At 41.8% G+C, this 144,179-nt stretch overlaps 1 protein-coding gene across 1 annotated transcript; it reads right to left on the bottom strand.

Annotated features, from left to right (window-relative positions):
- Positions 1-41,647: 41,647 nt before the first annotated feature.
- Positions 41,648-143,164, bottom strand: COG6 (component of oligomeric golgi complex 6). Its single transcript, XM_077810697.1, has 19 exons — positions 142,864-143,164; positions 141,449-141,592; positions 140,331-140,402; positions 129,702-129,760; positions 105,897-106,008; positions 102,482-102,564; positions 102,177-102,247; positions 99,722-99,815; positions 92,656-92,784; positions 92,476-92,567; positions 82,554-82,618; positions 78,613-78,704; positions 76,679-76,796; positions 56,334-56,465; positions 55,386-55,553; positions 50,743-50,850; positions 49,739-49,792; positions 46,290-46,369; positions 41,648-41,883 (listed from the first exon to the last, which is right to left on the bottom strand). Exons 1-19 carry the CDS (start codon positions 143,011-143,013, stop codon positions 41,736-41,738), a joined length of 1,971 nt encoding a protein of 656 aa, XP_077666823.1. The 5' UTR covers positions 143,014-143,164; the 3' UTR covers positions 41,648-41,735.
- Positions 143,165-144,179: the final 1,015 nt, after the last annotated feature.

Raw genomic sequence — 144,179 nt, 5'->3', positions numbered from 1 at the left:
GGGTGGGGGCCAGCTACTTGTAGTGAGGGATTTCGGCCCTGCTTAAGGGCCCTAGACACCATTTGGGTGTTTCTAACCAGCCAGGGAATTCTCCAGCCACTCTTTATGGACAGAATCCATCCCTTGGTGCTACCTGAGTGGCACAAAGGGATCAGAGCACAACATAGGATCTAGCTCTGTATGTTTTTGATCTTTGTGATTCTTATGCCTCCCCATGATTTTGTTCACTGCCTAGACACCAAGGTGAGAGGCACATTGGATAAATTATGTGTACATTTCAGCTTTTTGGCTCAGAGACCATCTTTTGATATATGTATGTACATCACCTAGCACAACGGAATCCTGATCCTCACTGGAAGCTGTAGGCACTGCCACAGTACCAATAACAACTTATGAGCCAGATCCAGCAAGATGTTGAACATCTCCTGGGATAGGCCAAGAGCCTGGAGCTCCTAGTGAAGTCAATGGGAGTGAAGAGACTGAATGGCCCAGGAGGCACATAGTTCTTCACAAGGTGAGGCCCTCTGCTTTGCAAAAACAGGGATCCTCACTGCAGGGACAAGAATGGGATCAGATCAATGAAAGTCTGTTAATCACTTGTAAAGGTAGCAGTTGAAAACAAGGGCACCAAATTAAAAGAACCTCCTCCCCTGGGTTGTAACATTGAGCCTTTAGTTAATACCATTGCTGGTGAGCCCGCGACTGCTGCCAGTTGGAATGACAAGGTAGGTGAGGAAATATCTTTTACTGGACCAACTTCTGTGGGTGAGAGAGACAACAAACACACTTTGTCTTCACTTTGAATCAGAAGCATTAAGCATCTCCCAAAGGATATTTTCTGTAGTTCAAAGCCATACAGCCATGGAATGGGCATGGGCAGAGGCCCTGCAGCTTTCCCCATGCTGCCTAATTAATTTGCCGCAATCTGTACAGCAAGGGGTGAGATCACAAATCAGTCTCCATCTCCATTCCCGTTTTGGACTCTCTACCAAAGGTGCTACTTGGTTTCAGTTGTGATGGTGCTTTTAATGATGCAGACCCCTTGGTCGCTAGCAACTATACTCATTTCACATAGGACACTGAACTGCTGCCATATGATAACTTTCAACTACCAAAGCAATCTGGCTTTGAGCTGGTCACCTCAAGAAGAAAGGCTCCCTAGCTCATTACCAGCTACCTTTCAGCCATGCCATTTTTCCCTTTAAAATTCATGTCTGCATTGTAACCCATAGCGCCTGTATCACAATAGCCAATAAATATCCTTGAGAGCAATTTGAATATTCTTCTTCTGTGCTGGAAGCGGGGCCCCACTCTGGTCTCACACTAGCAAAAAAAAAAAAAAAAAAATTCCTTTGTGCTATGGACTAAAAATGGGTTAGTGTTTTAGAGAAATTTTGAAATGGAGTAACTGAAGTCATCTCAATTCAGTGAGGGCTGGAGTTCATCCTCAGTCACACCCAATATGCTATTGCATCATATTATGTTGCAAAGCACCTTTCCTGCTAGATAAAGTGTAACTGTAACAATCTCAAAACCACAGCTCTCAATCATTTGGTGCTGGCAACAGGTCAGAATTTAAGAGTGAAATAATTTAATACACAAACATTTGCAGAGTATCTAAAAAGTGCCTTTTTAAAAGGCCATGTTCCGCACCCAGGCGCCTTTGAGATTGTTAAGGGGAAGGAAGGGACTCTACCATTTTCCCCTTTGCTTTCTAAACTTAGAATAAAATCATAGAATCATATAAGATTAGGGTTGGAAGAGACCTCAGGAGGTCATCTAGTCCAACCCCCTGCTCAAAGCAGGACCAACCCCAACTAAATCATCCCAGCCAGGGCTTTGTCAAGCCTGGCCTTAAAAACCTCTAAGGGTGGAAATTCCACCACCTCCCTAGGTAACCCATTCCAGTGCTTCCCCACCCTCCTAGTGAAATAGTGTTTCATAGAATCATAGAATATCAGGGTTGGAAGGGACCCCTGAAGGTCATCTAGTCCAACCCCCTGCTCGAAGCAGGACCAATTCCCAGTTAAATCATCCCAGCCAGGGCTTTGTCAAGCCTGACCTTAAAAACCTCTAAGGAAGGAGATTCTACCACCTCCCTAGGTAACGCATTCCAGTGTTTCACCACCCTCTTAGTGAAAAAGTTTTTCCTAATATCCAATCTAAACCTCCCCCACTGCAACTTGAGACCATTACTCCTCGTTCTGTCATCTGCTACCATTGAGAACAGTCTAGAGCCATCCTCTTTGGAACCCCCTTTTAGGTAGTTGAAAGCAGCTATCAAATCCCCCCTCATTCTTCTCTTCTGCAGGCTAAACAATCCCAGCTCCCTCAGCCTCTCCTCATAAGTCATGTGTTCTAGACCCCTAATCATTTTTGTTGCCCTTCGCTGGACTCTCTCCAATTTATCCACATCCTTCTTGGAGTGTGGGGCCCAAAACTGGACACAGTACTCCAGATGAGGCCTCACCAATGTCGAATAGAGGGGAACGATCACGTCCCTCGATCTGCTCGCTATGCCCCTACTTATACATCCCAAAATGCCATTGGCCTTCTTGGCAACAAGGGCACACTGCTGACTCATATCCAGCTTCTCGTCCACTGTCACCCCTAGGTCCTTTTCCGCAGAACTGCTGCCTAGCCATTCGGTCCCTAGTCTGTAGCGGTGCATTGGATTCTTCCATCCTAAGTGCAGGACCCTGCACTTATCCTTATTGAACCTCATCAGATTTCTTTTGGCCCAATCCTCCAATTTGTCTAGGTCCTTCTGTATCCTATCCCTCCCCTCCAGCGTATCTACCACTCCTCCCAGTTTAGTATCATCCGCAAATTTGCTGACAGTGCAATCCACACCATCCTCCAGATCATTTATGAAGATATTGAACAAAACCGGCCCCAGGACCGACCCTTGGGGCACTCCACTTGATACCGGCTGCCAACTAGACATGGAGCCATTGATCACTACCCGTTGAGCCCGACAATCTAGCCAGCTTTCTACCCACCTTATAGTGCATTCATCCAGCCCATACTTCCTTAACTTGCTGGCAAGAATACTGTGGGAGACCGTGTCAAAAGCTTTGCTAAAGTCAAGAAACAATACATCCACTGCTTTCCCTTCATCCACAGAACCAGTAATCTCATCATAAAAGGCGATTAGATTAGTCAGTTTCCTAATATCCAACCTAGACCTCCCCCACTGCAACTTGAGACCACTGCTACTTGTTCTGTCATCTGCCACCACTGAGAACAGACTAGCTCCATCCTCTTTGGAACCCCCCTTCAGGTAGTTGAAGGCTGCTATCAAATCCCCCCTCACTCTTCTCTTCTGCAGACTAAACAAGCCCAATTCCCTCAGCCTCTCCTCGTAAGTCATGTGCCCCAGCCCCCTAATCATTTTTTTTCTGTTTTGCACTGGTGCTGACTGAGCCCAGCCTTGAACTCCATAAGCCTCCCTCTTCCTCTACAGACAGTACCACTGCCTCAGTCTGCCCTCTGCCTCTGGTCTGAGCCAGCTGAGGTTTCAAACTTATACACAAGAGTCAGACGCCCTAGCTGACATTCTCAGCAAGGCCGGGGAGGGGGGGGGGAACCTTATAAAATAGGTAAATCATCAGCAGATTTATGTGCTGGGTGTTTGGGATTAGACACTCTGATAATAAATATCAGACAGTGTAGTCTAAGATATTTAATCAGATGTCTTTAAACTGCTACATAGCCCATGTGAGAGCTGCTTTTAAATGAAAACAATGTTCATGTCTTTCAAGGATAGCGTATTTGTTGTTTTGCAAGAAATTTCATCTGGAGAACTTCTCCATCATTTCACGTTGGTTCCTATTCACAACTCTTAGGATGTTTTTGTTCTTTCCACTGTTTAATGTTTATCTTTCTTTACAAAAATAAAAATTTGGATGGGAAAGTGTGTTTTGTGGGCATTCCCACAGTGTGTATTTGCATATTTGAACGGTATCTCAATAGCAGAATGTTCTTCAAACCGTCTGAAATCACAGAGGCTATGCAGGTACAGTAGTAATCAGAAGACTATGTACAACTACAAATTATTATGCCAAGCAAGAATAAAGCACGCAGTAACAAAACACTTTAGCTAAAAGTGCCAAGGTTAGTTGGATAAACCCCCACAACAAATATGTTCAGTAATGGCTTGCTTTACTTTTTTGGTTTAAGTGTAATGAAAAATGGCATGGGTGGTTGTTTCCAAATTAATTGCAGTTTTATTTTAGAAGATTGTACAGCCCAGCATCTGAGAGTGACTTTGTTTGCCAAGGAACACTTTTATCTGAAGGTTCTTCACACGTTTTAGAAAAGCTTGATCTAATGTGACAAATTGCAGCACCTCTGGAGGATTCAGTCACCTGGAAGCACTTTTTTTAAAAAAAAAAAATCCTCCTCCATGATATGAAGAGGCAATAAAAGTGGTTCCCCATTATCGAAGTTAACAGCATCCACTTTCCTCAGAGTTGTGTTCTGACAGTTCACAGAGTGAGCAAACATTTCTTATTATGCCTGTATTGTGAATTTAACTGTTTTTAAAAAGAAATGGCCAAATTCCAACTTGATGGAAGTTGATGCAGCTCCATTAGAAAAGTTTGGGACAAATTCTGCTGTGACTTGAAAACCATACGGTAAGCTGGTCAGAAAACAAGTATAAATGGGAGTAAATGGTAAAGTAGTGTCACTTGCACCAACCTGGCATTCAGTGGACATACAGATAAGCATGTGGGAGCAAAAGACGTTCATGTAGGGGGGGAAAGATGCTAATATGAAGCTGTGAAATAATGTACAATTGAGGCTGCCTAATTTGACAGCCTCCTGTTAATTTATTTTTTCGCTTAATCACCTTCTTCTGTCTCCACTCAGTTTGTAAAATACACCAGTTTTGCACACTCCCTGAATGCCAGATCAGTTACACTTTATAAACAACATAAACCTGATTTGTGACCTATAACACCATTTACATCAGCACTGAGTCTGACCCAAAGTTTTAAAATAGAACTGCCATTTCAGAACTCTGTCAGTGTCTCTTTCTTACTAAAATGTAAATCTGAGTAAATAATTAGTAATTAGAGCTGGTAAAAAAACAGGACAAAGATTTTGAGAAATATTTGGAAATTTCAAAGTTGTTTTCATTTGGCATGGTACAAAATGGACCCCTTTCTCATTGTGGATAAAATCGACACAAAATATTTTTACTGACATTTTAGTTGTTTTAGAAATTATCAATTTTTTGATCACCAAAAGTACATTTTCTTAGCAAAAAACAGGTTTTGAGTGAACAAAAATATGTTGAAAATATTTTTAAAATGATTGATAAAAATACTGGTAAAAGATATTGTGAGAAAATGGAGAAGTGTAGAAAGCTCATTTTTCATCAAAAAAATTATCATGAAAAACAAATTAACTAGCTCTGAGTAATAAATAGAAACATGGGAATTGCCAGACTGAGTCAGACTCAAGGTCCATATAATCTGGGACCCGGTCTCTGACAGTGGCCAGCATCAGACACTTCAGAAGAAGGTATAATAACCCCACAATAGGCAGATGTGGGATGATCTGCCTCCCATATAGGTCTCACCCGGATCTCTAGTAGTTAGAGATTGGCTTAAACCCTTAACCATGGGTTCTAATAGCTCTTCCAATTTTTTGTTATTAATTATGCCAACTCTGCATATTTATCATATCCTGTCCCTTTTTGAATCTTGCTAAGTTGTTGGCCTCAACAACTTCCAGTGGCAATGAGTTCCACCATCTAATTACATGGTGTGTGTGTGTGTGTGTGTGTAAAGTAGTATTTCCTTCCTTTTAATTTCTGTGAATTTATTTATTGAATTTCCTCACTCTATGAACAGATCACAAACATTTCCCATTTATTCATTATTTTTGGTAGCATAATTAGTATTATAGTAGTATTTAAGATGCCCCAGCTGAGATCAGGTTCCACATTGTGCTAGATACTGCACAAATACATAGTAAGAGACAGACCCTGGCCCAAAAAGAGTTTACAATCTAAAGAGACAAGACAGAGTGGGAGAAAAGAAGTATTATTCCCATTTCATAGATGGAGAACTGAGGCAAAAAGAGACAGATACCAGTTTGTGCAAACAAAATGCAGCCAAACACACATTATCAAGGAAGTCCCCATATGATACATGATACAGCTTAATGATCCTCAAAGCAGATACCTCAATGACTGGAAAAGCCATCCTGAACCTACCTCTTAATGATAAAGAGAAGCTGACTGAGAATAATAAGGAAGAACTTGAACTAATGACCAGAAGGCTACTTGAATTCAGCGTAGTACAGCATACAGCAGAACAAAGGTATAAGATTTCAGGAAAGAAAATTTGGGATCGATGAAGAAATCTAGCTAGTAACAATCGTCCAGGAGTAAGAATTAAAATCAGCAAGTGTAGAAGAAGGTTAAAAGATGTGACTGTAAGAACCAAACAATGTGGCATTACAACAAGCCCCACAAAGATCTAAGAGTTAAAGAAAATCTGTATTGGAATTGGAGAATGGGGAGCCAACCCCTCAAGAATAATCTGAGAATCAGATAAATCCAACATAGAATATCAGGGTTGGAAGGGACCTCAGGAGGTCATCTAGTCCAACCCCCTGCTCAAAGCAGGACCAATCCCCAACTAAATCATCCCAGACAGGGCTTTGTCAAGCATGACCTTAAAAACCTCAAAGGAAGGAGATTCCACCACCTCCCTGGGCAACCCACTCCAGTGCTTCACCACCCTCCTAGTGAAAAAGTTTTTCCTAATATCCAACCTAAACCTCCTGCACTGCAACTTGAGACTATTACTCCTCATTTTGCCATCTGGTACCACTGAGAACAGTCTAGATCCATTCTCTTTGGAACCCCCTTTCAGGTAGTTGAAAGCAGCTATCAAATCCCCCCTCATTCTTCTCTTCTGCAGACTAAATAATCCCAGTTCCCTCAGCCTCTCCTCAGAAGTCATGTGTTCCAATCCCCTAATCATTTTTGTTGCCCTCCTCCGGACGTTTTCCAATTTTTCCACATCCTTCTTTGTAGTGTGGGGCCCAAAACCGGGCACAGTACTCCAGATGAGGCCTCACCAGTGTCAAATAGAGGGGAACAATCACGTCCCTCGATCTGCTGGCAATGCCCCTACTTATACAGCCCAAAATGCCATTAGCAGTCTTGGCAACAAGGGCACACTGTTGACTCATATCCAGCTTCTCGTCCACTGTAACCCCTAGGTCCTTTTCTGAAGAACTGCTGCCTAGCCGCTCGGTCCCTATTCTGTAGCAGAGGATGGTAGAATCCCATGCAAAGAATCTGCACTTGTCCTTGTTGAACCTCATTAGATTTCTTTTGGCCCAATCCTCTAATTTGTCTAGATCCCTCTATATCCTATCCCTATGAACATAACTACTTTGCATATATGCCGAGTCTGGTGCTATAATATTTGGACAGGAGCTTGCAGCTTATGGTGCGAATCACAGCTAATTATGCAACTAGCTAATAAACCAAAAAACAACCACTGTACCTTGAACTTAAAACACTGACCAAACATTCTTGCAAAAAAGAAGTGGAAGGAACTCTAGTTACTTTATATGTGTGCACACAATATTCTGAATGATTTCTCTTACGTTTTTAGTCTCTGCCATGAAAGCTCCCTCACTGAACTGAAGTATCATAGGAGATCTAAAACACTTCTACCAGAATTTGGGAAGACATTTAAGCCCTGATTGAAAAGGTATTTCCACATTTTAAACACAAGCAGTGGCACGGACCTCAATGCCACGTGCTTCAATATGTTGTTAAATGAAGATTTTAAAATCAATGACATAACACATGCAACTACAAGAAATGTGCTAACTCATTTGACTTTACAAAATTACTACTTAAAAAAACGGAATCATTCAGAGATTTTCACATAAGTCAGCTTTCCTCTCTGATATTCTGAAAGAGAATAATGTCCTTTTTGGTCTTTTATGTTCTAATTTACTTATTTGCAGTTCTCATCACAAAACCCTAAAGAAAGCATCCAACGGTAACAAAAGACCTCTTAAAATATATACATAAAACTAAGCTTAACTGAAGTGGAATCAACACACTCCAAACCTACGTAAGACAAAATGTTTACATTTTGAAAATATGCAGAGCATCTTTCCTCACAACTTTGTCCAATTAGGGAAAATCTTCTAATCTTAACATTATATTTAGTCTGTATGACCCTTGCTATAGTTTATGTCTTTCAAAGAATGAAACTAAAATACACCATATTTTGATTCAGTTAGTTTTCTGCTCATTTTTCCATGGTAGCTTTCGGAAAACTACCTAAAACCCCCCCCTTTTTTTTTTTCCAGTAGCTCCCAAAATTTGACCCTAAATACGTACATTTGGGTCTAGAAGTGACCTACCGCTGTACAAAAATACAGTTAACTTCACAACTGACAATGGAGAAAGTGAGAGACAGACATGAAAAAGAGGCTTGATGTAGAGAATTATCTTGAGCGCTACTGGTGATTTTAACTAGTTATTGCCAATTAACCACAGAATTCATAGTGTTTCTATAAATTTCCAAATATTTTTAAAAGATCACATCTTTCACTATTAACCAAGCCATAAAAGAATCTCAAGTATTCCAAAAGCACTGAGACACCCTACTATAGTTTCAGAGTTTAATTTCTGAGTCAACCAATGGCATCTATGTTTATTGCAGGAGAAATTCTGTGTTTAGTTACATCTCTACAATGTAAGAGACAAGGGCAGCAAAAAGCTAGCCAAAAGGGAATCAGGGCTTTAAAACATATCAGCTTCCATTTTTAAGCTAAATTCTCCGAATTAGTACACGAAAGCAAAAACCTCAAAGTATTTTTTTGTAAAACAGACATACTTGATACTCCTAATTCACCATTGTAACAGTGTCATGTGCCAAGTGGGTCAGCAGAACCTAGCATCACAGAGGGCCAACTTTTGATGTAATTTAAAAAAGATAACTTTTAAAATACAGTAGAATCTCAGAGTTATGAACTGACCTGTTGAACACACACCTCATATGGAACCGGAAGTACACAATAAGGCAGCAGAGACAAAGAAAAAAGGAAATACAGTACAGTACTGTGTTAAATATGAACTACAAAAAAATAAAGGGCAAGTTTAAAAAAAAAGATTTGACAAGTAAGGAAACTGTTTCTGTGTTTGTTTCATTTAATTCAAGGTGGTTAAAAGCAGCATTTTTCTTCTCCATAGTAAAGTTTTAAAGCTGTATTAAGTCAATGTTCAGTTGTAAACTTTTGAAAGAACAACCATAATGTTTTGTTCAGAGTTACAAACATTTCAAAGTTACAAACAACCTCCTTTCCCGATACTATTGTATTAGTACAAACTGATTCTTATCCTTATAAATGAGCCACCAGGTTCACCTGCCAAGAAAGAAAACACTAACATTTTTTAATAAACAAAACAAATCCTGAAAAAAAATCAATGCTTAAAACTGGAATAATTTCCCAAGTAGCTTTATGTGGCCATTTTATATAGTATCAGTAACTATTTCCCTGAGGGCATCTTTCCCATTCTGTTGGATTCATGATCCAAGAAACATGAGTTTTTCATGGAACACTGATGATTCAGGATCGATCTGGCTTCCATTAAAGCAAATGACAAGACTGACGGCCCTGGAGCTGAACTGAATCAAGCCTCCTGAAGCATAGGAGTACTGGTAAATACTGGTAAAAGATATTGTGGAAAAATGAAGAAGTGTAGAAAGCTCATTTTTTAACAAAAACATCTCATGAAAAACAAATTGCTTAGTTCTATGAGTAATAAATAGAAACACAGGAATTGCCAGACTGGGTCATATTCAAGATCCATCTAGTCCGGGATCCTGTCTCTGACAGTGACTAGCACCAGATGCTTCTGAAGAAGGTATAGTAACCCCACAATAGGCAGATGGGAGATCCTCTGCTTCCCACATATGTCTCCTATTCCTATTGACTTGCTGTCTCAGGGCCTTAGTTAAATAGTTTTACAGCTGATGGCAGCAAGCTCATTCAGGCACAGTATCTTCCCGCAGATCTAACATTCATGTAAAAAAAACTGCTGGGAAAGCAGATTATCCGATTTTGTCTTTCTATCTCAGTGGCAGCTAAAGGGAGTGCGATCAGATGTAGGCAGGGGATTTTCCATGCCTTTTCAGGGCATGCTGTGGCCAGATAAGGGCACAAACAGAACAGAAAGATTCACATTAGGGATACATCAAATTATTAGAATACCTGCTTATTCAGTGCTATAATTTGATTAAAACACATAGTGAATGGGGGCTTTTTCTCATAGATATTAACAATTAGCCTCACAACACCCCTGTCGAATGCTACCTATTCTTATCCTTGCTTTATAGATGGGGAACTGAAGCACAGAGATTAAGTGATTTACCCACAGTCTATGGCACGCAGGAAGGAACCCAGATTTCCTGCCTCATAGTCCCGTGCCTTAACCACAAAACTCTCCTACCCTGGGCCTGCAAAACACAGTTTCACCCTCCCTCTGCCAAGAAAATCACTCCATTGTGCTCACATCAGTTTGTGAAGTGACAGCATTTGAAGTTTATAGAAAATGGCTGTGGGAACTTCTCGCCACCACTAGCCTCCTCCTGCAGAGCTGCAGCCCAGGGAACTTTTGCTGAGATCTCTACACAATTACAGTATTTAGGCTAGTTTTTCAAAGGATATTTATGCAGATAAGCTTGGAGAAAGGGGTAGGGAACTCTTAGGATGCCAGCAACTGCAGGGTTGTGTGTACAATTAGGTGACTCTCAGTACTTATCTAATAACACTTTATAAAGATTAACCCCCGTGTGGGGTAAGCAGAAGGTTGAATTCTCTCCATGTTTTAGAGCTGAGTACCCTGAGGCTGAGAGGATAAGTTAATTGACTAAACCCACAGAAACTGTTATAGTGGAATTACAACTCAGGAGGTCCCTTGCTCTCAGTACTGTGCTTAGTCAACTCACCCATGTTACCTCCTTTCTCGTCTTGCAATCCCCAGCTTCATTCACTGCACATGTTCTAATTTCTGCAACAAAATGAAACAGGATTCATCCTGTCAGCAGCCATCTTCACTACTGAATTCTGATTCATCCACAAAGCAGATCCATCCTGCGCGCTGAGCAGGGGTGAAAGTAAAATTGAATTCTTACCAGTACAGGCCTGGCTCTGGCCCCTCTGGAAGGGGCAGGGCCTTGGGTGGAAGGGGCTGGGCTGGGGGTCAGTGTCCCCCAGCCAGCCCATCCGTGCCGCCCGGGGCTCCAGCAATGATTTAAAGGGCCTAGGGCTCCGGGTACTGCTGCTGCCGAACCCGGGGCAGCTGCTCCTTTTGCCCCCTCCCCATCAGCGGCCCAGGGGAGGGGAGGGCAAAAGGGGCAACGACGTTACAGAGCTGCTGTGGCAGCACTTTAAAGTCAGCTGTCCAAGCCGGTACCAATGGCCACTTTTTACGGGTACGCCATACCGGCCCGTCCCACCTTACTTTCACCCCCGGCGCTGAGTGCGATGGCTCCATATGCCCCCAGCTCCAGAATTCATATAGGTCTGTGCATTGACTGAGGCAGGGGTCCTATGGAAAAAAGCCAGTACGTGACCATGTAATTAAAGACCATATCATAATGCATACATACAAGGAGGCTGAATTAAGGTAACAGAGGCTGCATTAACTCTGACATTTTGTAACTTCTGAGTGCTTGAGTTTGCAACTTTAATGTTTTTTTAATGTATATATATATTCAGGCTCCTGCAAAACACTGTATTACTATTACCAGCTCTTGAGACAGGCAGGCAGGCCTGTCTGAAATATCTTTAATTGAAACCTGAAAAGCCTTTATTCTCTCAGGTCATGTTTTATTTTTAAAGTGATGTACGATCCCTCTTTCACAGGTGATCACTACATTCTCTCTTATTTATCCTATCTGGTTCATTTCCTAGAACTACATTCTAAACAGACTGATCTTGTCAGCTGGCTGCACAAGCTGTGTGAAGAAATAGCTTTGTGCTATCTCCAGAAACACACACCTTCCCTGGTTCATTCCGTAACTACCTCTCCTAGTCAGTGTCAGGATAATCAAAATCCCCATGGCCAGTGTTCTAACTGCCTCCCTTATCTGCCTTTAACATTCCTTCCTCTGTCCTCTCATCCTGCCATCAATGTCTACAGTTTCCTGTAATATTTTCTGTTCCATTTGTCCCAAACCGCTCTGCTTTTCTAGTAAGCACTTTGCACATCTTTGCTTTCTTCAGACCATACATCTTTCCTTGCTCCTGTTCCTAACACTTCTCCAACCCCATGCATTTCTTCTTTACAGTCTTGTGATTTTGAAACTCCAATCAGTTTCCTGTTTTCAGAAGCCAGGATTTCTTGACTTTATGCTGCTAATGTGTTCACTTTTGACTCATCAGCTGAAGTGTTCTGACCAAATCTTGTATTATATTTGTCTTAAAAGATACATCATATACCTCTCTCTCTTTCTTTTGCTCTTTGAGTATGAATAGAAGGAAATAGCAATGTTCCTCTGTGTATTTAAATATTTTCCCAAGCTGTTGGCACCTGAAACAGTTTTGTACCAACTCAGCAAATAAGATGACCATGAGGAAACAATTCCATGTAACAAATATAACCAACTGAAAGATTAAACAAAAATATTAGTATTTCAATATGAAATACATTGTACACATATTATTATACATGATAAACAGAAAGCATTTGTTATACATAAAATAAAGGTCTGGTGCCACTGAATTCATAGCATCCCAAACAAACATTTTTGGTATAAAAGGGATCATGACATTCAATGACAATTATATGTATATATATGAATTAACTGGAGTATTACGTTTAAATGAGTAAATTTCCAAAGTTTGTGCCAAAATTGTAACTTTTGGGGGTGGGGGGGTATATTTAGTGTTTCTATTATTTAGGGATGGACATCACAGGTTAACACAGGTTTTTTATTTTGGAATTTCCCCTTTTGCAATGGGGGTGGGATGCAGAAGAATTCTTAACGCAATGAATACACAGATACATTTTAACTGAGGACAATTCTTTTTAAGTAAATCCTGTCAACTGTGAATGTTTAGATTGTTATTAATGAAAGAGATAAAAAACATTTAGATGCCAAATGTATCAATTTCTACCAGCCCTGACTAAGAAAACAATCTGTTCTTGATCTTCTTGAGGGAGAGAACAAAGAAAAGGGATTTCTTGTAAGAGACCTCTTAGGTTTAGTCCACCAGGAGTTTCTATAGAGACAGCATCCTCACAATTATTTTTATTTGCTGCTATAAATAGCTTACACCGTACAGAGCAGCAACAGAATTTAATCATAGCTTGCACCTTCCGTAAAGTGTTAGAACTATTGAAATGCAACATTATGTGCTCTTGTTAATGTAACTATTGAACTCCATGAGAACACATACACTCAGGGTATGTCTGTCTACACAGCCCTGAAGCAGCTGTGGCTGGCCCATGGTAGCTGACTTGGGTTTGCAGGACTCAGGCTGCAGGGCTGTAAAATTGCAGTGTAGATGTTCAGGCTCGGGCTGGAGACCAAGCTCTAGGACCCTACAAGGGAGGAAGGTCCCAGAGCCCAGGATTCAGCCTGAGCCTGAACATCTACACTGCAATTTTACAGCCCTGCAGTCCAAGCCCCACGAGCCGGAGTCAGCTGACATGGGCCAGCTGTGGATATTTAATTGATGTGTAGACATGCCCTCAGAGACCCCATCCTTCAAAGACACATGCTTAATTCTACATAGGTGAGTTCAATGGGCAACTTATATGTGTAAACTTCAACACATTGTGTAAATCCTTCTTTGCCAAATCAGGGCCTTATTGAAGAAGCTAATTACTGAAAACCCCATCTGCTTATACTAGCCAGATTGTATTTATCTCTGACAGAGCTCTGAGTGATCCATTTCTTATGCCTTGACAACACTTAGGCAGTTTTTCTAACCCTACAAAAGTTGTGGCTATAAACTCTGATAACTTGGGCCAGGGCTAGCTCATTGGGAAGCTGAAAAGAATGTCCATTTCTAGCCCTAGACATGATAACAGACTTTAAAGCCATGACAATTTAATGCATAGAAAAGCTATCACTAGTGCAGAACTGTTCCTCACCTATTCTAAGCCTTAGGAGATGTCCTTTATTTTTGAGGGGGAAATTCAGTATTCGGGGGATGGGGAAGAAGAAAAAAAGAAGTGTTTCCGTTTGATGGTTTATAAAAGTGGGAGGTGTTTGAAGCTGCTGAGAGGCCAGGAGTAAGTCCAGAGGAGATGGATTAGAGGGCACAGGCGCGGTAAGCTGCACAAGGCCACCATCTCTATGATCTATAAGCACAAAGCCTTCCTCCTTAGGGGAAGAAGTTAAATGAGAGCTAACTTGAATTCTATCTTCCGGCCATACAAGAGACTTAAAAAAGGGCATTTCGAGCAAACACCACACAGTGCTGTAGTGTGAGGCATAAGGAAAGGGGGCATGTGGGGTCATGTGTCCCCCCAGATTTGCTGCTTGGCTTGTACTGAGCATGCTCACATGGACAGAGCATGCTCAGTAACGCTGAAGCCCTCACTCTTCTCCCCTCCCCCCACTATTGGCAGGCACGGGTCATCTCTGGCTCCAGTATCTGCGTTGGTCTCTGGGTGCAGTTTATGGTGTCAGTTATGACTTTAAAAGTCCTAAATAGCCCAGGACTGACCTACCTGATGGCTCACCTCTCTCCTTGTGTCATGCTGCCACGGCTACGATCGGCTATAGTACTCAAAGTGGGTCCCCCTCCTTGTAAAAAACAAAAAGGGGGGGAGAGCAGCTGGCAGGGTTCCAAGATTCTGGAATTTATCCCCCTTGGCCCATAATAGCGCACGCTTGGTGATTTTCAGGGCACATTGCAAAAGACACCTCTTTGAGAGGGGTTTGGAGAGAGCTGAGGGAATGCTTCCCACAATGCAGGGGCAGAAAGGCATTTTGTGGTTCCTGCTGAATTATTTTACTGCTGCTGAGATTTGATTATGGTGTTAATGGTACCGTGTGGCACCAGAGCCTTGGATAGGGGTCCTTTCGTTATTTGAATCTAAATAAATAAAATACATAAATAGGGCCACTCTTGGTTCCAGGTGGAACATGGGCCCCGTTATTTGTTCCTCGATCTGGTTTAAAGAGAGTCATGCAGTTGTCCTGTGTATCAGTGCTACCCACTCGCAACTGAAACAGAGGCCGTGGTAGCCAGTGCTTAGGACGGTTACACCTGCGCGACTATTCAAAGAAGAAGAAACATGTGAAATGGCTTGTGCAGCAGTATGCACATTTTGTGAGCTTTGTTAGAATGATGTGCATTGTTTTGTAGCACTCTTAGAGCACACTGAGATGCTAGGAGTACACTTGCAAAGTCCTGTTGCTGAAAGAGAGCAAACTCTTTCACTGGGAGAACACTCCCATACTTCGTGCTTGATACTGTACCAGTTAGGGTACGTCTACACTGCAAATAAAGACCCGCAGCAGAGAGTCTCAGAGCCGGGTCAGCTGACTTGGGCTCACAGGGCTTGCGCTGCGGGGCTAAAAATAGCAGTGTAGATGTTGGGGCTGGAGCCCGGGCTTCAAGACCCTCCCCCCTCAATGGGGTTCAGAGTCTGGGCTCCAGCCTGAGGCCCGACATCCACACTGCTATTTTTAGCCCTGTGAGCTTGAGTCAGTTGACTTGGCCTCTGTGACTCGCTGTCACAGCATTTTATTTGCTGTGTAGACATTCCCTAAGTCACTAAGAGCTATGCCACTGGTTTCAGTAGAATCTGGTTCAGGGTCATAGGCTCTGATTCATGACAGCACTTAAGCACATAGGATTGGAAGTGACCCCCTTGGTCACTGAATCCAGTCCCCGGTTATCACAGGCAATTCCAACGTATAATCCTGCTCATGAATTTTGCCAAGCTCCATCTTAAACTAGTTAGGGTGTTTGCCCCCACTACTTCTATTGGGAAGCTGTTCCAGAACCTCGCTCCTCTGGTTGTCAGAAACCTTCTTCTCATTTCTAGCCTAAATTTACTCATGGCCACTTTGTACCCATTTGTTCTTGTGCCAACATTGGCTTTTTGCTTAACTAGGTCTTCTCCCACACACCTTAAATGTAAGCACATGCTTAAATCTTAGTAAAGTCAATGGGACTTAAGCACAAGTTTTAGTGCTCTGCTGAATTAGGAAGGTTTGATGAACTGGCCCTGTTGGGCATGTCTACTCTGCAGCTGGGACTCAGTGTCCCAGCCTCAGGAGACAGACTTGTGCTAGCTCGGCTGGAGCCAGAGCACTAAGAATAGCCGTGTGGAGGTTGCAGTTCTTGCAGCGACTTGGGCGAGCCACCCAAGCTCGGAGCCAGGGGATTGGTTAGGATTGAGAACCCATGCTGCCCCTTGAGCCACACGGTTAGTTTTAGTGCACTAGCTGGAGCTGAGCTAGCGTGAGTCTGTCCGCCCAGGCTGAGAGGCACACTTCCAGCTGCAGTGCAGACCTATCCACATAGGCCACATGCCCTGGGGTGGTGAGCTGGAGTGGCAACTATTACAAAGAAGAAAAGGAGTACTTGTGGCACCTTAGAGACTGACAAATTTATTTGAGCATAAACTTTCGTGAGCTACAGCTCACTTCATCGGAAGCATTCAGTGGAATTTATTTGAGTGAGCTATAGCTCACGAAAGCTTATGCTCAAATAAATTTGTTAGTCTTTAAGGTGCCACAAGTCCTCCTTTTCTTTTTGTGAATACAGACTAACACGACTGCTACTCTGAAACCTGTCATATTACAAAGAAGCAATTTGTAGTGGAGAGTCAGAAAGAATCTATTTAAGTAACAGTCTATGCAATTCTGCTCCTTTATATTCCATAGTCTCCACCCTTGCTTATAGTTTGAGGCTGTAGGATTTTTTGAAATTTTCACATCTTTTTATTTGTGATACTCCTGGTGTTTTAACTCTATTGTGAATCAGAGCAAATATTTAATTTTGTTCCCTTACCAAAGCATATATTGTTGTGGAACCTAATGAACCCTTTTACTTCATTAGCATCAGCTTATTCAATGTTCCAGACTAATTGAATGTGATTTTCCAAGAAGAAAAAGAAGAACATGTTCCACATCACAGAAACCCCACCTGTTTACTTTACTCATGGCATTTCTTGGGTGCACTTACTGGTAGGCAAAATACTGCATCTGACTTCTGCTATTTTGCCAATCCACATTTGTTCCCTTAACTAAGAGCCATGTCATTTGGTGTTTAAATAAAAAATACAAGCAAAACAGCTAATTTTTTCCGTGAATTGTACGAACAAAATTCTGCTCTCCCATTTGCGCTGAAGATTTCATGTCCTAGATTTTGATTTCCTAATAAGGAGGTAGTTACACACACAGGAGCTGAGCTTTTTGCTTTCTGCTTGCGCTGACAGTAAATGCAGACGTACATGACTGGCTAGTCTCTACAGTGGAAGACAGAACCAAGAGAGACGAGCAAAAGGCTGTGGTGATAGTGAGAAGCCTGTCATCCCAATTCCTCATCATGATGGAGACTGCGTAAACTAACATTCTCCCTCACCAGCTCAGTCTCCACAGGCTTATACGAGCAGCGCTGGTACTTTGTTTGCTGATTGCCCCATTCTCTCTTGCTGTCAACACACAAACCTACTGCCTGCTGCTGCTTACTCTCCTTCTCCAACTTTATTCTTATGTTATTGCCCCAATACCCTAACTGAGCTCAGAGGCCCATTGTGAGGGGCAGTGTATAAAGAGGCAAAATACACAGCTCCGTCTTCAAAGAGTGAAGAGTCTGAACAAGGACAAAGACATAGCAGATGGGCACAGAACATAAAGAGAGGTTGAGGGTGTGGGACTACCACAGGGGTGATGACAGGAAATGAAGGTTACTCACCTGTACCTGGAGTTCTTTGAGATGGACTCTGCACGTTCACACTCCTGGGATGTACCAGCAGCACAGCTCTGAGGGTGGAACAGTTTGTAGCAGAGTTCATTGGAGTGCTCTTGTGTCCCTTCCTCCTACCCCTCTTCTCCCTGTGCCTGCATGTTCTGAGGATGAGGCTATACAGGAAGCGTGGTGCTCAGATTGCCTCTGTTCCAAGATCAGAATTAAGACTCAGAATGAAATGGTGAAAAAAAATCCTCACAGTTTGCTTTTTACACAAAATTCCCCCCCCCACACCCCCCTTCAGTGGAGTGACTCTGGACTTCGACGTTGGCAGAACCTTCCATCCACTGGAAAGATTCATGAACATTCAGTCAGCTGTGCTCAGACTTCAGAAGAACTCCAACCAGACAGTCATGTTCTTCCTCAGACCAATGGGCCTCTTGGCCTCAGCTGCATACGTAAACCCCGATACTTGACTGAGAGTGAGGACTCAGCAACATTGGCTAGCCAAACACTATCAGCCACATTCAGACAGCATGGTCTTGAAAGTGACTCTCCAGAAGAAGTGCTCCTGTCCCTCCATGGTGGATACAGTGTCTAAACATCCTTAAAGAAGCAATATTCAACACCCCACAGCTCCATCAGCAACTACCGCCTCTAACACTTCCAACTTGGAACAGGGCCCACTTCAGTGACCTAACAATTCATGGTAACTGGAACCACATGGCAAAGAAGCCACATAAGCAACATAGCAAGCCACTCACTGGGTTCTCAGATCTTTTCTTCCTCACTTGAAAGGCAAGGTACCCTAAGTAGTTATGGACAACACACCACTCTACAACCTGAGAGGGCATCTACTGTCATAACGGAAGCTGGCAGCACCAAGGAACGGGAACTGACATCTGGAACTAGTAGACTTGTTACAGTATGACCTGTGATGTTAAGAACCCCTTGATGCCAACTGGAAAAGGGTTCACTGTTCTGTTGCAGCAACTCCTACCATACCTGACAAGCTCACCTGTCATAGTATTTGCTGACATAGTATTTAAAGAGTGTTGAGTGAGATGTTAAATGATAGCTAGGGCCATGCTGGTCATTAATACCATTATGAAAAGTATGCACTGATTATATTTAAAACATTAGGTCTTTAAACTGAAAATATGTCCTTACAGTTTGTATGGAGGTGTTACTCCCTAGCAGAGGTAAAAAACTGGTATTGCCAGACAGAAGGATGTATTTTCAGATGCCTGCCTAGGTTCATATGTAGATTAAACATTGTAAAGCCAACACAGTGGAAGCCCCATTTATATGTGAAACTCAACAAGAGAAACAGATCGATGGGGGGATTTGAAACAAACAGTATGGGATGACACCTTGGAGCCCAGAAGGGGAATCATGGTGGTCATCCTGTCTTCGGAGGAGAAAACAATTAGTTTTGGGAAATATGAGGAGAATCAAAAAGACATTTTGTCATCCTTCACTGAGAAAGCAAATTTTTTGCATTAATGAAAGTTGGATCCTGGCCTTGTGGGGTACTGATGCTGAGAGGTTGCTTGAGGTGAGAATTTGCTTTAGACCAGGATTTTAGCCTGTTAAGGTTAGACTCTAAGAAGCATGTTATACCTTTTGTTTTACATGTAACCTGTTGGTCTTCTTATCTTTGCGCATTATGAAATGGTTACTTACTGGAATGGTGGTTCTTCAAGATGTGATGCAGACCTGTATTCCACTTTGGCATGTGTGCACCCAGTGCACTGGAGCTGGAGAATTTTGCCTAACAGTACCCATGAGAACAGTGCTCAGACCTCATGGCCATCGCCCCTCCACTGGCTATAAGAGGTGGCGTTGTCCCGACGCCCCTCAGTTCTTTTGCACCGAATGTCAAAGAAGACTCCAATGCAGAGGGGACGGAGCGTGGTGGACTACACGTCTGCATCACATCTCAATATCTACAGTTACAGTAAGTAACTGTTTCTTCTTTGAGTAGATGTAGCCGTGTATTCCACATAGGTGACTCACAAGCAGTACCCACAGGAGGTGGTGGCTGGAGTCTATTTCAACAAGAATTGCAGGACTGATCTACCAAAGTTTGCATCTGCTCTGGATGCCATGGTAATGGCATAAGGGTTGGTAAACGTATGCACAAATGACCAACTGGCGGCCCTGCAAATGTCCAATACTGAAACGTCACTTAAAAACACCATTGACGTAGCCTGCACCCTCACAGAGTGAGCTCGCACCCTTTGAGGGCACATAGCTTGCACTATTTCATATGCAGTCTTGATGCAGGAAGTTATCCACCCAGAGATAATTTGTGAAGAGACTCCTTGTGCCTTCATCTGGTATGCATATGACACAAACATATAAGGTAAAGAATGAAAGGGTTTAATCCTGTCCAGGTAAAAGGCGAGGCAGCACCTGATGTCCAGCAAATGAAGATGCTGCACCTCCAGGGTTGGAGGCGGTTTAGGACAGAACACAGGTAGATACACTGCCTGGTTCAGGTGAAATTGAGACAGCACTTTATATAAAAACTTAGGGTGTGGCCACCAGGTCACTTTGTCTTAAGAGAACTGAGTGTAAGGAGGCTCAGCCATCAAAGCCTGCAAATCACACGCTCTCCTCATGGATGTTATAGCCACTAGAAATACCGTCTTTTGACACAGAAAAGGAGAAGGAGATGACCACCAATGGCTTGAATGGAGGTCCCATCAGAGCCACTAAGCCGTACTGAGGTCCCACAAAGGGACTCTCCCTGGTGGGTGGAGGTGAAGGACTGCTTTCAAGAACATTGCTATCATGGCATTCAAAAATACCAGCTTCTCCTGGATGGGAGGATGAACTGCTGAAACCACAGCCAGGTGGACCTTCAATAAACTGAGTGCAAGACTTGAAGACTGAAAATGCAACAAGTACTTCAAGATGTTCTGAACCCCAATCAACATCAGTTGAACCCCACAAGCCAATAACCACAGCGAAAAACATTTTCCATTTGGCCAAATAAGCCTGTCTGATGGAGGGTTTCCTACTGTTAAGAAAAAGCTGTCCGACAGCCTCCAAACATTTAACCTTCTCTTCCTCATTTAACCATAGAGCAGCAGACAGTGAAATGCAAACAGCTGAGTGAGGCATTCAAGATCTGATCATGATGCTGGTTCAGGAGATCAAGATGACGAGGAAGAGATATGGGAGGCTGAATCAATAATGCCCAAGAACCAACATTGCCTCAGCCATGCTGGAGCAACAAGGATGACCTTGGCATGGTCCAGCTAGGGTTTAAGGATTACCTGTGGGATGACTGGATTTGGAGGGAAAGCATACAGAAATGCTGTTTTGCAACCCAAGTGAAAGTTGTTTGTCAGGGAGCCTGGACTGAGGCTCTCTCAAGAACAAAACAGACTGCATTTCTTGTTGTCTCTCATAGTGTACAGATTGATCATGGGGATGCCCCAAATTGCAAAGATGGACCACAGAACACTAGGCTTCAGAGACTATTCGTGGCTCAGGGATACATTCCTGCTGAGGTGATCCGTGAGTTGATTCTGGGCTCCAAGTAAGTGATGAGTAATGTTCTTTCTGATGAAAAACCACCAAAACTTGATTGCTTCCCGACAAAGCACTCTCGAGCATGCTCCTCCTTGTCTATTCACATAATACATCACAATGGTATTGTCAGAATGTGAACCACTGAGCCTCCCACCCCGAGGCAATCTTGAAAAGCATGACATGCATTCTAAATAGCCCAAAGTTCCAGAATGTTGATATGAAACATAGTTCCCGTTCTGAGCACAGACCCTGCGCTCTCAGAGGCCCCAGATGTGTTCCTCAGTGGGGACCAAGTAAAGGGACCTCCCTGGAATACATTACCCTGAACTGTCCACCACTGAAAAAAGTCCAGAATGGGCCGACTAATCCTGCCACTGCCTGGTATGCTGCTGGCATGGAGAAAACTGGTGCTGGCATCAATGTTGTCAGTACCGGATTCAACAGACACCCCAGGGCTGGAACTGCAGTCAACAGTACGGGCTCCTGAATATCTTTACACCATACCAGGGAGTGGTTTGAAGGATCTGCACCATTCCATGTGCCAGCAGTGTGTAGCGCTGGTCTGTACTCCTCTTAGACAAAGAAGGGTCTCCAGGAGACCTGTAGCAGTCCTGATCTGTTTTTTGAGACCTTTTCCTTGGTGCACTCGAGGAAGAATGGCTTCTCCATCTCTCAGGAGAGATGCCAGCCCTGGAATGCAGAGCAGAGTCATTCACTGAGCCTGAGGGTGACCACTGATCTGACATGAGCTGCGGTGCTGAAACAGGCCTCATGCCGTACTTGAGGAGGTGCTGCCTCAGGCAAAGGTCTCTAGCCACCTGAGTCGTTTTAGTGAACAATTTACAGATCGAACACCATGCGTTGGCATGACCCTCACTCAAACAGAGCAAACACCTCATAAAAATCACTGATGGGGATCACCCCCTTCACACAACGGACAGCGTTGGAACCCCGGTGAGGACATCACCTAGGGCAACTAACTATGCTAACTCTAACAGTAAACGGGGTATACCACAGTGAAAACGATATACAGAGAAAATGCTCAGTAACTGAGAAGGGATTGTGAGGTGAAAGCCACACAGAGCTGCTACTCTAGTCATGGGCAGTGAGAAGGAACTAAGGTGGGTGGGGAGGTGCCACCTGATCTAGCCAGGGGAGGGGCTATAGCCATAAGATGGCAAGCACCAACCCCCTATGGATCAAGCTAGACAAAATTTTCTGGCTCTGGTGCACACACACCTAAGTGGAATACGTGGCTGCATCTATGCAAAGAAGAACACTTAAATCTTAATCTTTGCAAATAAACTTATATTTGTTTTCTCTATAAGTAGATTCCAGTGCTGTGTTGCTATAAAGGACCTGGTCCTGAGTTGTACCAGTCAAGCTGTGGGTTCATTGTCTCTTTGTCTAATAGCTTACCTGGTAATTACTGAGTGTCCAGGGGCTGGATACTACAGGGGGACGCTTCTGAGGAGTTCAGGGCCTGGGGCTCACCAAGCGTTAACCTGAAAGGCAAAGTAGGGACTGGCAGAGCCCTGAGGAGCGTAATTGAGTGGCTGAAGGGGTGTCAGTGTCAGGGAGCTGACTCCCAGCTATCAAAAGCAAGACTCCCTCTGACTGGAGGCAGGAGAGTAACACAGTAATCCACAGTCCTGGACACCCTGAGAGAGCGTCACATAATCCTTCTTTAAGGATTTGTCCTGTGTGGTGTCGTTAACTTTTGGCCTAGGTTCTGAGGACATTTTCAGAACCAACCCTGAAGGATCATGTCATACTCTTATCCAGAGCTGAAGGAATCTGATCCAAAGGGGCACTTTCCATTAGGATTGGTTCTGCTAACAGAGGTAGACACCTGTGTGGTTCCATTGTCTCTGGAACTAGGATCCGATGGCTTAGGATCTCTCATTACCGAAGGTTTTGTTTTCACTCCAGTAGTGGAGGACAGTACCTTCTGCAAACCCCCATTTGGCAGCTTCTGGAGTGCCAAACAGAGCCTCTAGGGGTTCCCACCAAGGGACTACATCTATAATTGGTACCAGAGCCCTCTGACACCATTTCCCACTTCTCAGCATGGTTGGAGTCAGGAGTGAGGACAGAACTGACTATTAGAAACTCCTGCTGCGCCCAATAGGGAGGCTTCTACATGGGGTGTTATGGAAAAACAATTTGCTGAGCCAATGATGAGCCAGGGCTGCTCAGCCCCTCAGCGGGAGTGAACAGCCTGACTCAAAGACAGGAGACTGGTTTTAGTCTCAAATTTAATCTTTGAATTTGGAGCTGAGAAAGAAGCAGAACACCTCAGGGAGTCTCTGACTAATTCCCCCTACCTCTCCACAGAGGGCATCTTGGCACTGCTGTGGGATCTAGTGCAGAGGTGGGCAAACTACGGCCCATGGGCCCGTTCTGCCCCCTGACCTCCTGGCCCGGGAGGCTCGCCCCCTGCCCCGCAGCCTCAGTTTACTGTGCCGCTGGCGCAATGCTCCAGGTGGCGGAGCAGTGAACTCCTGGGGCAGCGCAGCTGCGGAGCCCAGCCTGACCCGGTGCTCTGTGCTGCGCGGTGCGTGGCTGGCTCCAGCCAGACGGTGCGGCTGCCTGTCCTGGTGCAGCCATGCCGCCAGCCACCGGTGCTCCAGGTAGCATGGTAAGGGGGCAGGGACAGGAGGGGTTGGATAGAGGGCAGAGGAGTTCAGGGTGATGGTCCGGGGTGGGGGGTGTGGATAGGTGTCTGGGCAGTCAGAGTGCAGGGGTCCCGGGGGCAGTAAGGAAGGAGGGGGATTGGAGGGGGCAGGGGGGGTAGTCAGGGGCAGGGGTTCTGGGGGCAGTCAAGGAGAAGGGGTGGTTGGATGGGGCAGGGGTCCTCGGGAGGCAGTCAGGAAGGAAAGGGGAGTTAGATGGGGTGGCGAGGGCAGTTAGGGGCAGAGGGTCCGTGGGCGGTTGGGGACAGAGAGCAGGGGATGGATGGGGCAGAGGTACCCTGGGGGCCATCAGGGAACAGGGGGGGTTGGATGAGGCAGGAGTCCAGGGGTGCTGTCAGGGGGTGAGAAGCAGGGGCAGGGGGTCGGATAGAGGGCAGGGGCCAGGCCATGCCGTGCCTGGCTGTTTCGGGAGGCACAGCCTCTCCTAACTGGCCCTCTATGCAATTTCAGAAACCCAATGCGGCCCTCAGGCCAAAAAGTTTGCCCGCCCCTGATCTAGTGCCTGGGCCAGGTAGTTCCAGCTCTGCAGAGACCAGAGGGGCAGAGATCAACATGGTGCCAGCAACTGAAAGCCAGCCAAGACCACAGAACTCCAGACCAGGAATCCAGGAGAGGACCCTACCTTACCCCCAGGGCGCAGACATACTCAGGGGACCCTTTTTGTTTAAGCTGGCCAGTGTTCACTGAAGCACTCAACTCAACCTCGGCGTATCATCTACCTGCCTGGGAAGGTGCCAGGGAGGCAGCTAGGGATTGCCAAGTGTTGTGAGAGTGTCAGGAGGTAGATAACTGGTAAATTTGTTAATGTTTAGTACTTATTAGTTAACCCTAACCGCTTCCTTCTCCAGGTCCTCCTTTTTATACTGTTGTGTAGGGTGTGGCATTCCTTTGGTGGGTTTGTTTTATGTCCTAATTGTGCCCTCCTTTCCTCCTCTGATCCCAGAAAGTGAGCTCATTTCCTACTTATCCAGCCAGCTGATTGTACCTCTGCAGAGCCAAGGCCCTGTGCAGCTTCAGCAGGAGAGGCTGCTCCACCTCCCATTGTGAGCAGGATTGCTCCTGTTGAGGGCTGAACGTGCTGGCCGCAAAGGACTGCTGTAGGAAGCACTAAGACTGTGCTGTTATTTCCCTCCTCTTGCCTTCTCCATGACTCCTGGAATTTGTCTGCATGTGGTGGGGGAAAAAATCAAATAGCAGCCAGGTGTGGTCATGGAAGTCACCTTTCTTCTTGCTCCTTGCTTAGAGGCAGGCTCAATCTAGGGAGTTGGTGTGTGTGTGAAATAGAGTGTGTGATGGGTTGGGTCACAGAAACCCCCTTGGGAATGGCCACCTGCTGTGCTGGGATTACCTCTGAGCCCATTTTCCCTGGCAGCCTGGGACTTCAGTACCTTGCCTGGTTGTGCCAGACACGCTAGCCTGCAACAAACACAGACCCAGGTCTGAACCACGCCCCCCAAAAGCTGCAGGCTTAACTGAAACAGCTTAAGAAGTGCTCCTGTCTCCAACACCCAGATACCCAGTTCCCAATGGGATCTAAACCCCAAATAAATCAGTTTTACTCTCTATAAAGCTTATACAGGGTAAACTCATAAATTGCTCGCCCTTTATAACACTGATAGAGAGCTGTTTGCTCCCCCAGGAATTAATTGCTTACTCTGGGTTAATTAAGAAGTAAAAAGTGATTTTATTAAATATAAAAAGTAGGATTAAGTGGTTCCAAGTAATAACAGACAGAACAAATTACCAAGCAAAATAAAACAAAACACACAAGTCTAAGCCTAATACAGTAGGAAACTAAATGCAGGTAAATCTCACCCTCAGAGATGTTCCAATATGCTTCTTTTACAGACGAGACTTCCTCCTAGTCTGGGTTCAGCAATCACTCATACTGTCCTTTTCCAGTTTCTTTCAGGCATCTCTTTGGGGTGGAGAGGCTCTCTCTTGAGCCAGCTGAAGACAAAATGGAGGGGTTTCCAGGTGCTTATATAGTCTCTCTCGTGGGTGGAAACCCCTCTCTCCCCCTGTGTAGAATCACAGCTACAAGATGGAGTTTTGGAATCACATGGGCAAGTCACATGTCCATACATGACTCAGTTCTTTACAGGCCGACGCCATTGTCTACATGTTAGTTTGAACATTCCCAGGAAAGCTCAGATGTGGATTGGCCTCTTTCAATGTTCATTGTTAGTTAAGTACTCCCAATGACTTGAATAACCCCTTCACACTATGTTGACCAAATCCATCTTATGTGCTTCCTAGAGCAAACACTTTAAATACAAGCATAGAGCCAACGCTCATAACTTCAGATATAAAAATGATACATGCATATGAATAGGATGAATACATTCAGTAGAACATAACCTTTGCAAAGATATGTTACATGGCATATGTAGCATAAAAATATATTCCAGTTATGTCATTTACATTCATAAGCATATTTCTATAAAGCATTATGGGGTGCAATGTCACAGAGCATGAAAATCTTATTTAATTGGTTGTCATTCTGCCTTCAGTGCAGCTAGTGAGGAGAAACCAGGGTCCATGTAGTTGCTGATCAAACCAGAGAAAAGGTGCAGTTTTAAAATAGTACAGCGAGGAACTAAGGAAATGAAAATAGATCTGCCTTGTCTGTAGGATCTAAATTGACACAAGGCTGCATTTAAGTGCAGAAAATGTTTGGAGCTGAATATTGATTTGCAAAGCACAGTGAATATCTTTCACAAACTTTAAAACCCCCGCATTTTCCATTCATGAGCACCTTTTATTCTATTCTAAACCCCAGAAACAGGTTAATTGGCTTAACAAGTGCAACAAATGACTTTCTATCCACAAAAAGAATCCTGTGAAATGTACATTACATTCATAAAGGATTAAATTACACTATTTTACTGAAAATGGATAAAGATTACTTTGATAAATCACGACTAATGTTATCTTTGGCAGATTAAGAACTTTGTGCATATCTGTGTGGGTTCTATAAATAGTGTGTTCTGAATGTCTTCTCCCTAAATATAGTCAGTGATCCTGCCTGGCAGGCATTTTCCTCTAATTTGACAATACCACATCTGTGATCTAGCTAGCAATGAGAACTTTATTGACTGCACATTAAACACTCAACGGATTAATGGTGTTTTTACTCAACCACTTTACATTAATGACACCCCACGTCTTCCAACCATATCTGGCTTGATCATTTAAGCTTCCTTTAAAACTTGAACAAAGCAGTCAAAAATAAAATGTATTTGAGTGAGGTTCACCTCTCAAACGCACATCAAATTCCTGTATGGGGTCTGTATCGTTAATGGGTCAGACCCTGAGCTGTGGCCAAGGAAAACGTCCTGCAGCTCAGGGAGTGTGTATGCACGAGCATGTGCAAAGGTGCTCTTTGTGTACCCTACCTACCTTTGGGAGGCTCAGCACCAATCTGGTCCCCTAGTCCTGGAAAACTGCACCACTCTGCTGGCCCCACAGGCGCTGTTTAACTATCTGAGGACCACCAAGGTATAGGGGAGGCCCTGGCCACGCTACCCCAGCCAAACCTCCTGTGTGAGGGGCCACAAAATTGGCTCTAGCTCCCCAGGGATGCAGTGGTAATCTTCAAATAGCTGGATAAACCAACTGAAGGGAAGATTTTCATGCTAGAGCTGCACTAAACTGCTATAGCTAGGCTGAGTACCTGACCCAATGTACTGGTTTAGCACCAATCTGCTCCTGCATAATAAATACAGCAGGGAGGTGAAAAGTCTAATTACGAAGTGGACACTGAGGTCCAACTGAGAAAAGCATTTAAGCCTGTGCTTCACATTAAAATATATTCTTTAGCCCCACTGATTTCAAGGGATTTACACACTTGCTGAAGTTCGAGATTGAACGGGGCACATAAAAGGAGACATTTGATTGCCATAAAGGATCCAATGTAGATCTGGTTGGAGAAATTCCAAAACTTTTTTTTTAAAATTGGAATTTGCTGATTCACTGAAATCTACATTTTTTGCAGCGACTGATTCTGATGAAGTGCTGACAGAACTTGGGCAGGATTTTGTTAGAAACCAGCTGCCTGGTTTCATCGCAGCTATCTGGAGGGCTGCTGGGGAGACCAGGCACAGACTCTAAATTTGAATGAAAACAAATGTCAAAGTATCAAAATCCTCTGTGAAATGGAATGACCTTTCTCCACCTACTGGTAATCCATCAGTTCAAACATCCTGCTCATGATTCATTCATTAATTACAACAAGAAAAGTTTTCTAAGTTATCTCAAGAGTCATGTGGGTTTTGTTCATTAACCTGTAAAAGCAACACTCGAAGAAGTACAGTTATACAATACATCTGGACATCCCTTTATATTATTGTTTTATAATCTGGGCTCTGAAAATCCTTTTGATTAACTAAACATAATACATCTGTGATGGTATTCGGCCCACTGTCGTCATCTGTTAGAATTGCTGCATTCCTACAAAACAAATGCTTCTTGGGCAGGTCTTTCCCTCATTACAAGTGGATGACAGTAGCTTTCAAACAGCTATACACCCATGTCTGCCCCATCTTTTAGTCATAAAAGTAAGTCTTACCCCTTCATTTATTCTCAAAATGTTCTACCTTTTTCCTCACGGGACAATGACTCAGCAAGGCAAACAGAGGTTAAAAAAGGCAGTAAATTTTTAAACTGGAAAAGACGAGTGGTCCTGAAAGGCTTTAATTTTTTTAAAAATTAAGCTTTTGAAATAACAATTATGCATTCTTTTGAGAGAAAATGCACGGATAGAATCACAAATTGCACAGAAGTCGAGCTGGTCAGGAACTTTTTAACCAAAGGCTTTTTCATTGGAAAATGTCAATTTATCAAAACTGAAACTTTTCATGGAAAGTATCAGATTCAACAAAACTATCTTCAGGAAGAAATGGATGGAGTTTCTAGTCAGAGAGCCCCACTCCTCTCACCAGTACCCAACAGTCCACTGGTTAGGTCACACAGCTGTGATACGAGAGAGTCAGGTGTAAGTCCCTGCTCTGCCTGATTCAGACCAGTAACTTGAACCTGTCTCTCTTGCATCCAAGGTGAGTAGTCTAATCACTGGGTTATTAGCTATTCTGGGGTGGGTTTCTCTCTCTCATTTTGAGCCAAAATTGCATCATGGTCCAGTGCTGGGACTTGAACCTGAGTCTCTCACATCCCAGGTGAGCGAATGAGCGTGTGTCTCTTCCTTCCTCCACCCCCCTGAGAACATCTAAAGCTCCTTGTAGTTCTGGAACTGAAACAAAACATCAACACCTTGAAATATTTAATGAAACAAAATTTTTGTTTTCTGAACAGTCCTACACAGAACAGAACATTAAAAAAAAAATTAGATACCGCTTTAAAAGTACAAAAATGAGCACCACAGACAGGGGGAGAAATAGATCTCTTTTAGCTAGTGTTTATAGATAAAAGGAGTGTAATTTACATACTTTTGGCATAATACAAAAAAATCTTAGAAAGATATAGGGAAAAAACCCATCATAAGACATAAAAGATGTCAAAGAATCAAAGGATCAAAGGTACATCAGAAATGTCAACTCCTTGAATGTGAAGAATGGATTCAGAAGTTCTACGGCAGGGGACGGCCATAGTGCAACAGGGAAAACAAACCTTTAAAAACTGAGGAGGGACATAAGGGGAGAGGAAACAAATTCTCTTCTGTCCTTTGTGTGTGTGTGTGTGGGGGGGGGGAAATAAATAAATAAAAAAAAGAGGTGACAACAGCCAGCCAAAGCAGGGCATGATAGAAATTGCCTGAACCTGGTCTCTGAAATAAGCACTGAAAGCATTTCGACTGAAGTGCCATGTTTTTCTCTAGTCTTATCCCTGACTCCGAAGGTGAGGAATGGCAGGCACAGCTGGGAGAAACACTGTGGTGAGGATTCCGGTACGTTAAATTTTTGTTGTTGCTGGAGTACGGTGATGTACTACTAGATAGCACGCCCTGGTTCTCATGGGTGACTTTAATTTTCCTGAGATCTGCTGGGAGAGCAATACAGCGGTGCATAGACAATCCAGGAAGTTTTTGGAAAGCGTAGGGGACAATTTCCTGGTGCAAGTGCTAGAGGAGCCAACTACGGGGGGAGCTTTTCTTGACCTGCTGCTCACAAACCAGGAAGAATTAGTAGGGGAAGCAAAAGTGGATGGGAATCTGGGAGGCACTGACCATGAGTTGGTTCAGTTCAGGATCCTGACACAGGGAAGAAAGGTAAGCAGCAGGATACGGACCCTGGACTTCAGGAAAGCAGACTTCGACTCTCTCAGGGAACGGATGGGTAGGATCCCCTGGGGGGCTAACATGAAGGGGAAAGGAGTCCAGGAGAGCTGGCTGTATTTCAAGGAATCCCTGTTGAGGTTACAGGGACAAACCATCCCGATGTGTCGAAAGAATAGTAAATATGGCAGGCGACCAGTTTGGCTTAACGGTGAAATCCTAGCGGATCTTAAACATAATAAAGAAGCTTACAAGAAGTGGAAGGTTGGACATATGACCAGGGAAGAGTATAAAAATATTGCTCGGGCATGTAGGAATGAAATCAGGAGGGCCAAATCGCACCTGGAGCTGCAGCTAGCAAGAGATGTTAAGAGTAACAAGAAAGGTTTCTTCAGGTATATTGGCAACAAGAAGAAAGCCAAAGAAAGTGTGGGCCCCTTAATGAATGAGGGAGGCAACCTAGTGACAGAGGATGTGGAAAAAGCTAATGTACTCAATGCTTTTTTTGCCTCTGTCTTCACTAACAAGGTCAGCTCCCAGACTGCTGCGCTGGGCATCACAACATGGGGAATAGATGGCGAGCCCTCTGTGGAGAAAGAGGTGGTTAGGGACTATTTAGAAAAGCTGGATGTGCACAAGTCCATGGGGCCGGACGAGTTGCATCCGAGAGTGCTAAAGGAACTGGCGGCTGTGATTGCAGAGCCACTGGCCATTATCTTTGAAAACTCGTGGCGAACGGGGGAAGTCCCGGATGACTGGAAAAAGGCTAATGTAGTGCCAATCTTTAAAAAAGGGAAGAAGGAGGATCTGGGAACTACAGGCCAGTCAGCCTCACTTCAGTCCCTGGAAAAATCATGGAGCAGGTCCTCAAAGAATCAATCCTGAAGCACTTAGAGGAGAGGAAAGTGATCAGGAACAGTCAGCATGGATTCACCAAGGGAAGGTCATGCCTGACTAATCTAATTGCCTTTTATGATGAGATTACTGGTTCTGTAGATGAAGGGAAAGCAGTGGATGTATTGTTTCTTGACTTTAGCAAAGCTTTTGACACGGTCTCCCACAGTATTCTTGTCAGCAAGTTAAAGAAGTACGGGCTGGATGAATGCACTATAAGGTGGGTAGAAAGTTGGCTAGATTGTCGGGCTCAACAGGTAGTGATCAATGGCTCCATGTCTAGATGGCAGCTGGTGTCAAGTGGAGTGCCCCAGGGGTCGGTCCTGGGGCCGGTTTTGTTCAATATCTTCATAAATGATCTGGAGGATGGTGTGGATTGCACTCTCAGCAAATTTGCGGATGATACTAAACTGGGAGGAGTGGTAGATACGCTGGAGGGCAGGGATAGGATACAGAGGGACCTAGACAAATTGGAGGATTGGGCCAAAAGAAATCTGATGAGGTTCAATAAGGATAAGTGCAGAGTCCTGCACTTAGGATGGAAGAACCCAATGCACAGCTATAGACTAGGGACCGAATGGCTAGGCAGCAGTTCTGCAGAAAAGGACCTAGGGGTGACAGTGGACGAGAAGCTGGATATGAGTCAGCAGTGTGCCCTTGTTGCCAAGAAGGCCAATGGCATTTTGGGATGTGTAAGTAGGGGCATAGCGAGCAGATCGAGGGACGTGATCGTCCCCCTCTATTCGACATTGGTGAGGCCTCATCTGGAGTACTGTGTCCAGTTTTGGGCCCCACACTACAAGAAGGATGTGGATAAATTGGAGAGAGTCCAGCGAAGGGCAACAAAAATGATTAGGGGTCTGGAACACATGACTTATGAGGAGAGGCTGAGGGAACTGGGATTGTTTAGTCTGCAGAAGAGAAGAATGAGGGGGAATTTGATAGCTGCTTTCAACTACCTGAGAGGTGGTTCCAGAGAGGATGGTTCTAGACTATTCTCAGTGGTAGAAGAGGACAGGACAAGGGGTAATGGTCTCAAGTTGCAGTGGGGGAGGTTTAGGTTGGATATTAGGAAAAACTTTTTCACTAGGAGGGTGGTGAAACACTGGAATGCATTGCCTAGGGAGGTGGTGGAATCTCCTTCCTTAGAAGTTTTTAAGATCAGGCTTGACAAAGCCCTGGCTGGGATGATTTAATTGGGGATTGGTGCTGCTTTTGAGCAGGGGGTTGGACTAGATGACCTCCTGAGGTCCCTTCCAACTCTGATATTCTATGATTCTATGTGGGAGTAAACAAAGTGAGTGCTTATTTCTGAGTGTAATTTTAAAGAGATCATCCAGGGCTCCCAGAGTTTGGGATAGTCGCGAGGTTGTGAGAAATCATAAAAAACAATCCTGGTGGGAGATCAGAACGTAAAAATCACATTGCTCTTTTGTTTTGTTGTCCTGTCTACATAGCACCATATACAGCACCAATCAACATAGTGTCTGGGCCAATATATAAAGATAAGATCTTAAGACAAGATTTTCAATAAAGGACTCCACTATTTACCACTTAGCGAGGGTACGAGATCACATCATCTTAGACCTTAAAAATCACATCCTGAACATCTTGTTTTCCTTCCCCACGTAAACTGTAACATGATTTTAGCAGCAAATCTCACGGACTGCTAAAATTCAGGATTAATACTTTATAACATTTGAAAGTTGACATTCCAAGCATTCCGAAAGTATAAAGCAACTGTTTCTACCACTGTCACTTGGAGAAAACAGCTGCTAAAATCACACTGCAGGTGAAGTGGGGAAAAACTAAGCAAGATGGCAATCCAGATGACATAATTATAAGCTTTTGAAATAACTTGCCAAGACAAATTGAGGTGTCACATCACTAAGCAGCTGGGATTGCCAGCTTTCTAAAAGCATAGAATATTTATTTCCTGTTTAGTTATTTCATGAGATTGCCCTGTAAAACTTTTACTAGTTCCCCAATCTAGTGTTATTTTAGCACTGCCACGAGAGTCAATATGGCATGTCACAGACTTTTCAACCTGTGATTAAGATTAATCTAGAACTAGATAAACAGTGATGCATTATTTTAAAGTATGTGGGATAAAGTATCATAGAATCATAGGACTGGAAGGGACTCAAGAGATCATCTAGTCCAGTCCCCTGCACTCATGGCAGGACTAAGTATTATCTAAACCAGAGGTTCTCAAACTGTGGTCCGTTGACCACCAGAGGTCTGCGAGCTCCATTCAGGTGGTCCACTGACAATTCCCACTAAGGTTCGCGCCTGGGCGGTCGCACACAAGAGAATGAAGGGCCACCCAAATAGTTGGTGGAGCTGCACAGGTGTGGCTCCACTCATTAGGTGCATTGACCCTGGAGAAGATGCACATGTAAGGTGAGGTGGTGGCCTTGGGGGGCATAGGGGGTAGGTGGCAGGGGGCAGTGGGGTGAGAAGAGGAGGTGGGGGGAATTTGGGACATGCAGGGCTGCGGCAGCCAGAGAAAGAGGCGACTTTCCCCAGTACCCGGGTTGCGGCTGCGAGGGAGAGACCCCTCTCCTTCCCAGCCCCAGCTCAGGGGAAGGAGGGCACATCCATTGCATTAGAAAGGTAAGATTACTGATATTAAAATACGAGTTTGTGCTTTTATTTGTAGAACAAAAAAATGTTAATTATTATTAAGGGTTTTTTTTAATATAGTGCTTTTATCCAAAGCACTTTACAATAATTAGCTAATGGTACAAAAGATCATTAAGTGGTCCGCCAAGACCCTCAGCAATTTTCAAGTGGTCTGCGAAAAAAAAAAGTTTGAGAACCACTGATCTAAACCGTCCCTGACAGGTGTCTGTCTAACCTATTCTTAAAAATCTCCAATGATGGAGATTCCACAACCTCCCTGGGTAATTTATTCCGGTGCTTAACCACCCTGACAGGAAGTTTTTCCTCATGCTCAGCCTAAACGTATATATCAAGAAAGCTTGAACTGGCCTTATGTCATGTGAGGTAACAGTTGTGCAGTACAGGAGAGCTGGATTCAGAGGCCACTGTGTGTGAACAGAGATGGGTAGTTTCTACATTTGCACTTTCTGTGGGCTAATTTGCAGAGTGGAATATTTGGTTCAGTTTTAAACATGGTGCTTATCCACTTTTTCAGGACTGAAGGTGTCAGGTTACAATAGCAAGATTTATTTTCTTGTTGGCAAACTGGTGGCTCTCCAGATTAAAGAGATGAAGTATCTTAGACCCCCATGTGGAAGAAGAATACACTATTGTAAAAACATCAAGAAAGGTGTAATGTGCCATCATTCACACACGCACACAAAAACACGAGTAAACACTTATTTCCTGCCAACATGCCACCAACCTATCCCTACATGTGCACAATATGGCATTGAAAATACATTTTTTTCTTCTGAATTCAGCTCAGTTGCTGTATTTGCTTTTACTTTGGTTCTACTTTGTCAATTGAATCCTCTTGAAATAATTACTTTTTTAAAAATTCACTGGCTTCCCCAATTTGATTTTGATAGACCATTAATAACATGAGTGCATCCACACCTGTTCAAATTGAAAGCAGTTGTACAATGGAGCTTTAAAAACAGAAAGTTGTATTTAAAGAACAGATTTCAATATGCAGAGATGCCAAAAGTGTGTTTGTACAACATCGACATTCTGCATCAGGTACAGTATTTGAAACCCAAGGCCTAAAACATAGGCATGCAAATTCTGAAAATCTAGCCTGAAATCTCTATGGCTAAAAGTAAGCTGCTTCTAAAAAACCCAGCACTTTAACACAGTACACCCCCTGTAGTTTCAGCACAACATGGTGTATGGGAAATGCACCGTTATAGCCTACAAGCAGCAATATGTAAACCTGCTTATTAATAACACCTTAACCATATGTTTAACTCTACAAGGAATATAAACATGGCTCCTGCTACTGTTATGAAAGCAGTTTTTATTTTACTTTTCTCAGTGGTTACATATTATAACTACACACACACACACACACACACACACACACAAGAAAGCAAAACCTATGTGAAAGCATCAGGACACCTGAAGAAAACCTCCGTGGAAGCTTAAAAGCTTGTCCCTCACACCAACACAAGTTGATCCGATACAAGAGTTTACCTCAGCCACCTTATCTGTCTAATATCATGGGACCAACACGGTTACAACAACACTGCATACAATGATAATAAGTGAAAGTTAGTCCTTTCCCCCACCAGTAATCCCATTTGTTACAATACTTATGGGATTGCTTACAGGTGTAAGTGCTAATGTTGAGTAGCAGGCGTCCGCAGGTTTGGGCCCTCTGCAAGGACAACACTGCTTCCCATTTTCTGATGCATATGTGTTACAGGATCAACACGGGCAGGTTTTTCCTTATTGACTTTTATTTTACAAATCAGAAACTACAAACAAAAAGCTCAAAATCTTTTTTCTTTTCAGAGAATAAGAGGGAAAATCAGGCATCACCACCAAGGAAGACCTAAACAGTTACTCCAGCTTTTATTGACTAATTTTCTCACCTATGATCCTTTGTTGTTCACCTCTATTGATCAAGCCAAAATCTGCGATTGATTTTTTTAAAGTTACAACTTTATGACCTTTACATTACTAACAGGAAAGGATGAAAGGGTTAGTTGAGGCACACCATGGAGAAGTCTCAGCATGGATTCAAGTATAGCAAATAACGTCTCACAAATCCTTTTGCAAGCTGTTGACTGCTTATTGACGTTTGCGGTCAGTTTCTGTGACTGGAGGAAATATTTGTTTAGTCTTTCTTAAACTTCAAAGCCAAAAAATTGTTCCGTTTCGTGCATCTATTATCGCAAGCCCATGTTTATTGTCCTTTCTACTTGTTATGCAATTCCCATAATTTAACACGTTAATTAAACAATAGTATATACAGCACATTACATAACTTCAACAAAACTGTTTCCATACATATCATGGTAATGTAAAGATCGAACAATTGAAGATATCTCACCTGGTAACAGATGAATGAGAAGTACTGAAGAATTATTTTCCTTGGGAGCTTCTCAATTCAGATGTGTTTTATGAATTGGGGCTGGGTTCTCCATATGAAGCCTTTTCCAGGCTTGATGGATTTCTTGCCTTGCATGATGTTAAGAGTTCAAAATGATACCATATTTTTTACTCTCCCTTTAAATTATTTAAAGATCCAAAATACCCATAACAATCACATTTATAACAGATCAGAGTCATTTATTCTAAGAGATCTAGGACACTTATATTTTCTAGTTCTTTTATATTATGCCAGTAAAGTATATACAATACACTAGAAAATGAAGAGGATCACTGTCCTGTGACATTACCATTGCAGTTGATTCCTAACAGATAGTTGGATTGGACTATTTTTCTAGGATTAAATTCTGAGTTGCTGTTCTTCTCTGCCACTGATTCTTTTACAGACATACACTGGGCAGTCGATGTGGCAGCTGATTAGCACATAACTGGCATGGAGGTATATTATTTATATAAACCTCTATAGGTGCCTGTCACAGATTCAGTCAGGTGCCCCCTGCAGGCCACCTACTGCACTGCTATGAGGGGATGCCAAGCCTCTGGGTGCCTCAATCCTTCCATGGTTTAAGCCTCCCTTGGGTCTCAGCAATTTTGTATCTTGCCCTCCCTTGGCCTCTCTGACACATTTCCTGGGCAATGACTGTCTGCAACCCCTACACAGAGTTTCTCAGCCCATGTGTCCTAGGCCCCCAGAACCAGCACTGACCCCCAAGATACTCCAGTTTCTTAAACACACCCTGTCCCAGAGTCTCATGGAAAAATGTGAGCCTTCTGGTTTACAGTTTAATTCTTTCAGGAGGCACATGTAATTGTGAAGCATATAACACAGATGTGTTGCCCAGAGTCTAACAAAATTTCTTGTTCTTAATCATATCAAGCACAAGAGTATGCATCAGTTAGAAAAAAATCCTAGCTGCAATGCCCCTCGCTAGTTCACCTTTCCCTTGGAAGGCCACCTGGGCTCAAGAAGGCAGGCAGGGTTTCCCTGCCTCATGCAGGCTGATACATACTGAGTGGCTTCTCCCTCATGGAGTCTTCCTCCCCAGCTCTCCCTCAGAGTCCCTCAACTGCACCCTCTCCGTTCCTGTGTGTTTCCTCATTTAAATCCCTGCTTTCTTTATTCTGTGTTTGGTAATTTTCCACTGCTCCAAAAACATCCCTCAGAGAAGACTGGTTTTCTTTTAGAATGCAGTCAGCTTTTAACATAACCTTTGTGTGGTCAAAGCACTATCATTAACGTTAAGTATTTCCCACTGTTCTCAGTCTGCAGTGTGCGCTTGCAGTATGCCTGGTTTGCAATAGCGGATCCACACACGTATAGGCTTACAGTGACACAGTAATGGTCATGATACATCATATCATCCAGAATTCATAAGCTGTACAGAGTCCCCAACTCGTCACAATGCACATCCCACAAATTTAAAATACATAATACAAAATTCTATGTGAATGGTAGCTCATCCCATCTAAGTATGCACCAGCTTAAACCGAAGCACCTGAAACAACCCATTTTCCACCTCCTACAGAAAACCTTGGAGGAAAAGAAAACAAGGAAACAGAGGTCTCCCAAAGGAAGGTTTCCCACCTGTGCCTCCTTCTTCCATAGTATAAAGATCCCTTATTGGTAACCTCTGATTTTCCTGACAGGATTTCTTGAATGAAGCAATTTATAATAATGTTTTCACTGTCTCTTAACAGGTCAGTTGGAAATCCAGTAAACTTTCTATTAAATATTTTACTCTCCCTCTGGAAGCATAGATCATCTGCAGTATAGCTGTCTATATTTATGTAATTAACTGGAACCACAAACATAGAAAGAAAAAAAGAAAAGCTGGTTTCTAGGAAAAGCAGGTTACAGATATAAAGGTTTTAGATGGAAGTGACAAGGCACAAATGCACACCTTGTGCCTGGCTGCCACACTGGCATACAAAGCGTAAGAGCTGTCATATTGGGTCAGACCATGGTCCATTTTGCCCAGTACCTTGTCTCTGACAGTGGCCAGTACCAAAGCTTCTTGGGGAACGTACAGAAAGGGCAGTTAATGGAGTGATATACCTATCTTCCACTCCCAGCTTTTGGCGGTCAGAGTTTTAGGGTTGCCCCAAGTGCGGGATTGAGCCCCCGATAATCTTGGCTAACAGCTATTGCTGGACTTATCCATGAATTTATCCAGTTCTTTTTTGAACCCAGTTATACTTTTGGCCATCACAACGTCTCCTGGCAGTTGCACCTTTTCCAGTTCCACTGTATCCTTTTTGAGACTGGGCAACAAGAACTAGACACAGTACTCAAGATGTGAGGGCACCATGGGCTTATACGTGGCAATAAGACATTTTCTATCACTTTCCTAATAGTTTCTAACATCCTGTTAGCCTTTTTGACCGCTGCTGCACATTGAGCGGAAGTTTTCAAAGAACTATCCGCTTTGACTCCAAGGTCTCTTTCTTACGTGGTAACAGCTAAATTTAGAACTCATTATTATATATATATATATAGTTGGGATGATTTTTTCCATCTTTGCATTTATCAATGTTGAATTTCGTCTGCCATTTTGTAGCCCCGTCACCCAGTTTAGTGAGATCCCTTTGTAACTCCACACAGTCTGCTTTGGACTTAACTGTCTTGAGTAATTTAATGATGGGATGGAGAGAGGAGCAGGGACTCTCCCTTGCTCACTCCACTCATTGGCCAAGTACCGTTGCAAACCTTGCACCATCTTGCACAAACCCACCCTGAGTTACGTTGTAGAGGAGCAGTTTGAACTGCTGGCGATGCACTATAGTGTACAACTGATCCCAACTGTATTTTTAAGAGAACCACTGCAGACTTGTTAACCACTAAAATCTCTTGAACATGATTAACTGAACAAATTTGTTACTCCTAGAGCAGGTGGACTTTTTCTACACCATTTAAAAAATGTTTGCAAAGAGGTGATTCACTAATTCCATAAGATTTCTGTGGATCACTCCTAACAGATCTGTGATTTTCAGTTAATATAAAGATGCATATAGAATAAATAATTATTTCAAACAAATTCCCTCTTCAGTAAAGTGGGATTGAGAAAAGAAAAATTATTAAATTCTGGATTACAGAGTAAAAATCCTACACTGGTCACCAGTAACTTATTTACAAAGGCAAGTAGTTCATATCTATTTGTTTTGCAAGTACTCTCTGTGCTAAATAATGCAATACACACAGTGATACCATGGGCTTGCAAAGACAAAATGTAATGTTGACCACCATACAAAACAGTTCTTCATTTTCCAATGGTACCCAAAGCCACTGCTGACACTCTGGCCATAACAGTATAGCTTTCAAGCAAGGATTAAAAATAACTTTTTTGTTTTGTTTTGTTTAATGATTTGTATTATTTAAAGAAAAATCATTTAATCAAACACAAATGGCTCATCACTTTAGCTTCTAGAATAAGAGAAAAATGCACTATGACCAACTAAAAACTACACCCCCAGCAGGTTTTATGGATTCATGCAAGAGTTGTTGGGATATATGCAGGGTTTCTACAGAATTTTACATCCAGCCCACATTGTGAATGACACCACAGACTGCATGAGCGTGCAGACTGTGTGCATCATGTGTGAGGGAACAGGAAAAGTATTGTAATTGAAATACAGCAGATTAAGTTTAATAGCAACCAGGATATTAACAACTTCTGGTTAATAGCAACATTTTGCCAGGAGCCAATCCCATCTTATTGACTTTAACGTTAATGGGTTTCAGAGATTGTTAATAAGCAGAGTGCCCTTGCCAATGTTTTTCGGAAGAAAAGCACCACCTGCAAGCAGGTTTGCAAGGCTGCAGCCAGAGAAGGAAGTGCTGAACGTTCCTGCCCTGGTTGACGTCCCAGAAACATGCCCGGGACCATTGATCAGACCATTCCAGCACTTCCTTCAGGGGCTGCAGCCCTGGAAACCTGCCTGTGCACAGGTACTGCACAGGAGGTAAGGGGCTGTGGTCTGGCAGTGGAGGCTGTGAACAGGGCAGTAGCGGAGAAGGGGACTACAGCATGAATGCCGCAGTTGCATGGTACCTCTCCCTGTGCTGCATCCTGCCGGGAGACTGCATGTGGGGAAGGAAGTGCTGGGACGTGCTGATTCCCAATCCCTGGAGAGAGCAGGGAGAGGGATGGTACAGCCCCACAGCGCCATATAGAAAGCCCTGGCATCCAGGCTGCAGCCTTCCTCCCCGCTGCTGCCTTGCCTACAGGCAGGTTTGCAGGGCTGCAGCCAGGGAAGACACACCCCAGCACTTCTTATCCTGGCTGTTGCCTAGCAAACCTGCCTTCTGCTTATTAGCAACTGCTAGATAATAGCAACTATTTGCTGGCAACTGAGAGGGTACTAGTAAGCGGAATCTACTGTATTTCCTGTTCTTATTGGAAATATGTTACAAATTTTTAACTGCCTAATGGTCTGAATTATTTTCCCTGTTAACTGTGAATTATATTCTATTGTTATGTTACTAAACTTCTAAATTCTCCTTTACATTTGCAAGGCAATGATTTGTTCTCTGAATTTAGATTTTTTTGGTATGGGCACCATTGGCATCAAGAAAAACACCAGAACCAATAACAAACAAAACTGATTTTTTTACCTTGTTCCAGAGACTTGAAATCAGAGGGATTTAAAGAATCTTAGTATGCCACAGTGCCAAATATTTTGAAATGACATACAGGATGTAAAGCTGATTTACTTCTAGATATTCAGACGTGTATCAGCTATATCCAAATTATGTATTATTAATAGGGAAACTCTTTTGTTCTGTGTTTGTACGGCACCTAGCACAATGGGGTCTTGGTCCATGACTACCACTCTTATATGCTATGACAATACAAACAACAACAATATGCTTACTTGCAATAGGCTATTGAATAAAGCACCTAGTAATAGAATGGAAAAAAGCAAGAAAAACAGCAATTAAAAGAGTATTGGCTAGTTCACTTATGACGTCAAAAGATAGAGTGTTTCAACATCTTATTCAAAAGATTAGGTGTAGTAAGTAGCAGACTATTATTTTTCATTTCTAATCAGAAAAGTTGTCATGGTCCTTCATTTCCTTTCCAAGAATAAATTAAAAATAATTATTAATCTATATTCTTGTTCTTGTCTATAGTATTATCTTGTCTATAGTATTATAGACAGACTCAACACAAAGTGTATAGAAATGGCCAGACTTCTGTTAGATATATTAAACAAAACCCCATCACTGCCCTTCAAGGTAACTGCATGGTTATAATCAAAATTCAAAAATATAAAAGCAGACTGAAAATATTCAGGGCTTTAATATTGAGGGAATGTAATGTTAAGTAACATTACAGTAAGTGTTCTGCAACATAATTTGGAAAATAAGTTTATGAGAGAAGTGACTGAACTTGATGAGGAGATCTGTGTACTATGGTTTCCGGATCCTTATATTCATTGACTGGATTCATCACGGCTGCATATATATCACTGTAGGCTCTGCAGACCAGTTCTGTGGACTGTTTTATTATCTGCTCTCTAAAAAACAAAAAAGTTATGTGAACAGAGTGTACAGTAAAGTTACGATCAAGAAATTAAATCTGTAACAGAATATGTGTGGAAGATTTTCCACTATCCAAGATTTTTGGATGCATCACAAGTCCTTTGTTTCAACAGTGAAAATAATCAGCTTAGAGTTTACAACAAAAACGTTTTTTGCATCTGTGTACTATACACACACACACATATATATATACACACACACACATAAGACCACATATGTGATCTTGATAAGCATGGAATAAGCCTCTTTGTATCTGCCACATGAGAAATTACAAAGAATGGAATAAACTACATTTAATTTGCATACATGATCTTCTTACCTGCAATTTGCTGGGACTACTAATAAATAGAATGTTAATCTTATCAAATGGTTTTTCCTCAGCTGCTATTTTTTTAAAATAAAAAAAACTACCACTAAAATGTTTTACTCCCCTTGTGATATCCTCTCTCACAACATGGCTCAAATATGAGCATATCTTGAAAGTTTCCCAGTTCTGTCCAGTGTATTGTTATATTTTACTTTGCACCAAAAACAGTATTAAGATTCTGTTATCTTGTTAATTGTCAGGGCTAGAAATGAATGTTACTGCAAGTAGGAGAGTTTGGAGACTAAAATCATAACATTCTGATTTCCAGAAATATTTTAGCATTTTAAACAATGAATTAGTGTTATATTTTTTCAACCTGTACATTCATTTTGCTTTAGTTACCATAACTTGTCTATAGTTATGCATATCTACTGTACATAGCTAGATGTAGATCAACTGTACAGTAATTGCAACTTCTGCTATTTAGGTTCACAAACATTGGGAGTTCTCAATGATATCAGGATGATCATGGGTCATAGTCACATCTGGTGTAAAATACAGTAACTCCAGAGAAGACAGCAGAGTTACACCTACAAACGCCATGTCTCAATTTAGCACCAGGTCAGCTGGACTAGTGGGATTTGAGAAGTTAATAGAATCTCAAGATGGATGTTTGTAAGTCTCCAACTATTTTTCAGCAGAATTCCCTGCTTTTAAATATTTGAACGCTAAGCAACAGAATTTATAGCAAATAGGATTAGCAGAAATAAATTATTATTAAATTGGAGTTTCTTTTGATACACTGCTAAGAATCAGGCCTTTGGATTTCCTAAATTTCTTGACTATTACAATACATGAAAATGGATCAGACACAATATTAAATCCAGAAGTCCTGCAAGTACACAGAATACATTCACATTTTCTACCAACTCTCTTCGCAGCACAACCTAAAAATGTTAAAACTGCTGAAGTGTGAAAATCTTTAAGCAAATATTTTATGCAGCTACTCATCTGGAGCTGGCAAACTGAATTACATAAGATAATATTCAGTTAAAATAATTTGATGGAAAACCAGTTTATCAAAAATATTTTTAAGTACTGAACTGTATCAACACCTGAGCCTTTTCAACAACTGGTGTCAGTGGTGTATCTGTCATTAATTATTGCATTTGGATTTCCGATGTCATAACATAATACAATTTTTATCAATACAAACCACTGCATTTTCTAAAAATAGCATCTTATTTCAATTTTCAGTTTCTGTTTTCCTACTCAAACTAAAATGGAGTTTTATTATAGCCATAACTAAAATATTAATTCATAGCTTTTAAACAATTAAAGGAATTATCTTAATTTGGAAACAAGCAAAACAGAATACATTATAAATATTTTTCCTGGTTATAGCGTTTAAACGTTACAAATAGATTATTAGAGTGAATCAATAATATGGCTCATCTCTTGCTACAAGTACATGGCCTACTTTATAGAGACAAACAATCAGCTCTCAGCTCCCAGTGGGACAGAACAAGTGTTCGGCTCGCTGGCGTGGGGCAGATTTATACCCCAGCTTGCTGTCAACTTAGTGTTCACACAGACACATCCGAAGTCTGGTATACTACCCTATAATTTGTTGTATTAATAATAAATTTTTAAAAATAGGGGTATTTTGTACCCAGTTTTAACATTAGCTATTCTCTGTACAGTCTTCCTGATGTCCTGACATCATCAGGCCTGTCCAGCTATGCTAGCTGTGCTCCACATTCCTTTCTTTTCTCTGAAGAGTGCCACGTGTACATCTAGTGATGGCGGTTTGGCAGCCTATATGAAATCTACTGGTGCCACATTAACTCTAGTATTAATAGCTCCCACAGCTGCTCATTAATTGCGATTTACTATAGACCCCACAGCTGCTCCAAGCAGCAGGATCCATAAGGCTCCAGATTTCTACTGGGGGAGGTCTTGTTTGTCTCTTTCTGGGGAGTGGGGAGGCTGGTTGCATACTTGTCTGTCTAGCTCCCCATGAACTGAGATCACTGAGGTTGTCTCCTGACCCTGTCTGCTATTGCTGTGGTGCTGTTCCTCTGATTCCTGTCACAGTTCCCATCATGGAATTCCGCTGTTGCACAGAGGGGCTCTAAGGCACTCTACACAATTTTCTCCAGGAACTGAGGGTGACAGCTATGGCAGGAGCAACCTAGCTGAGACTATAGAGACTAGGAACGTCCGTGGATAGAACATCTTGCAGTACTTCCTCTAAGTCTCCTTGTTTCTCCAGGAGATTCCAACTCCCAACTGGGATCCCATGAGAGGGCACCTACATTTTATAAGTCTGCATGACCTCAGCTGGCCTCCTTTTTGGCCCTCTCCAAATGCAGGCCAAGCAGGTGATAAGTAGCGAAAACTGCTGCTGACTGACTAGAAACTGCACCCATAATTCGTCTGTACTAAAACATCCTATTACTTTTGTTACTTAGCTTCTAATAAAAAGGCCATTGAGCTGATAGGCATAGAGACTGAAATACTTTATAGAGGTGGTCACTCTGTAAAACGGAGGCACTTTAGCGTGCAGAAGCTTGCATTGCCACAGCCCAGGTCTCTTAAAAAAACCCAACACATCAGGCAGGCAGAACTCCTGTGATGCCAAACAAGGAAGAACGAGCACTAATCAGCAGGCCTCATCAACATTGCTAGCAGCAAGAAAGCAGGGGAGGGAAATGCTAGTGATTCTTAAACTTTATGGTGGCAAAAATAATTTTTCAATCATATATACAACCATTTTAGTGACAAGACAGTGTCCTGTGTAATGCATAGATACACATGGACAGTTAATGTTGCTGATACTGCTGACTTCTGTAGTATTAAAACAATAAATTTAATGTCATATTAACAGTTTTTCATATGATACTATATAATCGGTGTATTTTCACAAAGTGCCAAAAATAGTGGCAAGAGACCTTTTGATCACTATAGCATATCTAATTTTTTGAATGTAAAAGTGTTATACAATGTCTTCATGAGCTTCACATTTAATTGGAAAGAAATTCTTGGCATATTCTAGCCTTAGGGTTGATTATGCCCATATTTGTCATATTTTAAAATATATTCATGAAAACAAGAGGAGAGATACATAATAAAATCCTCACTTTAATACTTCAAAGTAGAAGTCAAAAAATTCTGCAAAAAATAATTGCAGCACTATATTAAATGAGACAAGAATATCAATATTCTACAATACAGTGCCACAAAGTTGTAGAATTCTGTAAAGTAGATATAGAAATAGGGATAAAAGAAAAACCTTTTATGGAAGGCTTACAAAATAACTAAAAATTTCCAACAGAGACGAAAAACTGATGGTGATACAGGGAACATGTTCTAAATAGATTAGTGTGATTCACAGGTTCGCCAAGGCCAGAAGGGATCATTGTGATAATCCAAAAAGAAAAGGAGTACTTGTGGCACCTTAGAGACTAACCAATTTATTTGAACATAAGCTTTCGGGAGCTACAGCTCACTTCATAGCTCACAAAAGCTTATGCTCAAATAAATTGGTTAGTCTCTAAGGTGCCACTAGTACTCCTTTTCTTTTTGCGAATACAGACTAACACGGCTGCTACTTTGAAACCTGTGATAATCCAGTCTACCCTCTGGTATAATATAGGCCAGAGAACTTCTTCAAAATAATTCCTAGAGCATATTTTTTAGAAAACCATCCAATTTTGATTTAAAAATTGTCAGTGATGGAGAATCCATCACAACCCTTGGCTGATTGTTCCAATGATTAACTACTCTCACCGTTAAAAAATTTATGCCTTATTTCCAATTTGTATTTGTCATGTCAGTGTGTCCATGGACTCCGGAGTAGCTAGTTTAGAAAGTTATAAAATTACTCCTTATTAATTACTTGCTCAAGAAAGTGTAACCAAAACAAATTAAAGTAGAACCTAAAAGCATATCTGAATAGCATTTACAATAGAATAATTCCACTTCTAACATACTCTGCTATATTCCACTCAAGTCTGTACTTTTGCACATTTAAAAAGGTACAGAACATAGAAATTCAGTCAAAACACTTACTTCACAGTAGCACTTAGAAGGAAATTCAGTTGTGGCATTAACAGATTATCAGGAGCAGATAGGTAACGATCAAACTGAACCTAGAAGAAGTAATAAAAAGTAAGAGCTTTGCAACATACACCATACCAAAGCACCAAGAACATGCTACAGACCTCTCCATGCAAATTTCTTCTAAAATACAGTCCCCCTCTGAAAAGTGACTATGTTAAAATGGCACCTTCTTACTCAGCCAATTAGCTCCTATATACACACACACATACTATTTAGTTGTATTAGCCCTACAGATACAATATAGCTATGAGAGAATGAACTGATTTTTTTTCTCACTAATTAACTAACAACATTATTAACTATGGTGCATTTGCAGAAACATTTTTACAATCCCACTGAACACAACTGAGTTGCACTGGTGTTAATTAACAGCAACATTTGAGGAAAAAAGGGTTACACAAACATAACCGAGGGCAGATATTAGTCTGCAGAATCTTTATTAATAGTGACAATGCATGAATCAAAATATACAGCATGACCTACACAACCCAGTTTGAGTTTTTTAAGGCTAGAACTCAGGAAAAAAAATTCTTTTTTCATTTATGAACTCAGCAAGTTTCATATGGAAATCACTGAATCCAAGTAGCTGTGGATAGGTAGTCACCTTTTCAGCAAACTGTACTGTAAAGGTTTACTGAGAAGATTGACAGTTCATTTATAGCTAGCTGTTGAACTGTGAGATTGCATCTGTGTCATTTAACTTTTGCATGTTGTTTAAGATGAAAAGCAATAACTGATCATTTGTTTTTAAATCTACAGTGTAATGAAACTTAACACCCCCCAAAAACAAACAAAAAATCAACTGTGACATACGCCCAGTACCTAACTTTTGAGCTTCACTGAACTACTTGCATTAAATGAAAGCTTTACTTTTCCCTATCATTTATAGCTATAATCCCTGTATTTCAAAGCACTCAGGCAAAAGAAATTTCAGTGATTAGAACTCATTAGAATTAATATTTGCTCTAAGCAATTCAAAATGTTTCACAGTGTAACATTATAAGTAAAATTTTGTTTCTCAAGGCTTAGAAACTTGAGTCTTACTACCAGTTCACAAATAATTTTATATTTGTACTACTTCAGAAGATCAAAGGTCCACTACTAGAAACAACGAAAGTATTCCAAAACACAATTTAATGGATTTTTAAATTTAAATACAAGTGTTTCAGAAGAGTGTGATGGTTTCTATTATGTGAGGCAAGATTAATGTAATTCAACAAGTTATGACTAGGGATGTCAAGCGATTAAAAAAATTAATCGTGATTAATAGCACTGTTATACAATAGAATGCCATTTATTTACATATTTTTAGATATTTTCTACATTTTCAAATACACTGATTTCAATTACAACACAGAATATAAAATATACAGCGCTCACTTTATATTATTTTTATTACAAATACTTGCACTGTAAAAAACAAAAGAAACAGTATTTTTCAATTCACTTAAGTACTGTAGTGCATTCTTTATCATGAAAGTTGAACTTAAAAATGTAGAATTATGTACAAAAAAAATAACTGCACTCAAAAATAAAACAATGTAAAACTTCAGAGCCTACGAGTCCACAGTCCTACTTCGTGTTCAGCCAATCGCTCAAACAAGCTTGTTTACATATGCAGGAGATAATGCTGCCTGCTTCTTGTTTACAATGTCACCTGAAAGTAAAAACAGGTGTTCACATGGCACTGTTGTAGCTGGCATCACAAGATGTTTACGTGACAGATACACTAATGATTCATATGTCCCTTCATGCTTCAACCACCCTTCCAGAAGACATGCATCCATGCCGATGACAGGTTCTACTCGATAACGAACCAAAGCGGTATGGACGAATGCACGTTCATTTTCATTATGAGAGTCAGATGCCATCAGCATAAGGTTGATTTTCTTTTTTGGTGGTTGGGTTCTGAAGTTACCGCATCTGACTGTTGCTCTTTTAACTCTTCTGAAAGCATGTTCCACACCTCTTCCCTCTCAGATTTTGGAAGACACTTCAGATTCTTAGATCTTGGGTCGAGTGCTGTGGCCATCTTTAGAAATCTCACATTGGTACTTCCTTTGTGTTTTGTCAGATATGCAGTGAAAGCATTCTTAAAATGAACAACATGTGCTGGGTTACCATCCGAGACTGCTATAACATGAAATATTATGGCAGAGTGTGGGTAAAACAAAGCAGGAGACATATAATTCTCACCCAAGCAGTTCAGTCACAAATTTAATTTACACTTACTTTTTCTTTTTTTTAATTGAGCACCATCAGCTTGGAAGCATGTCCCCTGGAATGGTGTCCGAAGCATGAAGGGGCATACAAATGTTTAGCATATGTGGCACTAAATACCTTGCAATGCCAGCTACAAACATGCCATGCGAACGCCTGTTCTCGCTTTCTGGTGATATTGTAAATAAGAAGTGGGCAGTATTACCTCCTGTAAACGTAAACAAATTTGTTTTTCTGAGTGATTGGCTGAACAAGAAGCAGGACTTGTAGGTTCTAAAGTTTTACATTCTTTTGTTTTTGTGTGCAGTTATGTAACAAAAATAATCTACATTTGTAAGTTGCTCTTTCATGATAAAGAGATTGCACTACAGTACTTGTATGAGGTGAATTGAAAAATACTATATCTTTTGTTTATCATTTTCACATTATATGATTATTTTTTATTACAAATATTTGCAAAGTGAATATTGTATACTTTGTATTGTGTGTTGTAATTAAACAATTTATTTGAAAATGTAGAAAAACATCCAAAAATATTAAATAAATTTCAATTGGTATTCTATTGTTTAACAGTCCGATTAAAAGTGTGATTAACTGCGATTTTTTTTTAGTTAATTGCATGAGTTAACTGCGATTAATCAACAGCCTTAGTTATGACCCAACACAACATTACAAAATTTCTTTGTGACATGATTGCTATGGGAAACAGTTGAAAAATATTGTCAATTCTTGAAGTCCCTGAATTAGTTTTGTAATAACACACTTACCATCTGTATCAAAATACCCCAATTTTATTCTTGAATAATTTCTGTATAAGATAAATGTTCATTTTTCTTTTCCAAACAGTATAATTGATTTGTTAAGACCTACAGCTAGATGAAAACATAGTTAAAGGGTCACAGGACGAAAACCAAATGCACAATTTGGCTTAATTCTATTAGAAGTTCCTTCTGTCATCTACAACTTTAATTCAGTATATTATGCATGGTTTTTAGAATGTTTTTTTACCTCAGAGTCTGATGAATGTATTGAAAAATGTTTATAGAAGAAATACAGATATTAAGCTCCAAAGACAAAACACAGACTTTTTGATAAATATTTTTGCTTATAACTTGGACAGTATTCCTTTAAAAGTCATAGCAACAACACAGCTGAACATGAAATTGCAAAAAGCTCACCATTGCAGCTTTCAGTGACACTGAATCCAAGCTAGGCAAATTTGCCAGGGGCCCCTAAAAATAGGTAATCAAATAAAGCAGCATTTTAAACAAGTGGATAAAATGTGAAAATAATCCTAGATTAAGATTTTATTGTAATCCAAGGCTAGATTGTAAACTCTTTGGGGCAGGGACCATGTCTGACTACCTGTTATGACTGTCAACAACTACACCTGTAGGTACAGGAAAACAGTAAGTAATACATTCACTAAAACAGACTATTTATCATTTCTTATCACTTCTTTAAATTAAAAATAACTAAAACTGAGCTCCTCATCTGTCCTCCCAACCACCTCCTCCTCCCTTTTCATTACCACAGACAACATCATTACAATCTCCACCATTCTGCTGTATTACAAATTGTTTCATGGAATCAATATAATGTAGAACAGAGTTTGAAAATAGGCTTAGAATAGAAATGGGCCTCTGATGACCAAGAAATCAAATTTAGCATCTTAATGGGGATTGCCATGTTTAAAAATGCTTGTTTAACATTATTTCCCCATTATGTTGGGGCATTCACACACACACACACACACACACCCTCAAAATCAATCCCTCTACTGGTTTAGGAAACAAGAAACCTATCTCTAGGTATCCTCCTCTATAGAACAATACACTAACTACCCTCTCTTCAAACACATGCTCAATTTATCACTTTTAATCATGCGAAGCTATTCAGAGAATTCTGAGTTCACTGAAGTTAAAAGACACAAGATAAAAATCTAGCTGAAGAGAAAAAGGAATTTAATAATACCTGTAGTTAACAAATTAGCTACATAAAAAGATGAGTGAACAGGAGCTAAGATTGCAGGTTCTCAATGGATAGTAAAATCTTATTTGTGTCACGCTAGTTCTGACGGTCTTGAAGTTAGGATAGCCACAGAGAACAGATAGCATCACACTTTCAACAGTTTCAGGCAAAACGAAGTACTCAATTGGCTGCTGAAAAAGTAAATACTTACCTGCTCTGGTTTGTGCTGCTGCACAGATTTGTATATGCAACTTAGACCGGCTCTAGTTAACACACAGGAAGCTTGTTCATTTATTAGCGTATCCAAGTGTGCTTCAATCTGAAATTTGGAGGGGAAGAAATACTTAAAAGAAACATTAAATAAAAGTTGTTCTTAATTAAAAAGTGACAGTTTAGTAGTCATCCAGAAAATCAACTCAGAATAAAAGGAGAATGAGCACCTAAGAATTCAAATCACATGCACTACAGAAAACCAAGGTTTAATTTGTAAAGCCAATTTGGATCTTGATTATTTTGCATTACCAGGGAGCTCAGTGAAGCAAGATGTTTTGCCAAAAGCTGAGGTCCCAATCCTGCAGTGAGCTCCACAAAGAAAGAACCTGTGCACAGATGAAACCACACTAACTTCAGCAGGGCTTGACTTGGACACATGGGTCTGCCCACATTGTAATACTGTCGCCTAAATGCTCAAATCTGAAAAATCCATAGCCATAAAAGACAAAAACTAATACCTAAAATTAAAACTTCAAAAAGTTATAGTAAAATATCAAAACTAGAATGATATAATTCATTGAAACTACATGAAAGAAATCAAATTCTTGCTGAAAATGCTGAAGAGTGCAAGACAAGATCAAACAAAAAATAAAATGAAACCATTAAGATTTCATGAAGAGAATAAAACTGAAACCTAAACCATGTTAGGCAATCAGTATAGGATTCAAAAGGCATAATTTACTTTATTTTAAAGAAAGAGAAAGTTAACTACAAGCACCTATTCAAAAATTAGGCAATGAAGAGCTGTATAACTGTCAGCTGTGCTTTTATCATCTTCAGAAAAAGCTTCCTTATTACTTCTGAGACATCAAAAACGCCATATATTCATAAAATAATTTTACAATTTTTGTACAACTGCAACTTTGCTGGAGATAAAAACAAAGAACCCAAATCCAGTCAATTTAACGCAAAGGAGCAGCAATTTTCTCCTTCAGGTTTGAGTGGCCTTAGACAGAAGTGAAAAAATATACTTTTTTTTAAAAATACATAATCCTCCATTCGCTTTATTTCTCTCCTGGTCTACATAAGAAACAAAAAACTTCTGTTACAGCACAAAGAGTCCAATTTAATTTAATAGATATAGCAGATACAGAACCTTTATTAGGTATCTTACAAATCTTTGATATCTCCAGAGAAGGATCAATCATTTTCTAATGAATTTATGGAAACTGAAATATAATAAAATATATCTTTCCAGCCTGATCTCTAAGGAAAACCTAACATTTGAATATGGTGATTTCAATAATTTTCAAAGGTCTCGATTTTCCTATTCAGTAAATTATTTTTGATGAATACCCCCAATAAGTGTTTCTGTTCTACACTAGTCTATCTCAAATTCAGTAACCTTCTTTTGCATAACCTCAAGACTTCCCTTCCAATTTAGTTTTAACTGTGAAATGTTTACAGAAAGTGAATCCGGGTTACTAGCAAATGTTTCCCACTTAGTCTCTAGATTTTGAATAGCAGAATAAATGGATTCCAGAAGTATCTTAAAAAAAACAACAACACACTATTAGTTTGGTTTTAGACAATCTGAATTTTTTTTATTAGTTAAATGGCCAGCTTCAAGTGCCACAGTTTCTATTGCTAATGACATAGCAGTGATAATGAAGAGGAGCAAGAGATAACCTCCACAACCCTCTGAAATATTACAGGAGAGTCACTAATTAAAAACTTGTCCAAAGAAACCCCCTGTAATTGTGCTTCCTGTTGGGAAACATTTTAAAGAACAAAATCAGGACATGGGATGCAGTGCAAAATTGTTGCGGGCATAAGGAATCTATACCAGTGGTTCCCAAACTTGTTCTGCCACTTGTGCAGGGAAAGCCCTTGGCGGGCCGGGCCAGTTTGTTTATCTGCCGCGTCCGCAGGGTCGGCCCATCGTGGCTCCCACTGGCTGCGGTTCGCTGCTCCAGGCCAATGGGAGGTGCTGGAAGTGGCGCGGGCTGAGGGACGTACTGGCCGCCGCTTCCAGCAGCTCCCATTGGCCTGGAGCAGCGAACCGCAGCCAGTGGGAGCCACGATTGGCCGACCCTGCAGACGCGGCAGATAAACAAACTGGCCCGGCCCGCCAGGGGCTTTCCCTGCACAAGTGGTGGAACAAATTTGGGAACCACTGATCTATACATCTGAAGATGGATTGTGCCAAATGTGTCCCAAAATTAACAATCAAAAAAGCATATATTTTTAAATGTCTTAGTGAACTGTGGCTAGTGTTAACATTATTTATTACTTCAAAATATTACAATATGTAAAATATTATTTTGGCATGTTAAGTAAAAACAAGCACTAGGGGAAAAAACGATATAGCCCCATGTTCAGGGAAACAGAATTTGATTACTCATAATCATAGTTTAAGGCCAGAAAGTATCACCAGATTGTCTAGTCTGACCTCCTGAATATCACAGGCCACCAGCACCACCAAGCACCTGCTCAGTAAACTCAAAAATCAAAATTAGACCGAAGTATTACAGCCCACAGAAGACTAAACTATTATATACCACAGACAGAGAATAGGAGGGACTGAGGTGCACCAGTGCCCAATTTCCCCCGCAGGGAAATGATTAAGTGAGATATACCCACATAGTCCTGGCAAATGATCCACATTCATATGCTGCAGAAGAAGATGAAAACCCCTCAAGTCACTGCCAATCTGGCCTGGGGGAAAACTCCTTCCTGTCCCTACATATGGCGACCAATTAAATCCTGAGCATGTGAGCAAGAACCAGCCAGCCAAGCACCTGAAAGAGAGAATGCCTGGTGCCAGCTCAGAGCCCTAGCTCTCCCTGTCCAATCTCTAGCCATGGTCATCCCTGACGCTTCAGAGTAAGGAGATTAAAAAAAAAACCCAAAACACTGACTGATGATCATACTTTGATCATTACTCCTGGGGGAATTCTATGCCAAAAAGTCAAACATTCTGCATCAAAAAATACAATTCTGTGCACAATATTTTAAAATTCTGCATATTCTATTTGTCAAAATATCACAATATAATCATACAAGTTTCAATTATTTTGGTAATTTATTTCAAAATACCTGTCAGCAAGTATGTCTGTAACAATACAGACAACAAAAAAGATACAGGAATTTTTTTTTGACAAATAGATTCCTTACTAGGCATATTAATATAGAACTCATAGTAATAATTCATTTAAACTACAATACAGAACCATATTACTTGCACCCCTCAGAAGCAGTTGCAAAGGCTTGGGGGTGTCAGGGGTAATGGAGGAACTGAGGGAGAGGGAAGTAATTGCTGGGAAGGAGCCTGGGTGTGAACTTGGGAGGGTTATTGGGTATAGGTGGGAAAAGTAAGGAATGGGTGCTTTTGGGGGGGGCAGGCAGGGATTGTTAGGGTGCTTCCTCCATGCAGACCCTGGCTGATCCCTAGCCTCTCCCATTCAGTCAGCCACATATGTCCCTGTCCCCATGTGTCCCTGCACCACACGTTCTTGCACCCCCTGTCCACGAGTCTCTCCACTCCCACTCAGACACCCCTCCCTCCATCCTCTCCCTGTCCCATGTATCTTGTGCCCCCACACAGTCACCTTCCTTCTCCATGCACCCTTTTCCCCTTGTGTTCCTGCACCCCCTCAGCCTGCCTCCTCCACCTGTCCCCATGTGTCTGTGCCCCCACTCAGCAACTCCCTTCTCCCATGTGGTCCTGCACCTCCCCCCCGTCCCCATGTGTCCCTGCACCCCCTCAGCCAGCCCCCTCCCCTCAACTCCATGCGACTTTGCAATCCCTGTCCCCATGTGTCCCTGTGCCCCCACTCAGCCACCCCCTTCTCCCCTGTGGCCCTGCACCCCTTCCTCCCTCCTGTGGCCCTGCGCCTTCACTCCCATTCAGACTCTGCCCCAGTCTGTTCTGCCCCACTAGCCCTTATGAGCCTCTGTCTGTGACCGACCCCCCCCAACATCCCCAAGCTGTCTGTCTCCTCATATCCCCTGTCTCCTGACTTGGTCCGGCAGGTGCTGTGAAGAAGGCACTGCAGGCTCTCTCTCTTCTCTACCGGGCTGGAAGTGGGCAGAAGGCGGAACTGCAGCAACTTTCCAGCAAAACTATTTTCTGCGATAAAATTAAAAATATCCATGGCACATTAATTATGCACGCATGCAATGGCGCAGAATTCCCCCAGGAGTAGATAATTAGGGATATTGCATATTGGTATTTACACTTCCATTTGTTTTCACTATCTCAGATCGTTTGTCTTAAAAAATGAGTGACTGGAATAATAAATACTTTCACTTATATTGGTTTACTTTCTGATAAAAAACATAGGTCAAAATTTCAAACGTGGGTGCCTGAAATGTGGCTCCTAAAATCAATATTTAGGTGCCTAAATAAAAGAGGTGTAATTTTCAAAGATGCTATGTACTTTCAGCTGTCACTGATCTCAGTGGAAGTGGGGCTGCTCGACACCTATGAAAATAATGCCTCATTTAGGTGCCTACATATGGATTTAGAAGCCTAACTTTAGGCACCCAAGTTTGAAAATGTTGGTTATGTCTGCTATTCACAGCTTACCAGCTACAAAACAATATGTAATTACCTTTGCACTTATTCTTGACACTTACCTGAAATTGTAACATTTCCAGACGTTTGTCAGTGAATTCAAAGAGAGCCAGGGTAGTCTTCATCATATAAAGTGAATTCACCATGAAGGTTGCCATGTCAGCTGTGCCTAAATTACTAGCAGATACTGTACATAGCTGTAATAATGGATCTAGCACACAAGACAGAACCTAAAAGGGCAATATGAACAAGAGGGAAAAAAATGTTTCATGAAACTTTAGACTTGCGGGGTAATGACCATTTTGCCTTTATCATCTATTTATTTCCCAGAACAAAATAAAAAGAAATGAGAGGTCCCCTATTGAGATCTAGTGGAAAATAGCTCTTGACCAGCAGGTGATCAGCTACCAGATTAGTGGTGTGATATAAGAACCTGAAAGGAACAGGTTTTACCCACGCAGGACATGGAGCAACTTAGAAGAGAAGATTGGTGGTTCATAGAATCATAAAGATGTACGGGTGGGAGGGGCCTCAAGAGGTCACCTAGTCCATATGCCCACACTGGGGCAGGACCAAACATATGTGCATAGTATATATATGTAATTTAAGAAAAATAACAATCAATAGGATAATAGAATTTGGATATTGTCATAGGACATTCCATGCTGTAATGTAATTATCGATTTTATTAACCACAGTGTTATCAGTATTAAAATCGGGGGTGGAGGGGGTGGGAGGAAGCCTATAAACAACTGCAGACAAAAACCATAAGAATGGCCATACTGGGTCAGACCAAAGGTCCATCTAGCCCGGTATCCTTTCTTCCAACAGTGGCCAATGCCAGGTGCCCCAGAGGGAATGAACGGAACAGGTAATCATCAAGTGATCCATCCCCTGTCACCCATTCCCAACTTCTGGCAAACCAAATTCATGCCTCTTCAGTATTTTTTATATTGAGACCAAATTATGTGCATATTTCTCTGTGTTCAAATGAACTCTACAAACTATACCTGTACAAAGTCAGCTTGACGAGCATCCAATGGCACAACAGATGAGTCATGGGACGCCAGAACCTCACGTAACAATGCGAGTGTTTGATTCAGTGCAGAGCTTGGGCCAAGATCAGGTGGTGGGAGTTCAACCTAGACAACAGATAGTTTATTCCCTATTTGTGTTATATTCACAGGAAATAATAAGCAGTATGTATCCATGTTAGTAGGTACCAATCAGCTACTGGTAAAGTCACACACAGTCATGCAGAGATGGAGTTCAACATTTTGACACTGGACAGATCTATAACTAATTCCAAAATATACTTGCCTATGACTTGCAGCGTTACAATATCACTTACTGACAATAAAGAAAACCAACCAACATCTCAGTTCTAGCATTAAATTTAGTATTCAGCAACATGCATCATGGCTGCTTCAGAAATTGGCAAAATTAAAATCTGTAGTGGCTTGTAAAATGTAGAGGAAAATATAAAATTCTTAAGTCATTTTATTAAAGTTTGGAGTGCTGGAAGTGAGTCAATAGCACATCGTGCTATTTATACAGCCCTTCATAATGGACAAATAATTTAGACACCTTGCCCAGTTTCCAGAAAGAAAAGTAATCAGAGGAACAGAGGCTATCAAGTGAACAAAATCCTGCAATGAGTGCGCTACAAATCCCCCACAGAGGCTGGGATAACAGAACTTTCTTGAATAAAATCAGAATCAAAAAGGGGAGTGTTCTGGTTAAGAAAGGACAATTTTCCTCTCCCTTGGATCTTGCGCAGAAGCAGCCTGTGCCTGGTTCTAGTAATCACAACTTTGTTCAGGGCATGTGAAAGTTATTCATATAAAGGTCAGCAAAATATGTTGGGTGTTGCAAGTGTCAACATACTTGCTAGGAGTGCCTGTATGAACTAGTGCCACAGAATCTTTCCACCACAGTGGGTCAAGGGAACACACACTGGCAGGTGTAGAACTGGGGAGAATGTGTCGAAGTTTAGATAGTGCAAAAGCATCTCAGCTATAGGACTTCAGGCATTTAACACCAAACAATGAATGTGCAAGGAACACCAGGAACCACACAATACGAGGGCTCAAACTACTAACGGTGCCCAAACTCTAATGACACCAGTCCAGAAAGCCAATGTGGCAATGATATGCCAATAACTCTGACTAGGGTTCTAAACTGCTCCACCAGAACTGATACACCAAATTCAAGAAGGCATGGAGAAGACAGATGCTGAACTGTTTCTTCAGGATAGGAACCCTGTGGAAGTTCAAGAAAGGTCCCCTGGCAATACATTATTCTGACAGTGCTGATGCACTGAACACAGGAGGCGCTGGGAAAGGCCTTGTTGCTCAACCAATCTGTTGGCTCTGACATACAAAAGCTGAGGTGGCATGGGTAGGACTCCCTGACACTGAGCTCCTGTATAGGCTCTTGTCCTTAGGAGGCATTGTTTGGTATTGAGTGGGGATGGAAAGATCCACACAACTGATGCACTGTGGAGAAGATCCCTTGCTACCAAACTTTGCCATAGGTGTCAATGCTTCAAGTCTGGTCTGGGGAACCAAGACAACTTCCCAATGCCTATACTCTCCACAGGCCAAGATTTACTTATCCTCAGGCACCAAGCTGAGGATCTACATGTGTTACCGATGCACAATATTACAGCTCCTAAGGAGCCAAATCAGAAGCAGGAAAGAAGCAGAAAAAGGATTACAGCAAGAACTGAAACTGTGTTGGTTGAATCTGCTGGGAACTTTTATTGGCTGACCACAGAACTGGAGCCTCAGAGACACTGGAAGCATGCTGACTAGTGCAGTGCTCTTAAACAAACTCACATGTGCCACATAGGGTCAAAAATCTTAAGAGCAAGGGGTTTTCCATCATAACTTATACTGAATGCATGAGGACCAAAGAGTGAGAATCCTGAACTCATGGTATCTTGAGAAAAAACACACTTTGGTAGCTCTATGTACTAATGACACTTTTTACTTACTAATATAATGTGGGGGCACATCAGTACTCAAGATCAAGAATTGCTCAAATGTGATTCTGTTCTCTCCACAGACTACTAGACATAGAACGTAAATATATCAAAACAGGCAGCACTGCATCCATATTGTGAGACTTGACATTTCAGTTTAATCTAGACAGTCATTCTGCATTATTTCCCTCACTACAGCAAAAGTACATTTCCAATTCAGCATTAGCAAGTGGTATAAAAGAGCCCTAAGTCAAATGTATAGAGCATAGACAGGAATAAATGGTCTAATCATCTGGAATTCAGCATGTGAACAGTAACTAACAAAAACTGAGAGGACCTTTAAAAAGAAAGCAGTTCCAGGAATCTAAGCTGCAATTTATTTAAAATCTCCGGATAAACAGTTTAAGACTTCTGGACTACCCCAAACAAATTAAGTTATCAAGGGAGCATTATAATCAAACTTATATTTTAACCAGATCAGATTCATTTCTAGTTCTCACACAAAAATAGTCTAAATTAAAAAAGGGTTCATTTGGATTACAAAAAAATAAGTTTAGTAATTACTTACTGGTATTCCTAAAAAGTTTTTAAAGTGATTTTTAAATTGCTTTATAAATTAATTTTATTTCATTTATATACTTAATGAATATTCAATATCCTCTGAAACAGGCATAAAAATCAAGAGACTTAAGATCTTACAGTAGTTCCTTTAAAATACATAATTCAAGCAATAATGAAGAAATACGGGAAACTGTTAAACAATCTAGAAACAATAAAACAATAAGCACATTTTACTTTTACAAACAAGTATTCTCAAGTGTGCATGCCAGGTGATGTGCACTGAATCCTTAGCAAATGGCATACTGTAAGCTCAACAGACTTTCTAGTGCTATTATCTTCCCTGAAAACCATAACATTTTCAGAAACAGTTTCAGTGTGCTGATACATTCACATAAGCACAATCCAATGAACTGGTAAAAAGGTAGGGATGTGAATAGAATAGAAGCTGTCCCCCCCCTTTTGGTTTTGAAACACAATAATAAAAAACTGGATGATTAAAAACATAACCCTGTGATCCCTCTTAATTAAAAAAAAAAAAATGACATTCACCACTAACTTAAAATCAACAAAAAGTTCCAGTATAAATGTTTAGCTGATTGTCTGTATTTTTAAACTTTTACAGAGGTAATGAAAATTAGTTACAACTAAATAAAACACTTTATTTTATGGAAATTGTTTTGAGTATATAGTTATGTCATCAATTTTGCAATTTTTAAAAATCAATGTAGAATTGATTTGAATCACAGGAAATGCTACACTGGATCAGACCAGTGGTCCATGTATGAGATGCATGTTGTATTAATTTAAATGGAATATATGGGCCAAAGGTGTTAACATTATCTAGTCACTGTCCAACATTAAACTGTGTTAAACGAGGTCCAGGGTTTGGTATACAGAGACTTCAGATCTCTTAATGCCATGGCAAACACTCCCTTAAAAAAAATTTTTAACTTTGTATTTAAAAAAAGGGGGGGGGGGGACCAGTTAAAGCATTTGAAATGTAAAGTATTAGGAAAGGCTTTCATTTAACAACATCCCTTATCCTTTAGCTGGAGTTTTTAGAAAGAAATCCCCCCTCTCTTCCCCTTGTTGACAGTCTCACATGGTAATAAAGATGGTAATATCTGGCCTTCTGGTGAAAAGAGAGGAAGAAGTTAGCTGAGACAGATTGGAGCTGCTGTTGTTGTTAAAGTCTGATCCCATTTCATTCCACATGGTGTTTGGGATTCAGCTGGAGCATAGAAGAGGTAATATCATCTGGGTCCCTCTTTCTCGCCCAGTTTGGTCAGGATATCTCTCAGGATCAGGATGACAAAGGCCCAGGGTCCCAGGAGATGGTGGGGGTGGCAGCCATGATGATGAAGCTCCCTCCAATAGCCAATTTCTCTCCCAAAGACTCTTTCTTTCAGGACCCACAAAGGGAATGGTGAGAAATATAGTCTACCCCCTCATCATTTTGTCCACCAACTAGGCCTAGTTTCTGACACGCCAATTTTGGTTCACTGATTTCTGGTCCACACTTTCCTTGTTTACCAAGTATGGTCTTAACACAGTTCTTGAGTTATATCAGTAGGCCTTTTAGCTTGGACTAATACAGTCTGTCTCCCTTTCTTGTCTTTTTCCATAAATATTTATTATAGATCATTGTGACATCTTATGAACTTTTACATACAGCTGAGCCCACAATTAGGATAAATTACTGTGCCCAATTATCACAACAGGAAACAGAACCAGATGCCTCAAAGGAATGTGAAAAACACCCCGTAGGGACAATTATGGAATAACCTGCCAATAAAGTGAGACTTCCTCCTAAGATGAGGCAGTTAGCAGCTGGTTTAATCCCATTAACCATTTTTAACACTTTTAACTCCCTTAACTCTTAAAAATATTTCATTTGCATATATTACCATATGAATATTTTTATCCATTTTTAGATTTAAGTTTATTGAATATCTTATTGTAGTATTATGAGAAAGAGTAGACTTTTTATACTATACTCTCAAGAATAGTAGAGCTTCCTATTCAAAAACCAGTCGGAGAACACTTCAACCTCCCTGGTCACTCAATTACAGACCTAAAAGTCGCAATACTCCAACAAAAAAAATTCAAAAACAGACTCCAATGAGAAACTGCAGAATTGGAATTAATTTGCAAACTGGACACCATTAAATTAGGCTTGAATAAAGACTGGGAGTGGATGGGTCATTACACAAAGTAAAAACTATTTCTCCATGCTAATTTTTCCCCTACTGTTACTCACACCTTCTTCTCAACTGTTGGAAATGGGCCATCCTGATTATCACTACAAAAGTTTTTTTTCTCCCGATAATAGCTCATCTTAATTGATTAGTCTTGTTATAGTTGGTATGGCAACACCCATTTTTTCATGTTCTCTGTGTGTGTATATATCTATATCTATATCTTCCTACTGTATTTTCCATTGCATTCATCTGATGAAGTGGGTTTTAGCTCACGAAAGCTTATGCCCAAATAAATTTGTTAGTCTCTACGGTGCCACAAGTACTCCTCGTTCTTTTTGCTGATACAGACTAACACGGCTACCACTCTGAAACCATTCATTATTTTGTATACCTCTGTCATAACACCCCTTATTTCCTCTGTAAATAGTCCCAGTCCTCTTGCATTTGAAAGTGTTTCCAGATTCCTTGTCATTCTCTTTGCCTCTCACAATACCCCTCAATTTCTGCTATATCAGTTTTTGAGATGAGATACACAGAATACAGTGTTAAATTTTAGTTAAGGGAACACAAAATGATTTATATATTGGAATTATAATATTTTCTGTATTATTTTCTCTCCCACTGTTTACACATACTAACATTTTGTTTGCTTTTTGGACTATTACCACCACACACTGAGCAGAGATCTTCATTCAGCTGGTCACAATGATGCCCAGGTCTTTAACCTGAGTTTACAGTTATTTTAGAACCCAGTAAGATGTATGAATAGCATAATCTATTCCTTCTAGTGTGCATTATCTTGCACATGTCAATATTGATTTTCAATCAATATCCTGCTGCCCATTCACCTAGCTTTGTTAAGTTCTTTTCAAATTCCTGATAACCTTGTCTAGTCTTAACTAACTGAAACAATCTTTTCATCTACAAGTTTTGCCACCTCACTCATTTTCCCATCATTGATAAGTATATTAAATACCACCAATCCTAGAACCTATCTTTGGGATACCCACTCAACATTTTGCCTTGCTGAAAACTGATAGAACATAGGCATAAACTATCTTACTTGATCCTGTAGTAAAACCATTCTGAATTTGTGATAGAAGCACTTTATACCAAGAATTACGACTCCTTTACAGAATCACTCAAAGAGAAGATAAGGGATATGGGGAAGCAAGTACTTATCAAACTATAAATATCATCAGCAAAAGGAAACGAGAAGGATACTAGCCAGTAAGATGGTGGGCAGTTTCATCTGTCAAAGCACAAGGTTGTGTAGAATTTTTATTTTAGAATGAAAATAAAGCCCCAAATATTAGTCCCTTTAAGGCCCCTTTCTATAGAGCTTACTTGTTATCCACTAAATAAAGGTGAAACCCAAAAGTAAATCAAATGATCTGGAGGATGGTGTGGACTGCACCCTCAGCAAATTTGCAGATGACACTAAACTGGGAGGAGAGGTAGATATGCTGGAAGGTAGGGATAGGATACAGAGAGACCTAGACAAATTGGAGGATTGGGCCAAAAGAAATCTGATGAGGTTCAACAAGCACAAGTGCAGAGTCCCGCACTTAGGACGGTAGAATTCAATGCACCGCTACAGACTAGGGACTGAATGGCTCGGCAGCAGTTCTACAGAAAAGGACCTAGGGGTTACAGTGGACGAGAAGCTGGATATGAGTCAACAGTGTGCCCTTGTTGCCAAGAAGGCCAATGGCATTTTGGGATATTTAAGTAGGGGCATTGCCAGCAGACAGAGGGACGTGATCGTTCCCCTCTATTTGACACTGGTGAGGCCTCATCTGGAGTACTGTGTCCAATTTTGGGCCCCACACTATAAGAAGGATGTGGAAAAATTGGAAAGAGTCCAGCAGAGGGCAACAAAAATGTTTAGGGGACTGGAACACATGAGTTATGAGGAGAGGCTGAGGGAACTGGGATTGTTTAGTCTGTGAAAGAGAAGAATGAAGGGGGATTTGATAGCTGCTTTCAACTACCTGAAAGGGGGTTCCAAAGAGGATGGCTCTAGACTGTTCTCAGTGGTAGCAGATGACAGAACAGGGAGTAATGGTCTCAAGTTGCAGTGGGGGAGATTTAGGTTGGATATTAGGAAAAACTTTTTCACTAGGAGGGTGATGAAACACTGGAATGCGTTACTTAGGGAGGTGGTGGAATCTTCTTCCTTAGAAGTTTTTCAGGTTAGGCTTGACAAAGCCCTGGCTGAGATGATTTAGTTGGGGATCGGTCCTGCTTTGAGCAGGGGGTTCGACTAGGTGACCTCCTGAGGTCCCTTCCAACCCTGATATTCTATGATATAAGGAGGGATGGACCTGCTGCTGCTCCCATTCTTCTCAACCATAGAGTCTAAAAAGACAAGGACTCTGTAGCAGAGGGGAAAGGAGGAGATAATGGAGCAAAATATCTTGAACACCAGAAGCGCAGCAAGATTTTAAAAGGTTTTGTAAAAGAGGACTGCAGCTATAAATTCTATGTCTCTGCCTGGGGGGACGGAGCAGCTGGGGGGGACGGAGGCATAACAAAGGGATTTTTCTTTTTTGAGCTGGAGTTTTCTCTACCTAAAGGCAGGGTAGTTAACCTTCTGCAGGGAAATTCACAGATGTGAAGAGGTTGGGTTTTGTTTTTTTTAGCTAAGAGCAGCTAGAGGGGTTTTTTGTCTATTTGCCTGGAGACAAAGGTGTTAGTCTTTTTTTTTAAAAGGATTTTTCTGTAGGCTGAGAATAGCTATCAGAGAACACAGGTATCAGGTTAAAGCACAGCAAAATTTTACAAGCCAGGGTTTGTTTTTTGTGGTTTTCTTTCTAACTCTTGGGTGTACAGTTAAAAACAGAGAGGCTAAGATGACAGAAACCAAGGCACAACACAATTGGAGTTAACCAGACTGGAGGTAGCGAAAGAGGCAGAAAAAGCCCTAGAGGCTGCCCACAAGAGAGCCATGGAGGCAAGGGAAAAAGAACTGGAGGAGAAGGAAAAAGAGGAAGCATGCACTGGAGATGGAGAAGGCAAAGGCTCAGCAGAATATACCAACAAACCCTAGCAATCCTTCTCCAGGTACCATTTCCCATCCCAGAAAGTTCCCCACCTACAAGGCAGGCAATGATACCGAGGCCTTCTCAGAAAATTTCAAAAGGGCCTGCCTTGGGTACAGCATTTCTACAGACCTATACATGGTAGAGCTGAGGCTGCAGCTCAGTGGACCCTTTGCTGAGGTGGTGGCTGAAATGCCTAAGGAACACATGAACAATTATGAACTGTTTAAAACCCAGGCGAGAGTCAAAATGGGGCTAACACCCGAGCATTCCCGTCGGTGGTTCAGAGCCCGAAGGTGGAAACCAGACGTGTCATTTACCCGACATGCCTACCACATTGTGAAACATTGGGATGCCTGGATATCAGAAGCAAATGTTAAATCTCCAGAAGATTTGCCCTTCCTAATGCAAATGGAGCAGTTCTTAGAGGGTGTTCCTAAGGAAATAGAAAGATACATCCTAGATGGGAAGCCCAAAACTGTAATCGAGGCGGGGGAGATTGGAGCCAAATGGGTGGAAGTGGCAGAAAAGAAAAAAACTGGTTGCAGTTGGAGCGGATACCAGAAGGGACAACCTCAGACCACACCCAACTACCGGGGGCAGCCCAAGGCTTCACCTACCCCCCAAGGAACCCTCCAGACACCTTATCGTCCCGCCACACCGTTCTCCACCAACCCACCTCGCCCCAGTGACCCGTCAGCTGGCCGATGTTTTAAATGTAACTAGCTGGGGCATGTAAAGACCAACTGCCCCAAGAACCCCAACAGATTACAGTTCATTGCACTGGAATCACACCAGAGGTCCTCAGGCCCAGATACCTCCCAGATACCCTCAGAGCAGAGGGAAACTGTGAGTGAGGGTGGGAAGAAGGATACCACGTGGAGGGACATCAGAGCACAAGTGTCAGCTATCCATGCTTCCTTAGTGGACTCCAATTTAATTGATCCAGAGGTCCAAGTGATGATTCAACCCTTCAAGTCAAACTCTTTTGACTTGCCTACAGCCTAGTTGCCGGTCCAGTACTAGGGCTGGTCAGGAACATGGACTTTTGCAGTCTATGATGATTATCCCATCCTCATGCTGTTGGGGGAAGACTTGGCCAATCATGTGAAGCTAGCCAAGAGGGTGGGAATGGTCACCCGCAGCCAGGCTAAGCAAGCTGTCACACCTAGCTCTGTTCCGGAAACTTCTACCAGGACCCGGTCAGAGGTGATGGAACTGGACCCCATGCCAACATCTGCAACAGCAGTAGTGGACCCAGTCACAGAGACCCAAACAGAGCCAGTCCCAGAACCAGAACCAGCGGAACAACCAACACCAGAACCATTGCCAGCACTGAATCCAGTACTTGCAACCCCAAAACCAGAAGGCCTCACTGAACCTGCACTGGCAGCAGCAGATAACCCTACACAAGAGGCTCAGCCGGAGCCTGAACCCCAACATAGTGCACCAGCAGAGAACAGTTCACAGTCAGTCAACGGAAACAGCCCTGTCATCTTCATCGCTTCCAGAGGGACCAAGCCCAGGTCCACAATCCAATGAGGAACTGATGTCTCCAGCATCAAGAGAACAGTTCCAGACCGAACAGGAAGCAGATGAAAGCCTCCAGAGAGCTTGGACGGTGGCACGGAGCAACCCACCACCTCTCAGCTCTTCTAATCAATCCAGGTTTGTTGTAGAAAGAGGACTTTTATACAAGGAAACTCTTTCTGGTGGACACCAGGAAGACTGGCATCCTCACAGACAGTTGGTAGATCCAACTAAACACCGGGTAAAGCTATTAAGCTTAGACCACGATCATCCTAGTGGCCATGCTGGGGTGAACAGAACCAAAGACCATTTGGGAAAGTTGTTCCACTGGGAGGGATGTTTCTACTTATGTCCGGTCTTGTGAGGTGTGCCAAAGAGTGGGAAAACCCCAAGACCAGGTCAAAGCCCCTCTCCAGCCACTCCCCAGCATTGAGGTTCCATTTCAGCGAGTGGCTGTGGATATTCTGGGTCCTTTTCCGAAAAAAAACACCCAGAGGAAAGCAGTACATACTGACTTGCATGGATTTTGCCACCCGATGGCCAGAAGCAGTAGCTCTAAGCAACACCAGGGCTAAAAGTGTGTGCCAGGCACTAACAGACATTTTTGCCAGGGTAGGTTGGCCCTCCAACATCCTCACAGATGCAGGAACTATGGAAAGCCTTTGGGAAGCTCCTGGGGTGAATCACTTGGTTGCCACCCCCTTACCATCATCAAACGAATGGCCTGGTGGAGAAGTTTAATGGAACTTTGGGGGCCATGATATGTAAATCTGTAAATGAGCACTCCAATGATTGGGACCTAGTGTTGCAGCAGTTGCTCTTTGCCTACAGAGCTGTACCACATCCCAGTTTAGGGTTTTCACCATTTGAACTTGTATATGGCTGCGAGGTTAAGGGGCCATTACAGTTGGTGAAGCAGCAATGGGAGGGATTTATACCTTCTCCAGGAACTAACATTCTGGACTTTGTAACCAACCTACAAAACACCCTCCGAATCTCTTTAGCCCTTGCTAAAGAAAACCTACAGGATGCTCAAAAAGAGCAAAAAGCCTGGTATGATAAACATGCCAGAGAGTGTTCCTTCAAATTCAGGGACCAGGTCATGGTCTTAAAGGCGCTCCAGGCCCATAAAATGGAAGCGTCGTGGGAAGGGCCATTCACGGACCAAGAACGCCTGGGAGCTGTTAATTACCTCATAGCATTCCCCACCTCCAACTGAAAGCCTAAGGTGTACCATATTAATTCTCTAAAGCCCTTTTATTCCAGAGAATTAAAGGTTTGTCAGTTTACAGCCCAGGGAGGAGATGATGCTGAGTGGCCTGAAGGTGTCCACTATGAAAGGAAAAGTGATGGTAGCGTGGAAGAGGTGAACCTCTCCATGACCCTTGGGCGTATGCAGTGACAGCAGATCAAGGAGCTGTGCACTAGCTACACGCCGACGTTCTCAGCCACCCCAGGACTGACTGAACAGGCATACCACTCCATTGACACAGGTAATGCTCACCCAATTAAAGCCCAACCTTATCGGGTGTCTCCTCAAGCTAAAACTGCTATAGAACAGGAGATCCACGGTATGCTACACATGGGTGTAATCCACCCCTCTGGCAGTGCATGGCCATCTCCAGTGGTTCTAGTTCCCAAACCAGATGGGGAGATACGTTTTTGCGTGGACTACCGTAAGCTAAATGCTGTAACTCACCCAGACAACTATCTAATGCTACGCACAGATGAACTATTGGAGAAACTGGGACGAACCCAGTTCATCTCTACCTTGGACTTAACCAAGGGGTACTGGCAGGTACTGCTAGATAAATCCGCCAAGGAAAGGTCAGCCTTTACCACATATGTCGGGCTGTATGAATTTAATGTGCTCCCTTTCAGTCTGCGGAATGCACCCGCCACCTTCCAAAGACTTGTAGATGGTCTCCTAGCGGGATTGAGAGAACGTGCAGTCGCTTACCTTGACAATGCGGCCATATTTTTTTATTTCTGGGCAGACCACCTGGAACATCTACAAAAAGTCTTTGAGTGCATAAGGGAGGCAGGACTAACTGTTAAGGCTAAGAAGTGTCAAATAGGCCTAAACAGAGTGACTTACCTTGGACACCAGGTGGGTCAAGGAACTATCAACCCCCTACAGGCCAAAGTGGATGCTATCCAAAAGTGGCCTGTCCCAAAGTCAAAGAAACAGGTCCAATCCTTCTTAGGCTTGGCTGGATATTACAGGCGATTTGTATCGCAATACAGCCAAATCGCACCCCACTGACAGACCTAACCCAAAACGAAACAGCCACATGCAGTTCAGTGGACTGAAGAGTGTCAGAAGGCCTTTAACCAGCTTCAAGCAACACTCATGTCTGACCCTGTGCTAAGGGCCCCAGACTTTGACAAACCGTTCCTAGTAACCACAGATGCGTCCGAATGTGGTGTGGGAGCAGTCTTAATGCAGGAAGGATCGAAACAAGAGTTCCATCCTGTCGTGTTTCTCAGCAAGAAGCTGTCCGAGAGTGAAAGCCACTGGTCAATCAGTGAAAAGGAATGTTACGCCATTGTCTACGCTCTGGAAAAGCTACGCCCATACGTTTAGGGACGCCGTTTCCACCTGCAGACCGACCATGCTGCGCTACAGTGGCTTCATACCGCCATAGGAAATAACAAAAAACTTATTCGGTGGAGTTTAGCTCTCCAAAATTTTGATTTTGACATACAACACATCTCAGGAGCTTCTAACAAAGTGGCTGATGCACTCTCCCGTGAAAGTTTCCCAGAATCAACAGGTTAAAATCGTCCTTGAGATGTGGAAAATATTGTTAGTCTTTATACACTTGGTAGTATATTTAAAGGTGCATGTGTCTTATTAACTCTGTTTTCTCCTAGAGCTCCAGGAAGAAATCACAGCCAGTGTTTCACCCTATCTGTGATTTGGGGAGCATGTCACAAATATAAAGGAAAGGGTAACCACCTTTCTGTCCACAGTGCGATAAAATCCCTCCTGGCCAGAGGAAAAACCGTTTCACCTGTAAAGGGTTAAGAAGCTAAGATAACCTCGCTGGCACCTGACCAAAATGACCAATGAGGGGACAAGATACTTTCAAAGCTGGAGGTGAGGGGGGGAACAAAGGGTCTGGCTGTCTGTGTGATGCTTTTGCCGGGAACAGATCAGGAATGCAGCTCAGAACTCCTGTAAAAAGTTAGTAAGTAATCTAGCTAGAAATGCGTTTGATTTCGTTTTTTAATGTCTGGTAAAATAGCTGTGTTGAATGGAATGTATATTCCTGTTTTTGTGTCTTTTTGTAACTTAAGGTTTTGCCTAGAGGGATTCTCTATGTTTTGAATCGGATTACCCTGTAAAGTATTTATCATCCTGATTTTTACAGAGGTGATTCTTTTACTTTTTCTTTAATTAAAATTCTTTTTTTAAGAACCTGATTGATATTTCATTGTTCTTAAGATCCAAGGGTTTGGGTCTGTGTTCACCTGTACAAATTGGTGAGGATTTTTATCAAGCTTTCCCCAGGAAAGGGGGTGTAGGGCTTGGGGGGATATTTTGCGGGGGGGGGGGTGTGGGGGGTGGAAGACATCTCCATGTGGGCTCTTTCCCTGTTTTTTGTTTAACACGCTTGGTGGTGGCAGCATAGGGTTCAAGGACAAGGCAAAGTTTGTACCTTGAGGAAGTTTTTAACTTAAGATGGTAAGAATAAGCTTAGGGGGTCTTTCATGCAGGTCCCCACATCTGTACCCTAGAGTTCAGAGTGGGGAAGGAACCTTGACAAGGTCTGTCAACCTGGGAAGGTGGAGACGTGACTTCACAGATAGGCAAATCAGATTGGGGAATCGTACCTGCCTCAGACATGATAGAGCTATGAGAATAAGTTAATGCTCTTTCCTGTTTCAGGACCCCAAGGAGCAGCGGTGTTGCATGACAGACATATAGCAGCGTTTGAGGCAAAGGAGTGAGAAAGGCAATTTCCAGAGAGTTACAACCAAAACCTCCCCTTGAGTAGAAAAGTTTGCATTTCATGTTGGACAGTGTTGTGAAGAGATGTCTCTGAGATGGTGTAGAAGATAAAGAAGTTCCAAAATACAGAATCACTTAGTTCCCATTCATGATTTTGACAGAAAAGTCTTCTCAAGGTGTCTGCTATAGTGTTCTCCAGCCCTGCAAAATGGACTGCTGAGAGGTCTATTCGGTGCAGTATGCACCAATTCCAAAGTTGTATTGATTCTGCACATAATGGCTTTGATTTTACTCCTCCCTGGTGGTTTATATAGTACATTGTTGCCCTGCTGTCCATCATAACTTTTATTATATAACCCCTGTTCCTGGGTAGGAAATGAAGGTATATCCAACCGTCTGAGTTCTAATAGGTTGAATGAAGGGATGACTTCTGTGGAGTCCATTTGCCTTGTGCCATGAAGTCTCCGAGGTGAGTTTCCCAACCTAACAGTGAGGTTTCTGTGGTGATGACTTTTGTAGGGGAAAAGAATGGGTCTCCCACACAAACTGAGGAATCCCTCAGGTGGTGGAAGGACCTGCGGACTCTCTGATGAACCAACATTCACACAGACAGGTAGTGCTTGTTGGGAGTATAATGGCTTTGAGATAGCTTTGTAGGCATCAAGAATGGAGTCTGGCATGGGGTATTATAAATGTGCAGGTGGCCACATAGCCTAGAAGTTGAAGGAAAGACCTTGCTATGGTCTAAGGACTCTGCTGCACAGAGGAAATGAGGTTGCACAACATGACAAACCTGGTATGTCACTGTGACAGGGTAACCCTGAGCCAGCCCTCTGTCACACCAGCTCCAATCAGGAAAGGGGAACTGGAGCTGGCTGAGTAAGCCCAGGCCTAAATGGCAAATAGGGGACAGCTGCCAGCCTCGTTAGCAAGGGGCTACATAAAGGCTGGCAGGAAGGAAGCCAGGGAAGAGAAAAGGGAGGAGCTAGAGGCCCCCTCCCCTGTTGGCTGCAAAAGCTAGCAGTCCCTGAGGCTGTGAGCCTGACGCTGTCTGTATCTACAAGGTGGTGGGAACTTGTACTGTAAATAAAGAGCACGGGTGATTGCACCAAAGCAGAGATCTCTTGCTGGTTTGTTGGTGCAGAAGAGGCAGAAGATAGAGGGGCCTGCCTGCACCCTATTACAGCCATGCTGGTCATCTAGTCCAGGATGGTTCCGATCAAGTTGATATGTTAGACAAGTGTTGCTGTCGATTTTTCTGCATTGAGACAAAGACCCAGTGACTGGAAGAGGGCTAGGGGCCTTGTTGATTGCTGACTGAACCTCTGGAAGGAACAAACTTTGAGGAGTCAATTCTCCAGGTAGGGGAGTATGACTATTCCCAGCTGTCAAAGATGGGCTGCAACTACTGAGAAGACCTTTGTAAAGACCCTTGGAGTGGCCAAAAGGCTGAAAGGAAGAACTCTGCACTCATAGTGCCCACAATGCACTGCACTCCTTGCCCACAATGAACTGTCGGAAGTATCTGTGGCACAGAGGCACAGCAACATGGAAGTAATGTAGTCCATAGGGCTAGCTTGCCTTTATTATATTCTCTGTCTTGCTTTCATTATATTCTGTCTTTTATTATAGTCAGCAGTAATGCAAGGAACTTACAGGCCTGTACCCTGTAAGACACTGGCTTCAGCAGTTAGCCTAAGGCTTGAGGTCTATGAACTCTGGCACAGACAAATGACCTAATGGTCACCCCTAAGTTTTGAGGAACTGGAAACAGAATGCGTGACGCCAACAAACCAGCTCAGGTTAAAATTAACAGGCCAGTTCACTTGTGTGTAACCTTTAAAGGCATGTCAAGGGGCAGTGCAATGCTGTCAGGCTAATTCAATTGTGTGTTTGTATCAAAGGGATGTTAAATGGGCTAGCAGACACCAGTCCTTTCACTTGTGTTGATAAGAGATCAAGGAAAATGTGGATGGTATTGTTTTCATCTGTCTGTATCCTGTACTCAATCAACCTTCAGATCAAAGATGTGTATATACTGCACGAAACTAATGATATTACCTGTATTGTCTTCAATTATCTAGCCCTGTTATAATGAATGGCCAGCAATTACCTTACCTAAATCAATATACATTGTGGATTGTGTGTATACATGGGAAGTAGAAGGTTAACTTCAAAGCGGGTGTGGTTGGTTTCACAATAGAGATTCAGACTGTTTGAATTACCTATTCTTCATCAAAGGAAATTCCCACATGGTAATAACGATGGTCAGCTTGCTAGCCTGTTTTAACTATAAAAAGAGAAGCCTTGGGCATGATCCTGCCATCTCTAATCTGCTGAATTCTAAACAGGGGGAGTTTTGAGCCACTGGACTGAAATCCCCAAAAAGCTAGTTTTGGGAAAGCCCTGAAAGACTAATGGAGAATTAGCAGACACGGTATCTCTGCAATCAAGTGGACTCATATATTCTGATTTAACTGTAATGTATTTTATCTGCTTTTAACCTTTCCAATAACTCATTTCTTTTTCTTAATTAATATATATTTAGTTAGTTTACTAAGGATTAGCTAACGGCGCTGTTGTTGATGATATCCTGAAGTATCCAGGGAACTTGGGTGAGTGACCAACGCTTTGGGGCTGGAAAAACCTAATGTGTGGCCGCTTTGGTTTTAATAATCTAACATCATAAGACCCAGTTTGCCTGGCTGTCTGTACTCTGTGGTAAACTAGTACAATAATCCACGAGTACCCTTTTATTACTGGCGTGGTGAAATCTAATGATAGAATATACCACCGGTTTGAGGTGTCTGCCCTATTTTCTGGCAGTCTGTCCTGAGTCTGGGCATTCTCATCTGTGGCCCACTCTAGGCATGGCGACACGGGGGGGGGCAGGAGTGGGGGCGGGATTTTGTCCATAATGACATCAGCCAGCCACAGGAACATGAGCTAACACCAGTTTTTGGATAGAACATCCATAAATGTCTGACCACAAGAGTGCCATGGCAATGAGCTGACATACATGATAATAAGTTGAGATCATTAATATGCTAACCTACAAGAGAATGACACCCCAACATTAGTAGGGTGAGGAAATACAAATAAGAGAGGAGAAACCCCTCCTGAATATGCATTAGACAGAGTGGTGTCAGTGTAACATAAAAGCTGTATCCCAGCCTGTGCTCAGGAGGTGGGGAGGGGGGGGAGAGAGAGAAATGTAGTCCTTGGGAGGAAAGTGATGGTGATGAGGAAGATAATGGCCAACATCACAAGTTGTTCTGAAGGGATGTTGTGAGTATATGGATGTTCAGATGTACATTTTGTATTATCTCTATCTACCTTACTGAATTGGTTTGTGATTTTGCTAAACGTATTAATAAACTATTGTAAATATAGAAGGGTTCCTATACAGTCAGAGTGTTGCAACTGTGCTTACAGGGGGTCCCAACTACACAGTAATTTTAATAATACTGAGCCTGATCTTGGGACAAGAATCTGTAAAACCTCGAAGTGATAACGGGGAATTCTTAAGTACAGTAGATCCTCAAAGATACGAACACCAGAGTTACGGACTGACTGGTCAACCAGACACCATCAGGCAGCAGCAGAGACAAAAACAAAAAAACAGCAAATACTGTACCTGTATTGCACCTTAGAGGTAGGCACATCTGGGCTGCCCGTCTCCTCCCCCACCACATGGGGGGCAGGCACTTACAGGTAGGAGGTGAAGATGGTGGGTTTCACAGACATAGTTGTGAGACCCAGAGCAGGAGCAGTGCTGGGGTCTGTGGCTTTCCTGTAAATCAGAGACACAGGTTCCCTCCTCCCCTTTCCCAAGCTCCTGCTGGAACCTGGCCTGGAATGTTTGCTGCTGGAACCCAAGCTCCTGCCTATATGCTGCGCTCTGGAGGAGCTGCTCAGTTTTAAAGGGCACCATGTGCCCACTGACACTGCGGTGCCCCAGGGTGCCTCACTCATCACTCTTGCAGCCAAGCGGCTAGAACCAGCCACCTACGCACACATTCACCCACTGGGCAGCCACTTACAGGTAGGAGGTGAAGATGCTGAAGTTTGCAGGCACAACTGTGAGCCTCCGCTCTGAGCAGTCCGCCCTGAGGAGCATCCCATAATGGTTTGTTCTGAGTTACGAACAACCTCCATTCCCAAGGTGTCCGTAATTCTGAGGTTCTACTGTAATCAATATAACACAACCTATAAATCAAGCTACAGTATGAATCCTAGAGGTTCAGGGCAATGAATCAGTCTCCCAAACCTAAAGTTGAAATTATTGCTGCAGGGCTTACCATCCTGTGCATGGATAAAATGTATTCTAAGTCCTGAGATCCAAGATCTGTCTCCATTCTCCTTTTTTCTTGGGGCCTAAGTAGTAATAGGAATAGAAACATTTTCTGCTAAAGTTGGGAGGAACTTGTGGGATTGTACCCTCCTGTCTTTAGAGACTCTTGAGAGATGAGTCCCCGAAATGGGACTGGGAGTGGAGAAGGGGGGTGGAACTGAATTAGGTAGAATAGCCCGTGGAAACTACTGTGATACTTGTCCAAAGTAATGACGTCCCAGAACAGTAGGAAATGGGAGAGGCAGTCCCCATAGGGTAGATGGAAGGAAAGGCAATGGAGTGATTCATGAATATCTTCCAGTGGGTCAAACTGGTCACTTGGGAGGCAACAGAGAAAGATGGCCCCTGCTTGTGGACCCTGGGCCTCTTTTGGGGAGGTTTGGTCCATCTCTGGGAGGTGAAATACTGTACTGGGAGAGATCACTGGGTTGTCTGTGATCTACATTTTCTTTTTGTTGTAGTAGCGTAGATGCCTAGGGATCGCAATGTTGCCCTAGAGTCCTTGAGAGAGTGGAGAGACCTGTCCATGCTGCCACTAAAGAGTATGGCTCCTTCAAAGAAAAAATTCTCCACTATGTGCTGTACTTCCCTGGGGAGACCAGAGGACTGCAGCCTTGGAGTCTGAGGCATAATTATGCCTACTGCCATAGAGTGAGATGCGGTATCATGTGTGTCAAGAGAGGCCTACAGAGAAGCCTTGGCAGTCATCTGGCTCTTGGAGATTAGGGCTTGTGGTAGATGGTTCTGTGTAGATGGTCAATAAAATGAAAAAATTTTACTATATTTCATGTAGTCACATTTTGCCAACAAGGCATGGTGGAACTGCAGTGAAGCCAGAGATCGATTTATGGCCAAAGAGGTCCAGGCATTTGAGCCCCTTATCGTGAAAAGCTGATCTGGATCAGCACCATCTTTTTCTTTTGTTAACTACGTTGACCACCAGAGAGTTTGGGCTAGGGTGAGAAAAAAGGTACTCCGAGCCCTTGGCTACCACAAATTACTGCTTGTCAGCCTTCTTGTATGTAGGTAGGAGGGTAGTTGGTGTTTGCAAAATGGGATGGGCCAGTAACAAGAGGGCATCATTAGCAGTAGGGCTTGCCTTGAAAAGAGGTATGCAAGATATCTACCAACAATTGTTGAGATTCCTGTATCTTCTCTAGAGGGATCTGCAAAGTCTCAGCCAGTCTCTTGATCAGTTTCCGAAAGATGTTGAAATCATTAGCATAGGATGTAGGAGGAGGCATAACAACTTCATCTGGGGAGGAAGAGGATTTGTTTGAAGGGTGTGTCCCCTCCTCTGCCCCTAGTTCCTGTTCTTCCAAAGGGTCTCCCTATGGAAGAGAGTCCCATCTACTGGTGCCTACTCATTTTGATGGTTCTTCTTAATTGGGGACATCCTATAGAACTGGTCACTGTAGGGAGCCCCAGGTTCCAAAAAATACACTGTGGAGGAGCATAAGCAAAGGGGAAGGAATCCCACAGGTGTTCCTGCCAGGGAGGATGGGATGGACAATGACTAGCCCTTAGAGTCTCATCAACCGGGTATGCCACCAAAGGAGGCTGGAATGGGAAGGATTCCACCACCTGGAGAGAAATTTTCAAGTCAGAGGAAGTGTCATCCCCTGCATCCAAGGGAAGAGCTAGGGGCGTTGGTCCTGGTGCCCATGTTGGTATTGGAGGCCAAGAGAGTACTATCATCCACATCAGTACCGGTGGCTGACTTCATATGTGAAGGTGCAGAGGTACTGGAGGACATGTCAGGGCATGCATATATGTTGGTACTGGCAGGAAATGCCTCTCTGGTACTTGTAGTAGAGAGATTCAGTCCTTCCAACAGCTGGAGAACCTCCTGGAAGAGAAACATGGTCAGTACTGGTGATCCTGGGCACTACTCCTCAGGATGGGATGTGTCGAGCAGTACCAGAGACGATACAGATGGGCGGTCTGTATATTCATCAGATCTCAAGGAGCAATTCATAAGGAGTAGTTTCAATCTGTCCTCCCTCATCTTTCTGGATCTACGTTTGAAGCCGGAACAGACCTTACATTCAATGGGATGTGGGACTCTCTGAGGCAGCTGGAATGACCCTTGCTGAGGGGAAAGGACCAGGGACAGATCTGGCATGGTTTGAAGCCTATAGTTTTGGGCATAACCCATGTAAGACAGGCCGCAAACAAAAGAGAGGCTGTGGGGGTGAAGGCCATGACTACGAATGGGGTGCAAACCCTCATGGAAGTACAAACCAATGCTATAAAACGGAGAAGAAAACTACAAACTAAATAAAAAAGGTCAAAATACTAAAAAAGTAAAGAAGAAAATAGGCAAGCTAAGGAGCTAGCTAGCGGACACCGCAACACTCTGTCTCAAGCTATACAGGCGGCTGAGAAGGAACTGGAGTGGTGGTGCCTCTGTCCCTACCTATATACCCAAGGTCTGGAGCACAAGGCGCAGACCTGCAGACGCCGCTAACGAAAAGTCTTTGATCAGAAATGCGCACACATATATAGTTGGACAACTGGCAGGCACAATAACGTGAATAATAATTCATCCCACCCTCATTTACTGTATGTGTTACAGAGCACATAGCAACATGAAATGTCAATTTTAAGATAATGAATCAAACTGTAAACAACAATTTTCACTCCATCAGTCTCCTTACATTAAGGAAAAACTGGATAATGTGTTTTAAAATATGAAAAGCTTATATTTCTGAAACAAACCTTTTCCATTAGCTTACTTGCATGTAGGCTCAGACTATTGAAGAATATCTTTTTGCTTAACAAATGCATTTCTTCAATTGTGGTTAACAACATGGCTGCGCTGTTTCCCAAAATACCACTGAAACCAAAAAGAAAATACTTTGTTAAATCCAAGAAAGAAATATAAAACAGATCCAGATATTTTAATCAATGTTCAAGAATATGACACCAAGTCTAAAAGTTGGAAATGCACAGTGAACTGTCATAGGAAACAGCTTCCCCTATTAACTAATGCTAATAATAATTTGTAAGATAGGATGATTAGTGAGAACAAGCGCCACCAGCCAAGATAATAAACAATCTCTGCTATAACATATGCAGAACTTAAATTAAGTCATATATTCAATTAAAAAAAAATACTGGAATTACAGCTTTGTTAAAAAGAAAATTACCTGAGCATCCAATTCAGGTTTTGCCTTGGTGGATTTTTGTTTGTTTGAATGTTTAAAGCCAACAAGGAAGAGAAAATGCTAAATTTTCAGTTTTACAGCAAAAAAAAACGTAGTCCATAACGAAACTAACATTTTATTTTTTCAAGATGGGCTAAAAATATTTACCTATCCAATATGCTGCTGTCTTTTTAAATAAGTGGGAAAATACACTCAACTTTGTTTCTGCTACAGAGAACAAAATCCAAATGAGAAAGATGTGTTGATAACATCATTCCACCTCCCCTACTTTCCAGGTAAATGTGTCTCTTCACATATAAAACTGTACATTTTTAAAGTGTTGAAGAGTACGTGCTTGGCTACTGGAAGTGTAAAATTAGTTTATTAGTTTTACTACAACTGTTTTATACCCATTATGCCATGACACTTTTCTACACACTTCTTGCATATGAGTTTGTCGTCTAAACTAAAAGTAATTCTAAGTTACAGACTGTCTTGGGTAAAAACTATCATATCTGAGTGGGATTAACGTGACATCCTTAAAAAAAAATAGCAGCTTGGTTTTCAGACAACCATCAGCCCCAGTAAAGTCACCATCTCTCAAATTAGACCTTGTTATAGTAATTAGATCTGTTTTCCTCTATTTTTGAAAAAAACATTTGACTAGTAGGATCAGTACTATAATCTCTGATCTTTAAACAATACAGTATAGGCAGCAATGCCTATAGTTAAGGCTGCAAAACACTCCCCATTATAAGATTGTTTTCAGTTGCTTGTAACTGCTAAACTTTGGGCTTAAAAAAAATAAGTACTCTGGTTGTCTTCCTCACCTACTTTTGGAAAGTTTTAGCAAAAATGGTTCTGCCATTTTGAGAACAAGATAAGGAGAAAATATGCTGTTTAACTTATGTTAAAAAAAAAATCTTACAACTTTTTTATTGAGAAACTGTACTGCCTCATTCTTTAGAGTAGGGAATTAAAACTTGGCAGGCAGGTTGACTTTATGTCAGAGATGTGGCTTTTACTGTTCCCATGAAAAACTGCCAAGATATAAACTTCTGAAAAAAAAATCTCACAGTGTACCTATTCAGAGACGTGTAAAGCGTTGAAACTGAAGCTAAGGTTTGCACAGGTAACTTTAATTCTGGCATTTCCTAGCTTTTGAGTTTTTTTAATTTTGCAACCTTAATGTTCTTTTAATGTAGTTTTTTGTGTGAACTTTATCTACAATGCTACAGAGTGATAAAGTATGTCTATATGTTGAATTTTTTTTCCATTTACAGACAGATTTTTATTAAAATAATTGATTACTACTTCAAGTCAGGGCTGTGTCTTCCTCTTTGTTCTGTAAATGGCTGAGCACAGTCAGAACTCAAACAAACCAACAAACCCCCCCCCAAAAAACAAACAAAACAAAATAAAACAGAGCAAGTGTTTTTTACTGTACCAGAATTCATGCATGTTCAAACAGGAGAGTTACTTAACATGTTTTGTAATTTTGTATACCTGATTGTATGGTGATAGAACTTGAGAAGATTAGATATTTTGTATAATAAAACTGCTCCCGGTTCAGCAATGATCACCTGCTCAATTCTGACCTGTGAAACAAAAAATAATCATTTTTATTTATAGGCATATTCTGAAAAACAGCCTCGATGCTTTTACGTGCATGAGGGATATTCATGGACAAATAAACTTTGCAAGAAGCATAAGAACATCACATCGTCCACTTATATTGCAGAATTCCTCTTGAATAGGGCATTTCTTTGCAGCAAGTTGAAGGGCAGAAAACAAGCAGGTGTATGCCACTCCTTAAGAACGGCCCTGTTTCCCATAGTTTTGTATGTAACTTGTTGCTGGAAATTTCTATATAATGAGATCATTTTGTGGATTAGCACCAGTACATACTGGAATTCCACCCAGCCCCGAATAGCAAGAACAGCTGCAAAATCCCTAAATTACAATAGATCATCAATGGCAGCACTCAGCAGAGATGCAGAATAATCAGAACTGATCTATCAAGGGGTTTATTTAGTTTATTTTATCTGATTTAATCTCACCTCCTAGTCATGACCTCTAGCCAGTACTTTATCTTGAAAAGAGATGCTAACAGTAGGTAAGCAGATATATTTGAAGCTATTACAAAACATGTATTGACATGCTGACTGGGCCAAGAGATGCTGGATTACAGAGCAAAACAGGCCTCACTTTTTTTGTCTCCATGGCACATGCAGCCTCAACATGATCATAAGGGGGCTGCCCCACAATCAGTTTTTAGGCATTTAGGAAGCAATCATGGTCAGTGATTATTATAGCACTATTCCCCAAGTGCTTATATGTGACAAGTCCATCTACATATTGCTAACCATTCATCATCCTTCCAAATTATTTGTCTGCTGCTCAGTGTAGCATCCCAGGGTCAGATTCACAAAGAATATTAAGCATGGTGACACTGAGCATTGCCATGCCTAAAGTTTAGGCACCTAGAAGGTCACTGAGATTCACAAAGCCTGAGTTTGGCACATAGGCTCCCTATTAAATGAATGGGGAAAGACAGGTGCATCAGAATGGGATATACAAAAGCCACCACCCTAGGCAGTTCCTAGCCTAAGCTAGTCAATGGGAAGTGCCAAGCGAAGGGCATATATTAAACTTCACCCCTCTTGGGGATAGGTGCCTCTGTTTGGGCTGCAAGGAGGCATTTCCCTCTGCTTGGGATTCTCAGCTGCAAAACCTCACTTGGCATTAGGTAGCTATGCATTTTAGCAAGAAGCCAAGGGGAGGCCATGTAACTTAATGTCCAGTGGTCAGGGCACTCACCAAGGATGTTGAGTCCCCAGTTCAAATCACTGGACGGGGGGACTGGCTCCTGGGTCTCCCACATCCCAGGTGATACCCTAACAACTGTGCTAAAAGTTATAAGGGAGGTCCTCCACCCCCTATAGACAAGTTTGCCAGGCTGACATCTATCACCATCAAACTTTTTGATTTTTTTTTTTTTTTGGTTGTGTGTTTTGGGAGGACAGATATAGAATTCTTAGCATCCTATTTAATTGGCTTTAGTAGAATATCAAAACCTTTTAAATCAGAAGGAAAAAAATATTTTGTGATTTTTAACCACAGTCTCCTCTATGATGAAATGGGAGAGTAAGTCACTAAACTCAGATCAAATTTTTCGACTTTAATTTATATCCAGGTGCCTAAATAAAAGTGGCCGTATTTTTCCAATCCCATAGAAGCAAAAGAGAGTTGCAGATTTTCAGCCACTGAAAATTAGGCTGCTTTTTATTAGGGCTGTCAAACAATTTAAAAAATGATCCATCGCAATTAATCCTGAGATTAAACAAAATAATCACGATTAATCACTGTTTTGATTGTACTGTTAAACAATAACAGAATACCAATTTAAACGTATCAAATATTTTTTGATGTTTTTCTACATTTTCAAATATATTGATTTCAATTGCAACACAGAATACAAAGTGTACAATGCTCACTTTATATATTACAAATATTTGCACAATAAAAAGATAAACAAAAGATAGCATTTTTCAGTTCACCTCATACAAGTACTGTAGTGCAATCTCTTTATTGTGAAATCACAACTTATAAATGTAGAATTTTTTTTAAAAAGTCTGCACTCAAAAACAAAACAATGTAAAACTTTAGAACCTACAAGTCCATTCAGTCCTACTTTAGAACCTACAAGTCCATTCTTGTTCAGCCAATTGCTAAGAGACTGCACTAGAGATTGCTAAATTGCTAAAGAGATTGCACTACAGTATTTGTATGAGGTGAATTGACAAATACTGTCTTTTGTTTATCTTTTTTACAGTGCAAATATTTGTAATAAAACATAATATAAAGTGAGCACTGTACACTTTGTGTGTTGTAATTGAAATCAATATATTTAAAACTGTAGAAAACATCCAAAAATATCTGTAATAAATTTAAATTGGTATTCTATTATTGTTTAACAGTGCAATTAAATCTGTGATTAATTGCAACTTTTAAAAAATCTAGTTAATTTGTTTTGCATTAATCACTTGAGTTAACTGCGATTAATTGACAGCCCTACTTTTTATTTTAACTCATTTATTTTAGGCATCCAAGCTTGAAAATGGCGAACTTTAAGATCTACAAGCACAAGTAAAATATCATTAAGAAATGGGCACAATTTCTATTCCATATAACCAAACTATTTCTTCAATTGTTAGGAAATTACAAGGAAAGAGACATCTTTATAAATAAAGCCTAACCCATCAAAAAAGTCATATACAATCTGGTATATATTCAGATGTAATCAGAGAAGAAAAGTAAGTCCATCTTAAAATAAGTGTTACACTAACATTTAACATTCAAATGCTTAGGGAAAAAGAGGGTGCTGTGGTATATCGTAAGAAGTAAGTTTTGAAGTTGTGAAATGTTATGGCGGTTACATGATTAATGGTGCTTTCTCCTTTGTCTTTTCTTTCACAAACACACCCCCTTTCTGATCCTTCTTTCAATTTTTCACCTCTCCAGTCAAGGACATGGGGATATTTCAGCCACAGCCTGCTTTTTAGTATTTAGATTACCAGACATTTTACAGTATTAGTCAACTAGTCAGACAGAGTAAAATTCCTTAAAATATCGTAATTTTTCTACTTTAAAAAACAACTGATTTATAGCTTATATGGAATTTTGGTCAATTTCACGGTCATAGGATTTTTAAAATCCTAAATTTAATGATTTCAGATATTGCCATCTGAAATTTCATGGTGTTGTAATTGTAGGGGTCCTGACACAAAAAGGATTTGTAGGGAGCTGACAAGGTTATTATAGGGGAGGTTGTGGTATTGCTACCCTTACTTCTGTGCAGCTGCTGGCAACAGTAAAGCCATCAGAGTTGGGTAGTCAGAGAGCAGCAGATGCTGGCCGCGAGCTCAGTTCTGAAGGCAGAGCCACCGCCAGCAGCAGCGCAGAAGTAAGGATGGCATGGGATGGTATTGCCACCCTTACTTTTGCACTGCTGCTGGCGGGGCGCTGAACTTCAGAGCTGAGTGCCCAGCCAGCAGCCACTGCGGTCTGGCTGCCCAGCTCTGAAAACCGCGCAGAAGTAAGGGAGGCAATACCACACATTGCCTAAAATAACCTTGTGACCCCCCCTGTAACTCCCTTTTAGGTCAGGATCACCAATTAAGAAACGCTGGTCTCCCCTGTGAAATTTGTATAGTATAGGGTAAAAATACACAAAAGGCCAGATTTCATGATCCATGATGTGTTTTTCATGGCCGTGAATTTGTTAGGGCCCTAATAAAATCCCTCAATATTCAAGTTATGTATCTACCACTTGTGGTAATACACTGTTATTGTGTTCAGTTGATTTATATGACAAAATGCATTTTGCAATAAAAACACAACACAGCTTTAATGAGCAGCAGGCACACACAAACAAAATATTCCACCTTCAGAGGTCTGCAGACACCTTCTGTGATGTGCCCAACTACTTCTTGTACATTTTCTTCCACACCTACAGTTAAAAGAAAACATACAGTGAGCATTATACAAATTTACTTTAGTTTCTTTTCTTCCACACATTTGCTAATTTTGTTTCATCTTAGGTCATACCTCTCTACTAAAAGCAATTTACGTGCACCCTGGAAAAACTAGTACATAAGATACATATGCACTATGTACCACCATATGTTCCCTGCCATAGCATACCATAACACATACACCTCTAACCTGATATAAAGTGACCCGATAGAACGCGGGTTCGCATACAACGCGGTAAAGCTCCAACATGCTGCTCTGAGCAGCGTGTTAAGGGTGCCGGGCCTGGGCCGAGGGGTTGGATAAGGGGCAGAGGGTCTCAGGGGCGGTCAGTGGCTCCCTGGGAGGCAGGAGCTGTGGGGGGGCACTTTTGGGGGCCACGCAGTCCCAGAGTGGCCTGTGGGATCAGCGGGGGGCCAGGAGCAGCAGCCCGCTTCGCTTCCCTCGCCCCAGCCCCAGCCCATTCGCTCAGGGGTGGGGGTTTGGGGAAAGGGATCCTCCCCGCACTCACCGGCAGCAGTGGAAGCGGAGCAGCCTGGCCCCAGCCCGCTCCACTCAGCCTGTTCCCAGCCATGGTGCTCCGCTTCCAGCCGCAGGTGAGTGTGGGACCTTTCCCCAACACCCCCCCGCCCCTCGAGCAACATTGCTGGAGCCAGGGCTAGGAAAGCAGAGTGGACTGGGGCTGCGTCGCACCGCTTCCCGCTGCCGGTGAGTACGGAGGGCGTCCTTTCCCTAACCTCCACGCACTCACCGGCCGCAGGAAGCAGAGCAGCCTGGCCCCAGCCCGCTCCCAGACACGGTGCTCTGCTTCCCGCCGCAGGTGAGTATGTGGGGCGTTCTTTCCCCAACCTCCCCGCACCCACCAGCAGCGGGAAGTGAAGTGCCGCGGCTGGGAGGTGGTGGAGTGGAGCGGGCTGGGGCCAGGCTGCTCCACTTCCTGTCGCTGCTGGTGAGTGCCTGTCAGGGGCCGGTCAGGGAACAAGGAACGGGGAGAGGGGACAAAGCAAGTTCGATGTAACGCGGTCTCACCTATAACACAGTGAGATTTTTTTCTCCTGAGGACTGCATTATATCAGGGTAGAGGTGTACTTGTTCACTGGGACCTTAACTAGTTCAAGTGAATAGTGCAAACACAACCTTCCTCACAAAATAAACCAACAAAAAACAAACTTATTGTCCTATCTTCTTGTCATGAAACAGAAAAGCAGTACTGTCAAATTTATCCATCCAGAAATACCTGCTCTATAGGTCTCAATATAATACTGTCTAAAAATAATTGTAATTTAAAACCTATCAACACGAGATCAACCTCAGAGATAAACTGCAACTAAGAGTGGTTAAGCCACGTGATAAAATCAGGTGACACTAGGCCATGTTACTTCCCTATTTCACACCAAAACAGATTATCTTTCAGCCACAAAACGAAGACACGAATTGTGAACACTAATCCTTGGGAAGCAAGATCAGAGACAAGCCACATCATTTTGTATTAACGTGAGAGAGGTTGCTTATGGAGAAGCAACTAAAACAAGGCAACTTTTGCGAACAGGGACCGCTAACACGGAGTTTCAAGAGGGAGTTCTCCAGGTGAAGGAGGAGCAAATATGGGACCCTTGAGGTAAGCGGCTGTCTGTAGTGTGTGTTTGTATTTGGGGGTTACTTGGTGTGTGCTGAGCTTGTGTTTGTATGTTTGTTTGTTCGTTTGAAGGACTACGTGCTGTGGCCAGCAGTTGGAAGCTGTGAGCTTCTAAACAAGGTTTGAAATCTAGAAGCCTCTGTTCACTGGCTGAGCCTTAGTCAGGGGGTGGGGCTAACAAGAAGGCCAGGGCTTTCTAAAGCAGTGAGCAAGTGACCAGGAAGCTTTGCGACCAGGGACTGCTAACAGGGAGCTTTGAGAGGGAGTTGGGAAGGAGGCAAGGTACACTTGCCATTCTTTAAAACCTTTAAACTAAACTTTAATCAAAACTTCTTGATTTAAACAAAAACCCTATCATTAACCTAGGCAGCTGTAGGAGAGAATGCAGTCAGAAGCCCAGCAGCAGAGTGGGGGCTATCCTGTTTATTGTGCTCAGTGCAGCATGTATGGTTATCTGCCCTGTGGGAGGGTGGCATGTGTGTGCATTTGGTGCAAGGAGCTCCTGGCCCTCAGAGAGCGCGTATGGGCTCTGGAGGCCAGGGTGGTGGAACTGGAGGAGCTAAAGAAGGCAGAGAGGTATGCTGAAAAGGCTTTCCGGGACTCTGTAGATTTGTCCCACCTCTAGTCAGACAGCCCCAGCACTGTTAAGGAGGATGAAAGACCCAGGGAAGGAGAGCAGTCAACAGGAGCAGAGGGAAACCACTCTGAAACTTCCCATAGTTGGGACCTTCCTTCCAGATGATGATGGGGTATCCTCTCGCACTGAGGTTACCTCTCCGGGGGAGGGAACTCTGGTCATTAGGAAAAGGCAGGTGTTAGTAATGGGAGATTCGATCATTAGAAACATAGATAGCTGGGTTTGTGATGACCGGGAGAACCGTATGGTGACTTGCTTGCCTGGTGCAAAGGTTGCGGATCTCTCGAGGTATCTAGATAGACTTATGTGTAGTGCTGGGGAGGAGCCGGTGGTCGTGGTACATGTAGGTACCAATGACATAGGGAAGGGAAGGAGAGACATCCTGGAGGCCAAATTTAGGCTGCTAGGAAAGAGACTGAAATCCAGGACCTCTATGGTGGCCTTCTCAGAAATGCTTCCAGTTCCACACGCAGGGCCAGGTAGGCAGGCAGAGCTTCAGAGTCTCACTGCGTGGATAAGACGATGGGGTAGAGAGGAGGGGTTTAGATTTATTAGGAACTGGGGATACTTTTGGGATAGGGGGAGCCTATACAGGAAGGATGGGCTCCACCTAAACCAAAGTAGATTCAGACTGCTGGCACTTAACATTAAAAAGGTTGCAGAGCAGTTTTTAAACTAGGAGATGGGGAAAGCCGATTGCTGCAGAGGCGCATGTGGATCGGACAGAGACTTCTCTTAGAGGAGAGTCTATTGATAGAGAGTCTCTAGGTTTTAGTCAGAAGGAGAGGATGGAAAAGGATAAAGTATGGGCCAGTTCAGATTAGAAACATGCACATAAAAAAGAATCTGACACATCAGAAAAGGGCAGACAAATAAACAGTGACAAGTTTTTAAAGTGCTTGTACACAAACGCTAGAAGTCTAAATAATAAGATGGGTGAATTAGAGTGCCTCGTGTTAAAGGGGGATATTGATATAATAGGCATCACAGAAACCTGGTGCAGTGAGGACAATCAATGAGACACAATCATTCCGGGGTACAAAATATATCGGAAGGACAGAACAGGTCATGCCTTGGGCCGGGGGGGGGGAGTGGCACTCTATGTGAAAGAAAATGTAGAATCAAATGAAATAAAAATCTTAAATGAATCCACATGTTCCATAGAATCTCTATGGATAGTAATTCCATGCTCTAACAGTAGGGATCTATTATCGACCACCTGACCAGGACAGTGATAGTGACAATGAAATGCTGACAGAGATTAGAGATGCTATCAAAATAAAGAACTCAATAATAGTGGGGGATTTCAATTATCCCCATATTAACTGGGTACATGTCACCTCAGGACGAAATGCAGAGACAAAATTTCTCGATACTTAAATGACTGCTTCGTGGAGCAGCTGGTACAGGAACCCACAATGGGAGAGGCAACTCTCGATCTAGATCTGAGTGGAGCGCAGGATCTGGTCCAAGAAGTAACTATAACAGGACGGCTTGGAAATAGTGACCATAATATAACAACATTTAACATTCCTGTGGTGGGAAGAACACCTCAACAGTCCAACACTGGGGTATTTAATTTCAGAAAGGGGAACTATGTAAAAATGAGGAGGTTAGTTAAACAGAAATTAAAAGGTACAGTGACTAGAGTGAATCCCTGCAAGCTGCATGGACACTTTTCAAAGACACCATAATAGAGGCTCAACTTAAATGTATACCCCAAATTAAAAAACACAGTAAAAGAACTAAAAAAGAGCCACCCTGGCTTAACAACCATGCAAAAGAAGCAGTGAGAGATAAAAAGGTATCTTTTAAAAAGTAGAAGTCAAATCCTAGTGAGGTAAATAGAAAGGAGCATAAACGCTGCCAAATTAAGCGTAAAAATGTAGTAAGAAAAGCCAAAAAGGAGTTTGAAGAACAGCTAGCCAAAAACTCAAAAGGTAACAACAAAATGTTTTTAAGTACATCAGAAGCAGGAAGCCTGCTAAACAACCAGTGGGGTCCCTGCATGATCGAGATACAAGAGGAGCACTTAAAGATGATAAAGTCATTGCGGAGAAACTAAATTAATTCTTTGCTTCAGTCTTCACGGCTGAGGATGTTAGGGAGATTCTCAAACCTGAGCAGCCTTTTGTAGGTGACAAATCTGAGGAATTATAACAGATTGAAGTGTCATTAGAGGAGGTTTTGGAAGTAACTGAGAAACTTATCAGTAACAAAAAGAAAAGGAGTACTTGTGGCACCTTAGAGACTAACCAATTTATTTGAGCATGAGCTTTCGTGAGCTACAGCTCACTTCATCGGATGCATACCAAACTGTATGCATCCGATGAAGTGAGCTGTAGCTCACGAAAGCTCATGCTCAAATAAATTGGTTAGTCTCTAAGGTGCCACAAGTACTCCTTTTCTTTTTGCGAATACAGACTAATACGGCTGTTACTCTGAAACTTATCAGTAACAAGTCACCGGAACTAGATGGCATTCACCCAAGAGTTCTGAAAGAACTCAAATGTGAAATTGCAGAACTATTAACTATGGTTTGTAACCTGTCCTTTAAATCAGCTTCGTATCCAATGACTGGAAGATAGCTAACGTAACGCCAATCTTTAAAAAGCGCTCTAGAGGTGATCAAGGCAATTTCAGACCAGTAAGTCTAATGTCCATACCGGGCAAATTAGTTGAAACAATAGTAAAGAATAAAATTGTCAGACACATAGAAGAACATAAATAGTTGGGCAAAAGTCAACATGGTTTCTGTAAAGGGAAATCATGTCTTACCAATCTATTAGAGTTCTTTGAAGGGGTCAACAAACTTGGACAAGGGGGATCCAGTGGACATAGTGTACTTAGATTTCCAGAAAACCTTTGACAAGGTCCCTCACCAAAGGCTCTTACGTAAGTTAAGTTGTCATGGGATAAGAGGGAAGATCCTTTCATGGATTGAGAACTGCTTACAAGAGAGGGAACAAAGGGTAGGAATAAATGGTAAATTTTCAGAATGGAGAGGGGTAACTAGTAGTGTTCCCCACGGGTCAGTCCTAGGACCAATCCTATTCAACTTATTCATAAATGATCCGGAGAAAGGGGTAAACAATGAGGTGGCAAAGTTTGCAGATGATACTAAACTGCTCAAGACAGTGAAGACCAAAGCAGACTGTGAAGAATTTCAAAGAGATTTCACAAAATTAAGTGACTGGGCAACAAAATGGCAAATGAAATTTAATGTGGATAAATGTAAAGTAATGCACATTGGAAAAAATACCCCCAACTACACATACAATATGATAGGGGCTAATTTAGCTACAACAAATCAGGAGAAAGACCTTGGAGTCACTGTGGATAGTTCTCTGAAGACGTCCACGCAGTGTGCAGCGGCAGTCAAAAAAGCAAACAGAATGTTAGGAATCATTGAAAAAGGGATAGAGAATAAGACGGAGAATATCTTATTGCCCTTATACAAATCCATGGTATGCCCAAATCTTGAACACTGTGTACAGATGTGGTCCCCTCATCTCAAAAAAGATATACTGGCATTAGAAAAGGTTCACAAAAGGGCAATTAAAATGATTAGGGCTTTAGAACGGGTCCCATATGAGAAGAGATTAAAGAGGCTAGGACTTTTCAGCTTGGAAAAGAGGAGACTGGGCGGGGGAGGGGGGGAAATATGATAGAGGTATATAAAATCATGAGTGGTGTGGAGAAAGTAAATAAGAAAAAATTATTTACTTATTCCCATAATATAAGAACTAGGGGCCACCAAATGAAAGCAATGGGTAGCAGGTTTAAAACAAATAAAAGGAAGTTCTTCACACAGTGCACAGTCAACTTGTGGAACTCCTTGCCTGAGGAGGTTGTGAAGGCTAGGACTATAACAGGGTTTAAAAGAGAACTGGATAAATTCATGGAGGCTAAGTCCATTAATGGCTATTAGCTATTATGGGTAAGGAATGGTGTCCCTAGCAGCTGTTTGTCAGAGGGTGGAGACGGATGGCAGGAGAGAGATCACTGATCATTACCAGTTAGGTACACTACCGACAGTGGCCAATGCCAGGTACCCCAGAGGGAGACAGGATACTGGGCTGGATGGACCTTTGGTCTGACCCAGTATGGCCATTCTTATGTTCTTAATTACACTGAATTAAGAGTTTTAATGCCATAAATTGGTAAATCAATAGTCACTCAGAAATTTAACATGTATAAACATTGACAATAAGGAAAATCAGCTAACACACGCATGATACACCTATTTTGTAACTACTACTATCTAAAAGAAACATTCCTGATTTTGCATTATCCCTTTTAATACTTTACCTGTAAGGCTATCTGGAGCCCTCACATTTTAGTGCTCATCAGAACAACAATAAATCCTTGCCCACATACACAAGATGCGATTAAAAATAGGTTAAAAATTAAAAAAAAAATCTAAATCTTAATGCATATGGGCTAAATTTTAAGTTGCAGAAAAGTAAAAATTCAGGTAGTAATACTTTACACACAGCAACAATGATTTGTTCATATTGCATACACATACGTACATTAATGTAGATTGTTTTTGCATTTAATTTGGTAATTTTCATTTAATAAAAATAAACCTGTCAGCTCTGTTAATTGCACAATAGTTTGCCACGCTGACCCAAAAGATTACAGGACACTTTTTTTCCCCAAAGTCACAGAGTTTCAGAAGGCACCTGCACAGTGGCAGAAAGCAGATGTGAGTAACTGGCAGGGACAAATCTAGTATCTTTCTCCCACTCAGTTTTGGATGCTTCTTTACAGTGGCGTCCCTTTAACTTCACAGGATGGGGAGTCTCTGTTGCTTCCCTTTAGCAGAATTCTTGAGATTTCTCCCTTCCTGTGGAGCTCAGGAACTCTGCAAGAGAGGAAAGTCTTTGCTATTTCTTTCTGCTGGAGCAACTAAGCTCCACAGAAGGAGAGAGAATCTCTCTTTTCTGGCTCTACAAAGTGGGGAGTTAAATTTCTTTGCACTTGCTATTAGCCCTTTCAAATTTAAAACAGCACAGTTGTTGGACTAAATTAAAAGTTAGAATTTGAAATGCAAAGCTTTTAAATAGTTTAAAACTATTTTCAACCATGTGATTATGTGCTATTTGACTATTTTTATTAAAAAACAAAGGGCAGTTTTCTTAAAATGTGAGCTTGGACTTTTCACATTTTTCTTCAAATGTGTCACTTGAGCCTTGAACAGTTTTTCCTCCATCAACACCAAACCTCCATCCTCCTCACTCTCCCCGAGCCCAACACCCTCCATTCTGTAGGGAGGGATGGACCTATGGCCTTGTGTTCGCAGACTAAAGGAAGTTTTCAGATTCATACATTTTTCTTGTCTTCATTGCTGATGGATTCATAGACTCTACAGGGGGCTTCCTAAGAACTGTGAATTTTGGGAGGCAGATCATTGAAGTTAATAACTATTTAACTACAAAAATGATTTATGATAGAATTAAGTTGTGGCATCTTACTGAGCTACCTCACTGTGCCACACCAGTCATCTGAAGGCTACATCAGTTGAGGGTTACACAATGATCTTTTATTACCTTAGCTGCCATACTCAATAATGACCAAGTAGCAGCTTTCCATGTTTATTTGTACGAGGCATATAATCTCTTAGCTCAGGATGTAGCTACTGCTCATGGCTTGATCCAGTTCCCACCTAAGCCTTCCATTTGATATCAATGGGAGTTGGAATAGGCCCTTAGTGAGTAGTCTCACCTAGCAGGCTTATAGATGATTTGGAGTCCTTTCCTCACAAACTGCGGGAGAATTTTCAAGCAGGATATCAGTCTTTAACATCTCTGTACACCATGTTCTCTCCAGAATGCTTGGAATTTGGAGAGAATGACAAGTGACCTATTTTTGTGGGAAATGAAATTTTACTTTAAGCTTAAATGCTGGGTTTACCTTAAGACTACATTGTTGGAGTGCAGCTTTCCCCAGGAGACTCCCAGTTTTGCATAGCCTGTCGTGGGTTCTCAATTAGGTGCCAGATTCTCCCAGAAAACTAAACAGGGAATTGTGGTCAGACACTCTTCCCATGCACACTCATAGTTTTCATATCCTCAGATATGTTGGTCCAGTCTATGGCTAAGGGTGGTTATGGTTACAGACACTACGAGTGTGTGTGGCAGAGCATCTAACCCCCAATTCCTATTATTTGACCTCAGAAGGGAGCATTTAAGTAGAGAGCCTTACACTCCCAGTATATAATGATTTCAGAGAGGAGGTGAGGGTGTGGGGAGAGGAGTGGCTGTAAAGCACACAGCAAAAGCAGAGCATGGAGATGGACTCTGTGATTCCAGCTTTCAGAGAGCTCTTCCTAAGAGAGTGTCTCCTCCTAAAAGAAGTGGAAGCATAGGGCTCCTGTGGCACATGTAAAATTAATGGAATTGACATGTCTTTTCCTCTTCCACACCCCACAGCAGTGTCTGGGCTTCTTGCTTCTTAAATGTATTAAACACGGTACAAAAAAGTATTCAACTTTTATAGCCTATAACTGGAGCAGAACTGATAATGTGGTGAGAGTTGGGGATAGGAGTAGAAAATGTTTAAACATTTTCAAAGGACAAAATATACATAACCACAAAATGGACAAAATTTCCACACTTCTCAATCTTTGGCCTTATTGTCGTTTGACTGAAACTGGGAGCTCTTCCAACACCCTTCTTGCTGATGTGACATCTATTAGGAATGCCACTTTCTATTTCCAAAAGTACAAGAAAATAAGTGTGTGTTAAACAAGTCAGATTAAATTTAAATCCCAGGGCAGGGCCTTGTAAACCAGTTAAGGTTCAAGTAGCTGTTTGTATCTCAGTATGACAAAAACTTGGCTTTCACTGGTTATAGGTGAGGCAAGTATGCTCAGCTGTAACAAGCCCCTGGTTGTAGCTACAGAGATAGATCACACTGGCATCTTCTACAGGGATTACCACTGCACTACTGAGAACAAGTCCAAATCTGCCTCAAAAACTGCAGGCAGGCTGAAGACTCAATGCAGGCTCTGTGGACTAGCTAATGCAGAAGAATTTGAAGATTATGGAGTTGCAGGGGCCCTATTTGGCATTTGGACCATTTTAATGGTGATATGGTACAAGATGGAAGGAAGCCAGACTTGATCCATAGGCTGAGCAGGAGCATGCAGGATAGGCTGTTAGAAAAATATTTGTTTTCTAGAAAAAGTAAATCTGATACCAAAATCCCCAAGATACAAGCAGGGTACCCTACAATGGCATTTTTACGAAGTTCCTTTTCAGAAATTCACTTGAGTTCTGAAGTCTAGCATGAAAAGTTCCCTTCTAAATCTAAATATATTGAGAGGGCAGGAAAATGCACACATCAGTGAACTTTGAAATATTCTCTTTGATTAAAGGTTTTCTTCCTAGCAAACTGAACTATTACATTTTCTGAAGTAATTTAGAATACCATTTACCCTCAGCGGAGCAACTGAAGTCCACTCTAGGAGTTTTGTTGTAGTTTTCTGGCATATTGCTCACCACTAACTTCAGTTTCTACAATTTGCAAAATACACATTAAAATCTAATAATACCTTGAGTAGTTACAAACTTTAACATAGCTTCCAGATGTTCTTTTTCAGAAGCAGTAGCTTGATGCAGCCATGCCAACATGTCTCCTACATATCTAAATAAAAACAAGAATTGCCACGTAAAGGATTTATTGTATGAATGACAAAAAGATTATGTAATGAACAGTTTCACTACTATCCTACCTCAAAGGATCATGGGAGTGCATTTCTATAGGTCGGGGAGTACCACCTGGACCTCCTCTGGTAAGAGCATCTATAAAGCCACGGACTACTGCACTTCGTCTAGCTGTTCCAAACTCATCCAGGGTGTACCTACAATTGAAACATGAAGATATTCAGAAAAAACATTTTATCCCTCACAATGTACATCAGCTTAATTTAAGAGCATTGTACTAGTGCCCATTCATTTGGCTATGTGTATATATATATATATATATGGTTGTGTCAATGTTTCCAAGATACAAAGTACAAATGTTGAGGTTTGTGATTTAGCTGTAAAAATCTGATTCACAATGACCCTCTCTGCATTTTTTCTTTTTAAAAAAACTAAAACCCTCTTCAAGGCTTGGACTTCTGGCCTGATCACAATAAGGTATCAAAGTCTTACAGGACTGGCTGATGGTATCGTTCCCAGCAATCTTCCAACTCACTTTCCCAGTAGCTAATAATGGAACCCGGGCCTGCCCAATACTTTGGGTTCCAGCCCAGGGACCCTTGAACCAGCAGCCATGGTCTGCACCATTCAAAACCTTACTGCCCTTTTCCTGAGCCTTTCCCTTTTCCACCCCATCAGGCTTCCTTGTCCACCCTCCTCTGTGTAAACCTTTCCCACAGGGCCAGGGTCCCAGGGCTCCTACTCTCCCCGTGTTTCCTCCTTTCCCGCTCTAAACCCAGAGTTATTGAGGCCTTCATGCTGCAGCTCTCTGTCTGCTGCATATTTCCTGGCTTTATACTAGCCCTGCCTGCTCAGCTGGGCTTCATTCTCAATCAGTGGTTGCTTATCAAGCCTGACTCTTCCTCAGGTGTGGTCTATCAGGGCCACATTAACTCTTTCCAGGCTAGTGTGAGGGAACACCCCATTACATACCCTCCTTTAAATTCTTTATTAATAGAGTCTTATATGAATCATTACATTATTTTGCCCAGGATCAAGGTCAGGCTGACTGGAGTATAATTACCAATATCATCCCATTTAAACTTTTTAAATATTGGCACAAATATTTTTCTTCAAGTCTTCGGGAACTTCCCCAGTGTTCTAATACTTATTGAAAACCAACATTCATGGTCCAGTTTTCAGAGTAACAGCTGTGTTAGTCTGTATTCGCAAAAAGAAAAGGAGAACTTGTGGCACCTTAGAGACTAACCAATTTATTTGAGCATAAGCTTTTGTGAGCTACAGCTCACTTCATCAGATGCATACTGTGGAAAGTGTAGAAGATCTTTTTATATACACACAAAGCATGAAAAAATACCTCCTCCCACCCCACTCTCCTGCTGGTCCAGAGGGCTACTTGACCAGCTCTTTTAAAATTTGTGGATGCTAACTATCCAGCCCCGATGATTTTAAAATGTTTAGTTTAGTAGCTGCTCTAACATCCTCCGGAGTTACTAATGGAAAGTGTAGTATTATCATAATATGGTATGACTACATTATTTAACTTTTTCCCAAATATTTAATACTTCTGCCTTTGCTGCATTATTACTGACAATTCTACCATTTCCAACTAGTAACAGATGGATATCACTGTTATAATTATTTTTGTATACATAAATTCCTCCTTATGGGTCCTTATCTCTGCTGGATATAGATTTTTTCCTTGTTTTCTTTTGCTTCTCGGATCAATTTTCTATAATTCCTAGCTTCTGGTTTATATTAATTACTACAGTATATATTTCCTCTTTATTCTTTTTTATTTTATTTTATTTGGTATATCTACTTTTACTTCCCCTCTAAGCCTGTGAACACAAAGCAAATGCATCTTGAAACTTTATACAAATTCTGGCAATCTTGTCTCTCTGCAAAAGAGGAAAAAGTAATCATACACTATCAGAATGTTCTAAATAGGGGTGTTACTGCCCCCTGCTTCCAAAGGCTGAGGAAAGCTCTACAGCATTTTCAAGAAATTTTGTGGGGACAGAATCCCATTCTGTATGTCATAAGGTAAAGAAGGATTTGTGACAGTCATGTACCAATAAGAACTTTTTTTTAAAATATACACTGAGATTGCAAGGGTTTTTGCTTTTTAAAGCATATGTGATATATGCCATCATGTGCCAGCAATGCCCCTCTGCCATGTACATTGGCCAAACCAGACAGTCTCTACGTAAAAGAATAAATGGACACCAATCAGAAGTCAAGAATTATGACATTCAAAAAAAACCAGTCGGAGAACACTTCAATCTCTCTTGTCACTCGATTACAGATCTAAAAGTCGCAATTTTTCAACAAAAAAACTTCAGAAACAGACTCCAACGAGAGACTGCTGATTTGGAATTAATTTGCAAACTGAACACCATTACATTAGGCTTGAATAAAGACTGGGAGTGGATGGGTCATAACACAAAGTAAAACTATTTCCCCATGTTTATTACCCCCCCACACCTGTTCCTCAGACTTTCTTGTCAACTGCTGGAAATGGCCCACCTTGATTATCACTACAAAAGGTTTTTTGTTTTGTTTTTTCCTCTCTCCCCCCTGCTGGTAATAGCTCACCTTACCTGATCACTCTCGTTACAGTGTGTATAGTAACACCCACTGTTTCATGTTCTCTGTGTATATAAAATCACCCCACTGTATGTTCCACTGCATGCATCCGATGAAGTGAGCTGTAGCTCACGAAAGCTTATGCTCAAATAAATTTGTTAGTCTCTAAGGTGCCACAAGTACTCCTTATTTATCTTGACTATAAATTGCTAGTTATTTTTTTGCAAACAATAAGCACATTGATAGGTACTTAAATTTCTGCATAATCCATTATATTTTTATCCCCAAATTAAGTCTGCTTGCCACCCATTGGTAAAAAAATGTACACAAAACAAATGCTACTGCTAGGTAAATCAAGTGAAAGATTTATTTTTAAATGAATTTTAGTATTTAGGAAGAGTATCTGAGTAAAGCACTAAATCGCTTATGTCAACTCATTATCTACAGCATAGGGACAGCAGTCATGTTTCTCCCCCCCGAAAAAAATAGCACAAGACCATAGGTGTTTTGCACAAACCAAATTGATTCTTTCTTCCAAACAAGCAATGATATTACGGAGTATCAGATTTGGCAAATGACTAGATCTTGTAATTTTGTCCCCCTCGGTTTTGAGAACTGTAACATAATACTGACAATTATGTTTGCAAGAGGAAATAGAAAATTATATTTTTCTTTTTACCCTCAATAGAATACAATATAATTATGACATAATTCTATTGCATTGTATAAAAATTCAGCAATAACAAATTATTATCTGCACTTGAAATGGTGCATTTACTACAGATTTATTATAAGTATTCATTATGGAGAAGGAAAATAGTATTTGGATTCCTTTAGCTTCTCTTCCAACAATAGGCCATATTCCCAGTGGAGCTATAATTGGAGATTGGGGAGGGAAGAGGGTGGAGAAAACCTTGAGAAATCAGCAGGGAAATGTCCTTTCTTGCTGTGGCTGCTCATGCGTCATCTACAAAACCCACAGTTTTCAAATTTGTCTTTATTCTAGCTGGGAAGAGGAAGTGAAGACCCAGATGACGCATTTATTTCAGTTGCTCTGGACTGACTGCAGTTCCAGGAAGTATGTCAGTATTGCTAATAAGTTTTGTTAACTAAATTTTAACAAGACAAAACCCAACATATTAAAAGAAAAATTGCAGATTTTTCTACTGTTGCCTGTTCCCTATTTTCCGAATTTTTGCTTGTCTTAGGAAGACTCTGTATTAAATGTAAGCACAAATTTTTTGGGAAGACAGCTGGCTTTCAGTTAGCACAACAGCACTGTTGAAATCTCTGAAAATCTCATCAAGGAGGACAATACCAGGTTTGAACACTTTTGAAGTGTTTGTTCCACTACTGGATTGTGTGCAAGAATAGCTGTGGTTTTTTGGTTTTGTTTTTAAATGGAAAAAAGAGTAAAAAAATAGAATCTTCAAGTCAAATCACCATAACATAGTATCACTTTATGTACATTTCTTCCTTTTTTGGCATCACCCTGGATTCACAATTAATCTAAAATGTTCAAGTATCTCTCAAATTTAAAAATTATACGAACACTAATGAGAAATTAAGTTTCTAAAATACTGAGAATGTTTCCAAAATACATTGATTTTACAAACTAATTTGAACACATTTTTTCATTGCAACCTTTGTGTCATAAAATATTACGATTATGACAAACATTATTGCCATTCTTGAAACACTTAAATAAAAAGGATGATCATTTCCTAACCAAAGCACAGTTAGCTCAAATTAGCACACACGAGGTAACTGCACTTGAGCTAGCCTAGCTCCAGTGACCATACTTCAAAACCACACTCTAGTTACAGAGTGATTTAATTAGCAGCACAAATGATTAGCTTCAGAGGAGATGTGGTATCTGAAGCAGTTGCATCTCCACTGCATTGCCAGCTTAAGTTTCAACCCCCTTCCCGAACTAGTTAGCTCAAGCTTAATGCACCACGTAATTCGTGGGAAAACTTCAGTTATAACTCAACCTGACTTTGTTGTGAAGATTCGCTCTCACTCAGAAAAAAAACTGAACATACTTTAAATGTTATTCCTAATTAGGTAGAAACTTTATGGCCGGTAAATTATATCACAAACTACCACCTCTGTTCTTTTTGTGAAAGCCTACTATTGGCTCTAGTAAAGATTTAGGGCATGTGTTCACTGGAAACGCTAAAGCGCTGCTGTGGCTCTCCCAGCGCTATAAAAAACCCACCTCCACAAGGGGAGTAGCTCCCTGCACTGGTGCACTGTCTTTACAGTGCTCGAACTTGCAGCGCTCAGGGGGGTGTTTTTTCACCACCGAGCAAGAAAGTTGCAGCACTGTAAAGTGCCGGTGTAGACAAGCCCTTCGAGACCTTTAACTGAAGCAGGTTTCAGAGTAGCAACCGTATTAGTCAGTATCCGCAAAAAGAAAAGGAGGACTTGTGGTACCTTAGAGACTAACAAATTTATTTGAGCATAAGCTTTTGTGAGCTACAGCTCACTTCATCAGATGGATTCAGTGGGAAGTTGATAGATTTCCACTCCATACGGCTAAATTCAGTGCCTCACATAATGACAGGTTTCAGAGTAGCAGCCGTGTTCCTTGAGGTTTTATAAAGCACCAACAGGGTGTTTCATTAGTGTTTACCTTTTCATTTATGGGAAACAATTTCTTTCACACTCTTAGTTTTGCAGCAAGAACAGACATCTGACTTGACCGCAAAGAACCTTCAAAAGATATCTGAAATATCTTTCCCACAGACAGTAGTACTGGCATTACCAAAGATCAGAAACTTGCTGTAAAGGTTAATAACACATCACTGCACTTTCCAAGGTTTTGAAGTGGGAATATTTAAACACAACACAGTATTTATTGTAGAAGTATTGTATAATATGACTCTAATAAAATATAGTGAGCAATATTGTGGCATACCCTAAACTGGTCTGAAAAGGGCATTGGGGAGAGATTTAAGGAATCTCCATTTATCCCCAGAAGGAGATAAAAATATTTTTTATTTCTATTTAAAATTACTTTTGTTTCAAATTACTTACACATATAATTACTGAAAATTAACTCTGCATTCAAGTCACAACACAATGGCTGGAAAAAGAAAATGAATTTCTGATGTTATTTCAAGAGTTTGATGTTCAGCATGATTACTTTCTTTCAATTCTGCCACAAATAATATTGCTCATAAGGCCCTAATTCAGCAAAGCACATAAGCCCTTACCTAACTTTAAGCACTTAAATAGTCATATTGAAGTCAAAGTGACTAATCTTCTGCTAAAAATTTGACACACTTAAGTATTTTGCTCTATCCAGGCTAAATGCAGTACAATGCATAACATGCTAACATGAGCATCCCAAGCAAAAACAAAGACAGTTCTGATAGTGCCACCTTGTGGTTAATTTGCATTTGTTATCAGCAAACTGGATTTAGGTTTAAAAGTCTTGTTAGAAAATTCTGATCAAGAATTAAGCATTCACTACAGAAGATAACTAGTTACTCTTTAGCTTGTGCAGTCCATTTACTGTAGTGCAGGAAATAAATAAATAAAGTTTTCTTGATGTCAATAGAATAGTTACACATACAATGTCCTTTCTTTATAAAACAAAAATTTATATTTTAAAAGTTAAAGTTATGTTATTAAAGTAGAAAGTTAAAGAATTCAAAAGACAGAAAAAAAAAACAGAATTAACTTTATTCATGTTGGTGGGAAAGGCTAAACATAGACCAGGAGAGGAGGGGATATGAGCAAGATGGAAACCTGGAGAACACACAATTCACCCTGATCCCCCATTAGTACTAGTGAAGAAATGTACTTGTGCATTTTGGATCAAGCCCTGTAAATCCTGACCAAGGCCTTGACTGGGAGCCTCCAACAATGCAGGAAATGAGGCTGTCATACGATCTCCATTTTAAACCACATACAGTAGTTTATACTTCATCATTAACTTTTTAAGCAATGCACTGAACTGGAAGACCTAACATCTTCAAGTGCGTTCTTCATATGAAAAGAAAGCATGTAGGGAATATATATTTAATACATTGCTTTTAATGGACTACTATAATTTACAGAATAGGAAATACTCTAAAGTATTGGTAGAATCTGTATAAAAATAAGTAGGGTTTGGCAAATTTTTACTTTCCACAAGTAAATAGGGTAATTAGCTGACTTGCATTCCGACAAAGGAAACCTAGACTAGCCCCCCTAAAACAAAACAAAAAAACCTTAAGGGAGCACACACATTCACATTTTAATTGGAGGAAAGTATAGCTGGTGTAACATTTTATTTGAAATGAATCCCAAATATGTTTGCAGAAGACCAGCAGCGAGACTTCTTGTACAGTGATTGCACAAACAATACACTGAAAGTTTAGAGACACTGAAACGTGCCTTTCTTAAAATTTTATGCCAGACTAATCATCATCATGTTCAGTATCATTGTTTGTACACGTATGTACCTGTGTTATAGACTTGGAATGGATCTATTTGCTAAGAGAAGAAAAGATACCCTACATGTGTAAGAAATAATCATAAATGTTTACTTACTTATACAGAACAGGTCTATCCTGCAGGGCTTCCATGGCCTGGGTGAGAACTGGAGAAATGTCACATGATTCTTGCGTCAAAGTCCTGCACTCACCTATAAAATAGCAATACAATATTAGGTAAACCTATGTTATTTAGACAGTAAAGATGCTATAACGTCTCTTAAGTCTTGCTATCATGCAGGAAATAAATAAATCATGCAGGAAATAAAGAGAGTTAGGAGAGAAAGTCCCAGAAAGATATTAGGTTACAAGTAGAGTCTCTTCATTTTACAATATAACTTTCAGAATATGTAACAGGTTGTCCATGTCTGTATCACTATAATTTCCCCTTGAGCAGTAGTTTTCTAGGTGAGTGATGTGGTTCTCAATTCTTAACAATTTTTAAAAACAATATAAAATGAGGCTTACTGAATACAGATTTGTGCATGCCATCAAGTTCGTATTTTTAAACCAGGAGTACTACTGTATACAAATTTAAATAAAGATGGTTTTAAAAGACTGCACATTTTACCTCAATTTTAAACGAAGCAGTGCCTACAAAGAGATAACCAGACACTCCTACACTGCAAGAAACAAGCTAGCTCAAAATGGAATAAAGCCACTTAAAGGCAAAATTCTCACACTGGCCATTGATTTTGAGTGTCTCAGTTTGTGCATACTGAACGTATGATTTTTAGGAGTTCTGGGCACCCACAACTGCAGACAAAAATCAGTGGTAAGAGCTGTACAAGCTTCCAACCAGCAAAACTCTGGCAGTAAATAAGGAATTGCAACATTCTATGACAATTATTGGGAAAATGAAAGCAGATTTAGTTTTGAGCAGCTTTATACATGAGTGGCTTTTTAAGTGATGGATGTACTATGACTTTTTAGTCTTATATAATTCATGTGAAAAGGCTGATACAATCATGTCAAATTGTGTAGTTTGATTTCTGATATGGATAAACTTCCATTAAGGAGTTGGCTGCAACTATCAATCTCATTTTCCATGTGATCTAAGATGAAAATAAATTTAGGTCTCCGCTGACAAAAAACTAACCCATAAATTCACTGACAATATCAGCTGGTCCCAGGAATCTCCCTTTTAATCTCTTACAGAAGAGAGATACAGAACATTTGCATTTTACATTGCCAACATGTTTTGGGAAATCTTGAATCTTAGAACTAAAATAGAAAGTAGTTATTTGAGGAAAGAATAAAATATTACTATTGAAACAAAGAACATTCCAAAACTAAATACGCTTTCTGTAGCATCAAACCACTCCTACATTCTAAACTACGGTTAATGATTGCCAGTTAGCACTCATCAGAACTTTCCTGAAACCATCAAAAAGTCAGAACACGATGTCCTATGTCCCAGTAGTATGTCCCTGGCGTACCAAATTTTATTCATTTAGGATTCTAGCCATGGAAGAAAGTCATGTGACAAGCAAGAAATTAGTTTTAACAACAGAGTCCAGATCAGCCCTGTAATATAAGTGCAGCTCAAAGAGAAGGAACAGAATCTCTTGGTGACTGGTTTAGTTCCCAGCTACTAGCCAATTACACAGGTCTTTCTACAGCAATGGTTTTCAAACTTTTTTTCTGGCAACCCAGTTCAAGAAAATTGTTGATACCGGCAACCCAACGGACCTGGGGATGAGGGGTTTGGGGTATGGGAGGGGCTCAGGACTGGGGCATAGGGCTGGGGTGCGGGGGTGAGGGCTGTGGGGTGGGGCCGGGAATGAGGGCTTCAGGGTATGGGAGGGGGCTCTGGGCTGGGGCAGAGGGTTGGGGTGCAGGCTCTGGGGTGGGCCAGGGATGAGGGGTTTGGGGTGTAGAAGGGGCTCCGGCTTGGGGTGCAGGCTCCCAGTCAGCAGCACAGGAGGGTGCTAAGGCAGGCTTTCTGCCTGTCCTAGCACCATGGATCACGCTGCGCCCCGGAAGCAGCCAGCAGCAGGTCCGGCTCCTAGGCAGAGGTACGCAAGCGCCTCCGAGCAGCTCTCGCCCACAGTCACCACCCTCCCCCAGCTCCCAGTGGCTGTGGGAACCAGCCAATGGGAGTGCAGAGCTGCTGCTCGGAGCGGGAGCTGTGCGTGGAGTGCTGTGGCCCCCCCACCGAGGAGCCAGACCTGCTGCTGGGCTCTTCTGGGGTGCAGTGTGGTGTCAGAACAGGTAGGGACTAGCCTGCCTTAGCCGGGTAGCACTGCCGACAGGACATTTAATGGTCCGGTCAGTGGTGCTGACCAGAGACGCCACGACCCCGTACCTTACATTCTGCGACCCAGTACTGGGTCGTGACCCGTAGTTTGAAAACAACTGTCAACAACTGTAATGTTTTAGATGTCCTTCTAATTTAGTCAAAGAAAAGGTTCTAGCTAAGATTACCCCCATTTTAAAAAACTAAAAAGTTGACCACCCTAATATTCATAAATCTAAATCTTCTAAAAACAAAAACAAAGGTGTAACCCTACTTTGAGCCCATCTGTAAAGTCGCTCATAAGAAGTCTCTTGGAGCAAAGCCATCTGTTCCATAATTTCTAGGCTACAAAATAAAAATATTTTATTAGATGTTTATAGAAGCATATAAAATCTAAATTTACAAGTTAGCATTATAAAGAAATGGAAATTTAAAAATGAATGACTTATATTAAGTGTACATTTTGTTCAGATTTGCAGTGCCTTTTGTCATCATTTGAAAGAACAAATAAGGCATCTCCATACAATTACTGTTTTAACTATTAAATGACTTCTTTGCAATTATTCAGATTAAACTCACCCTGTTCTCTGTTGGTTTGTACGGAGAAGAATCTTGACATCATTATGAATTTGCTTTACTCTTCCTAATGCCTTGAAAAAATCCTTTAAAAAAGGAATTTCATGATTTAAAACATTTCCAGTTTTTAAATGAAGAAAAATAAACTTAATAATAGTACTAAAATGCTATACTGGAGGTTGTACTGACAACTATTTGACATTAGAAGTCAGGATTTTTGGATGAAGTGGCGTATGGAACTGGGCAGAACGTCTCCTCCATAGCTCACACATGCTCACAGCAGCTTTGCGGCAACCACAGCAATCACATACATGGAAAAGTAACGCTGGAATGACTTTTGTGCAATGAACATTTTGTCTCCTCTTTTGAAACAGAGCCATCAGACTACCTGCTTTTCCTCTTCTGTTTGGATTTTCTCCAGTGATAAAAATGGCAACAGCCAGCAGCACAGAAGCAGCATGTTTGGAACACCAGCAAATGTTCCATGGATCACAATTAGGAAACCTCTGCTCTGCACACATTCCACTTTGTGACCTCTGCCATATCTAGAGTTTCGACAAACATTTATTACATCTACCGTCTGACCTCTCCCACATTGGGTTCAATTTCACATCTCCAGCAGCTTCACTTGCTTATCCGACTGAAGAACCCACTGCCATCGCAAATCAAATATGAAAAAAATTGAATTTATCATTCCTCCCTATGCCTCTTTCTTCTCCATTAATTCTTGTTCAAATATGAATGGAATAATAACCCACTAAGGAAACTAAGTATTTGCAGTAGACAAAATAAAATCCAGAGTTTTTTAATCATAAATCATTCTGCATATCAAAATAAAAGCCAAAAATATACAATACACTATCAGCAGTTAAAAAGACTCCCACAATAGTCATTTTTTTGTATTTTGTGTTATCACTAAGGATGTACCATATTTCCATTACTGTCCCTGATTTGGGGGATTTATAACCAACATGGCAGCAAAATATAGGTTTTCTTTCATTTAAATAAACATTAAAAGGCAAAGTTAATCTCTGATTAATTTTGACATACAAGGTCTCCCCAGAGAAAATATCTGAAATCTGAAACAACTTCAGAAGTGTTTTTTATCGTTTAAAAATCTCTCTGTACTATTTCAGATTTAGAGACAGTGACATTGGGCATGTGTCAACTTTTTATTTCCTAAGAAGTTCATAATACTTTGTAGTGCATGCATGTCAACCTGCACAGTAAACTTTGGCCAAAATGAGTTTAGACAACAGATTAAAAATTATTCTACAGATACTTTTAGATTAAAGAGGCTGGTATTTTAAAGTTTTTAATGCATGAGTGAGGGAGTGGGGATTTGAGAACAGCTTTGCAAATTCACACACTGTAAGCTAGGTAACAAAAATAGTAAATTTCTGACAGAAAATAATAAAAGCAAAGAAATCAAAGCTAACATGCATCATAAATTTTCTGCTAGCATAGCACAATAGTTGTCTGGTAGCTTTCTGAATTAATCCTACTGTGCTTAATTATTGGAGGACACACATGAGGTCATCATGGTCCACTAGACATTCACTATACTTTTACACAGGAAATCTAATTTTAAAAATTGTTTTGTTTACTTGAAGTAGTCATTGATTGTATAATCAACTACTGTATTTTGTTATCACCTGTAGTAAAGGTAAGAATCAAATAAAACTATCTTCTGATACAGTGTTACCAACTGTGTTTTTCAATTCTGAGGAATGTAATTCTCAAGTCCTACAATATATTTTTAAAAAACACTGGAATTATCAACAGTCCAGGTCCACACTAGACTTGTAACTAGCTGATTGTGCATCATCTAGTCTGCTGCTTCAGTACCCCCAACTGCAATTCTATTCGCACAATTTCTGCACAGTCTTAGGTAGATTAAAAAGAATGCACAACAAAGGAATGTTCCCTGCTCTGCCCTGAGCCAAACGTTGAGTAAATTTACTCAATTATGTGGGTGCTCATGTCCCTACTCTTCTCCATCCCTTCCTGTACAAAGAGAAGAGAGAAAACATGAAAGGAGTTTCATGGATTCATAGCCCATACTCCATTTGGACAGGGTAAGGGAGAAATGATCTTCTTGCCATTGTTGGAGAGCTCACCAGGAGGAAATATACATTTTCTCCCAGGAAAGCAAGGAGGAAGACAGCAGAGAACTCCCTTTTTCACAGGTGTGGTGTAGTGAGAAGGGTTAGGATATGGATTTAGTTTAGTTTCTGTCAGAGTCTGAACTTCAGCAACTTCATTCAGGAATGGGTAAGAGAATCTTTTAGGACTTGATCTTGTGAGCTACTGCACTCCCTCAACTGTAACTGGATTAGAGGGCATGCAGCATCTTGCAGGATTGCCTTCTACATGCGAGGAGGAGGAGCATAGAGATAACTACAGAAATAAAGGTTAGGGCCTAATCCAAAATCCACTGAAGTCAATTAAAAAAACAAACCCTCAAGGAATTTTGGATTAGAGCCTTGATACGTAAACATTTGAGAAAACTGTTTTATGAAAATGTCTGTATTTTGAACTTACTGTTTTCTATCACAACTCAAATGTTTCTTGCAAGGTAACATTTGGTGTTTTATTAAATACATGGCAATTACTCAAGTGCATGATCATTTAACATGCTTTCATTTGTGCTTTTGTTAGTATTGTTTATGGCTATCTGCTCCATGTCTTTAATAATGCTCTCACTGTTAACAGGATGTCTGTGGAAATGAGATACAGAATACCTACTGAGACTCAGTATTTCATTGAAAGTTTCCATGTAACTAAAATAATAAAAGCTATTAAATGTACTTAATTCTCTGGATATTTTAATTGCTCTCACCAAAGAACAATGTGCTTTAAGCAAAAACATATCAATATGTTTAAAAACTTAGTTTAGAAGGTGACTAAAAATAAGTGAGTCAGCACCTAATATTTCAAACAACAACAAATGAAACAATGAGGGAAAGTCCTACTTTAAATCAACTTAAACACTTTAAATATTGCAGTAGCCAAGCAAAATATATACACACACAACAGTGGTGTTACACGATCTGAAAGTACCACAAACTGTTCAGTTTCTTTACTTGGTCAATACAGAGTTTTAACAAACTAAAAATACAGAATTTGAGGCTTTAAAAAAAATCTTTTTATAGTGGAGGAGAAATACAACATTAAAATATCAGTTTTACTGCCCCTCATCAAAGTCATTAATCAGAACAGAAATTTTTACTCTGATTATTTTTACTCATTATGATATCCTCACACACACACGAAATTTATCAGAAGCTCGTCATTCCATTAAGAGATGAATTCATTCTATATAAAAGGAAAGTAATGGTGTGATAGGAAGGTCTATAATGTATGATTGTGTTTTTAACTCAGTACAAAAAAAAACTTATAATGTATTATGAGTTACCTCAGTAATTGGGCCATCTCTTGTGCCTCGAAGAACGTTCATTTCACCAGGACTCAGTTGGAATTTTTCTATGAAAGCACCTGTAACTTGTGCTTTCATTTCTAGTCTTTGACTGTAATAAAAGTGCCAAGGACATTAGTTTTTTATATTATCTCCAACTTATTTTGCACGTACTGATTTTTGAAAATATCAGTATTTTAAAAATCAATGCTCTAGCTACTTCTAATAGTGCAATCTTGCCCTCAGATAATTAAATTGCATCACCATATACCTGATATTATTACCTACTAAGCTCACACACATCTTCATCGATTTTACTCAGCAATGTGAGCCCATGTATTTGAAAGTAGGAACAAGTTATTAAAATATTCAGTTAGCATTTATATCATAGATTATCTGGCACAGGTATCCACACTTCCATAGTTCAATATATGCCTGTCATTTCCTTTCAAGAAGTTCATTGTGAGAATGAAGTCTGCCTCAGCCTTTAGCTCAAGTTTTCACAGATGAAAAAAAGGCTGTACCCACAGAACACCAGAACAGAAGAACCAGAAACATCTGGCACATTAACTCACCTATTTTCTGGAAAACAGATGCAATTTCTATTTAAGAACACACTGTCAGGAGTCATTTACTAATTCCATACACCCTCAAAAACATATTAGCCAGTTCCCACATCATAGAATCATAGAATATCAGGGTTGGAAGGGACCTCAGGAGGTCATCTAGTCCAACCCCCTGCTCAAAGCAGGACCAATCCCCAATTAAATCATCCCAGCCAGGTCTTTGTCAAGCCTGACCTTAAAAACTTCTAAGGAAGGAGATTCTACCACCTCCCCAGGTAACGCATTCCAGTGTTTCACCACATCCTCTTGCCCCTTCTCTCCACTCCACCCCCTTAAGGTAAATCTCACAGACAATTAAATGGAAAAATCACTGAGTGGGCAGTATCTATGTGCATATTGGGGCAAATCCAGTCCTACAGTCATGGAAGGCCCTGAATGTAGTCCAACGGGTGTAGTTATGCAGAGCTCAATCAGCAGATTTCTTTGCAGTGGTGGGCAGCTTGCTTAACTAAGCTGCCTTCACTTAATGACTGATCTGAGTTCCCCTATTTCTGAAGAAATTTTTGTTTACTTTCTGGTTAAAAGTTGATCAGATTTAGACTGAACTGTTTATTTGTGGCTATCTTTTATGGAGATTTTAAAGTTATTTTTATAAAATGTTCTTAACTGTACCCTGTTCACTTATGCTAGTTTAAATTTTCATAAATGACCAGTGATTCTGGAAACTCAATTTTGAGATGCTCTCCTTATGTGGCCTGATTTACAGAAGTACGGAGGCCCACACTCTCAGAAAATAAAGTCCCTTTAAAGCTGTCTCAGGCTGACAACTTAAAAATTGAGACACTCAAGATCAAGTCACTTTTGAAATTGTAGGCCAGTATTATTATTACAATCTTAAAGGCTTGGACATTTGAAAGGAACAGTCACACTACAATAGGCAAATGTAGTTGCTCTAAAGAGAATTACCTTTGAAAAGAAAATACAAAAATAACTGTCAGAAGGCAGCTACCATTTATGTTACCAAAGAAATGGAAAAATGCAGCAGTCCTCTCCTCTCAGGGTTCACCAGCCACATTCATAATCTTTTTATTCATAACCCCGAATCCATCTGCACCCATCCGCACACTGCAACTTCACTCTTTCCAAATGTCCTCATTTCGTATGATCATCTCTCCAGGGTGGTCACCACAGTCAGGAGTGATGCTCCTCCCAAAACAATGTGCTTTAAATCCACTCTAGCCTCAATATCTCCTTGGTGACTGTCTGCCAGAACAACAAACTGACCCACTTTGAATGCTCACAATCATCAAATAATTTCAGTAAAACATAGCCTAATGCAGTAAAACCTGAGGATTTGGGGTGAACTTCTCAAATAACAGCATTGCACATTGCATGCAGCAAAATATGCAAGAGCCTCTAGGTGGCAGCAATGTTTTATCTATCTTATATAATATAATTTGATTATAAAGAGGAAAATTATTAAAACAAGGATCCTATCAGTTTGTGTGCTAGTTAAAACCCTGTTGCTTACTCATTATTATGTTCACCAGATTGACATTCAGCTGATAACTTGTTTAAAGTAGTTAAAAATCCCTCTTTCTACATTACACAGCCTTTTCCCACCTCATAGCTAGGCTTCCATCAAAATATATTAATGCTGTTCTTTAAGCGACTGTTGTGTAACAAAGGATTTCTTTCCCTTCCAAGGGATTTAAATTAGCTGCTTAAATCTGGGTCCAGAACCAGATTATACTGCACTTATGTTTAGGCTTGGAAGAATGTGATTTTTACGTCTTTACAATTTCAGCAGATAATACCGATGTTTATTTTAAAGTACTTTTTCCCATTTTTATCTAGTAAAATTTTCACAGTTGCGTGAAATTATGGGGAGGTCAGACAATTATTTAATGACAGTAGATGTTGAGATTCAAAATATTAAAGCTTTATAAACCACTGAAAACTTGTCAACATCAGATATCAAAATATGCAAAGTAAATATCCTCAAATGAACATATCATACCTGTTTTTACTATTCATTCTTTAGTCCATTTGTAACGAGCCTAATTCAAAAAGCCTAAATCACTGGATTTTGACTAATAAATTCTCAAGCAGCATTTTTCTTGCTTGGTCTATTCATAAAATTCAATTATAGATAGAAATATTTTTGTTGGGCTGTGGTGTACTGTGAAATAGATGTTTACCAACATTTATCAATAAAAATTTAATCCTTCCAAGCCTACTTATGTTGACTAGTACTTTATTATGAAAGTAGCCCCACTGATTTCAACATGAATAAGGGTGACAGAATCTGACTTCTAGGCAGCAGGAGACTGGAAAATGAACCAACATCTTCCACATAGCAGTATACAGCATTAAGATAAAGCCACTTACACTTGAAATTTTTTTAAATAAGCATATTTTCTTGAACAACAGCATGCACGTGAACTTTGTTGTTAAAATAAACTGTGGAATTTAATATAATAGTTCCAAGAGCCATCAATTCAGCAGAAAGCAAGCACAATCAAAGATACTGCTAATGCGTACAGTAGTGCATTGCTAACACACACGATGGAAAAGTGCTGTGCAATTTACAGAGTATGTACAACAACAAAAATTAGAGGGAGGAGCACCTCTTTCACAGACAACATAATAAAGAGATTTGTCTAGCACCTGGCACAGTTTTTCAGGCCCTAGTATGTTATCTGACATACTGGAGATCACTTTTAAATTATGTGCTGAGCATATAAATTATAGCAGAGGGTATGCAGATACTGTACTGCTATGCAAAATACAATGGTTATTTTCAAAAGTCAACTCTGCATAAAAGAGCAAAAGTAACATATCATGGGAACGTAGCACCAATGCAAAAGGGGGAAGTACCAAACACTGTTGCACTTTAAGCTGTCAGGGGGAAATCAGTGAAGAGCAATTTCCCAGTTAATAGTTACCATGGAAACAGAATACTTCTGTGAGAGCACTCAGACTGCTGGGAAAATTATGCACTTCATGCACTTTTCCCTTGAACCAAACACAAAAGCGTTCTGTTTGCTAGGATTATCACCTAGACTCCTCAAAGAATGAGGTGGGGGAGAGACTGCCTTTTCTGTGGTTCAGTTTTATATTGCTACTGAACATTTCCTGGCAGTCTGTTAGTTTCCGTCATGTGAAGAGTCATGGCAGCATGTTCTGACCCCTTGAAAATTAATTTCAGTTTAATACACTAAGGATTCATCACATTTTAAAGCTTTGAAATTTACAAGTTTCAAGATCAACTTATTTTAAACAAACAAACAAAAAGCATAAAAAGAGACCATAGCTGTCATTTTTAACCCTCCCTCCCCCAAGTTGTTAGAAAAATGCTGCTTTTTCAGGGAACATATACTGGGAAGGAATATACACAAAATAAAACATAAGATGACTTCTTCTGGAGACACTGGTAAGCGCAAGGAAACCATCCACAAACATGCACTTCAGCTGCAAATAGGAAAACAAATGTTGTAAATGCAGAGTGGTAATGTACCATTAATGTCTGTGTTTTATATTTTACCTAATAAACACACATTTTAATACAACAGGTTGGACTCATTAGTTGCTGAATGTCTTCACGTAAGTCATAGGATATAATAAAGGAAAACTATACAATGGTAAAAATTTAAAAATCATACTAAATAGCCTCAATGCAAGCTAGGGTTGCCAACTTTCTAATTTGCACAAACCGAACACCCTTGCCCCACTTGTCACTCCAGCCCCGCCCCCTCAGTCACTCACTCTCCCACATCCTCATTTACTTTCATTGGGCTGGAACAGGGGGCTGGAATGTGGGAGGGGGTGCAGGCTCCAGCTGGGAGTGCAGGCTCTGGGGTGGGGCCAGAAATGAGGGGTTCAGGGTGCAGAAGGGGGCACCAGGCTGGGGGCTCCGAGTTCGGGGAGCAGGCTCCAGGAGGAAGTTTGGCTGCAGGAGGGAGTTCAGGGCTGGGGCAGGTGATTGGAGTGCAGGAGGGGGTGCCGGCTCTGGGAGGGTGTTTGTGTGTGGGATGGGGTTCCAACCTGGGGCAGGGGGTTAGGGGTGCGGGCTCCGGCTGGGTGGCGCTTACCTCAGGGGGCTCCCAGTCGGCAGCGCAGCGGGGCTAAGGCAGGCTCCCTGCCTGCTTTGGCTTAGCGCTGCTCCCAGAAGTGGCTGCCATGTCCGGCCCCTAAGCAGAGACGCGGCCAGGCGGCTCTGCATGGTGCCCACACCCAAAGGTGCCACCCTCGGAGTTCCCATTGGCTGATGGGAGCTGAGGCAGTGGCACTCGGGGCGGGGGCAGCACGCAGAGCTTCCCTGATCACACCTGTGCCTGGGGGCTGCAAGGACATGCCGGTCACTTCCAGGAGCTGCGTGGAGCCAGGACAGGCAGGGAGCCTGCCTTAGCCCCACTGCACCACTGACAGGACTTTTAACGGCCTGGTCAGCGGTGCTGACCGGAGCCTCCAGGGTCCCTTTTTGACCAGGCATTCCGGTCAAAAACTGGACATCTGGCAACCCTAATGCAAGATGACAGACAAGGTGGGTGAGGTAATATCTTTTATTGGCCAACTTCTGTTGGTGAGACACAAGCTTTTGAATTTACACAGAGTGTAAAGTCAAAAGCTTGTCTCTATTACTGAAAGAAGTTGATCCAATAAAATATGTTACCTCACTCACCTGGCGTCTCTAATTTCCTGGGAGCATCACGGCTACAATACTACATACATTAATACAAGATGATCAGGCCTACCTTACAATATTAAAGATCTGCACAAGCACTGGCATAAAGAGACTAACCTTCCACCATAAAAATCTTTTCAGGGAAATGAAACAAGACAAATCACAAGCAATACTTTAGGTGCCAGATTATATTAACAGCATTGAAATGGTACAAAACTTCTTCCTTTGTGTACTATGGTTAACAAATTCTATGATTATTAAATATTGCAACTAAGCAACTTATTCATTGCAAAGAAATTCACTAAATTTAATCTGTGTTTCTCTGTTCATGAACCAATCTTGATTTCAGTGAATAAGTTCCCTTTTGTAAGCATTCCGGTAACTCAACCAAACACCAGCTTTACTCTAAAGCTAATTTGCATGAAACAATTTCATTGGTTGAATGAGGGAGACTGCACAGATGGTGCATTACCTGGCCCAAATGATACACCCAGTAGCAAACACAACTCTCCCAGAAGAACACAAGCATACACATTAAACCCAAATACAGACAGCCTCTCAACACAGCACACATTCCTCATTCTCCACCTGCACAGAATTCTCCCAGCACAACATAACCCACCAACAACTCAACACAACCCACAACATCTCTCTAAAGCAGGGGTGGGCAACCTTTTTGGCCCGAGGGCCACATCTCGGTGGGGAAATTGTATGCAGGGCCATGAATGTAGGGCTGGGGCAGGGGGTTGGGGGTGCAGGAAGGATGAGGCAGGGGCTCAGGGCAGGGGGTTGGGATGCGGGGTGCAGGAGCAGATCTGGGGTAGCAGCCTGCCCTAGCCCCACACCACTCCTAGAAGCGGTCAGCATGTCCAGCAGTGGCTCCCGGGGGTGGGGCGGGGCAGGCAGCTCTGCCACGCGCTGCCCTCTCCTGCGGGTACCACTCCTGAAGCTCTCATTGGCTGTGGTTCCCCATTCCCAGCCAATGGGAGCTGTGGGAGGTGGTGCCTTCAGGTGAGCGCAGCGCACAGAGCCCTCTGCTCCCTCCTCCCCCAGGGACCACAGGGACGTGGTGCCGGCCGCTTCTGGGAGCGGTGCGGGGCCAGGGCAGGCAGGGAACCTGCCTTAGCCCCGCTGCACCACTGGGCTGGCAAATCGTGCGGGCTGGACTGAAAACCCTGACGGGCTGAATCCGGCCTGCAGGCCGTAGTTTGCCCTCCCCTGCTCTAAAGCCTAGGCCCTGGTCTACACTAGGACTTTAGGTTGAATTTAGCAGCGTTAAATAGATGTAAACCTGCACCCGTCCACACGATGAAGCCCTTTATTTCGACTTAAAGGGCTCTTAAAATCGATTTCCTTACTCCACCCCTGACAAGTGGATTAGCGCTTAAATCGGCCTTGCTGGCTCAAATTTGGGGTACTGTGGATACAATTCGACGGTATTGGCCTCTGGGAGCTATCCCAGAGTGCTCCATTGTGACCGCTCTGAACAGCACTCTCAACTCAGATGCACTGGCCAGGTAGACAGGAAAAGAACTGCGAACTTTTGAATCTTATTTCCTGTTTGGCCAGCGTGGCAAGCTGCAGGTGACCATGCAGAGCTCATCAGCAGAGGTGACCATGATGGAGTCCCAGAATCGCAAGAGCTCCAGCATGGACTGAACGGGAGGTACGGGATCTGATCGCTGTATGGGGAGAGGAATCCGTACTATCAGAACTCCGTTCCAGTTTTCGAAATGCCAGAACCTTTGTCAAAATCTCCCAGGGCATGAAAGACAGAAGCCATAACAGGGACCCAAAGCAGTGCCGCGTGACACTTAAGGAGCTGAGGCAAGCCTACCAGAAAACCAGAGAGGCGAACGGCCGCTCCGGGTCAGAGCCCCAAACATGTCGCTTCTATGATGAGCTGCATGCCATTTTATGGGGTTCAGCCACCACTACCCCAGCCGTGTTGTTTGACTCCTTCAATGGAGATGGAGGCAACATGGAAGCAGGTTTTGGGGACGAAGAAGATGATGATGATGAGGTTGTAGATAGCTCACAGCAAGCAAGCAGAGAAACCACTTTTCCTGACAGCCAGGAACTGTTTCTCACCCTGGACCTGGAGCCAGTACCCCCCGAACCCACCCAAGGCTGCCTCCTGGACCCGGCAGGCGGAGAGGGGACCTCCGGTAAGTGTACCTTTTAAAATACTATACATGGTTTAAAAGCAAGCATGTGAAAGGATTTATTTGCCCTGGCATTCACGGCTCTCCTGGATGTACTCCCAAAGCCTTTGCAAAAGGTTTCTGGGGAGTGCAACCTTATTGCGTCCTTCATGGTAGGACACTTTACCACTCCAGGCCAGTAACACGTACTCGGGAATCATTGTACAACAAAGCATTGCAGTGTACGTTTGCTGGCGTTCAAACAACATCCGTTCTTTATCTCTCTCTGTTATCCTCAGGAGAGTGAGATATCATTCATGGTCACCTGGTTGAAATAGGGTGCTTTTCTTCAGGGGACACTCAGAGGAGCCCATTCCTGGTGGGCTGTTTGCCTGTGGCTGAACAGAAATGTTCCCCGCTGTTAGCCACAGGGAGGGGAGAGGGTTGAGGGGGTAGCCACGCGGTGGGGGGAGGCAAAATGTGACCTTGTAATGAAAGCCCATGTGCTATGTATGTAATGCTAACAGCAAGATTTACCCTGAAAGAGTGTAGCCACTGATTTATAAAATGTGTCTTTTTAAATACCGCTGTCCTTTTTTTTTTTTCTCCACCAGCTGCATGTGTTTCAATGATCACAGGATCTTCTCCTTCCCAGAGGCTAGTGAAGATTAGAAAAATAAAAAAACACACTTGTGATGAAATGTTCTCTGAGCTCATGCTGTCCTCCCACACTGACAGAACACAGACGAATGCATGGAGGCAAATAATGTCAGAGTGCAGGAAAGCACAAAATGACCGGGAGGAGAGGTGGCGGGCTGAAGAGAGCAAGTGGTGAGCTGAAGAGAGGGCTGAAGCTCAAATGTGGCGGCAGCGTGATGCGAGGAGGCAGGATTCAATGCTGAGGCTGCTGGAGGATCAAACCAGTATGCTCCAGTGTATGGTTGAGCTGCAGCAAAGGCAGCTGGAGCACAGACTGCCACTACAGCCCCTGTGTAACCAACCGCCCTTCTCCCCAAGTTCCAGAGCCTCCACACCCAGACACCCAAGAACGCGGTGGGGGGGCCTCCGGCCAACCAGCCACTCCGCCACAGAGGATTGCCCAAAAAAAAGAAGGCTGGCATTCAATAAATTTTAACGTTATAAACTTTTAAAGTGCTGTGTGGCATTTTCCTTCCCTCCTCCACCACCCCTCCTGGGCTACCTTGGTAGTCATCCCCCTATTTGTGTGATGAATGAATAAAGAATGCATGAATGTGAAGCAACAATGACTTTATTGCCTCTGCAAGCGGTGATCGAAGGGAGGAGGGGAGGGTGGTTAGCTTACAGGGAAGTAGAGTGAACCAAGGGGCAGGGGGTTTCATCAAGGAGAAACAAACAGAACTTTTACACCGTAGCCTGGCCAGTCATGAAACTGGTTTTCAAAGCTTCTCTGATGCGTACCACATCCTCCTGTGCTCTTCTAACCGTCCTGGTGTCTGGCTGCGCGTAACCAGCAGCCAGGCGATTTGCCTCAACCTCCCACCCCGCCATAAACGTCTCCCCCTTACTCTCACAGATATTGTGGAGCACACAGCAAGCAGTAATAACAGTGGGAATATTGGTTTCGCTGAGGTCTAAGCGAGTCAGTAAACTGCGCAGCGCACCTTTAAATGTCCAAATGCACATTCTACCACCATTCTGCACTTGCTCAGCCTGTAGTTGAACAGCTCCTGACTACTGTCCAGGCTGCCTGTGTACGGCTTCATGAGCCATGGCATTAAGGGGTAGGCTGGGTCCCCAAGGTTAACTATAGGCATTTCAACATCCCCAACAGTTATTTTCTGGTCTGGGAATAAAGTCCCTTCCTGCAGCTTTTGAAACAGACCAGAGTTCCTGAAGATGCGAGCATCATGTACCTTTCCCAGCCATCCCACGTTGATGTTGGTGAAACGTCCCTTGTGATCCACCAGAGCTTGCAGCACTATTGAAAAGTACCCCTTGCGGTTTATGTACTCGCAGGCTTGGTGCTCCGGTGCCAAGATGGGGCCATAGACGGAACCCATATCCCTACCACAGTTAGGGAATCCCACTGCAGCAAAGCCATCCACTATGATCTGCACATTTCCCAGGGTCACTACCCTTGATATCAGCAGATCTTTGATTGCGTGGGCTACTTGCATCACAGCAGCCCCCACAGTAGATTTGCCCACTCCAAACTGATTCCCAACTGACCGGTAGCTGTCTGGCGTTGCAAGCTTCCACAGGGCTATCGCCACTCGCTTCTCAACTGTGAGGGCTGCTCTCATCTTGGTATTCATGCGCTTCGGGGCAGGGGAAAGCAAGTCACAAAGTTCCATGAAAGTGCCCTTACGCATGCGAAAGTTTCGCAGCCACTGGGAATCGTCCCAGACCTGCAACACTATGCGGACCTACCACTCTGTGCTTGTTTCCCAAACCCAGAATTGGCATTCCACAGCATGAACCTACCCCATTAGCACCATGATGCATGCATTGCCAGGGCCCATGCTTTCAGAGAAATCTGTGTCCATGTCCTGATCACTCACGCGACCGCGCTGACGTCGCCTACTCACCCAGTATCGCTCTGCCAGGTTCTGGTGCTGCATATACTGCTGGATAATGCGTGTGGTGTTTAATGTGCTCCTAATTGCCAAAGTGAGCTGAGCAGCCTCCATGCTTGCCTTGGTATGGCGTCCGCACAGAAAAAAAACGCGGAATGATTGTCTGCCATTGCTCTGACGGAGGGAGGGGCGACTGACGACACGGCTTATAGGGTTGGCTTCAGGGAGCTAAAATCAACAAAGGGAGTGGCTTTACATCAAGGAGTATTTCAGGCAGGACTTCACCAAGGGTTCCAGTAAGAAATGGTGCACCTAAGTTATTGTTCTTATTGGAACAAGGAGGTTAGTCTGGCCTCTGATTGATACATGGCTAGATTTACCTCGCTGCACCTTCTCTGTGAGTGACTGCAGTGTGACCTAGAGGAATGAGTCCCCTAGATGGGGGAGGGGGGGAAGCAAATGAGTACAAAACAAATCTGGTCTATTTCTTGTTTTGATCCACTCCATCTATCTTTTACATCTTTGGCTGGCAGCAGACGGTGCGGAAGGACTGCTAGCCATCCTCATCTCTTGCCTGCCTAGCAGAAGATGGTACAATACGACTGCTAGCAATCCATATCGCCTGCCTGCTCACCATAAGATGGTTCAATAGGACTGACTGCAGGACTAAAGAGAATGACTTGATCAAGTGACTCCAAATTTAGGCCCTGCGCCCATGTCTGCCCAGGCGCTCCTGGCCGATGTGGCCAGGAGCACCTCAGACATGACGATGACGGCTACCAGTCCTATTGCACTGCCTGCTGCCACAAGGCAATGGGTTGCTGCTACTGTGTAGCAATGCAGTAGCGCGTCTGCCAGCACCCAGGAGACACACGGTGACGGTTACCCGAGCGGGCTCCATGCTTGCCGTGGGATGGCGTCTCCACAGGTAACTCAGGAAAAAAGGCACGAAACGATTGTCTGCCCTTGCTTTCACGGAGGGAGAGGGGGAACGGGGGCCTGATGATATGTACCCAGAAACACCCGCGACAATGTTTTAGCCCCATCAGGCATTGGGATCTCAACCCAGAATTCCAATGGGCAGCGGAGACTGCGGGAACTGTGGGATAGCTCAGTGCAACGCTCCGGAAGTCGACTCTAGCCTGGGTACTGTGGAAGCACTCCGCCGAGTTAATGCACTTAGAGCATTTTCTGTGGGAACACACACACTCAAATATATAAAACAGATTTCTAAAAAACCGACTTCTATAAATTCGACCTAATTTCGTAGTGTAGACATACCCTAGATGTCTTGAGTCAATGTGAAGAAATGGAAACAACTACAAGCATGGTTGAGAGCTCTGTTTGTTCAGTATACTACCAGGTTCAATCATCAGTGGAATCTGGGGCCTGTTAAAAATTGGATTGTAAGTTCTAAGCCATTTGCTGCTTTCTTACACATGTGAATTTACAAATTACACTCATGCAACAACATGGGATTTCAACTACTAATACTGAATTCAATGGTCATGAACCAACCAAACAGCCGTTCAGAATTCAAAAAAAAGTTCCCAAAAATCAGTTTTTCAGTATTTCACCATGTGTTCTCCAACAGAAGGTTGATAGAGACAAACGAGAAAGCTGTTTTACATCAAATAACTTTCGTTCCTTGTCAGGATTAACCTCTTTTTGTAGGCCACATTATTAAATATAACTCTGAGCCTGATTCTTGTTTATATTAAGGCAATGTTTGGGCAGCGTCAAGGATCTTAAAATGGACATATATGCTCACTGTAATGCCCTTTTACACTCTTACAGTGATGTAAAATAAGGATCAGGAACATAGTATTTAATGCATTCATGATTTATCTTATGATGATAGGTTAACGTTCCAACCAACATTAATCTACACTAATTCTCCCATTAAGAACTCACCTGTTCATCTTCAAGAATCATAGAAATGTGGGGCTGGAATGGACCTTGAGAGGTCCCCCAATGGTGGGGCAGGACCAAGTATACCTAGACCATCCTTCGCAGGTGTTAGTACATTTAACCTGTTCTTAGACACTGATTCTTAAAGACTGATTCAGACTCAGCTCAGTTCTAATACAGTATTATACTTAACCACAAAAAAATTCCCAATAGACAATGTTCAATAGCAGTGCAGGTGGCCCATCGCTGGCATTATCTGGAATAGATCAATTTCCTCATGTAGATAGATGGCCCAAATTGCATCTGTTATACCATTTTTTATACTGGCAAAACTCCACTTACCTCAGTGGAATTATTCCTGCTTAATGCCTCGTTACTTATGCTTTATATATTGGTGTAAGTGAGAGGAGAATCAGGCTCCAGGTCTTAACTGCCCCCCCCCCCAAAATTAATTTGTATTGAAAAGTTTAGGCAATTAGTCAATCTTTCACATGAAATGTTCTTCACAGAAACAAAATGTAATTCCAGCAAAAGGTCAGGACACAAAGTGCATCTCATTAGTACAAATCACCACTTTCTTTTCTCTATGGATACTGATGAAAGCGTATTTCTCCAACCTGCCACAAACATTGCTGAACTTCTTGAAGTCCCTCTAAATCAATTACTAATGGGAAAGTAATCTATAAAAAATATCCAACACATCAATAAGATTCTCAGCTAAGGGAGTACTGTAGAATGTGCAAGATTATTGTTGCAGAATGCATGCTTATTGAAAACATTGTTCCCAGTGAAAGGCTTTCAAGCCTGTTTTTCTGAGAACCGTGGGTGCTCTCTCTATGCTCGCTCTTTTTTCTTTTATAAATAGTGTAAACACTAGTAATGCATTTGAGACCACCATAAAATACTTTATAAAATATAGTTAAAGGTTATTTATTTAATGCTTATTGATGTTTCATCTTGTTTAATTTACTTAATCCTACAGGAAACAAATTCTTCAGAATCAATATAACAGCTACATATTCCAATATCACAATAGGCTTTTTTTCTGGATTCATTTTTATTAAAACAAAAACAAAACAAATACACAAATGAAAGATTGCTACAAAAAGAGAGAGAAATTTATTGTTCTCAGTTTATATAGTTTTAACGGCATGCTCATATGAGCAGTTTCAGTTTTAAAATAACAAAATGCATTTTAAAAATAATGACCCACAGCCCACAATACATATCTTAACAGCATGAAAACCGAGGGGGAGATTTAAAAAGTCTAAGCTATTTAGGAGCACAAGTCTCACTGAAAGTTCCTAAATCCCTTAAAGAGACAAGAAGGGTGAGGTAATATCTTTTATTGGACCAACTCCGCTACAGTGCTTCAGTGCAATCTCTACTATGCTGATGGGAGAGCCTTTCCTGTTAGTGTAGTTAATCCACCTCCGTGAGAGGCGAGAAGTCCTCCTGTCGACATAGCACTGTCTATACCCACAGTTAAGTTGGTATAACTGCATCACAAAGGGGTGTGGATTTTTCACATCCTCGAGTGATGTAGTTATACTATGTGAGTTTATATAGTAGTATAAGGTATGGCATAAAGGTAGTAACACCTCTGCAGTCATTACAGGACACAAAAGGGGGACATGACTGTAGTAAGTCATAAAACCAGTGTCTTTATTAAGACCATGATTTTTAGTGCCTAGCAAAGTTATGAATTTAAGCTCCCAGGCTCAACTTTTGAAGGTGTTGTGTAGGTTTCCTTTGAAGACCAGGACTGAGAGGTCAGATATGGCGTGCTCATTTTGTGAAAAGTGTACACCCACAGGTGATGTGGTGTTTTTGTCTTATTTTTATGTGAGAGTTCATTTAAAAGAATGGTGATTGTCTGGTTTCACCCACATAGTTGCTATTAGGGCCTATCACAACATGTGGTGTATCTCATCCAGCACATTAAATGCCGCATTAGTTACTCAAGAGTTATGTAACCCTATGCTCTCTTCTCTCTCTGTGTGTAAAATGTGTGTGTGTGTGTAAAAAATATTTTTAAAAAACTACATTAAAAGAATGTTAGGGTCACAAAGTCAAGCACTCAAAGGTTAGGAAATACAAGAATTAAGCATTCCTAGGCTACCTAAAATTGTCCCCCTTAGGTGCATGCATTACGATAGTCTTTAAACAATCACTTACAATTTTTTCCACATGGGAAAACATATTTTGAACTAACCTCATTCTTGAAAATTGCCACCTTTTAGCTGAAACTTTTCAAAAAACAGCCTAAGGCAGACAGACTTAGCATGACAATTTCCATCCCAAATGGTAAAAGTTTGGCAAAGTTATCAGCAACTGAAAACTGGGTCTTATGATAGGAGGTAATGGGCAAACAATTATAGGCCATGCTGCCAGTTCCTCTTATAATAAACTATGTACTGTTTCATCCAGGGACCCCAATCAGTTTCGGGTCACCAGTCTTACACACTTTACAAATGCAGACAACTGTTCCTCCCTCCCTGCCAAAAAAAATAAAGTCCCGCAAAGATATAATCTACGGAGACAAAGCAACATATGAGAGGAGAGGAGGGGAGAAGAGATGGGCATAAGAACACAATAAATATTCAAGTCACTTAATTATACTTACATAACAAATGGTAACATTTTGTTGTGTAAAAATTAGTTCTGCTTTTCTGAATCAGCCTGCTTCAAAAATGCAGTAACTACCTAGGAAGTGTTTTTAGAGTGTTCTAAGGAGCACAATATTAAAACACAAAGGAATCATCAGTAGTACCCTTTTTAGCTTCTTACTAGCAGATTTCAGATCACAAGCTACTTTGAATTTGAGCTACTTCTTTGACACATACAAATGCTTTGGTGCCAAGATTGTTGTGCAACTATCATCATGTAGGTGTCCTTTACTTGGTTGAGCAGCCTGACTGAGGCTTATCTGTTTTAGTAAATTGGTGGGAATTGCTCATAATTTATCTTTATCACATGCTGTCTCTCTTCAGTTCCTTACCCTTACACTGCTAATGCATGATATTTCAATAGGTGGAATAAGTAAGTTAGTAAAATACCTTCATATGATATAAATTAAAAAGGAAAGCTGAATTTCACAATTTTTGTTAACAATCTGAGTTGTACAGGGAGTATGTCCAACAGAACTGGGACCTAGTTCATCACTGTAGTCCAGTTTATACATGAAGAATAGTTTTTGGTTTGCTTGTGAAGGATCCTGTGGAGCTACAGTATGTTTCAGAAAACAGGTAGCCAAGATAAAGATAATTTCTAGTAGCACTAAACATTAGTCAAGATTTTGTATCCTACGGCAAAGATTAGCACCCATAAAGACATGTAATCCCATAAAGTACCAAAACCTGCAAATTAAAAGTCTGTCTTGACATAGTTTTATGCTAGGGAAATATCTAAGTATAATTCAAATTTTATAACAAAACAAGAAAAGAAAAAAGCTCAAGGCAATCCTTCAATACTATCCTCAATATTGAGTGTGAACGGCATGTTGTAGCAAGTATTTTCCTGAGTATTCTGAGTGGAAAAGATGACAGAGCAGTAAAATTGTCCTGAAGGTATGGAGAATGGAAGAGAGGGAAACTGCAGGTTCAAAAGAGTTATGTCACTTCCTGAGAACCATCATACAAACAGTTTAAGTAGCTTTTCAGCCTACAGTAGCTCAGTTCTTGCTAATTCTTGATTTTGGTGAAAAACAACATTCTATTCTTTTTTCATCCTATGTATAATGCTTTCTAAATATATGAGATGGGTCAGTGGCCTGGATATACTTGTCAGTCAAGATGCTTGGCAATCTTCCATCAGGATGACTGGCAGATTCATCAGAATTACAAGCTCACTGCAAGTGAAATCGAATCATAACCCATAGAAGAACTAAGCAGGATAAATAGATATTTGTCCATTTTCTGCTACTACATAGGACTTGCTCTCTCCCATGATGGCTGTCTATCTTGGATTCTGTTACACTGTTTATATCCAACACACTTATTAGGCAAGCCGAGCTGTGAATTAATGCCAAGATTAGATATAGCTGGAACACGTAATAAATCCCAATACACATCACAGTTGAGACTGAGCTGAGATACACAAAATCTTAAAACAAAAATGAGATAGGTAAAGAACAGTTTGTCCCCACAAAGTTCCACCACTGCATCCCAGAATGACCTAAGAGCAACCACATCCAGAGGAGGTTAGGTCAGTGTGCAGTAAAGAAGGATGGAACAGTCACCATTACTACGCGTTTTAAGGTCTTTTTTCCAATAAAAACTGCCAACATTCAATTATTATTAATGAAAATTTAAATATCTTTTCAGTAGACTTTCACTGTCATCAGTTCATTTTTATTTCTAAGCACTACTCTTTTTGTGGTCTCTCTTAAATCATGCTCAAATAAATTGGTTAGTCTCTAAGGTGCCACAAGGACTCCTTTTCTTTTTGCGAATACAGACTAACACGGCTGTTACTCTGAAACCTCTCTTAAATCATGACTCTTTTGAAAAGTGACTGTAAAACTGGCTGTGTGGGATTCCATTTTATCTTTTCAATTAGTTCACTACCAAAGCAACTGCTAGCCCTGCCAAATCAATGTGCGATATGAAAGTCAAGCTGGATACTTTCAGGTTGCACATTACCATCAGTAATAAGCGATTCTGCAATTGGAACTTAATAATTTTGTTGATACATGGACCAGAAAAGAATCCTGCTCACTCTACCATAGCTGTATTGGCTTTGCAGTGCTAAAAAGAGGAAAAAGCTGTGAAATCTTATTTTAAGCACTAAAACAACTAGTTACCAGAATGTTCTGTAAGAATTTTACATAACTTTTCTGAACACAATTACATTCTGTACCCAGGTATGCATTGATAAGATATGCTTTTTTAAAAACCAAAACTACAGCACATGGTTTGTTCATCTTTTATTTGTTTTAAGGTAAAAATCAGGTCGGCAAGATTTACAAGGTGCATCTATGTGGTAAATGTGGCTGTCTTATAGAAATATTTTATATTTCTATTGAGTTGTAAATAATTTTAAGATAATGATTTCAAAATATACACCCACCTTGGTAATGAAAAGAAATTTAAGCTGTCACTGATTCTAGCCATTCTTAAACAAGAATTAAATGTTCAATGATTCATAAGAAATCTGTAGATGGAAATTCTAGACAAAAGCAACATAAAGTCCTGAGACAAGAAAAAGTCATCAGCTCATTATGGCTCGTTACTTCCAATATTTCGTTTCTCCCAAGAAAGCATTCAACTGTTTCCTAACTGATCTCAGCAGCTCAGCCTGAACAATCTTGCCCAATAGGGCATTTCCAAATGTATATTACTTTGCTTAGCAGAGCACTTGAATGTTTATCTCCAGTGTAATAAAATGTGTATTTGGGCTAACAAAATTAAATTTAGTATTTAAACACTCATTTTAAACTATTTTCAAAATTACAGCATTACTTTAGTCTTATGGATCACATATTTTCTTCCTTATCTTATTCTTATGGTGCTCACTTGGTACTATAGTCTCTCCACCTTTCCAGTAATTCATTTTGTGGGCTAAAATGTTGATACAGCAGAGACTAGAGGCACTCCCTCCAAACAGAAAAAAACCTTACCAACTTGTTTCAGATACATGCCTCATATTCAAACCAAGCTGCAATGAACACTTAAATGGAATATAAGCTTTTCATAACACTTATCTAACGAATAATAAATGTTCTGTGAAAAAAGAAAAAGGTAACATACCTATAAGCCCAGTTATTTCTAAGTGATTTGCAGGGTAAGAATAATACACAATGCTGTGTAATACTGCACTGAAAGATCCTATGCCACAAAATGATCATAATTGTTAATGTATTTTATCTAACCAAAAAGTGTTCTGTATCTATATAACAGCGGGCTGAATTGAGCCCAGTTATTTTAATACTGAAATAATCATCTTACAATCTCAGATCCAAAAATGTAAGACAGCTAAGGTTAATGTTAACCCACAGATGCACCAAGTTTCAGAATTCAGAGTAACAGCCGTGTTAGTCTGTATTCGCAAAAAGAAAAGGAGTCCTTGTGGCACCTTAGAGACTAACCAATTTATTTGAGCATGAGCTTTCGTGAGCTACAGCTCACTTCATCAGATGCATCTGATGAAGTGAGCTGTAGCTCACGAAAGCTCATGCTCAAATAAATTGGTTAGTCTCTAAGGTGCCACAAGGACTCCTTTTCTTTTTGCAAGTTTCAGAAGTTTACTATTAAAACAAATATAGAGCCCTTCACTAAAGAAAACAAGTTATTACATATCTTTAAAAAAAATTCCACATTAAAATAATGTCCAAAAGCTTCTTAAGCATGTACAAAAGTAAGGAATTTCCTTGCTATTTTAGCTTCAGAGGGGTAGCCGTGTTAGTCTGGATCTGTAAAAGCAGCAATGAGTCCTGTGGCACCTTATAGACTAACAGACGTATTGGAGCATGAGCTTTCGTGGGTGAATACCCACTTTGTGCATCCGACGAAGTGGGTATTCACCCACGAAAGCTCATGCTCCAGTACGTCTGTTAGTCTATAAGGTGCCACAGGACTCATTGCCGCTTTTGCTATATAACTATTTTATTCCTTGCCTATCTGGTATATCTAGGCATTACAACTCATTTCATGTTCATGATTCACCACTGTTCTGAGGCCTCCAAGAAAACCATCTGAGCTGCAATTGCTAGAAAATTTTTAAACAAAATGAAAACGATACATAGCTAAACAAGCACCTGAGGAGAATTACTAGATTGGCATGTTTAGATAGGCCCACAATAGCAGATCTAGGAAAGTCTCCATAGAACCCAGGCAGTGCCAGGCTGACGTAAGGTGTAAATATGCTCCTAAATCTTCACTACTGTGAGATGACTAAAGGACTTGTCCACTTTATGGGCTAATTTTCAAGAGAGCTCAACATTCTACAACTCCTATTGTCCTCACTGCTATGGCCAAACTTGTGGGATCAGAAGAAGCCCCTAAAGGAAAAGAGCCAACTTCTTTGTTTAGGATTATTTTACGGTAATCCAGAGGACCACCCTTCATTTACAGACTCCATCAATTTCCTTAAGTCCTTCTCTAAGTCAAAAAGTTATCAAGTTGAAAGCCTTCAAAATTTGTCTGACTAACCAGGAATTGATTCATATGACCTGTGTACAGTATATGAGGAGACTATATTTCAAGCAAAAAGAAAAGATAAACAACCAACCTATAGAACATAACTGAATAAACCTGCAGGGTCCCTGCACTGGACCATTATCCTTGGCAGCTGCCTCAGACGAGATCAATGGGAATAATCTGCAAAGATGGAAGCACCAACTGAAGTCTCAGAGGACTCAAAGACTCCTCTTACTCTCTGATTTTCTTGCACACTGGCTACCCTGAGGAAATCGCCTACCCTTTCGAGGATGGTGTGGTTCCTGCAAAACATAAGCAGCTACCTTTAAAGGAGAGTATTAAGACCTGTGATTTGTCTGAGATGAGACAAATTAAGAGGTCTATATGTATGTGAAGTAATTAAAATGTGGTAAAGTAAGGGGAAATAAGGTCTCTGGCATTATTTCAATGCTTCAAATAAGTGCTTTGTTTGTATTTGTGAGACGCAATTGAAAAAAGTCTCCATCCCCCATTCCAGAGTAGAGTATTTTTATTTGTTTTAGTTTTAAAGTGAACCTAATTGCCAGACAATTTCAAACTCAATACTAATTACAACACCTGTTAACAAAATATATTTTAACAACAAATGACTGCTTATGGTTGAACGTAGTTCTGCAGGAATTTCTGACTAATGGGAATTAATTGCAAATTTGAAGGCAGAAGGTGAAAGTGAACATGAAATGATAGATTTCATGATTCTGAGGAAAGGGAGTGAGAGAAGCAGAATATAGACAATGGACTTCAAAAATACAGATTTCAGCAAACTCCGGGAATTGAGAGGTAAAATTGTGAGGCTTCCTTGGGGGTGTTCAGAACTGTAAATCTCCTTGTTACCCCTCTGCCTCAGCAAGAGAGAGATTTGCTGCTCTTAAACTTGTGTCAGCTCCCTGATACTCCAGACTGTTAGGTAGTCCAACAAACACCTCAGGACCCTTTCAGCCCTTACTTCAGCTTGCAGGTAACACTTGGTGCATTTTAGTTCCTGAACTCCCTTGGAGAGCATTCCCCTGCCGTATCCAGCCCGTCACTGGACACTCACAGAAATTACCTATTCCACTGTCTCCAAAGAGACAGTATACACAACAGCCTGCTGGCTCAGCTGAGGATGCACACCTGAGATAAATTTATAATAAAACAAAATAAGTGTATTAATAAGAGCAGAGATTCAAGTGATATTAAGCAAGGATAAGAGAAACAGAATATGGTTACAAATAAAACCAGAGTATAACACAATTTTTAATGACTAAAACTTAGCAGTTTACAATCCTTTGGCTAAAACAGTTTCTCACCCTCATAGTCCTTTTGCAAAGTCTGCGATTTTTAGTATGTGTGTAGAGGTTTGTTTGTTTTTTAATCATTTTTTATATATTTCCTCTGTTACGCTTTTACCTTAAGAATAAATGTGCTTGCTTAGAAAATCTTTGTGCTAACTTATGGCAGTGTGTCATTACACTGTTGATAGCCTTCAAAGAGGAAGTAAAATGCAGGCACTGGCCTGTTCTGGCAGTCTGGCTTGCTGGGAATAATGCAGTGTCACCAGAAAACTGTGAGGCTTGGAGAAACCTCAGTCAGAAGGGAGAGGGACACAGGTAACTGCTGAGGAACCAGAAGCCTAAAGTGGGTGCCCTCCATGGACCACAGAAGTAGAATACAGGAGCCATTGCCCGGAACTGTGACATCTAACTCTGATACCTAGAAAAATGCTGGAAGAAATTATCAAACAATGAATTTGTAAGCACTGGGAGGATAATAGGGTGATAAGGAATAGCTAACATGAATCTGTCAAGAACAAATCATGCCAAACCAACCTAATTTCCTTCTTTGCCAGTGTTATTGGCCTAGTGAATAGGACAGAGGCAGTAGATGTCCAATATTAATATTTTGACACAGCCCCACGTCACTCTCATAAACTAGGGAAATATGGTTTAGATCCATGGTTCTCGACTTTTTTTCATTTGCAGACCCCTACAAAATTTCAAACGCAGATGAGAACCCCTTTGGAAATTTTAGACAGTTTGTGGACCTCACTGGTTGAGAACCACTGGTTTAGAAGAAATTACTGTAACACGGGTGCACATCTGTTCGGAAAAAACCCTACTCCGAGTATGTTTCAGTTGTTTCTGGCATATCTAGTGGTGTACGCAGGTGTCAGTCCTTGGTCCAGTACAATTCAATATTTTTATTAATAACTTGGATAACGGAGTGGAGAGTGTGCTTATAAAATTTGTGAAGGACCACGTAAACTTAGACCATCTTTGATCAGTATTTGTCTAACTTGTTCTTAAAAACCTTCAATGGTAGCAATTCCACAACCTCCCTTGGAAGCCTATTCCAGCGGTTATACTTGGAAAGCTTTCCTAATATCTAACCTAAACTGTCCTTGTTGCAGATGAAGCCTTCTTGCCATACCTTCAGTGGACATGGAGAACAATTGATCACTGTCCTATTTATAACAAATCTTTGCATATTTGAAGACAGTTATCAGGTTTCCCGCCTCAGTCTTCTTTTCTCAACTATCCCACATTGTTGGCTCATATTCAATTTGTGATTCACTATAACCTGCAAATTCTTTTCACCAGTATTACAACCAACCCAATATTCCCCATTTTGTAGCAGGGGAATGCTCTCCAAGGGAGTGCAGGAACTAAAGTGCACCAAGTGTTACCTGCAAGCTGAAGTAAGGGCTGAAAGGGTCCTGAGGTGTTTGCTGGGCTACTTAACAGTCTGGAGTATCAGGGAGCTAACACAAGTTTAACAGCAGCAAACCTCTCTCTCACTGAGGCAGAGGGGTAACAAGGCGATTTACAGTTCTGAACACCCCAAGGAAGCCTCACAATTTTACCTCTCAATTCCTGGAGTTTGTTAAAATCTGTATTTTTGAAGTCCATTGTCTATATTCTGCTGCTCTCACTCCCTTTCCTTAGGAATCATGAAATCTACCATTTCATGATCACTTTCACCCAATTGGCTACTACCTTCAGATATGCAATTAATTCCCATTAGTCAGAAATTCCTGCAGAACTAGGTTCAACCATAAGCAGCCATTTTTTGTTAAAATATATTTCTATATCCACAAAAAAGATAATCGCATCTCAGTTCTAACCATTTCACATATTCATCTTTCAAACTAATGAATTATCTAAGTTACCCATCTTTTACTCAATTACTTATTCAAAGGGTGAAATTTGTATCAAGGTTTTGGCAAAGTCAATCATCTCTTTAATGTACCCAACATCCTACATCTTACTTTAAATCTGTGTTTAAATTACACTACAGCCCCACACTCACACTGTCATAGGGCACAATCCAGCTCCCAGTAAAATCCATGATACGCTCCGATTGACTTCTTTAAAAGCAAAATCTAGCTCATAATTTCTGTTCTAAATAATAATAAATAATTATTTCCTGTGATAAATTAATCTCCAGTGATCTACATATACTTTTTAGAGGAAGAAGACACAAGAGCAAACAGCTTAATTCTCCTTAAGATGACAATAAATACTAAAGCTGTAACAAGATATGTCCTAACCATAAAACACGTAAAGAGTACATAAAGCTCTCATGGGCCATGATGGTCCCCATGAGTAAAAGCAAAGAAAAGATATCTTCCCTTTCACTGGTACTGGGTATCCAATGGAGTTTAAGGGGAAATTATTCATTTTAATTCATATTAAAGAGCAGTTTTATATTTCGGAATGGATTTTAAATATGGCAAAATCGAACTGTATTCTAATTTTTTTTTTTTGTACCAACATACTTCTTTTCTCCCCTGCAGACTTAACATAGCACAATATTAGCCCACTGAATGAGTGGTTTTCAACAACAAAAAACCAGCCTACAATGGAAGACTGGGATCTAGGTAATGTTTGGTTAAGAAGTTAATTTGTCTAGGATTTGTAAATGGGAGCAGTTTCGTTTTTGTTTTCTGGGGGGAGGGAAGGGGGCATAATGGGAGCTGCAGGGATGGTGCTTTGGGTGGAGGCAGCGCACAGAGCTGCCTGGCCATGCCACCGCCTAGCAGTGAGCAAGGGGGATGTCGCCGCTTCCGGGGAGCTCCCCTGGTAAGCACGGACCGTCCCATGCCCCAATTCCCTACCCCTCCCAAACTCTGCTGCTGGGGGGGGGGCAGGCACGCGGAGCCAGGTAGGGAGCCTGCCAACTCTGCCAATTCCCCCCCAGCACCAGCGGGGGTCCCAAGATGTGTGCTGCTGCCCTCCAGCACCAGCGAGGATCCTGGGCCATGCACCACCACCCGCCTGCCCCCCCCAGCACTCGCGGGGCCCCCGGGCAGCCCCCCCAAGTTTTAGTCACTGGTATTTTTAGTAAAAGTCATGGACAGGTCATGGCCCGTGGATTTTTGTTTACTGCCCATGAACTGTCTGTGACTTTTACTAAAAATACCTGTGACTAAAACGTAGCCTTAACTATGTACCATGAATTGATATATAATGTATTATTGTAGTAAGTGTTATATACCAGCTAAACATCAGATAAACTGCATTATAGTTCATCATACTGTACCACAGTAAGTTGTTCTTTTCTACTGGAAACATTGACTTTTGATAACAACAAGCAGCAGTGTGTTAATGAGCTTCATGTCATCTTATGATAACTAGGACCCAATTCTGCTACCTTTATTTAAGTTGAGTTTCAATCGAGACCTCTTGCAAAAAAAGGTACTTCTTAAAATAAGGATGGCAGAATCCAGTTTAAAAGCAATCCACAATATTATATGAATTATAAATAAGGTAGCATACATACTTTTCTGCTTGTAGCTTTGTCGTCTTCACCATCAAATCCTGGGTCTGTTCCTTCGCTGCCTAGAATATAATTTGAATCACTGTAGCTATATGAAGTTAACATACAGTACCAAACTAATTCCATTTCTACTGTTTTTAAATATATTTTTAAAAGCCCTCTAATTACAAGACATTTAAACAAAGTACTCTTTGAAGGAGAACTGCCTTGTTATAATAACCATTAATCAATTATTTCCTAGTTTTCAATAGTTAGGCATAAAAAAGGAATTCCATTTAAAATTCTTGACCTGTGCTACAAAACCATTTCAACACATATTATAATTAGTTTCAATTATTTTATTTGGTCCTTCAGTTGCAAATACTTTGTGCTACAAATGAGTTGGACATGCTCATCTGAACGCAAAAGGGCTCAGATATCTATTTATCCCCGCTCTCTGGGGAGCCTTTAAGCATAGTACACCCAGCATAGGCTCTGGCTGCTGGGCAGTGACAACACAACAGATCCGTTAGGACTAGCCCCCCAGGTGACAGCCAACTGCACCAGAGCTGTGGCTCTCTCTAGTGTCAAAATGAAATAGCACAGGAATGTGACTTTGAGCCATGAGGTAATGAACTCTATTTTATACTGTTGGTCTATCTGTACTCCCTCTAGATACTGTGGATGTCATTCCACTGACAGAGGAAACCCTAAAGCAAGATTTAGGCTGAGTATCAAGAAAAACTTCCTGACAGCAAGATATATTCAGCTGTGGAACAATCTCCCAACAGAAGTAGTGGAAAAAGACCTAGAAAGATATATGATAGGAAACAATCACAGAATCATAGAAATGTAGGGCTGGAAGGGATCTCAAGAGGTCATCTAGTCCAGTCCCCTGCTCTGAGGCAGGACCAAGTCAACTTAAACCATCCCTGATAGATTTTTGTCCAAATTGTTCTTACAAACATCCAATGTCAGGGATTCCATAACTTCCCTTGGAAACCTATTCCAATGGTTAGCTATCCTTATAGTTAAAAAATCTCCTATATCCTAAAATCTACCCTAAATTGCCCTTGCAGCAGATTAAGCCTTCTTGTTAGACTTTTGCATATCTGAAAACAGTTATAAAGTTCCCCCCTCAGTCTTCTCTTCTCAACTGCATCACACTGTGATCCACTATAACCCAGATCCCTTTCAGCAGTTCTACACCCTAGCCAGTTATTCCCCATTTTGTAGCTATGCATTTGATTTTTAATTCCTAAATGCAGTACTTTGCTTTTGTCTTTATTGAATTTCATCTTGTTGAATTCAGACCAATTCTCCAATTTGTAAACATCATTTTGAATTCTAATCCTGTCCCTCCAAAATGTATGCAACCCCTCCCAGGATGGTGTCATCTGCAAATTTTATAAGTATACTCTTCATTCCATTAGACAAGTCATTAATAAAATGAATGAACAGTACCAGACACAGGACAGACCTGTACAGGACTCCACTCGATATATTCCCCCCTGTTTGACAGTCAGGTACTGATAACTACTCTTTGAGTATGGTCTTTCAACCACTTTTGTACCCACCTTACAGTAATTTCTTCTAGATCACAGTTCCCTAGCGTTTTTCTTTTTTATGAGAATGTCATGTTGGACTGTCTCAAAAACCCTACCAAAATCAAGATGTAACATCTACTGTCCCCCTCTATTCACAAGGCCAAGTAGTGGTTAGTTTGGCATGTTTGTTCTTGACAAATCCATTGTTGGCTATTACTTATAACCTTATTATTTACTAGATGCTTTCAAAGTCATGATGACTGTTCTGTAATTTCCCAGGTCCTCTTTATTTCCCGTTTTAAAGACAGGTACCATGTTAGCCCTTCTCGAGTTTTCTAGGACCTCACCTGCCCTTCATGAATTCTCAAAGATATTAACAGTTCAAAGATTGTTTCAGATAGTTCCTTAAAAATCCTGGGAAGCATTTCATCAGGCCCTGCCAATTTGAATACATCTAACTCAACATTCTTTAATGTTCTTTCCCTATTTTGGCTTATGTTCCTTCCTCGTTGTTAATATTGTGTTAAGCATCTGATCACAAATAATCTTTTTAGTGAAGATAGAAGCAAAATAGTCATTAAACACCTCAGCTTTCTTAATGCCATCCCTTATTAACTCTCCTTCACCACTAGGTAGGGGACCTACACTTTCCTTAGTCTCTCTCTTATTCCTAATGTATTTAAATAACCTCTTATTGCCATTTTATGTCCCTTGCTAGGTTTAAAACATTTTGTCCCTGAGCCCTTTATGATTTTTTTTGCTGTTGTTGCTGCATGCTAGTGCTATTCTTTTGTACTCATCCTTAGTAATTTGTTCATGTTTCCACTTTTTGTAAGATTCTTTTTTGAGTGTCAGGTCATTGAAGAGCTCCTGATGGAGTCATATTGGCCTCTTCCTGTCCTTCCTCTTCATCAGGCTAGTTTGCTGTTGTGCCTTTAGTATTGTCTCCTGAACTACTTTATTGCTAAATTTTTTCTACCCATTGGTCCTTACCTACCAGTTATCTGAGTTTATGGTCTGCTTTTTTGAAGTCCATGGGTTTTATTCAGAAAAGGATCTGACAGAATACACCTGCGTAAACACCCCACACAGTGTTGTAATAATTGTTGTACAAGGCATATCTTTTGAGGTATCATTTCAAAACTCAATTTGCTGATCAATAATACCATGACAAAATGCACATCGCAGCATTATATGTGAAGATATAAACACAGGCTGAAATCATGACTAAAAGTATGTTCTGCCAGCTAAGTCTGGGGAGTGGCCAGAGACACAAGACAAGCTGACACCTCAGCCAGCTATAAACAAGGCTGACAGACATTACCCACTAAGTAGCCGTTCTCTGGCAGGAAAGGAGGCAGGGGCAAAAATCTACATCTTAGCAAAGCAACAGCATGGAGTTTCCTTCCACACAGACTGCTGGTCGCCTTTCTCCCAGCTGGAAATGCTTCTCTAAGGGCGGAAAAGGAATATAAAAAGAAGAGGTAGACACCTCCCCGCACTCTTTCCCCCACCCACTTCAACAGAAGAGGCAAAGGACGCAGCCATTGGACTCTAGGGGAGGGGTTCTAACCAAAGGAGCTTGGGGATAAGACTGCTGGAAGCATGTAGTGAGAAAACTTTGCTTTGAATCTAATATAGTTAAGTTAGGCATCAGTAAGTATTTTATCTTTATTTTTCTTGTAATCACTTCTGATTTCTATGCTCATTACTTGTACTCACTTAAAATCTCTCTTTATAATTAATAAGCTTGGTTTTGTTTTATCTAATCCAGTGTGTTCAAGATGAAGTGCCTGGGCTACCCCATTTGGGATAACAAGTTTTGTGCATAATATTCCCTTAAAGGAATAACAGACTCAATATATTTCTACTAGCTAGGAGAGGGCTGGACAGTACAGGAAATACATTCCCAGGGGAAAATCTGGGCTTGGGAGTGTATTGCGGTCACTCTCTAGTACTCTTTAAGGATGGTAAGAGACAAGATGCAGCTGGCTGGCTGCAGCACACACAGAAAGTTGGAAGTGATTTACATGCTGGAGGCTATTTGTGAGCAGTCCCAGTTGGAGGCTACAGCAGCAAAGCACTGTAAAGGGCACCCCACGTTACAAGGCAGGGGTGATACAGTTACTCATTGGTCTGAATTGTACACTGGTATGTCACAGAGTTATAGTGGATCACAAACTTTATAATATAAGCAAATCATTCTGGGACGTATTAGCAGGATTTTTGTAAGCCAGACACAAGAAGTGATTCCTTCCATTCCACTATAACCCTGATAAGGCCTCAAGTGGAGTACTGTGCCCAGTTCTGGGCATTATACTTCAGGACAAATGTGGACAAACTGGAGAAAGTCCAGGGGAGAGCAACAAAAATGAATAAGTTCTAAAAAGCATGAGGAAAGATTGAAAAAACTGGGTTTGTTTAGTCTGAAGAAGCTTAAGGGAGGACATGATAAGTCTTCAAGTACATAAAAGGTGGTTAAAAAGAGGAGGACAATAGATTGTTCTCTTTAACCAATGAGGACAAGACAAGAAGCAATGGGCTTAAACTGCAACAAAGGAGATTTAGGTTAGACATTTAAAAAAATGTCTTAACAGAAAGGGTAGTTAAGCACTGGAACAAATTGCCTAGGAAGGTTATGGAATTCTGATATTGGGTGTTTTTAAGACAAACACCTGTTAGAGATAGTCTAGATAATACTTAGTCCTGCTTCAGCGAGGGGGACTGGACTAGATGACTTACTGAAATCCTTTTCAGTCCTACATTTCTATGAAACATTATCCTAACAATTATGTCACAACAATCAAGATCAGCTGAGGAGTTTGAGAACAGGCCCTAGATTTTACCACTGGTGGTATGGAAGTAGATCAGTCCTATTCCAGAGCCCTCAATATCCATGCATGTGTCAAAGCCATAAGGCTACTGACTGTAAAGGTATACTGTAAGGCTCAGCAACAGGTTTTTGTTGGAGGTAGGGAGGAAAGGGTAACTCTACAGGGAAGAGGCTTAGAGTTTTTAAAAAAGATATAGTTAAAAGTTTTTAACAGCATGTATAAATGTACTCTGATAATATACTTCAGAGTCTCATTCAACCTCCAAGTAACACAGTTTTGGGTACTAACTCCCCATTATCAAACTGCCTTTGCTTTCTCTCTCTCAGTGGGTACTTTTATCAGAGGAGCAGTGTGGGGAGGGGAGAAGAGGGCAGGTAAGAAACATCACAGTTATTAATGAAGTTGCACTGGGATGGGACTTCGCCCAAGCACATTTCATAGTACTGCGTAAGGTTGAATCTTTTTTCCACTATCCCAGTTAGCTTTTCTTCCATTGTAACTGATTAGTTAAATATACTATTAGCCATTGTCAAAAACGTAGTAGAGCATGCACATTGTGAATTGCTCTTCAGAATCACATCCTCCCGAATGTAAAGAAAGCATCATTAACCTTAAAGCAAAAAAGGAAATAATAATAAAGTAAAGGAAGCATTTTAAAATGTGCATGGCAATTTTTTTCCAGGTTTTATTCCAGAAAGCACTTTAAAATGCATTTACCTCTTTCCTGAATTCACGAGTATCTACAAAATATTTTGTTAACAAGAGGTATAATACTGTGTGGTTGGATTATGAAGTTTAATGTCTTTAGGACCTTTTAGAACTGAACATTATTACACAAATGTGAAGAATCAGAATAGATCAGTAATAAAGAAATGCAGCCTTTAATGGTCATTAAAATGAAATTCAGGTGCCCAGAATTAAGGACTTGAGTCTAAACCATTTTGTGAAGAAGTGCATTGTATCCAGATCTTTTCTCCAAAGTTACATATTTTAATTTAAAAAAAAAGCCACAAAACACAAGAGAAGGTATCAGCTTCCTTTCTGAAGAACACCTCTTTTGGAGAAGTCAAGGTCCTAGTTTCCTTTCTGAATTGAAATACAAATTGCTAAAAGAAATACCAACACCAAAACTGGAGAGAAAAATTAGAAAGATCTTGATTCAGAACTGGCTATATACATCTGTGGGAATGTCTTATTTATTTAGCACCCAAAAGTGACCTAGATGTTGCACATAGATAGAGTAAGACAGTATCGCTGCCCCCAAGGAGCTCCCAATTATTATTATTTGTATTAACATAGCACTTAGGAGCTCCAGTGTGCTAGAGGCCAGGACCCCATTGTGCTTTGTGCTATACAAACACTGAACAAATACCATCCCTGAGCTTATCACATAAGTATTAGGCCTTGTCTACACAAAAGTTTTATCTGCAAACATTTTGTCACTTTACTAAAAAGTGCTGTTGCATGTCCACACTAGCATCTTGTGTAGGCAGAATGCATCCACACTAGCAGCTCTTGCATCGACACAGAGAGCAATGAACTGTGGTAGCTATCCCACTGTGCAACTGGTCACAGAGTGCTTTCGGCAGGGTTTGCAATGCCTCAGAGAGCAGGTACAGCATCACATGATGCAGGTTCCTCAATCCCCTCCTTCCAGGAACATCCTAGGAGATTGTCAGTGGCTTTTCCAGCTGAAATGTGTTGGGGGAGGGAGAGGAGAGTGGGTGGTGTCTCTGGGACAGCAGAGACAGCAGGCAGGTTTACAGACCTATCCTGAGGTGGGGAGAAACACACACACCCCTCTGCTCGGCACAGCAGTCTCTCCTGAAGTAGCCAGCTCTGCCTGCCTATGGTTCTGTGATTCCCTCTTAGTTCTCCCACAGGCCCTCTGTGAGCTCTCTGTGCTGAGGAATGTCAAAACAGCACAGCAGTCCCCTCTGTCCCCTGCTGCTGTGTTCATAGTGCAAGGCAGAACAGGAGCATTCCACATTAATGATTTGCTAGCAAGATAGCAGCATGCTCAGCTGTCAGATACTTCCTGGAGCTTTGAAAGGGGAGGGGTGCATGCCTCCAGGGCAGCAGAGATCAAAACAGTAAGCAGAGCAGTCATGGCAAGCATTGTGGAATACAAATGGAAGGCAGTTATGTCAACAAAACAAACACCAGTGTTTACACTGACGCTTTGTTGCTTTAACTTTGCCACAAAAAGCCTTATGCCTCATACTGAGGTGGTTTCCTTTTGCCACCAAAAGTAGCTTTGTAGTGTGTACACCTCCCCCGTTTTATCAGCAAAAGGCAGCTTTGCTGACAAAACTTGGTAGCGTAGACAAGGCCTTAGACAAGAGACAACAGATGGACATAGACCAATGTGGAAGTACAAGGAACCAATGTGACAATATTGGTCAGAATGACAGGCTTTCTTATAACAGAGGACCAAAAAGAGCGAGAAGAAGGGATTGAAACATGCAAAAAATGAACAAGTTGTTATTTGTCACTCGCTGATCCATGACTGTTGTGCTTTTAGTTCCTCCTCCATCTTCCCCTACTAATTCAAATTCCCATTTACCCTTCAATCTCTTCCCTCATTACCCATTCCCAGGCTTATAGCCTCCCTTTCAATTCAGCTACTAGCTACATTGAATCCCTGCCCCAGATCATGGTAGCAAAGTCAATATATGAAAACGGGTCACACTCTTTGGATAAGAAAATGGACTCAGCAGAAAGTCTTGCTTCTTATGCTGATTAATACGAGCAGTCCCAGACCGCCAGAGAGGCAGGGCAAACCGGAACAAAATAGGTGGAGGGAGGAGAAATAACCCTGGTCGCAGTTGGAGCAGATACCAAAAGGGACAACCTCAGACCCCTCACTACTACCGGGGGCAGCCCAAGGCCCCAACTACACCCCAAGGAACACTCCAGACACCTTATCGTCCCGCCACACAGTTCTCCACCAACCCACCTCACCCCAGTGACCTGTCAGCTGGACGATGTTTTAAATGTAACGAGCTGGGGCATGTAAAGGCCAACTGCCCCAAGAACCCCAGACTACAGATCATTGCACCGGAATCACACCAGAGGTCCTCAGGCCCAGATACCTCCCAGATACCCTCAGAGCGGAGGGAAACTGTGAGTGAGGGTGGGAAGAAGGTCACCGCGTGGAGGGACACTGGAGCACAAGCGTCGACTATCCACGCTTCCTTAGTGGACCCTAATTTAATTGGCCCAGAGGTCCAAGTGACAATTCAACCCTTCAAGTCAAACTCTTTTGATTTGCCTACAGCCTAGCTGCCGGTCCAGTACAAGGGCTGGTCAGGAATGTGGACTTTTGCAGTCTATGAGGATTATCCTGTCCCCATGCTGTTGGGGGAAGACTTGGCCAATCATGTGAAGCTAGCCAAGAGGGTGGGAATGGTCACCCGCAGCCAGGCTAAGCAAGCTGTCACACCTAGCTCTGTTTCAGAAACTTCTACCAGGACCCAGTCAGAGATGATGAAACCGGATCCCATGCCAACATCTGCAACAGCAGTAGTGGATCCAGCCACAGAGACCCAGACAGAGCCAGTCTCAGAACCGGAACCGATGGAACAACCAGCACCAAAACCATTGCCAGCACTGAATCCAGTACTTGCAACCCCAACACCAGAGGGCCCCACCGAACCTGAACCAACAGCAGTCCATAACCCTACACAAGAGGCTCAGCCGGAGCCTGAACCCCAACAAAGGGCACCAGCGGAGAGCGGTTCACAGTCAACCTGCATCTCTTCCAGAGGGACCAAGCCCAGGTCCACAATCCAATGAGGAACTGATGTCTCCAGCATCAAGGGAACAGTTCCAGACCGAACAGGAAGCAGATGAAAGCCTCCAGAGAGCTTGGACGGTGACATGGAGCAACCCACCGCCTCTCAGCTCTTCTAATCGATCCAGAGAATTAAAGGTTTGTCAGTTTACAACCCAGGGAGGAGATGACGCTGAGTGGCCTGAAGGTGTCTACTACGAAGGGAAAAGTGATGGTGGCGTGTAAGAGGTGAACCTCTCCATGACCCTTGGGCGTATGCAGTGACAGCAGATCAAGGAGCTGTGCACTAGCTACGTGCCGACGTTCTCAGTCACCCCAGGACGGACTGAACGGGCATACCACTCCACTGACACAGGTAATGCTCATCCAATTAAAGCCCAACCTTACTGGGTGTCTCCTCAAGCTAAAACTCCTATAGAATGGGAGATCCAGGGTATGCTACAGATGAGTGTAATCCACCCCTCTGGCAGTGCATGGCCATCTCCAGTGGTTCTAGTTCCCAAACCCGATGGGGAGATACGTTTTGGCCTGGACTACCGTAAGCTAAATGCTGTAACTCACCCAGACAACCATCCAATGCCACGCACAGATGAACTATTGGAGAAACTGGGACAGGCCCAGTTTATTTCTACCTTGGACTTAACCAAGGGGTACTGGCAGGTGAATCCGCCAAGGAAAGATCAGCCTTCATCACACGTCGAGCTGTATGAATTTAATGTGCTCCCTTTCGGGCTGTGAAATGCACTCGCCACCTTCCAAAGACTTGTAGATGGTCCCCTAGCGGGATTGGGAGAATATGCAGTCGCCTACCTTGACAATGTGGCCATATTTTCGGATTTCTTGGGCAGAACACCTGGAATATCTACAAAAAGTCTTTGAGTGCATAAGGGAGGCAGGACTAACTGTTAAGGCTAAGAAGAATCAAATAGGCCTCAGAGTGATTTACCTTGGATACCAGGTGGATCAAGGAACTATCAACCCCGTACAGGCCAAAGTGGATGCTATCCAAAAGTGGCCTGTCCCAAAGTCAAAGAAATAGGTCCAATCCTTCTTCGGCTTGGCCAGATATTACAGGCGATTTTGTACCGCAATACAGCCAAATCGCACCCCACTGACAGACCTAACCAAAACCAAATAGCGAAATGCCATTCAGTGGACTGAATAGTGTCAGAAGGCCTTTAACCAGCTTAAAGCAACACTCATGTCTGACCCTGTGCTAAGGGCCCCAGACTTTGACAAACCGTTCCTAGTAACCACAGATGCGTCCGAGTGTGGTGTGGGAGCAGTCTTAATGCAGGAAGGACCGAATCAAGAGTTCCATCCTATCGTGTTTCTCAGCAAGAAGCTGTCTGAGAGGGAAAGCCACTGGTCAATCAGTGAAAAGGAATGTTACACCATTATCTACGCTCTGGAAAAGCTACGCCCATACGTTTGGGGACAGCATTTCCACCTGCAAACCGACCATGCTGCGCTACAGATCAGGAATGCAGTCTCAGAAATTCTGTTAATAAGTAATCTAGCTAGAAATGCGTTAGATTTCCTTTTGTTTAATGGATGGTAAAATATGCTGTACTGAACAGAATGTATATTCCTGTTTTTGTATCTTTCTGTAACTTAAGGTTTTGCCTAGAGGGATTCTCTATGTTTTGAATCAGATTACCCTGTAAGATATTTACCATCCTGATTTTACAGAGGTGATTCTTTTACCTTTTCTTTAATTAAAATTCTTCTTCTAAGAACCTGATTGATTTTTCATTGTTCTTAAGATCCAAGGGTTTGGGTTTGTGTTCACCTGTACAAATTGGTGAGGATTTTTATCAAGCCTTCCCCAGGAAAGGGGGTGTAGGGTTTGGGGGAAGATGTCTCCAAGTGGGCTCTTTCCCTGTTCTTTGTTTAACATGCTTGGTGGTGGCAGCATAGGGTTTAAGGACAAGGCAAAGTTTGTACCTTGGGGAAGTTTTTAACTTTAGCTGGTAAGAATAAGCTTACGGGGTCTTTCATGCAGGTCCCCACATCTGTACCCTAGAGTTCAGAATGGGGAAGGAATCTTGACAATCCTCATAATAGTTCCATACACACCTTAAGGAGGAACAAGGTAGTTTTATTATACTATATAATACACTTTTAGATTCAAAATTAAAGTACAGCATTCTTCACATAATCAGTTTTTCACAATATAAAAAACTGATGGATACCTTGATACTCTGAAAGAAACATACTCCCATAACTGAAATAGAAGTAGTGATACGTAAGTCCCCCCAAAGTCGTTGAACGCCTTTTCCTTAGAGCTAGAAACACACTGATTACTGTACTCAGATAACAGTTAAATAGTAGCATTAATATTCTAGAGTTGTTTTAATAGAGCTGTTAACACAGTAACCAAAGAAGTTTTTTCTGTTAACAGAAAGCAGTTAAGTAACCTGCCAAGATACAGCAGGGAAAGGCAAGGAAAAACAGACATCTATTCCTACAGTACCTGCAAACGAATGGTCATGTCCTGACAGCAGTTGCTCATTGCCTGAACATCTTCATTTATACTTTCAAGTTCCTAAGAATAGAATAAGACTGGTCATTTATTTGTATTGGGGCATATTTTTTTGTAATGGTCATGCTACATCAAGTCTACAATTTGAATCTACCTACAGAAGTTTTCAAAATGTTGGCATGCATGATTTATCTATGTTTCAGCAACAGTTCCCCCTTCCCCACCCTCTCAGGAGTAGAAGTTATTAGTCCAGTTTTCTTCTTGGATGTACTTTTCCTAAATTTGTTTAAATTTCACTCAATGAGAATACTAGTGAGCTTTTTGGGATTAAAGAGTAGTAGAAAATATTGCCATTTTATCTACTAAGAAGCAGTGCACACACTATCTTCCATGATGCATCAGCATCTGTACAGACTGTTCAGTATACTGCAATTTTGTTGTGCTGAGCAAAATATGAAGGACCTTTTATTACTACAGAAGAAAACTTGCCACTGCTTTGGCTCTTCAGATTTAGTTTTTATTGGTATGATAGACTGGCACTGGATACCACAGAGCATTTAGTTGGTTCATTTTTAAGGGAAAAGCAACTAGCTTTGGAAGTTTAGCGTATCTTTGTTTCTTATTAGTCTGACTCAGACTTGTACATTACAGCCAAACAAATTTCAAATGGATGTCCCTGAGACAATTCAGTAAAGAGCATCTGTTTTGCTTAATTTTAGTGAAATCACTTTACGATCAAATCCAGTCACTGAAGGCTCTTTCCAACCGTACATACTTAAATGCACTAAGTCAAGTCATTTCCAGGAAGGCTTTAGGTCCAGTGTATTTATGTTCATAAGCCAAATGATGAACACCTTACACGTGAGAAAAATGGTCAAATTATAGAAGATGCTGAAACAATTCTACTATGATGGTAAATTTGTTTTGGAAAAGGAAAAATTCTTTCAGGCTTGGTTTTCATGTAATCAATACTAGAGAGACAAGGTGGGTGAGATAACATCTTTTACTGGATCAACTTGTATTGGTTAAAGATGAGTTTTCAAGCTTACAGGGGTCTTTTTCAGATCAATTCTAGATGTTTTAAGATGATTTGTTAACAAAAATGTTACCTCCTTAACTTGCTTGAAAATGCAGACAAATTCTTCATTTATGGCTAAGCTACGGCGCTCAATATCTCCACGTAAGTTTCTTCTGGTGCGCAAACTGTTTTCGACAAAGAAGGCTGAAAGAGCCTTGAGAGCTTCCAGCATTTCCTGTACAATATAAGAAAATTAACTAAAAACTTCTGTTCTGAGATACAAGACGTTGATGTTGAGTATTATTTAACCATCTAAAGTTAACACATCTTAAAAAAAAATTAGAACAAACTCCTCAAGCAGTTAGATTATCTCCATTTTTTTCAAATTTTCATATGTGACATGGTGCATGATTTTCAACCACTATATTAATAACTGATATGAATGTGCCATGCACCAATCAAGATTTAGATTGACACAAATAATTAACCATTAGGTGTTCTTCAGTGTGAATTTCCTTATGGTCAGAAAAGAGTGGGTGACACGTGATGTTAATTTAAACACAAAATACATAAATTTTAATGTCCAAGTAATAAAGTCTTAGAAAATAAGGTTGTGACAGAAACACATAATGTAGATAGTATTTATTGCTATTCTGATTGAAGTTATGGGATATTACAGCTGCCTGCTGAATATTTTCTGTTGCAAACTGCTGACCATACTGTAATACCACATTAAAACTACTCTGGCCAAAATCCTATAACATACTATTCCAATTAAAAGGGTAAATGTGTACTTTCAAAAGTTTGCTTCCATAGTTGAAGCTTGTTGGAGGACTCTTGGAAAGAGATCTAGGTGCCTATATATACTCCAGTGAACATACTTTATCATCAACATTGCACGTTTTACCCCCAGAGGACCAGACACCTACCATGGGTTGCAGGCTTGAGCCACAGGTGGGTTTTTACACTCCAATGGGATGATGATGCAGGATAAGAGAAGAGCATAAGGGTGTGCTGGAGCAGCCAGCATCACCCATTCATTCCAACATCAAGCCACCCCTACTCGCAGGCTGGCCCGGTAACCCGCCTGGCCCAGTGCAGCGGGTCAGGGTACGAACCACTGTGAACACCTGCTTTGGGGCTCCATGAGAGCATCTCGGCAAGCACCGACCGCCAGAGCGCCCTGGAGATCAGTCAAGAAGGGCTCACCTCTTCCCCAGGATGCTCGGGGGCCAGACCGTGTAGAGCATCGATCCCAGGCACGTTGCCCCCCACGTTCTCGCCTACTCTCCACCCCTTCCAGGGCATCTCCCCATTCCCCCTGCTCTAGTGCTCGCCCCAACTCGCACGGGCAGCCCGCTGCCCCCGGCCTAGGCACACACCCCCATACTCGCCCCCTCCGGCCTGGGCAGCCCGCTGCCCCCGGTACCCAACGCCCAGCCCCGCCGCCCCCCCCCGAGGCAGTGCCGGCCGCACAGGGAGGCCCGGAGCCCGCCCCGCTCTCACCTTGTCGTTGTCCAGCCGCGTCTCCAGGACCTTGTGGAGCTTACGGGACAGCGGGTTGCTGCTGGGGGGCGCAGTCCCGGTGCTGCCGGGGAGCCCCTGAGAGGAACCCGACGGCGGAGCCGCCGCCACCTCACCCCGGCTCTCCGCCATCTTCCCCGCCCGCAGCGGAACCGGCCTCGCCGCGCCCCCGCTAGCCACCTCACGCACCTGCCGGGGAGCGGCCCGAAAATATTCCCCCCCGGGAACCGACGCCGAGGAATTTGATTCCGCTGTCTAGGCTCGTGGGGGACAGTCTGTGCTGGGACACCAGGAGCGACGGGCGGCGGGGCTCCGGGGGGGGGAGGGGGGCACGGCAGGATAGGGGCGGGGCTCCATGGAGGGGCAAGGGGGCGGGGCTCCCTGGCGGCGCAGAGGGGAAGCGGGTGGGGGCGGGGCTCCCTGGCGGCGCAGGGGCGGAGTTGAAGCTCTGCTGACAGGGCCCAGCCGGCGTCGCTCACCCGCTGCCCGCGGGCTCGGCGGTCTGCCCAGTTCCGGCGGGGCCTAGCACAGTGTCTCCAATCTATTTAAGCCCAAAATCAATGTTTGAATTAAGGGCAAGCCAGGATCTACCCCGCCCCTGCCTCGAGGCCCCGCACTGGTCACTCCGTCCGCCCCTCTGTCGCTCTCTCTCCCCTGCCCTCACTCACTTTCAGGGGGCTGGGGCAGGGGGTTGGGGTCCGGGAGGGGGTGCAGGCTCTGGGCTGGGGCCGAGGGGTTCGCAGCGGGGGGCTGTGGGCAGAGCCTGGGGCAGGAGGCGGTGAGGGGTGCAAGCTGTGGGAGGGAGTTTGGGTGCAGGAGGGGGTATAGGGTACTGGCTCTGGGCGGGGGTTCAGGGCTGGGGCAGGGGGTTGGGGTGCAGGAGGGGGTATGGGGTGCTGCCTCTGACAACACACCCCTGGCGGGCAGCTCGTGGCTCTGCACATGCCCTTCTCTGTCAGCACCGACCCCGTAGCTCCCATTGGCCACTGCTCCCCGTTCCTGGCCAATGAGAGCTGTAGGGGTGGTGCCTGCAGAGAGGGGCAGCGCGAGACCCCTGCCCTCCGTCCGTGGGGCTGCACTGGCTGCTTCAGGGAGTGATGTGGGGCCGGGGCAGCCAGGGAGCCTGTCTTAGCAGCAGCCACGCTGTGCTACCAGAGATTGCAATCGACTAGGAGATCCTCTAGGATCGACCAGTCAATCACGATTGACCGGTTGATAACCACTGGCCTAGGGAGGCTGAGCGTAGTGGGACGCTGCATTCGGCGATGGCACATGAAGGCCTTTGCCTGGCGGGTGGC

Source organism: Eretmochelys imbricata, chromosome 1 (assembly GCF_965152235.1).
Source record: "Eretmochelys imbricata isolate rEreImb1 chromosome 1, rEreImb1.hap1, whole genome shotgun sequence".
In the NCBI taxonomy this organism is placed as follows: Eukaryota; Metazoa; Chordata; order Testudines; family Cheloniidae; genus Eretmochelys; species Eretmochelys imbricata.
The sequence above is the reverse complement of the archived record's forward strand: the minus strand, read 5'-3'. Positions and strand labels throughout refer to the sequence as shown.

Excerpts from the sequence above, each read along its gene's own strand:
- COG6 (XM_077810697.1), bottom strand. The coding sequence starts at position 143,013 with ATGGCGGAGAGCCGGGGTGAGGTGGCGGCGGCTCCGCCGTCGGGTTCC. Across the intron at positions 92,785-99,721 it reads GATAGACCTGTTCTGTATAA|GTACACCCTGGATGAGTTTG; the intron begins GTAAGTAAACAT and ends TTTCAATTGTAG. Across the intron at positions 92,568-92,655 it reads CACTCCCATGATCCTTTGAG|ATATGTAGGAGACATGTTGG; the intron begins GTAGGATAGTAG and ends GTTTTTATTTAG.